The sequence below is a fragment of the Dermochelys coriacea genome, chromosome 6 (assembly GCF_009764565.3).
Source record: "Dermochelys coriacea isolate rDerCor1 chromosome 6, rDerCor1.pri.v4, whole genome shotgun sequence".
Classification (NCBI taxonomy): Eukaryota; Metazoa; Chordata; order Testudines; family Dermochelyidae; genus Dermochelys; species Dermochelys coriacea.
Window position 1 is genome coordinate 101,375,927 of NC_050073.1, and position 144,179 is coordinate 101,520,105.

Genomic DNA, 144,179 nt, shown 5'->3' on the forward strand with positions numbered 1-144,179 from the left:
CATTAGCACAATACTCTCCTTGGAGGTACCCCATACTCTGAATATTTAGAGACAGGCCTGAGCCACAAAATTTGGATCTAGATGCAAATCTGAAATTCAATAGAGTTGAGAGCCATTCAGATCTGGATTTTGGTTTGGTCCCATCTCTATCAGAAATAAAATGTGATATTGAAAATATATAATTAGACCGTAAGAATGGCCGTAGTGGGTCAGACCAGTGGTCCATCTAGCTCAGTATCCTGTCTTCTGACAATGGCCAGTGCCAGATGCTTTAGAGGGAATGAGCAGAACGGGCAATTTCGAGTGATCCATGCCCTGTTGTTCAGTCCCAGCTTCTGGCAGTTGGGAGGTTTAGGGACACTTGGAGTATGAGGCTGCATCCTTGACCATCTTGGCTAATAGCCATGGATGGACCTATTCTCCATGAACTTATCTAATTCTTTTTTGAACCGAGTTATACTTTTGGCCTTCACAACATCCCCTGGCAATGAGTTCCACAGGTTGACTTTGCATTGTGTGAAGAAGCAATTCCTTATGTTTGCTTTAAATCAGCTGCCTATTAATTTCATTAGGTGACCCCTAGTTCTTGTGTTATGTGAAGAGGTAAATATCACTTCCCTATTGACTTTCTCCACACCAGTCATGATTTTATAGACCTCCATCATATTCTCTCTTAGTCATCTCTTTTCTAAGCTGAAGAGTCTCAGTCTTCTTAATCTTTTCTTGCACAGAAGCTGTTCCATACAGCTAATAATTTTCGTTGCCCTTCTCTGCTGTTTTTCCAATTCTAATATAACTCTTTTGAGATGAGGTGACCAGAACTGCATGAGGTATTCAAGATGTGAGCCTACTGTGGATTTATATAGTGGCATTATGATATTTTCTGATCTGTTCCTAGAGCGTAGATGGCAAATGCAATATTCTGGGCAGACAGCCTTTCATCTCTGATTTGACCATTTTAATCCAGCCAAGCAGGGTAGTAACTGAAAATGTTTCATTTCTGAAAGCTATGTGATGGTTGATATATAATCAGTTGGCACCCTTGTTTATCCTCAGAAGACAGGCCAAATACTGAATAGGAACAGAGACTGACCTCTGTCTCAACCCTAGGAGCAGTCGCTAAAGGTGACTTTTATTATTATTTTGCTTTTAAAAAAATGTATGTATCAGTTAGTTATGGCTTTTCTATGGTGCTCATCATTTTAGTAGCTGTGAACCTCACAAACATTAATTAACTTATCTTCACAATACCTCACAGAGATAGGCAAATGTTAATATCCCTGATTTATAGATGGGGATAGAAATTAAGTGACTTGTCCTTGGTCACATAGGAAATGGGTGGGAGAACACAGACTATAACCTATATCTTCTGAGTGCTAGTCTATTGCCTGATCCACAAGACCATCCTTCCTTTAGAATGAGGTATGATGCCAGGGTTGATGTAACATGCATAGCTGATAGCTAGGGGCAAGATTTTAAAATCAATGGGAGTTAGGTTCCTAAATACCTTTAAAAAATCTGAGCTGAGGCATCTATAGACACCTAAATACTTTTAAAAATCTGCCCCTAGATGACTGTGCTGAACCTGTCTATGAATGAAAAAATGGTTAGCTACCTTTTGTAACTGTTGTTCTTCAAGATGTGTTGCTCATGTCCATTCCAATTAGCTTTTTCCCTGAGCAATACCCGTTGGGTCAGCTCAGGTGCCCCCTGGAGTTGCACATCCATGGTGCTGTATGTAGGACCCTGCCGACCTGCCGCCACTTCAGTTCCTTCTTACCACCTGTGACAATTAGTCGGAATGCTCATTCTCTCTTGCTTCGGCAAGCCTTCTCCCTAGTAGTCTTTAGACCGTTTTTTCTGTAGATCAATAGTTAGTAGTTGTAGTTAGTTTAGTCATTATATAGTTAGAATTCTGGTAGGAAATTGTAGTGGGGGTGCTCCCGAAGCATGCCTCGGTCCCTGGGGTTTAAACCCTGCGCAGCTTGTAACAAGCTTATGCCCAGAAGCGTCCCTCACACTTGAAGTGTTTGGGGAAATCATACCAGAAGGACCATTGCAAGATCTGTAGGAGATTCCGTCACAGGTCTTCAACAAACAGTTGAAGATCCTTCTGAGGGAGGCCGCCCTCCATCCCCACTCGGAGCGGGGTTCGGCCAAACCGACGTCTAGCACCTCAGCATCGGTACACAATGCTCCGATGTAAACACAGGAAACTTTGGCGACAAGAAAGGACTCAGATAGAGACACTCAGCACCGCAGAACTCCCTGCACAGAGGCTTCACGCATGGCAGCATGTGGCACCGTTCCCAGTCCTATATACGGCACCATGGAGGCATGACTCCAGTGGGTGCCTGAGCTGACCCGATGGGTACTGCAAGGGGAAAAACCTATTGGCTACTGTGCACACGGCGCATGCACACCTAATTGAAATCATCACGAGCAAGAACTCCAAGAAGAATCAATACTTTGTACTCAGCATGAGAGAAACCTTGGGTTTGCTGAACAACTACCTAATACTACCCTAGATGATGTATTTACCCTACAAGTGTCTTAGAGCTCTCCTACCACAGAAGCAGCTGAATTGGTCCAAAGCTAACTGGTGTCATGTGGACAGAAATTATTTGCCTCCATTTCTGAGCAAAGGCCATACAGATTCATTACGTTGGCCACCGTCTGGAATTACATTCTTTGAGACGTTGCCTTTCTAGACAAGACATTCCAATAGATTTAACATGCCCATTTTGCCAATAATACTAATACTTGACTACAAATAGGGAGAAATGTTTGAATTGATCTACAGCTTAAAAAAAAAGTAAATTAGATCAGGCCTCACCTTCCAGTACCCTAGAGGCAATATTCTGGAGTGCAATATTCTGTCACCTGCAGAGCTGGGCTGGGAGCTGCTGATGTGGAGCCTGCCTGCCTGCCCAACTGGGGCACAGAATGGCAGAGAAGGGGGTTGGTCCCTGGAATGAAGATCCAGAATGGAGGCACAGCAGGATGTGGGGGGGAGGGTCATCCCCAGAGCGAGGGGCTGGGGTGGGAGCACAGTGCGGGAGAGGCAGCACTGGTACCTACTTCTCTGCCAGAGAGGCTGGAACTGGGTCCAGGAGTCAGCCAGTCACTTCTCTACCTCAGCAGCTGAGTGGAGAGCAGCTTCTCCAGGCTCCAGCAGCAGCTGCTGCTCTTCCTGCCCTCTCTGCAGGTAGCCTGATTGCAGTTACTCCGGTGCTGACCGGATGCAGCCAGGTCCCCTTTTCAACCAGACTTTCCAGTTGAAAACGGGACACCTGGCAACTATTAATGAAACACAAGAATACTAAAGCATCTGAAATTATAACAGCCTCACCAAGGCACATTTCAATGAGCTGGGTGCACAGAGCACATCTAGCTGAAGAATGAATGACCCAAGCTGACACTGGAGAGTGACCTGCAAATCTCCCCAGCCAGGGGACTAGGGGCTCAAGAGGGAACATAATGGAAGAGCAGGGACTCAAGAAGAGCTACCATTCCCAAAGCCCCCCAAGCATCTGTCCCCACAGCCTGTCCTCTCATTCTGTCTCCACAGGCTGTTCCACCTCAAGCCTCTACCCCCAGGACTTGTTCCCCCATGAACTCCTGGCCCACAGCCTGTTCCCACAAGCCCCATTCCCCTGAGGTCCTGTACCTCATCCCATTTCATCCCTCTCACCTACTGCCTCCGCTCCTCCCCAGCAGCCAGGGGACTACTGAGAATGGCAAAGAGGAGAAAGTGTCACTTCCCTCGGTGCTGGCCCCACAAGGGCTCCTGGGGCCGGGAAGAGTCACTGCAGTGGTAACTTTGCTCAAGCCTTCTCCACAGTTAATATTACTATTATTTTGAGGGCGAGGGAAGAGATGTAAGTTTCTTTAGGTTAGGATTTACTTTTGTAGTGGGTGTCAATACTAATTTTTTTTTCTGAATGGACTATTGTTAGAAAAGTGCTACACTCTGGATACATTTCATCTAGGAAAAACTGGCAGAGCTCCATTGACATCCATGAGGTTCTGGCATCCATTTTACAATAGGCTATCAACAGAACACTCTACTTTCTTTACATTATTCTCCACTGCGTTCCTTGGATTCAGTTTCATATGAAATGTATGAAATGTACCATCTGTCTCCCTGAAACTCAAGCTACATAATGGGAAAAGGTACGTAGGTTCTGCACATCTCCAAAAGATTTGCCTCTCAACTTGAATATACTCAAGGCTACAGGTGAAAATTACTATGCATCATCACTGAAATAGTCACACCTCAACAGGTACCCAGTGGGACAATGGCTGGTGAGCCATTATCAAATCTCTTCTCAAATATCATTAACTTTATGATGGTTTCCTGTTACATTCAGGGTATGCAGTATGCCTGCCAGTGAAATGCCTTCTGGTAGGCAATATTATGTGTATTTAAGTCCGTGGTTTGTTCCTGGTGCAATGCTTAACATCACTTTATAAACCACGTGTCACTGAGCTTATGAGACATTTGATGTGTTATTTTGCCTAGTTGCTGTGATTTCAATAGAAACTTATTCCTTTATTGTGTGTTGTGTTTTTAGTATTAGACCTAACTATTGGTTCCACTGATCCAGACCTAATAGACAGCCTTCAATGGCTGTATAACTGTCTATTGTGGGATAAATGGTCAGTGTGGGTCTTCTGTTTAATGATCCAACATGGTGCCATGTCTTGGACTATCCGAGTTGACCCTTCTATTTAACAGTACATCTAAGTGTGTCACAGAGTTCAGCTGTGTTGGTAGGATGGTAATCTGCATATATTCAGGTGTCAACGTGGGGAACCAGGGAGTTTATCAACAAGACAAAAATGGGGAACTCATAGATGCACCCCAGATATGGGACCAGTTATGTGTTTAGAACTGCTCAAGTTCACGGAGGGTTGGGACCTCCAAGGCACGATCACAGCTAGAGCTGCAAGACCCTAACTGAAGGGCAGGCAGAGGAGGAAGACTGCAGGTGAGGTCTGTTAGCTGCTGAAAGGTGCCAATGGAAATGAAGAGATTCCTGGACAAAGCTCCCAGAGAGTCTTTTGCCAGAAACAAATTATGCAGACTGTGTTTAAGAGATAAACATGTCTGGATCTGATGGCAGAGTTTTCTCTTTAAGCCATCATTCCAGTGTTGCAGCCATAAATCTGTATCAGGAGTGGCAATAATTCCATAACGATGTAGACAAAGAAAGTCTCCAGACACGTAAAAACACTAAAGAGGTGACATTTTAAATGCGACTAACCCAAAGAGAAGCACCTAAATCCATATTTAGATGTCTCAATGGAGACAATTTATGTGCTTACACCAGATATTTAAGCACCTACAGTAAGTGTCCATTTATCTGAGTGCCTAAATTTCCCTGTATTTGAAAATTGGGCATCAGTACTTCATAAAAAGTTTGTTTAAAAACAAGCCGTCTCAGCATGCTAGAATCATCCCTTATTAGAGAGTTGGGGAGTCTTCATGAGGAGAAAGCAGCATCGCTATACAATTAGTCATGATGATTTTTTTAAAATTTTTTTTGATTTCTTTCAAAGAGTTTTGCAAATCCACTTTGTTGTTTCTCATTCTTCTAGCCCTCTTCCTCAAAGATTGACTCTGGCTTCCTCATCTTTGTTACTGATTTCTTGGACAAAGGGGCTAGATCCTCAGCGAGGGTAAATCAGCATAGCTCCACTGAGGACCCAGAAAGTTTTATTTTGTGTATTGTAGTAAGGGTGTGATCATAGTCCCTCTGAAATCAATAGCAAACCTCCCATTGATTCCACTGGGAGCAGGAGCAGGCCCAAGGCCTCTGACTCTGGAATAGGAACCTAGCTCTAAAAGGAGTTCGGCTTCTGCCTACTAGAGTAGATTTTGCACAAAATACTAAATAAACAGAGTCCCAGGTCTAAATGCATCCAGAAATGTGATAGGAAAAGAAAAAGAGAATCCATTATTGCTCAAAGAGCACATTGGAGCTACACAAGCAGAAAATGTATTGCTTGATAATGGATATCCTTTTGGCAGGAATATCTAGTAAATCTACAAGGTCATCAAAGTTCTGCAATAGTGGTTTTATAATGAAGAAAAAACAGTAACTAGATCCCCACGCTTTGGGAAGGTAACAAATCTCTCCTTGCTTTCAGTTTCCAGATTCATTCCCTTGTGAATCTCTAAATCCTTCACACTTCTTTTATATAGAAATTTCCTTCCTCCCTCCCTCTTCTTCCTCCTCATTTTGGTAATGATAAAATGTGCCTAAAATTGTATGTCTGAGTCGAGCGACTTAATTTCATTTGTGTGGTACCAAGAAAAATGGAAAGATGTCAGATGCTTCAGAGGTGTTCTCACAGTTGCAATTGCTCTTTTATGTCACAGAAAGTGGAAAATGAGAACTCCATCCTACAGATTATTTGCAACATCTTTTATTCTTATAAAGAAAACATTCCAACGATACTATTTTTTCTTTTGTTTTGCTACTTAAAAGAAAAGGAAAAAAATAGTAGCTCTGTCTGGCCATTTGGAATGGAAAGGGATCTGCATGACATGAGGGAGTTTAAATACATGTACGATGTTGGACTTTTAGTGTAGAATAAAAAAGTAAATATAAAGATTGCTCAGGCCCTATAAGGGCCAAATACACATAGTGTGGATGGCTTCCCGCAGTCATAGTACAAATTAAAGGTTTTAACTGAGACTTGACTTCAAACCCAAAGCAAAGATCTAAAATAAGGCTCATATCAGCTATGTCCCAGAAAAGAATTAGCCAATTTCCCTTCCTGTTGGTTCTCTACGCAGCCCAGCCCCTCTGTCTCCTGTAACACCTTCCCCATCAATGTATAGACAATGATTAGGAAATCAGCTGCCTGCTGCAAATGAGGATCAAGTGCAAATCCATCCCTGCTAGCTAATGGAATGCAGGGATGGTTGGCAATCTGGGGCTGTGATGTAATTTATCCCTGCCAGAGCTAATGTGGGGGTCCCCTCATTGCATGACATAGGATCTGGTTGTTTTGAGGAGGTTTTTTAAAAGTTCTTTCTTCTCCTCCTAGGGCAACAGAAAAATGTTACTGCCTCACTAGTTTTTAAAAAGGTCTTCTTTCTGCGTGTATGACTGTCAAAAAAGGGAAAGGCAGTTAAATTCTGAAGTTAATATGCCAAACATGCCTTTGCTACTGTAAGCTTGGAAATGAATCTTTTATTTTTCTGCCATGTGTCTCATGCCCTTGTTTACTGTTGAACTCTTCAGAGAAATTCAAGGTACAGTGGTCAAATACAGAGGCTTCTTCTGGCACCCAGCCCAACAACAATTCATAACATCATCACTGAATAACCAAAGGCTCGGTTGCACAACTCTTCCTCATGTTGGCGAGTACTTAGTGACATGAGCAGTCCCAGTGATGTCAATTTGATTATTAATCTACATAGATGCTCACCAAGGAGAATGAGGTTTGTGCTACCTAGCCCTAAATTAAAAAGGAAAAATAAAAGAAACCAAAGGTAAACATAAAGCTTCTATTTCTCCATAATTGGACTTTGTTAGTTAGAGACAACAATCTCTTCTGTGGTAACGGAAGGGTCCTCTCCTTTAAAAAAAGTGTTATGGGTGGAGCTTTCAATTATTATCTGAGCACTTTCTTCAGATCTGTCCACACAGTGGGTCAGTGTACTCTATGGGGGTGCGATTTCTTAAAGCACACTAATACATTGTGCATTAATTGGTCTCTTAGACTCATAGACTTTAAGGTCAGAAGGGACCATCTTGATCATCTAGCCTGATCTCCTGCACATTGCAGGCCACAGAACTTCATCCACCCATTCCTGTAATAGATCCTAACCTCTGGCTGAGCTACTGAAGTCCTCACATCATGATTTAAAGACTTCAGGTTGCAGAGAATCCACCATTTACACTAGTTTAAACCTGCAAATGACCCATGACATATGTTGCAAAGGAAGGTGAAAAGCTCCCAAGGTCTCTGCCAATCTGATCCAGGGTAGGGTGGGGGGGGGGGAGGAGAATTCCTTTGATGATGAGGGTGATCAGTTTGACCCTGAGCATGTGGGCAAGACCCACCAGCCAGACACCTGGGAAAAAATTCTCTGTAGTAACTCAGAGCCCTCCCCAGCTAGTGTCCCATCACTGGCCATTGGAGATATTTGTTGCTAGCAGTCGTAGATCAGCTACATGCCACTCTAGGCAGTCTCATTATACCATCCCTGCCATAAATTTATCAAGCTCAGTCTTGAAGCCAATTATGTTTTTTCTACCACTAGATCCTGGTCCCTCTAGACGCTGCTGGTGTGCACTAAAGGTTCCTGAGTGCGCTTTAATGCAGTGTTGTTTGAAACAATACTAGTTAAAATTCCTGATTTAAAATCACACTAGGGAAACTTTTGTGTGCACTAGCAGGGTCTACATAGATCAATTAATGCACAACACATTAGTGCACTTTAGAAACCACACCCCTGCAGATCATATTACTTCACCGTGTAAACACATGGCCTTATTCTTCCTCTCGCTTACACAGTACAAATCAGGGGTCACACCACTTAAATCAACAGAATTACACCAGTGTAAATTTGGTGTGAGAGAACAATGACGCCCTATGAACTCTAGCTGTCACAGACATTGCTGGCCTCATACAAAGATGCTGGCTGTAATCAAATATCATGTTGAATGGAGCTGAGATAAAGCTTTTCTCAAAATAGGTTGAAAAGAGACACAATCTGATTGCCCAACAAAAGTTTCCAACTCATGCTGCAAGGGAATAATAAACATGCCACTTTTTTTTACAACAGTACTTAGTGTGTAAATTTAGTGCTTACGGATGGTCCAGATTGACCAGCTGTGGAGACTGAAGCCAATGGTTTGTCCACAGAACAGGTAAAGCGTAGAAGGTGGCCTTGTAGGCTTCCCCTATTGCTCTAACAATGTGCCCCAATGCTTACCTAGAAGGACCAGCTCTTTGAGTTCATTGCCTAGGGCCCATTGAGTCCTTGGCCTCTCCATTAAGCAAAGGTACTTACTGGTGATTTTTGTGGGGTGGCCATTTAATAACCCAAATTCCACTACACTAGACATAAAGAAAGACACATTTTAAAAAAAAAAACAAAAAACATGAGGGAGTCTAGCTCACTAGCGGGTTGGGCAGGGAGATAAAGACTGAGACTTTTATTCCTAAAATCCCACCAAGGATTTTTTTTTGCCATTTTTGTCATGGCAACGTTGAACAGCAAACCTCAGTCCCTTTAGGGCACTGGTTTGCATCTCAATCTCAATGAAAAATGACTTAGCTTGTCATGTTGCTGCTCTGAAGAAATCATCTTACAGGATTCTCACTGCTGGGTCTCAGCCCCTCACTGAAAGACTGGTGAAGCTCCCAAAGTTTTTACAGGTTTCAGAGTAGCAGCCGTGTTAGTCTGTATTCGCAAAAAGAAAAGGAGTACCCGTGGCACCTTAGAGACTAACAAATTTATTAGAGCATAAGCTTTCGTGAGCTGTAGCTCACGAAAGCTTATGCTCTAATAAATTTGTTAGTCTCTAAGGTGCCACGGGTACTCCTTTTCTTTTTGCAAAGTTTTTACAGCTTATGACCATTAAGCATAGTGGTAACAAGGCAGAGTGTGAACCAGGCCCACTACTGATGGTCACAAGCCATTCCCCAAGCATAAATAATGCCTTCCAAATGTTTCAGTCAGTTCTGATTGCCTGGCTGTGTGATCATAAAGCCTCCCAGATTCAGTGAGAGTAGTAACTGATGGCTGCCCAATAAGAAGCAGATTATGCTTGTTATAGGAGCATTCTATAAATGTATAGAGAGATGCTAATTAGAGCTGGCAAAAATTTTCTGACAGAATGCTTGTTCCCTCTGATTCAATGGAACCAAAATGTTCTGCAGGAATGCGTCAATTCTGTCAAAACTTTCAGTGAAAACCAGGAAAGCAAGCAGAATAGCTGGCTGGCCAGCCTCGATGTCTGGATTCCCGCCAGCCAGCAGGCTAGCAGGCAAGTTGTGAGGTTACCTGAGCAGTCCAGTAAGGCAGCTGCCCAGTGAAACAAGAAGCATGGGGCGCAAGCTGGCTGGGAAACCGGGGGAGTTGACTACCTGTGGAGGTGGGCAGCCTGGAGAAGGAGCTGCCCAGGTAGTCAGAAAGCCAGCCGCCCAGGGAGCAAGCTGAAAAACTGCATTTTGGTTCTCCCAGAAAGAAATTTTTCACACTTTTTCCTCCCACAAAAATTTTCACATTTGTGGCCTTTGAGCCTGATTTGAGAGACATTTTTTCACAGGTGGGAAATTCCTCTTTTCAGCCAACTCTAATGTCAATGTGTCTCAAACCAGGCCCTGCAAAAGCAAAGCACCTAAAATGAGTGGATGCTTTGGAAAACCTGAGTTCAAGGGGGGAAATCTTGACCCCAGTGTAGTCAATGGGAGTTTCACCATTGACTTCAGTGGGACCAGGATTGCACCCTAACCGATTTATCCTTGGTCACAGAGGATTTTTTGGCAGAACCAGGAATAGAACCCAGAGCTTCTGACTCCCAATCCACTGCCCCGACAATAAGACCATCATCCCCTTAAACCGTTACCTCTGGGTCACTCTCCCTTTGTGCCAGCACTACACTTTAGATCATTTTTAAAACCTTTCTTTCTGGTTCAACTCCCACCGCTTTGCTGCCGCCCTTGTGCTCCCCCTTTCCCACTGATGCAAGATTTCCATCTGCTGCTGCTCCACATTTCCCTGACTTCTTCTAGAAAGCTGTCACTTCATTTTTCACACACTCTATTTTATTATCCATGTGTAAATGCTATTATTCCCACCCCCAGCTACTTGTCCCTTCCATTTATTTCCGTTCCTCCTTTTCCTGACATGTGCTTCTATGGACCTATGTGTAATTTTTGTTCTCCTTTGCATTTTACTTAAGATATCTGGGGAAAAATTGCTGCCTTTTCACATAGTAAATGGCCTCTCTGAAGTTTCTTAGTGTTGTCTTAGGGTGTTGGTTGTCTCTCTCTCCAAAGACCCAGGGTCACCTTTGCCAGTTTTGTAAAAAAGCAATGTGCAATAATCAGAAATGGGAGAGCTGATCTAAGCAGTTTTTATTTACTCAAGGAAATATTCACTGTGTGACTTTCTGCAGGGATAGGACTGGAACGCAAGTCTGCAAGGTGCATAATGGCCAACACTTCTGCAACACTAACCAGCAGCTCTGGTAGGGCTGGGTGCATTACCATAGACCCTGGGGATAAATTTCACAGGAAAGCCCATCTCAGAAGGTCAGACTGATGGTTCCCTTGTCATCCCCGGTTGGCCCAGGCACCCTATTTAAGTCCAGGATAGGTTCCAGGAAGTGTCTGTGCAACAAGTGGGCTCCTCTGCCAGATAAGTAATGGACCTGCCTCTTGGACTCCTGACCTTGACTCTACCTAACTCCTGGTTCCTGACTCTGGCCGCCGCTGCTCTGACCACTAGGCCAGTGTTTCTCAAACTTGTGTACTGGTGACCCCTTTCACATAGCAAGCCTTTGAGTGCGACCCCCCTTATAATTTAAAAACACTTGTTTATATATTTAATACCATTATAAATGCTGGAGGCAAATTGGAGTTTGGGGTTGATACTGACAGCTCACGACCTCCCATGTAATAACTTCACCACCCCCTGAGGGGTCCCAACCCCCAGTTTGAGAACCCCTGCAATAGGCCTTATTGCCCAAGTCCCAGTTGTGAGATAGCCTCACAAATGATGCCCATGTTCAGTCCAGGTCTACCCTACACACTTTTGCTGACATAGCTATGTCAGTCAGAGGGGTGCTGAGGTGTGATTTGTGACCAACAGAGCTATGCCAGCAAAAGCCCCTAACAGAGACATAATTAAACTGGCAAAACTTTCACTCGCTCAGAGTAGCTGGAATAAGCCATGCCAGCAAAAGCACAGTTTTGCTGGTACAAGCTGTGTCCACACTAGGAGTGCTTTGCTAATATCATATAGCAGTGTGTGTGTGTGTGTGTATACCAACAAAGCCTTCCAAGCATAGTTCAGACTGGAGAGCCATAATAGCCTTCAGCAGTGAGCTGCTGTTTAAAGTAGTTTATTTGGTGTATACAAGGGGTGGCCAAAAAAATTTCAGCCGGCAGCTGCCTCTTCTTTATATGGAGATGTTGTCCATGATAAAAGCAACAGTGTAGTATTATCAGGAAAAATTCTGCCCTCAACTAAACACACTCAGTTCCTATTGAGTGAATTAAGGATTATGAGTCCATATTTGAGGTTAGAATTTGGACCAGCAATACTTAACAGTTCTATCTGAGGTTTTCAAACTACATCACCAGCATAAACAGCTGAAGCCTCATAGCCTGCCAGTGAAATGGGTGTGGTAAGTATTGTTTTTCCCATTTTGCAAACTTGGGTATAGAGAGGGTAAGCAGTTTGGCCAGGATCATGCAGTGAGTTGTTTTGACACTCAGGCTCAGAACACAGAAATTCTGATTCCCATAACCCTGTGCTGATTGCATAACCATGCTGAGATGATGCATAATATCCCATCAGAAAACATGCCAACTTAAGAAGACTGATGGCTCTCCATAATACTGAGACTGATCCTTTCAGTAAGGCCAGATCCAGGGACTCAACGCCAAGCCCAAACAGTGGGCATCTTTGCAAAGATAGGACTGAAAGGGAGAAGAAATTTTCCTTACTCTCCAGTGTGGGTGCAGAGCTGCTCTGTAGAGGTTAGTTCAGCCCACTGCAGGCCCACACGACTCTGCTGCAGGATCCTCTGAATGGCCCCTCCAAAACCAAGACTCCTTCCCTCCTTTGCACAGCAGAAATACACTGACTCTGCTGTCAATAGGTCCTCCACAACCACAGAGTTGGGGGCCTGATTTGCCCCTAAGTGACCTGTACATAAATGAGTTACCGGGACTATTTACTATTTGAAGTCTATGATACTGGATAATTTAATTATAAGATTTAAACAACTGCAATATTGGTTAGTCCAGAATGTTATCTGCTCACTGCATGGGCTAGTGGAGGGGGCACTCTTCTGAAGGAGCACTGGGCTCTGGAATGACCTTATCTCTCATACACCCATGGCATGCCACCATGTGAGACAAGAGAATGTCATGTTAACAATGGGGATGGGGAAAAGGAAGAGATTGGTGCATCTGTCTTGCTTCACTGACTCCTAGCACCAGTGTTACAGAGCATGCCTACATTCACAGAGGCTGAAATGAGCACTTACAATTGCCATGAATTGTGGAGGAGATTTAAAAAAATAAAATTCAAAGAAAGTATAGCGTTGCATAGTGGTTAAAGAACAGGAGATTGGAACAGTCCCTTTAAATGAAGGTTTAGGAGGCACAGCTGGGCAAAATCCTCCTAATCCCCACTTCCTGCTCCCTTTCCTCAGTCAGTGTTTTGGGGTTGAAAGGTCCCCTCTTTGCAGACATGTTGCTGCATAAACCAGTTTTTAGACAATGGCATTTTTTTCCTGTTCTTCTGTGGGACAACTTTATGAAGAAACACTGAGGTCCCTGGTGCTAAGCCCAAAACTCTTCAGTGGGTACCTGAAGTTAAATGTTATGTAAACACCATCCTCATTAGCTAGTGTGGGCTGAATTAATTCCTGCTGTAACTCCATTGACCTCATCGGAATTACACCAGGGGTGAATCTGACACCTATGGCCACACAACTAATTGATTGTTCATGAGAATGAGTTACTAATTACAATTTCCAAAAGCTTAAGTGTTAGGAAAATACTGAGAACATATTATATATTGTAGCTGCTACGGTTATAAATTAACGTGCTCATTTCAATTAAAGGTACAAACCAAGTATCTGTAGAGGCCTTCTTCTGGTCTAGTACAAATCAGCTATGGGCTGCTGGTAGCTGGAATGCAACAGATGAAGAAAAAAGGTAATCATGACCTTTCAGAACTGCTCCATCGTGTCTGAAGACTAACTTCCCCTTACACTTCCACATTATCTGCAACGAAATTTCTTCCAAGCTAAACAATTTCAGAAGACTGATTTCAGGAATGCAGAAATGTCTGCTTAATTTCAACCTCAATAAGCCTGCATTGCAACTCATTCTTAATGTATCAAAGTTAAATGTTTTAAACATTTATCTAGTTGCTATGGCTTTGCCTTGTGCATCAGACACTTTATCCATCAGACATGACAACTGAATAATATTTTTTTATTTTCAGACACAGGTCACAGATTCTTCTCATCATGCTACATTTTCCTCCCTGCCCTTTTGAGCTTACTGGAAAATCTGTTCTGTAATACTATGGGTAAATGAATTACTGTCACAGATGGCCTGTAGAGATTTCATACATGCTGCAGTTCATTTGTCCAGGAATGTAGAAAAACCCTTGTCTTCCGTGGGTATTATCAGTGACAGCAGATCAGACACTATGAGGCTTGCTTGCACTCTGTACTCTATTGATTTCCTAAATTTTTATGACTCATCATTTACCATTCTTGGATTTAAACAAACTAAAAATAGTATGTTCAGTTCCATAGTGCAAAGCATTTACTGCCATGAACTGTAGTAAAGGGTTACAGTCCATTTTTATGTTCCTGTCCTGTACTGTTGTAGTAAGCTGCTAAATAGCTGCTGTGTTCCACTCCAGAAGTGGCTGCATTTCAGTGGTTAATAAAACATCTCATGTCACAAGGGCATGTTGAGACTTAATTTGTTAAAGTTTTCAAAGTGCTTTGAGGTCCTCAGATGTAAGGTGCTATAGAAACTGAAAATATATTTGATATTAGGACAATGGAACGGACTGCTTAGGGAGGTTGTGGAAGCTCCTTCACTGGAGGTTTTCAAAAGGAGGCTGGATAGCCATCTGTCTTGGATGGTTTAGATACAACAAATCCTGCATCTTGGCAGGGGGTTAAACTAGGTGACCCTTGCGGTCCCTTCTAATCCTATGGTTCTATGATGCTATATTAAATTAAATATGTAAGATGCTCTGACTGTGTCCTGATCAGCATAGGCTAGGCTCCTAATGAAAGATTTGCCTATTTACAGCCTATCATCAGGGTTCTCTGTTCTTGTTTAACACCCACCTCTGCTTCTGAATTCAGTCTGATGATAAGCAGTCAGGAACTGTATATCTGATGCATCACATGCTGGAGGGGGGGAAAGTTCTGTGGATTTATCGAATGGGTGAAATTTGACCCAATTTTTATCTATATATATTTATATCCACACCCACACTGTATCTTTCTTGAGGGTAGGCCTTGTGGGATGCTTACTCTAGCTAACTGCTGAGAATAAGACTTGACAACATACTTTACAAAAGTTCAAAGAAAGGGTAGCATGGCATAGTGGTTAAAGAACAGGAGTCAGAGGATTGGATTCTATCCCAGAATCTGCTTTAGACATGAAGCAAACATTGGGCAGATCACTTAGGCCAACTTTTTCAAAATTGGGTGTCTAAGGTTAGGCTCATGCATCCAAACTAAGGCCCTGAGCCTCTGACAAAGTCCATGCAAGTGGACCACTATGCCTCTATGGAGCCCCCTGTGAAATCCAAAGGCACCGGGCAGGGTTCCACCTATGAGGCAATCACTGTAGGATTAAGGTCTTTGGCACTGAAAAAAGTAGCCTGATTTTCAGAGGTACCAAGCACCCACATAGCCAATGAGGACACTTTCATCTAGGTGCCTAATTCTGGATTTAGGTATCCCAGCTTTGAAAATATTGGATTTAAACTTCCCTAACAGTTTCCTGTTCTGTAAAATGGGAATGACAAGACATACTTACTGCACAGGGGAGTTGTGAAGTTTAAAGAATCAATAATGGTAAAGTGCTTTGAGATCCTCTGATGAAAGCAGCTATAAAAGGGCAAAGTGGCAGTAATAGCTATTGAGTTTCCCAGCCATCACAGCAGGAGACAGTCTTGTATATAGCTGACAAGCAGTCACCGTCTGCTCCCTGTCTCTGTTTGCACTTCATCAAGTTATCTTTTTGCAAGCGAAGAAATCCCAGCTGATTAAACAGCACATTCATCATCTGGATTTTTCTAGATCATTTTCTATATCAGTAGTGTAATAAAAATCCCACCTCAAAAGTTCATGGAGATCTGCTCTATCTTCCACTCAAACCCCTAGAGGAGCCACAGCAAGATTGGCAGTTAAAATATACAGTTTATTCATCCACAGTGCCAATCAAGGAACATTAAACAAAAAGATTAGTTCTGCTTTTATTTGTTTGTAACATGAAAAGCATGGAATATTTAACAGCATTGTAATGAATACCAGATGGGAATAATGCTTATTTTAAAGACACTGTTAACCACCTCTCTTCCACACTGCTCAAACAGCCAGGCAAATCAAGCAGCCCATTAGAACAATTTATGAACTTCCGCTAAGGGAGTTCTATCAAGAGGTCCACTGCTAATACAGTGCAACCCTGATAACATCTGTTAGGGTTATTCATTGAAGAGGATTATATTACAATCCTTAGTAATAGCATGAATGCTACAGTAAAACCGGATGAGACTTCAGTTTCATTCGCTCCAGCAATGTATGTTTATCAGAGTGTTCTTCCGCAGTTGGAAGCTGAGGCTGCATTCATGAAATGTTGAAAAATGAAATTCAGAAAGCTTGAAATATTAACTTAGAAAAAAAACCCTCTGTCTTTAATCTCTGCTGGATGTAATACTTGCCTCCTATACATAGCACTGGTATGACTGCAAGGTGATTTCCCGAGTGAATACACCTTAAAAATCACCCCCTCTTAACTCTCCATTGTTGGTGTTTATTTCATTAAATATTTATCATTCTGTAATCTTGCTCCATTTTTTTCTAATTTAATAGGTTTATAATGATGTTTTTTTTTTCCTTTCGTATTACCTAGCCGCATCATGAGTGTTCAGATTCAAAATTACTGGATTATACTGGCATATACTGGCAAGGACTTTTGTACAGTTACAATTTAGTGCTCAGGCATTAGACAAAGAGGAACTACAAAATTATTTTTTTGACCATTCTGTAAGATCCCTATTGACTATGAGCCACATCCTCAGCTGGTATATATCAGCCTAGCTCCATTAACTTTAATGGGGCTATGACCATTTACACCAGTTAAGAATCCGACCCTCTTATTTTTATTTATTGAACTTGCCACCTTTCAGTGTTATGACCTAAACAACAGCCTTTGTCCTCTTGCAGCGGGGTAACAATCTAAAGCAGGTGTTTCTGCAATAATATCCAGCCTATATATTAATAACTGCCCAGGATACTCCAGTGGCCTCTAAAACCATTTACAGTAATTCTCATTGACTGCATCAACTCCCACTGATCAACTGCAGACTCCACTGCAGCCTGAATTTGGTCAGCCCACTACTCACTCACCCATAAAATAGTGTTTTTCCTTTCAAGCCTGTGAAAATCTCATGCACGACTCTCTCCTCCCTTCTAGAAGTAAATTCCCTGCATTAGACATAATATCAGCAACACAGCAGAAGGCTCCCCAGTTTTATTTGGCTCTTTCAGAAAAACTAGCCTAACATAGGCCTATCACCTTGAAAGGTGCTCCTAGGGGCTTGGCCACACAAACCCCGTTGGTGTTCCCCTAAATTAATAACCCACAAGAAGCATTATATTGCAGAGAGAAAAGCTGTTAGTAAGGGTTGCAGCGTCATTTGTGTATTGATTTGAGCAGCCAATAAACCACAGTGATATAATCTATAGGTCACCAGGGTCTGACTTTCCCAAGGTCACAGAGCTGCCTCTATGCTTGCATGGTCTCCCCTCTACTGTTGCTGGCACCCCTTAGAGTAGCAATCACAGTCCTCTGCATGACCATTGCACTACTAAGTTCAGCTGAAGAGTTTAAACTTACACAAGTGCAATCTTATGCCTTCTCCCTAATAACCTTGTGTTCTCCAAAATACATAAGGACCATAAAGGGGTCACAAAGCCCTATGTACAGATTACTGGGAGTTAAGCAGCACCAGGAAAGACAGAGACCATCCCAAAGTTCATCCCAACACATGACTTTTAGGCAAAATATACAGAGGGGCTTTCCCTACCGCCAGAAAATAATTCTTCTTTGGAGTTCTTCAACTTTGATGCTTCTGGCAGACTTGGTCTTGCTAGAATTCAAGAATGAAATTGGCAGTTATTTGGTTACTAATAATATTTCTGGGTCCACACATACCACAATGGTAAGAGAAAGAGGAGTAAAGAATATAGTACATACCTAACTATAGTAATGCTTGCTTACTTACACAGATTAGACTGAAAACTAAACTTTGGGCAGAGAAGGAATTCCCCTATATCCAAATATATTGTGTGTGTGGGTGTGGTTTCCCTCTCCTCTGGAACAATGAGCAAGGATCATCATCTGGGGCCCTTAGAGAAAAGTCCCACAGAGTCCTGTAGAAATTTAACAAGGTTCTATAGATTTTGCTCTTCCTGAAGATCCTGCAGAATTCTGTAGATCCTGCAGAGATATAATTTTCTAGTACAGTACATTTGCTAGGACAGTCTTAAAAAAAAGTTGGTATTTTCTAATAAGGATTATGAGTTTAGGATCAAGTAGCTGTGCTCAGCATAATCATTTATTTGCTTGCAGTGTGTGAAGATAATGGGAAAAGAGGCAGCAAGCACTAGCAGACATTAGTCCTTCCTACCTTGTTCTTCTGTGTTCCTAGGACAGCACAAACATTTGGATGGAAAGAATTAAAGGCAAAGAAAAGAAAACACAGAATCACCCCAGGATAACTGAGATGCCTTTAAAAAGAAAATATATTTATTTACTGCATTACAACTGCAACACACACAATTATTTTCTCCTTTAAAAAAAGACGTGCAGTAAAATATTCCAATTTTACAGTGTAGTTTAACATACAATATAGTATTTCATTGATAACAGTGACAAGCATAAAAAACAAACAAACAGTCATATGGCAAGAGTTGCGAGTGATAAATTTCCAGTCCCTTTATCTTTATTGCAGACAGGAAAACCACCTCATATTTTATTGGTCATCAAATGTTTCAGAATACTGGAGCCTGATCTTGCCAGGTGCTGAGTCCCCAGTGAAGTTCTGCAGAATCAGGCCACACTATGTGGGGAGATGAATGCTTAGTACCAAATTGTGGAAGTATTTTCTAGGTAATAAGCAAAATTCTTCTCTGTACACTACACTGTGAATCATTTACAACCTGAAGCCTCATTTTCAGAGATGCTGAGCACCCAGAGTTCTCACTTAGTTTAATGGGAGCCAGGGTGTTTCAGTGCTTTTGAAAAAGTAGGCCACTTTTGCGTATTCTGAAACATTTTCCTGTAGATTTCTATCGCGTTCATCTGTGCATGGGACTTCAATTGATTTCATCTGGATTTCAGAAACAGAACAAATCCAGACTATACAAGGGAAATCCACAATGGAGAGAAGAACATAAAATTTTGCCCAGAAATGATCAAAACATAACCCACCTCTCTACTTAAAAGGCCAGAGGCATTCATTAAGAAAGGACACATTCTGTGTCTCTTATTCACCTGGAGTGTTACCTTACTCTTAACAGGACCAATGAAATTCATGGGGCTACTTGTGGAGTAACACATTGCAAAGTGCAAATAAGGATCATAGAATTAAGCCCCAAAAGACTATGGTTCCATTATGGAGTCTCCCATAATTTCCAGGGAGGGTTGCTTAAGAAATGTTACTTTACCACAGTCATGGGTTCTGAATGGGCCAAATTCATCTCTCTACCTATGATGGAGTTACACTAGGGATTAATTAAATCAAATAATCTTTTGGGTTTTTTTTTAAACATAAACAAAGCCAGGCTCTTGTTACTGAAATTATAATTTTATACACTGTCATACATAGGCAGCACCGAGAAGCCAACAGCTTCTTTTGATCTGTCTGGAATGTAAGAGGATATTTCTGAAGACAAGAGTTTCAAAACTACATGGAATTCAATAGAATAAATATATATTATTTCCAAACATAAAGCAAGAGGCAGTTTACAAAAATACTATTGTCACAGTCTTTCTGCATCAAATGTGAGTAAGAGTAAAGGATTTGAAAAATTAGCATGACATTTCAAAAGACCACAGTTTTAATAAGAAAATAGACTGGTCCACATTCCATGAATTAAGCCAGAAAGATTAAGAAAAGGTCCAAGACAAGGACAAGTGATAACTTGCACATGTACAGTGACAGCTGTTTGGCTCCAGTATTGTTTACCTTAGTAGAGAGCTTAATTTATCACAAATGTATTTAAAAATCATAAGTTACATGACAAAAGTGGAAACAGTCCCTGCAATCTGAGTACTTGTGTTCACACAACCAAAAAGTGACAGCTATCCAGTTATTTACTTCTCTCTCTCTCTCTCTCTCACGCACTCTATATCCTAAATGTTACACTGAACAGCACATGCATAAACAGTTATTAACATCAACATTAGTATTAGAGATGTTTTAGAGATGTATATGAGAGATGTTCATGCTCTAGTGCCTCTTACACTTGTTTTTCTACTTGAATATTAACATTTACAAGTGGACCTGAACTGCAAAACTGGGACCTGGGTTCCGGTCTGGATTTTAAACACTCCCATATGGTAAGGCATTCAGATCTGGAGTTCTCATCCAGCCTCTTACAGTGATTACGGTCTGGATCTGGACTCAGACTGTGAACTATCCTAAAGTTCAGTTGTGATCAGGATTAGGGATCTTGTCTGGCCTTTTATAAAGTCAGGCCCTAATCATTGAAGTTGGATCCAGATTGAGGTACAGATACCAACAATTACGTCTTCTACAGTTCAAGAATGTTCAGATGTTGGCTTCCAGTTAATCTCTAACAGCAAGTGGAAAATATATCTACATATTTGTAGATCTTTTAATTTAAAAAAAAACCCTCAACATTTAGGGCCTAATTAAAGGAAATTTTAGTAAACCAAGTTGTTCGTATTCAATGTTTTGGGGAAATACATTGAATGCAAGTGTAAATCCCATAGTTGTGCTTTCCTTTTAGTTGTTGTTTTTGGTAACAGTACCTTTTCAATGCATCCTTTCAAGGGCTCTAAGCAAATTACACTTACATTTTCTTCCTACAATTAAACAAAGGTAGCCTCTGTGTGGGGGGAGGGGGGGAGTAAGAGAGATGGAACGGAAGTGAGATGGGATATGTCCACGTACTCCTTATGACCTAACTCTGTGAACTGAATTGGGCCCAACACAGCCAACTGGTTCTAGAAGTGAGGACAGGTCTTCTGCAAAAGTTTTGTGCACTCTGGCAAACAATAATGCATCTTCCATTCTTAGTAGCACTTTTTAATGTCAATGAAATAGTAGGTTTTATGAAAGGTAATATCAGAGAATTTTCACATGCACATTATTGTTCCTGCAAATGTTTCATGTAGGTCCAGTGCACCCAAGTAAACAAATGAGGAGAAAGTAAACTTCTGGAAATATAGCTGTGATGTTTTTCAGAAGGAAACCACTCTCATGGAATTATACAAGAAACTAAGAGAGCACAGGCTAATAGAAGGGCTTCCAGTCAAATATACACACATATGACTTAGAGACACAGAATTAAAACATAAGAAAAAATCATGACACATCCAAATAGCTTCAGAAACACAAAATGCTCAATCCATGACTCTCAGGTAAAACTCTTAGGCTATGTCTACAAGGCAGCCTCCCAGCCTGGGTAGACAGACAAGCACTCGCGGGGCTTGAGCTAGCATGCTAAAAATAGCAGTGCAGACATTGTGGCTCTGGCGGAGAATCATGCCACCCACCTGACCTTAGACCCAGGGAATCAGGGGGGCTTGAGAACTGGAGCTGCCAACTGAGCTGCAATATCCACACTGCTATTTTTAGCATGTAGCAAGCTGAAGCCAGGCTTGCATGAATCTATCTACCCGGCTGGGAGGCTTGTTCCCAGTTGCAATGTAGCCATACCTTTAAAAGGCCTAATCTGGCATGGTGCTGAATGGGAATGTGAAGGCAATAGGATTGCAAGGGGCTCAGCACCTCATGGGATCAGACCTGAACAGAAGAAAATACTGAAAACTTGTTAAAATATATATCTAAACTTTCCTTGCTTCATTTTAAAACAAACACTTTTCTTTTTAAAGCTGCACTTGAAAATTACACTGATGTGGAATGTTGTCTTTCTTCAAGCAGTACAATTATTACACTTCCTCTTATACCCAGATCACAGTAATGGCTAGGCTGTCCTTGCAGAGTACAGGGATATACATATTTGCAACGAAAACCAAGTCTGTGGTGTTTTACTCTTATTGGAACTGACAAAGGAGACATTAAGATTTTGGGGAGCCCTATGTTCTGAAAAATAAACCCTCCAAGCAAGAATTGTAGATAGAGGAAGACATCAGCTCCAGGCCAAAAAAAAAAAGCTAGTAATGGCAGGTAGGGTTGGAACCAGCTTGCATCTTCCTCTGGCAATGTTCCTTCAATATTGTCTCTTATTTTTCAGAAATGGTTTGAGTTCATTTTTCCAATGAACAAAAGGGCCAAAATAAATGGCTTGCTACAGTGGTTGATAAATGGTTTGTTAGATCAGTTTGTCAAAAGTGACTATTTTTCTGTTTGAAAAATACCCCAGCTATTTATGATGTATAATTGTGTCATTTAAATGTCCCAAGGGGCTCAAGGGCATGCAGACCCAGACTGTAGAGCACATGGTAGTGCTTAGACAGTCAGGGACAAGGCTGGGATAACACAGCTGAGTTTGAAATGGTGGCCCTCCCTTTTCTGATTAAATGGCAACTTTCTATAGCTAATAGCTGAATTATCCATGAATGCCTGCTTAAAGGGATCAGAATGAAGGGGCTTGGGCAGGTTATTTGTAATACAAACGGCATGGTGGCTATTATTATTAGTTAAGCGCTGACAAAAACACTCTGATCTGTGTAAGACACAAGTGCTCCAGTGTGAAAGGAAGATTAGAGAGAGGGCAAGATGTACCAGGAGATCCAGAGAAGATCGTTCATTGAAATCAGAATAATTTAAAAATGTATCAGAATAAAATTCTAAACATGGGTGGTGTTTGAGGGGCCATTTGCTCCCTTTAATTTATTTACACAACTGAGTGTGTAAGCCCTATCTCCTCTTGAAGTGCTCTTGTAAATCTCCTTCACACCAATGGGAGTTCCATGCACACACCAAGTACAAAGGATTTAATGTCCTAGACATGATCAAGCTGAGTAAATTCCTGAGATCCCAGAGCACCAGTATATAACAGAGCTGGTAATTATTTTGTCTAAAGAAACACTAAGTAGCTATCTGCAATAGTCACTTTTTGGAGAGACTGGTTCTTTTCTGAGGACATCAATCAACTCCAATGATTAAGGATTAAGTTGAGATGAATAGTGATTCTGAGATCCCTGCAATTTATGCAAAGTGATCACTGTATAATGATTAATTACTAGTTTTATTAATTAGGTTAGTCGCTTTATTTTCAGCCAGAAATGCTTGACTATAGTAAACATAACAGCCAGGCAAATAAGTGATTATCAGATCATGATAGCTCTGCAATCTTGGTGTTATCAGGAGAATATTACTTTTGTGTATGTGTTCTTAGAACATACTTTTTCCTCACAAAGAGCACTGTAGAGAGGCTTATGTAAACAGAATTGAATACAATCTAAATTGCTGGTTGGAATCAGAGAACATTCTATAAATAGGTATGCAGCACAATAGAAATTTTCTACCTCACTGTACTGCGGCCATGGAAAAAATTCTTGAAAGCGTCTGGCTACAGAATCCATTACAATTCGTAAATTAGACTGAGGCTTTTCTCCAAGGGCTGGGGCTGAAGGCTGAACTTGGAGTGCGTGGAGATCCTCCTAACTTCCATGCATGAGTAGCTGAGTGCAGAATTTGGCCCTTTGAGCCATAGTTTCAAAGTGGTATCATCCTGGCCCATCCGATAGTGGATAACATCTTGTATGCTAAAGAACTTTGGTGCATGCAGTTTTGCAAGTACAAAAATGTTTACTTGTCAACACAAAGTGAATTTGGATGCAGCCTGACTAGTCAGGTGCTGGTCTGATTTGCATGTGCAAATAATTCCCAAGCTCAAATGTATTTAATTTAAGGGCTACAGCTTTCCTTGAAGGTACTCTGACTCTGGATTAGCTGTAAACCTATCAGGCAGCATGAGCACTGAGGTTTGGCCTCTATCTATCTATGTTTTTGTTTTTAATAGGCATCAGATTTAATACAAACAAGGGGAAGTACTTTTCCCACACAATGGCAAGTTAAACTATGGAACTCATCGCCATGGGATGTTGATGGCCAAAAGTATAACTGGGTTCAGTGAAGAAAGAGATAAAGGATAGGTCCATCAATGGCTATTATCCAAAATGGTCAGAGATGCAACCCCAAGCCCAAGGCAACCCTAAACTTTGGACTGTCAGGAAGGGAAAATGGGCGGATCACTCCCAACCACCCAGTTCTGTACACTCCCCCTGAAGCTATTGCCAGGGATTTTAAGTATACTGCCAGCACTGATTCCATACTGTGTTCGAATCTGAAGCCCAACTGTGAAGCATCCAGGTGACTGACAGATGTCACCAGATAGAGCTGTGAATAACTGATTTTTCAGGTCAGTGGCCAAATAAAAACAAAAAAAATATTCAGGTTTACCCAAAACACAACTTTTTACTTTTTCGGCAAACCAAACATATTGAAGAAAATATATTCAGGTAACATGAGGTGTTTTTTTTTAAACCTTTCAATATTTTAAAATAAAACTGAAGTAAAAGTAAAAATGAAAAGCTGTTTTGATTCAAAATGGCAAAATGTTTCATTTCAAAATGTCAAAATTAAATATTTTGACTTTTTCAGAATTTTTGTTTGTTATTTTCTACTTAAAAAATTAAGTGAAGCCAACACACATTTATGAAAAAGTATCAGCCAAAAAGTTTTACCCAGCTCTAGTCAGAAATGATCTAAGATTTTATAAAAATTAGGATAAGAAAAATGGTGTGCAAAAATGTAGACAGAAATCTGTACCTAAAGTTTGTGAGACTGCTCTTGAAACTTTGTTCCTTAGGATGCACTTTATAGATATTGGGACCTGTTTCCTTGACACAGGAAACCAACAAAGTCCTCTGAGGGGGAGAATTGAATCCACTTTCCTTTACCATTATTTGAGCTTCACATCGTAATAGCAGTTACGCTCCCAAAAATCAGCAAAGCAAAATCTTCTGAATTAAATTAAGAAATGAGGGAAGGTTGGATTTTTTTCTCCTTGAGCCCCCCCCGCCCCAACCCACTCCCACACCACAAAGGACCTGATTTACATTTTTCTTACACCAATGTAAACTGGGAGTAACTCCACTGAGATCAGTGAAGTTACTCCAGCATAAAACTGGTGTAAGAGAGAAATCTGAGCCTAATGCTTGAGCTGATTTCCATTAAAAACAGAGAAAGATTCACCTCTGCTATGAGATATTTGTATTTCTTAGTTTGTTTACAGAAAAACTCCAAGATCTACAGCAGAGATGTTAAAGAATAAATTCAATGCAAAACCCCAGTGGCAAAAGTGTGGTTCTAATTTAGATTTTTTTTAAACCTGGCCCAACATTGAAACTTTAAGGTGACATGGAAGTTATTTTCGTAAGACCCTCTGCATGGAAATAATTTCTTTAATGTCCCCTATATTTGTATTGCCAACGCTTGTAAGATACACTGCTGAACTCAAAAACAATCCTGACAAGAAAGGCCAGTACCCAGAAACTCTTGAATTTTCATGCAAAAAAACCTGACCGTTTCCTCCTTGATCTTCACCTTAACTAACTTTTCCCACTTGTTATAATTCTTTTTCTCTCCTGTCTTTCATTCTGTTTTATTTAATTTCCTGACCACAACATCCCTCAAAGAAGCAGAAAGGGGCTATGCTACAAACACTGTTATATCTCTATCCTGCCCCATCCCCCTTCTGGTTCTTTGTACACATTGAAATGGTTTGAAACAGAGGTGGGAGATGCACATGGTTCAGAGCTTAGATGATTAAATCCTTGCTGCACAGAGCAGAATTTGCATGGCTCTTGAACCAGCTAACTGTGGGAGAGGAGGATGTCTCTCTCTCTTCTGCTGGAAATAACAGTTGCAAAGAAGGAATTAATTTCCTGCATCACTTGTGAATTATAGTTCCTTTCCACCTGTCTCCTTTGTGAAGGAGGACACAGCTTGATGCCTTCCTTTCCTTCCTGTTTATATTTAAACCCCTTATTTGTCTTTCACAATTTCCTCTTCTTGTCACCTTTCTGCTTTAAGTCACCTGTCTCCTCTCTCTTCTCCTAGCTCTTAACTGCCAGTTTGTAATCAGCATTACTTCAGATCCTCCTCTGCTCTTCCTTCTGCTGCATTTCTCCCCTCTGGCTCTGCCTACTCATGCATTTTTCCTTCTAATTTCCTAGTTGACTGAAAAATGTTCAAAAATAACTGTTTCCTTTTTTTGGGAGCTGATTTTCAAAATTTCAATGACATTTTTCATCAGAATTCCTAAATTTAAAACATTTTGACCAGCTCTAGCAATGATCTAGCTCCAGTGGGCCATGAGCAGCAGATAGCCATTTGACCACCTTGTCCTCTCCACCTGCTCTGAGGGGGTTAGACAACATGTTTGTTAGAACACCAGTATTCTCACTGTATTAGAACTCTCACCCCCTTGCTGATCCTGGTGTCACTGCAACTGCAGGAAGCATGAAGAAAAATGATTGTGTAGACAAGACCTCACTGACAGAGAGAGCTCTCTGCAGGGAAATGGTAGAGGCCCCACCACTTGGACATTTGAAATTAGACTGGACAATGTACAATGGAAAATAATACTGCATAGGCATAAAGATGGACTAGATCAATGATTTTCAACATGTAGTCCGTGGACCGCTGGGGATCCACAGACTATGTCTAAGGGGTCCACGAAAGGTTGTTGTTACCATAGGACATTGGCTTTCAACCTGTGGTCCATGGACTCCTTGGGGTCTACAGACTATGTCTAAGATTTCCAAATGGGTCTGCACGTCCATTCAAAGATGTTTAGGGGTCTGCAAATGAAAAAAGATTGAAGACCACTGGACTAGATGGACTCTAATAGAGATTGTTCTTTACATTCTATATTCTTACTGTTCATGCCTTCCTTTTTCAGACCCTATTCTTTCTTCTCCCACCTCTCTTCTCTATCTGCACCCACCTTCTTACCTCTCTCTCCCCCACTGCTGCCTATTCCCTTCTATTCAGAACTCCTTAATATCTTCTCCCTCCTCTGCTACCCTGTCCTCTCTTTCCTCATTTCCTCTCTTTATCAATTTTTTTTAAAAAAGACTTTGGGGGAATCTCAGATCTAAACTTTGTTCTTTCAGCTCTTCATAATTATTGATATAGTAGGCAGAGGTAGCATACAACACAAAGTCAACCTGTGGAACTCTTTGCCAGAAGATGTTGTGAAGGCCAAGACTATAACAGGGTTCAAAAAAGAACTAGATAAATTCATGGAGGATAGGTCCATTAATAGCTATTAGCCAGGATGGGCGGATGGTATCCCTAGCCTCTGTTTGCCAGAAGCTGGGAATGGGTGACAGGGGATGGATCACTTGATGATTACCTGTTCTGTTCATTCCCTCTGAAGCACCTGGCATTGGCCACTGTCGGAAGACAGGATACTAGGCTAGATGGACCTTTGGTCTTACCCAGTATGGCTGTTCTTATGTTCCAAGTAATCACCATTATACTTAATGGAATTGGGTCTGTAGTTAGTACATAATTTACATCCAATAATATAACATATGTAACTATGGGCCATATTCTACCTTTTATTTTGGCACAGAAGTCCCATGTATTATGATAGGGGATTGGAGTTTTGTATGCAGAGTAGAATATGTCAGGATGTAATTAACCTCCTGTATGTTTTATGGTACAAAAAAAGTCAGTCTCACCTACAAGTATACAATAATGCGTATCCAATATAGAATTGATACTATTTTGGGACTTGTTTGGAGAGAGACAAAAAAGTCAGTTGCCACTACCTAGAATTCAAATTTCATTCAAAGAAATAGCCAGGATAGGGGAAACTAACTAAGATTTTTTGACTGACAGTATGATGACTATGACTCTAGGATAAAATTGAACAGAAAAAAGCTGGTGAATCAAAGAAGTGCCGCAAAGTATTTGAAACAATCCCCTTTCCCACTTTTGGACAAGATGCAGGCTCCAATTAGGTAAAACACCACCATGAAATGGTTGTTTCATCATAATAATGCTGTGAACTGCACTTACATTAAAAAGCATATTGAATGCATACATTTCTGTTAAAAAAGAAGAGCTGATGAAAACAGGCACAAGACTAGGTAAAAGGATGACAATTCTCAGTGTCTCAGACCTCAGACTTTTTAAAAACTTGTAGTACAATTGTGCTTGATGCAATTACACCATGTCACATTTTGTTAGCAAACCACTGACATAACGCCAGCTAGGAAGGAATCATGTTTATTGACTGCATTTGTTAATGTATTTCTGTGCTTTGACCAGTTTGTATGCTGAGGCTGAGACAAGCTACGTCCCATTGTCCAGATCATGTGGTCCATCCCAGAGCAATTTCTGTGCCAAAACCATTCGTGTGGATGATCTTCATAGTTTAAAAGGGGGGACAAGATCATATTTTTCTCTTTTACACAGTTCACTGCTACACAGAGCTTTGTACACTGTAGCTGCACAAAATAAAATAAAAATTATAATTTGGTTTAGAGTGAGGTTTAGAAAAATGCCCCATTATTTTCAACTTTCCTTGCCCGGTTTTACCTCTCTGACTTCAGGAGTGACAGAGGACAAAGCATTAGAAAAAGTTGGTAAACTGTCACAGAGAGCATTTGAATATACTGTGGGCCTGGTCTCACACCCATTTCAATGGGAGTTTTTGCATTGCCATCAGTGGTGACTGGATCAAGCAATAGAAAAACTAGCTACTGATCCCAAATAGAAACTTCCCCTTTTGCTAAAGCCTAATGTTAAACAGCGTATTTAAACATGATTCCGTTGTATCTCACTCTGAGACAATTTTTCCTGATACATGATTCCACAGAACATCCCTTATTTTCTCACACTCACTTTGATTTCAGTTGTAAACACCAAGAACTCAGTTTTTTAAAATATCTGCTATTCGTTGCTAAACAAAGGCAGAAGCAAAAATATTGCAGGATTAGAGCAAAACAGTGGAGTTTAGATTTTTTTCATTATAGTTATATACACACTATATATATATATATACATATACACACTCATAGTATAAATATATTCATATAATATTGTAAAAATATTAATTTAGCTCTAACTGTTAATACCTGATTTATATGGACTAACCTTATACTGCGTTTATTTGATGATGTTTCCAGTTAATCTGGTGGCCATGTTAGAAGCCCTAGATTTAGAGGATTAGCAATAGTCAAGACACCTAGGAAAAAACAGCCTAGATGTCTAAGCCGGTCACTTCTCGCCATGTCCCTGTAGAGGAGTTAAGTTGGAGGAGGGCCTTCATATCTCAGCATCAAGTTGAAGGAGCGGGCAAAGTTGTTGGCAAGCTTGCAGCTGTGGGTCTCCTCCACCAGGGGGAGCAGAAACGCCAGGAGTAGCAAGAACAGCAGGAGTATCTGCAGTGGCAGCGCTGTCCAGCACACGCGGTGCAGGAAAGGACACATCCCCCCTGGACGTCTCTAAAAGACACAAACCAAATGAGGATGATGGATTTATTGAGCATATTAACAAGAAAAATAATGACAATAATTGGGGGAGGCACGAGGGGCAGGGACTGAAGACACCTAAAATATTTCCTAGAATCAGTGATAACGGAGATGGAAAAGACCTTTTAGCCCATCTTTTCCGCTGCAGAACTGATCCCTGTGATATATTCCTGCATGTTCTGTAGTTTGACTGATTCAAGTAATGGCACTTGAATCACTTCTCTTAGGTTATTCCCTGGGCTAATAGACCTCAGTACTAGGAATTATTTTCTTGAGAATTATTGCTTGGTTTCACTGGAGGAAGAAACCAACAATCCTTGGTCAGATTTCTGATTACTAAGCAATTATAACTACACACACACACACACACACACACACACACACACTGCTAGCTGGTCTTCTCCCAAGGAATGTTGAAGAGAAAAAGTCTATTTTAGCAGCTAATACGTCACAGCAAAATGAAAGCTTTGCTTCCTGGGAGAAGCCAAAACAGCCTTAGGCTTTGTCTTAGTAGAGGAGCTTGAGCTTCATACATAGTTTGTATTCATTATGGCCAGATCTCTCAGAGATTTGATTTGGTTTGGTGTCCCAGTGCAGTCTGATCCTTGGGCCCTCTCTGTTTATTGCTGACCTTCTCCATGGGTAGGGAAGGCAGGAGAAGGCTTCCTCATTATTACAGCCAATCCACTGCTTCTCATGCTTTGCCGGACAAATTTTATACTTCACAAGATGCAACAGAATGACAACGAGAAGGGAGAAGCACAACAGATGGTGAAAGCTGGCTTTAACATGAAGTACCCCTTAAACTCAGATTTGATGCTCAGTGATTATTATTATAATAGAGTTCCACGAAAGGAAGAGAAGGGCCAAATTCTGCTCAGTTACACTGGTGTAAATCAAGAATAATTCTATTGACCGCAATAGAATATTGACTGCAATAGAATATTGAATAGAATAGTCAATTCTATTCACTGCAATAGAATATTGTTTTGGATATACACCAATGTTACAAACCAGAATTTGGGCCTGGGACTTCAGGAAATACTCATTAAAGTGGAGGGTTCACAGTGGCAGGATTCCTGGTGATTATTAAAGATCTCTGTCAGAAAAAAATGGTTAAAAAGTAGACAAATACTCGGATGAGGCTGTTTCTTCAGCAGGCATAGATTTACATTGGCAGTATAGTAATAATATTTAGCATCTACCCAATACCAGTCATTTACATGCTTTACAAATCTTAACTAATTAATTCTCATAACACACCTGTGAAGGGTACTATCCTCATTTCACAAATGAGGAAATAGAGAAGTTAAGTGACTTGCTCAAAGCCATAGAGGAAGCCACTGTCAGAGCTGGGATTAGAAATTCAAACTCCTGGCTCCCATTTAACTCAGATTACTAGGCAATACCTTCCTCCCACTGCATTACCAACAGACACTGCCCTTTGAAAACACCAGCAGAGAAGATAATGTCAGTAGACTAGAATATTGTCACAAATTAATGGTCTGTATTAGAAATTGTGGAGATGTTTCTCCGCCTTGTAAGTAAGCTCCTCAACCTGCTGGTGCTATATATATATATATATATAAAGGCTGGGGCATTTATAGAAATTGCCAAGGCACACAACCCAGACACAGTTTCAGAGCGAGATAATGATTCTGTAAAAATATTATTCTGTTACAGCTGGTTTATTTCTGCTGTATCAAATGACTGATGGAGATCTAGTTATTCGATCTGGCGGATGTTGAGGCAATAGAGTGACAGCTGTTTGTTCTACCCTTTCTGACTTGCTGCAATGTGACTAGGTCAAGGCCTGATCCAAATTCCATTGAAGTCAGTGAAAACTCCCGGCCCTTTGAGAATAGGTCAGGTGCTTCAGCTGTTTGTGTTCATCTTTTGCATTCAATGAAGTACTCGAAAAAATTGGGAGTCTAAATTAAGGTGTTCCCTGATGTAACTTCACTGTGCAAAGAGGGCATTTACACAGCAAATCGAAACTTAGTGACCCTGGTAGCATTGCAGGAGCCATTTCTACATATGGATGTACTGCTCTTGACTATTGTGTCGAACGCACTAGACACAACTGGCTGTCCTTATAGGTTTTTCCTTTCTATTAGTCCTACAGGCCAAATCCTGAAGTCCTTAGTATGCTCTTAAATGAGAGTTTTGCCCAAGTAAGGACTGAATAAAAACTGGGCCAGGGGGAGGGAATTCGCACCCTTATGTTGAACAGTCCCACTGATTACAAAGGGGTTAGTCAGAGAGTAAGGTACTAATTACCATGAGTGCAGGTGGCAGCATCAAGTCCTGAGTGAAGTATTCAGGGTTCAGCTCTAGATTCTACAAAACAGGCTTTTCTTCAACATCATCACAGTCTCCTTGGAGCCATGTAAATCAATGGAATTTCACTAGGGATTTCTATTTTCAGTAGTTATTCTCTATTCCTGTTTAATTCTCCATTGCCACCACAATAACCTAGTGCAGCGATGTGGTAGAGAGACTTGTTCTAGATTCCTGTCTTTCAGACTCCAGAGCCATGCAAAACCAGACTATGTTTATTGCTATTTGCCAACAGTGATAGTTTTGTTTGATGGAAGATTTGGGGCAGAATTATCCTTGCCTTGTGAAGATGAAGACTAAATCTTTCTCTCACTGTCAGAAAATGAGCACTTCTACCAGGAACAGGACGTGGAAGTACCATTCTCTCTGGCACAAGAGGGATGGACATTACAGATGAGATTTTCAAAAGCACCTGAGGGAGTTAATTGATTTTCAATATGACTTGTGCTCCTAACTCCCTTTGGTGCTTTTGCAATTCCCATCAGATAACTCTCCAGAATTCACTATTGCCCTAGGGAATCTAAGGAAGTCCTGGATACTCTTAAGCATCTGCTGGATGACCACAGAAGTGGAGCTGAGCCACACATGGAAAAGCCTACTGTCTCTGCACCCCCTCTTCTTATGTTTGGAGCTGTCTAATTGCCAAGCCAGCTGCTCTGCATGTGCCCTCCTAGTTATTTATTCCTGCTCGAGAGGGGGTGCAAAGATGCTAGGCTTTTCCATTTGTGGCTCAGCTTCTATTGTCATCCAGCAGGTGTCTTAAGAGTATCCAGGACTTCCTTAGACTCCCTAGGGCATCCATGTTGCCAGTAAGTATAGTCTCTCTCTTGCCTGTGCCAGCTCTCCTAGGGAGGTATAGAGGGGAGGAGGTTGCTCACTGGGGGCTAAACTCTGCTTGGTGTTCCGCAGGTGCTCAGCAGTGTTGGGAAGCCTTCCCCTCAACTTCCATGGATTGCCTCAATAATCCTGAAGGTGCACAAATGGGGCCAGGAAGGGGGCAGAGTCAGGTCCCTACCCCCCACGCCAGCCTCAGGGATGGAGAGGGGTGTATTATGGGATGCACTCCCCCAGTGCATCCACAAACTCCAGGAGAAATGGCCTCTGAGGCAGGCTCCTCCATGCCCCCTCTGGTGTGGTGTGGCTCCACGCTCTGCTCAAGACAGAGCTATGGCTAATAGGCACGCTCTAGCCCTGACCGTCAGGAAGCCCAGCTGACAGAGCTCCGTACAATGCCTGCCAGCAGGAGTTGTGCCTTAGGGCTACAAGAAACACATGGATTCTACTCCCAAGCCTGGTCATTAATTCAATGCAAGGATAAGACACCATGGCTCTGTTTCCTCCTCTGTAAAACAGAATGGCCTTACCCACAGATGTGTCACAAGGCTTAAATACTGCTTGTCAAGTGTTTCAAGATCCACCACTAAAATCTGCAAAACAATACTGCCTTTCACGGCTCTGTGTATCTTACATATACTATTTTTCTGAGACTGTCTTATTTAAAAGCTAAGACTTTATTTTACTGGGGCTTTTAGTAGAGTAAGATACCACTCAATGATACTAACAGTAGCCAAATCTGGCATTACATGTACTGTGCAAAGAGGGACTTTCACACTCGGGAAAAACTTGAGGCAAGGAAAATGAATTTACTTTGCCTCCAGTTTCTATCCTGTTTCCTTGCTGGGGTTGAAGAATAACTTTTTCCTACACAGCCCAGCTTCTCCATTTTGCCTGATCATATAGCAAGGTCATAATCTTGTATTTCACACACCAGTTTGTTTTTGCTCTTGTAGCTCGAAATCCTGGTCTCTGTCTCTTTCACAGAAATTGGACCAATAAAAGATATTACCTCACCTACCTTGTCTCTCTCATATCCTGGGACCAACATGGCTACAACAACACTGCAAAGAATATTTTACTACAATTATCACTCTCCCTCTGACTTGGTTTTGATCATTATCCAGAATACAGGAGAATGTTTTGTTAATTTGTCCTAGGGAGCTAAGTGATAGTAGCATCGTAAACCACAGCCTGTCCAGCTAATGGTACAGAACTTATCTATGAATTAATGACTTTGCTGCTACCTATATGTGCCAGGCATATCAGACAAAACAAAAGCACCTCCAGCGCTGCTGTACATACCAGAGGTCCCGTGAGGAAAAAAACATGTGATCATATAATTAAAGACTGTATCATAATGCACAGGGGGCTGAACTAAGATTACACAAACCATATTAATTCTGGCATTTCTTACCTGTGGAATACTTGGCTTTGTAACTTTAATGTTCTTTTAAAATAGGTGGGTGAGAGCTGTGCATGCCCACGCAACATCGGTGGGGAATTTTGAAAGCTGCCCAGTTCATAAGTAGACAGGCAAATCCCAGGTTTTTAATTCCTCCGGTGCACTCAGAAGTAAACAAAGTTGACTAGACTATCAGCCAGAGTCTTTGTACAAGGGTCAATTTAAAATCACAGCAAGAAACAAACCAGCAGTTTACACTTTAAGGCCTGGTCTACACTATGAGTTTATGTCGAATTTAGCAGCATTAAATCGAATGAACCCTGCACCTGTCCACACAATGAAGCCAGTTTTTTTGACATAAAGGGCTCTTAAAACCGATTTCTGTACTCCTCCCCGATGAGGGGATTAGCGCTGAAATCGACATTGCTGTTTCGAATAAAGGTTAGTGTGGACGCCATTCGACGGTATTGGCCTTCAGGAGCTATCCTACAGTGCACCATTGTGACCGTTCTGCACAGCACTCTGAACTCGGATGCACTGGCCAGGTGTACAGGAAAAGTCCTGGGAACTTTTGAATCTCATTTTCTGTTTGGCCAGGCGAGCTCATCAGCACAGGTGACCATGCAGTCCCAGAATTGAAAAAGAGCTCCAGCATGGACCGAATGGGAGGTACTGGATCTGATCGCTGTATGGGGAGATGAATCCATGCAATCAGAACTACGTTCCAAAAGACGAAATGCCAAAACATTTCAAAAAATCTCCAAGGCCATGAGGGACAGAGGCTACAGTAGGGATGCAACACAGTCCTGCGTGAAACCCAAGGAGTTCAGACAAGCGTACCAGAAAACCAAAGAATCAAACGGATGCTCCAGGACAGAGCCCCTGACATGCCACTTCTTTGCTGAGCTGCATGCAATTCCAGAGGGGGCCGCCACCACTACCCCACGCCTGTCCGTGGACTTCGATGATGGGGTACTCTCCGCCATGCCTGAGGATTTTGCAGACAGGGAAGATTAGGAGGAGGAGGACGAGTTTGAGGAGAGCACACAGCACACCGTTCTCCCTGACAGCCAGGATCTTTTCATCACCCTGACTGAAATACCCTCCCAATCCAACCAAGTCGGAGAAGGGACCTCTGGTGAGTGTACCTTTTTAAATACATGTTTTAAAAGCAAGCGTTTTTAAATTATTAATTAGCCCTGAGGACTTGGGATGCATTCGTGGCCAGTACAGCTACTGGAAAAGTCTGTTAACGTGTCTGGGGATGGAGCGGAAATCCTCAAGGGACATCTCAATGAAGCTCTCCTGGAGGTACTCTAAAAGCCTTTGCAGAAGATTTCTGGGGAGAGCAGCCTTATTTTGTCCTCCATGGTAGGACACTTTACCACACCATGCTAGTAGCAAGTAATCTGGTATCATTGCATGACAAAGCCTGGCAGCGTATGGTCCCGGGGTTTGCTGGCATTCAAGCAACATCCGTTCCTTATCTCTCTGTGTTATTCTCAGGAGAGTGATATCATTCATGGTAACCTGGTTGAAATACGGGAATTTAAATAAGGGGACATTCAGAGGTGGCCGTTCCTACTGGGCTGTTTGCCTGTGGCTGAAAAGAAATCCTTCCTGCAGTTAGCCATGCGGTGGAGGGGGGTGGGGGGGCATTGGCGCTGAGCTGTTCGCGTTTGGCTACCAGGGATCTTCCCTGATACCAGCCATGCGGTGGGGGGAGGGGTAAAGCGATCATCCCAGAGAATTGGATGGGGGGGCGGGGTTAGTTTGGTTTCTGCTGCTACACGTTAACACGAAAACCGCAGCACTAAATGGCCAACTCAATGGGCTTTGCTTGGTATGGAAAAGGAGGGCACTGCTGTTATGAAGGTTGCAGAAGCCAAAAGACTATAGCTTACCATGGGAATCTGCAAGCCGAATTTGGTTCCCCGGCACTGTGTGTGTGATCTCTAACACCAAAGCCGCAGGCACTCAATATAAGATGCAAAATGAGATCTTGTACCAAAATTACATGTGCTATGTAATGTGAATAGCGTTGTTCACCATGAAAGTGTATAGCCATTGTTCTGTAAAATGTATACTTCACTCCCTTTTTTTCCTCCCGCAGCTGCAAACGTTTCAAGCCTCCCTCCTCCATCCCAAAGGCTATCTCAGATAAGGGGGCGAAAAAAACGCACGCACGACGAAATGTTCTCTGAGCTCATGCAGTTGTCTGGCACTGACAGAGCTCAGCAGAATGTGTGGAGGGACACAGTCGCACAGTACAGGAAATCAGCCCATGAACGTGAGGACAGGAGGGATGATAGAGATGAGACGTGGCGGCAGAAGATCAGAGGAGGCAGGAAGCAACGCTGGGGCTACTGCGGGATCAAACGGACATGCTCCGGCATTTGGTGGAGGTTCAGGAACGGCAGCAGGATCACAGACTGCCGCTGCATTCTGTTTAACTGCCCTCCCTCCTCCCCAAGTTCCATAGCCTCCTCACCCAGACGCCCAAGAATGTGGGGGGCAGGGAGGATCCAGACACCCAACCACTCCACCCCAGTGGACAGCCCAAGCAACAGAAGGCTGTCATTCAACAAGTTTTGAAGTGGCCTTTTCCTTCCCTCCTCCCACACCCCACCCAGGCTACCTTGTGAGTTATCTCCCTATTTTTATAATCAATTCATAAAGAATACATGGTTTTTAAACGATATTGACTTTATTTCCTTTGCAAGCAAGCTGTGATTGAAGGGGGCACGGCGGGTGGCTTACACGGGATTAGAGTCAACCAAGGGGGTGGGTTTTCATCAAGGAGAAACAAACAGAAGTGTCACACCGTAGCCTGGCCAGTCATGAAACTGGTTTTCAAAGCTTCTCTGATTCACAGCGCTTCTTGCTGTGCTCCTCTAACTGCCCTGGTGTCTGGCTGCGCATATTCAGTAGCCAGGCGATTTGCCTCAACCTCCCATCCCACCATAAATGTGTCCCCCTTACTCTCACAGAGATTGTGGAGCACAGAGCAGGCAGCAATAACAATAGGAATATTGGTTTCGCTGAGGTCTGAGCGAGTCAGTAAACTGAGCCAGCGACCCTTTAAATGTCCAAATGCACACTACCACCATTCTGCACTTGCTCAGCCTATAGTTAAACATCTCCTGACTACTGTCCAGGGTGCCTGTGTATGGCATCATGAGCCAGGGCATTAAGGGGTAGGCTGCGTCCCCAAGGATAACTATAGGCATTTCAACATCCACAACAGTTATTTTCTGGTCTGGGAAGTAAATTCCTTCCTGCAGCCATTTAAACAGACCAGAGTTCCTGAAGACCTGAGTGTCGTGAACCTTTCCCGGCCATCCCACATTGATGTTGGTGAAACGTCCTTTGTGATCCACCAGTGCTTGCAGCACCACTGAAAAGTACCCCTTGTGGTTTATGTATTGGCTGCCCTGGTGGTCTGGTCCCAAGATAGGGATATGCGTTCCATCTATAGCCCCACCACAGTTAGGGAATCCCATTGCAGCAAAGCCATCTACTATGACTTGCACATTTCCCAGAGTCACTACCTTTGATAGCAGCAGCTCAATGATTGCATTGGCTACTTGCATCACAGCAACCCCCACAGTAGATTTGCCCACTCCAAATTGATTACCTACTGACCCGGTAGCTGTCTGGCATTGCAAACTTCCACAGGGCTATGCCATTCGCTTCTCAACTGTGAGGGCTGCTCTCATCTTGGTATTCTTGCGCTTCAGGGCAGGGGAAAGCAAGTCACAAAGTTCCGTGAAAGTGCCCTTATGCATGCGAAAGTTTTGGAGCCACTGGAAATCATCCCTAACCTGCAACACTATGCGGTCCCACCAGTCTGTGCTTGTTTCCCGGGCCCAGAATCGGCATTCCACAGCATGAGCCTGCCCCATTAACACCATGATCTCCAAATTGCCAGGGACCATGGTTTTAGAGAAATCTGTGTCCATGTCCTCATCATTCTTGTCACCGCGTTGCTGTTGCCTCCTCGCCTGGTTTTTCAGGTTCTGGGTCTGCATAAACTGCACCGTAATGTGCGGGGTGTTTACAATGGTCATAACTGCTGCGGTGAGCTGAACGGGCTCCTTGCTTGCCATGCTATGGCGTCTGCTCAGGCAATTCAGGGAAAAGGGCGTGAAATGATTGTCTGCCGTTGCTTTCACGGAGGGAGGGTTGACTGATGACATTTACCCATAACCACCCATGACAAATTTTTGGCCCCATCAGGCATTGGGAGCTCAGCCCAGAATTCCAATGGGCAACAGGGACTGCGGGAACTGTGGGATACCTACCCACAGTGCACCACTCGGAATGTCGACTCTTGCCACGGTACTGTGGACGCACACTGCCGAATTAATGTGCTTAGTGTGGACACATGCACTCGACTTTATACAATCTGTTCCCAAAAATCGACTTCTGTAAAATCAGAATAATTTCGTAATGTAGACATACCCTGAGTCTCAGAAGGTACGTGGACGACATTTCAAAGTTTCCACTGCAAAGTCGCTTAAAATTAAGTACGCTGCCAATATGTTACTGTGCCATGGATGCATTTACAACAGCCAGCTCTACTGATAGATATGGCACAACGTGCACTTAGGATAATAATGCCACAGGCAAAGTGGTGGCACTGGCCCTGTTGGAGCAGCATTGCAGATAAGAAAGCATTGCCTTCGACAATTCTTTATACACAAGGACACACAAGTTTCTGGTTTATCCTTGTTCTGCTGAATAATCCCAAGCAGAATTATAGCTAAGGCTTCTAAACAAGTTAATATGCATTTAAACTGGTCCTATTCAAACAGGTGCATTGAGAACCCTACCAGAGTCAAAAGTGGATGGCAGTTCTTATACAAATATAAAAAAAGTGTTTAAAGGTGCCAAAAACTGACTTTATTCTGCCTCTAGCCACCACAACTCCCTCCAGCTTCCTGCATTTACGGGGTGATTACAATATTCCTTCATAAAATAAGGCTATAATTTCCTTTACCAGAACCGTTCATTGGAAGTATCTTTCTTGCAAAGAAAATGAACATCACACCTTCATTCAGAACTAATTGGAACCCTCTTGGCATCCTCAGCAGAAGGATGATACAAGACATCATTTTTGGACTCAATGGACATGGAAACTAAGATACCTTCTTACTCCTAGGGAGGTGTCTCACCTTACAGACCCAGGATGGGGCAGTGTATGCAGCTTGCACTGCTGCTGCTAGTGCTGGTTTGTCATGCGGATAAATAGGAGATTCCACTTTCTGGGCACGTACTGTAACCAGCGCTAGATCTACAAACACTGGGATAGATTCACTCCCCAAAAGATCCCTTAGCAGCAGAATAAGAATGCAGTAGTAAGGCAGTTCAATAGTGGGTGAAGCTGCCTGGCTCAGCCTCCCCCTATGGGAGGAAGCAAAGCCAGGTTGATTCAGCCTTTTTCCTGGAATGTCTGCTGATGGGGCTCCTATAAAGTCTCAGCGAAACTGAACGCTGCCCTCCCCGATGCAGCCCTGGCCTGCACAGTCGGCCCAGAAAGCATGGATACTACCCTTATGTCCTGGAGGGGTGAATCTATGTCACTGTTTTAAATGATAAGAAGTCCATTTTGCTGTAAATCATTCACACTTGGGGCATGTATTGTTGTTTGAGTCCTAAACGTACAGGCTGGCCTGGGTGCACATGAAATGAACAAAAACCACTTAGGCAAATTCTCCTTGGGAAGAAAATATTGATGGTTGGAGCAAAGATGGGCTCCAGCCACAAATCTAAGATCCAGATCTGAACTACTCCAGTGATCTAGTGTATTTGGCCTTGAAATTTTGGTTCAAGGGGAAAGATTTCTCTTACTTAGGAGGAAAGATTTCCTCAGTGTTCATAAAATATGCATTAAACTGGGAAAAATGTGTCACCTTAATGCACTTTTTAAAAAGCATTTTCCTTTTTACCAAGCATGTTATTTTACAGCAGACTTCAAATGACCAAACACCTGCCATGAGTCTGACCACCAAAGACATAAAACCTATGATGCATTTTTAACAGGACACTATATATATGCTGTGTTACTGTAAATGGATTTTGTTTCCTGTATACTTTTCGTCATATCTTAAGTTCAGTCTGTGTTATTACTGTTTTCTCTGAGACAAGGAGTGAGTGCTATAGCTTTGTCCACAGTTTCCTGGATGGCTGCATTAATTTGATTGACTCAAGATCTATGGTGACTTCTAAAGAAGATTAAATTACACACTCCCTCTTGTCCATGTGCTGCTTGAGATTACATCCAGCAATTTCTCAAAGAGAAGCAATTAGGTGACTACAAATGTAATAAACCCTAACTATTTTGTTTGTACAAACAATAAAGCCAAAATTATTTGTGCAGCAAGGAACTGTAATTACTTTGAAAAAAAAACAAACAAATAGTGCTACTTAACCTCAGAAATAACGAGTTTTGGATTTCCTATTTATTTTAAAAATGCTCATGGAATATTTTCAGTTGTCTGGGAGCCAACCTTTGAAGGTAACATTTATCATCATTATTGTTTAGTATTTGCTCTATAATGTCCCAATGTGCTAGGTAAATGACAGACACAAATACATACATGTTACCCCATCACAGGCACCTGCCAAAAACTCACAGCAGCTGATACAATTTCCTGCAAATGTTTTTTGAGGTTTTTTTTGGTTCGTCTATAAGATATCACTCTTAAAGAGATCATTATCCCACAGTGTTCATCCTGGGGGAAGGTCTAGCGAGGGGCATGTCCTCAGTAGACAAGAAGAATGAGAGAGGGAGTGAGTAGAAAGAAGCACATTAATATAAATGGAAGAGGCTCTGACAACATTCAGCCATGCAGCGAGGCAATAGAATGGAGGCAGAATGACATGGAATGAGACTGGCAGCATCTGTGCCCCTCTATCCCCCATCCCAAACTATTAAAACACGGAAGATGAAAGGAGAATCACCAGGAACAATACATCACAGAAGCAAAAGATCAACTCAGCACCTGACATCCTACCCCTGCTGCTGCTTCTATAAGGCTCCACATGAAAGAGGGATGGCACAAATAATTCAAGATGAAATTCACCCCCTGAGCAGAGGATCAGCACCTGGCCTAGGCACCATTCAAGTCCCCCAAACCGGGGTCTGCTCCTACTGCACATATCTGAGGGGAGTGGATTTTACAAGTTATCAGGTGATTCAGCCCTTTCCCATGAGTGGTGCATTATTTCAGGTACAAGTTAATTAACATAGGGCATTATTAGTCATTCACCCAGAGAATTTTCATTTGCTGCAGTTTTGAAGGGATACAACCGACATAAAACGTATATTTAAAAAAATCCTTCACTCAGCTACTAACAACATCATAGATCATTTAACCTGAATTTTAAAAAGCAACTACAAATATTTTAAAACTCTCATTTGCACCTCCCCATTTATACTTTTTGTCCTTCTCCCAGCTCAGATAGCACTGAGACCAGACTGGTCAATGTCACTTTCTAATTCTCATGAGCTAGGCCCCATGCTGTTACGTCAGGGGATGTTTAACTCACAGATGTATTTCTAGTCCTAATGGATGCAATTCTGCTTTCAGTGGCAGCAATATGAATCTGGGATAACTCCATTGAGGTCCATGGACCATCACTGGTGTACACTGGCGGGTGTAAATGACAGCAGCATCTGGATCATTAGCATTTCTAAATCACCTGGCACCTAGAACTGTTTGACAATGTTCTTTTATGTGCAAAGGGAACTATTGTATTCTCGCCCACAATGTGTTCTCGTTCTTTTTCTGAATTTCTTTGTTTCTCCCCCTTTGCACTGAGTAGTGGTTCAGAAGTCAGGGAAGGGCTTCAGTACTCCTTGGCATGGATGATTTGCCTAGTGTGGGCCTAACTGATACTAACCAGCCAATATTTCATGCAGGTATCATCAGAAATGACCAGTGTATCTGAACATCACTCAGGAGGATGAGAGAGACTAAGTATCAGCCAACATTAAGGTGCTGTGCTGAAGTCAAGGATGGAATCTCACTGCTCAATGGAGATACAACAGAGCCACAAACATTTTCCACTACAGGCAACTCTGACCAAGAGAGCCATATTAAAAAAAAAAGTCCTTGATCGGTTCTTTGAATTTTCCCTTTAGGGTCATTATCAGGAAAAAGTAGTTTTACTCAATGTCTGACAGCTTCTACAGCAAGAATTAAGATGCCACATTGTTTTTCTAGTCTGATTAGGAACTTAAGGGAAGATTCTTGCCACTTGAGCTATCCAGTGATCTTGCTATTTGGTTCACTACACCTAATGCCTAGTGCTGAGCTGCAGATGCAATAACGAAAAGGCTTTGGGGGTTACCATGAGGGTTCAAGATTGGCCAGACTTATTCAAGAGAGGTGTGGGTATCACAATGCACATACTAGTACTTCACCAGGATAAGAACTGGGTAGGGCTTTACCGCATCTTTTGTACACCTGGGGAATAGCCTTGCTGCATTGGGAAGCCTTGGCATAGGGAGGACTTAGGGATGACAAGATCGGGTGTGCATAACAAGGGGACTTAATGCCAGGTGTGAGTGTTTAGCATCCCTTAACAGCAGTGAGATGTGGTTCTCAGAGGGAGAGATCAAGAGTTATTTGTGTGGTGATATAATCACAAAACTCATTATCCATCCATTCATTTAACTTTGCATTGTGTAAATAAAGTCTCAATCTATACAATCTAATAACAAGGCAGACGAGATGATGTAAAGTGGGAGCCAACTTTATGAACCAAGCAAATGCTAGTAGAGACAAAGGGCTTGATTCAATCCCATTAAGGGCAATGGAAAGACTCAAGATCAGGCCCCAAAAGAAGAACTGTTCCTGAACTTTAATCAAATGCTGGTGTTTTCTTCTTTTCTTTCAAGCCTATCCCATTTTGTCTTTTCTACTGTCTCTGCTCTTTGTTGTTTCAGCCTTTTATGTGAGTCCCAAGAGAAATTCCTTCACAGAATGCTGCACAGAATCAGAGCTTTGTCTAATAGCATTAGGCATATTACCTTACTTTACCTACAATTCTTCACTTGAAGGAACATGGACTGGATGAGCTAAATTAAAATTTCAAAATGTGAATTAGGAACCTGTGACACACTGTACCCCACAGTAGCACCCAGTAATCCCCATATACATCATTCATATATGGGTACGTTGTTTCATACAAAGCGTGCCATGTAAGATATCTGCTGAGACCTACTGTTCTGTCAAAATATGTATATTGTTAGTGTGTATGAAGTTATGAGATTCTGTTAGATGGTTGTTATTGAAATATGTTGTGAGTTTGGGAGTCACCCACTGATAGTTCTCCAGTAACAACAAAGGAGGTGACCAATACCCAGACCAGCCTTAAACAACCATTAATCAGCATGGGACTTGTAAACAAGGGATTTACAATTCTGTAAGAGGTTGTGCAAGCACCACACAATGTGATTCATTTACACAAAACTACACCAGGGGGATTGCTCAATTCTGGGACTCCTCAAAGCCCACCAGGCTAGTGTTGACTTCCAATGAGATTTAGGCTCCTAAGGGCTAGATCTACAAAGGAGACTTAGGCTCAGCATTGCAATGCATAACATTTAAGCATCCCGCTGCCAATTGGAATCCACAGCACCAAGTTAGGTGCCCAGACTCCCCATATAATGCACAGGGATAGATAGGCACCTAAGAACAGGATTCATAAAAGCCAGCACACCCTGAGTGGAGAGCCACCTAACACAGCCAGTAGAGAATGCTGAGGAGAGGATGTAAGCTCCTAAATTATTATTAATTATTATTAGGCACTTTCAAAAATGTTCACTCTCATCTACAAAGGAGATGGACAGACATCCAGTTCCTATGCTTCTGTGATGGCAGGATAGTCCAAGGGCAATACCCTTAAAAAGGAAATTGCTTCTCCTTTTTAAACTTGGGATATTTCTCAACCTCTTTACCACCGTGGGACGCATATGCAGCTCTCCTCTATGTGTTATGTGGGATGCATCCACACAATATATATATATAACCTGTATGGTGGCCCTGAGGATGTCACGTGAGCCGCAACTACGTGCTAATTGGGCCACAAGCGGCCCACAGGTTAAAAACCACTGGTCTACACTATAGCTTCTACAGCAGCTCAGCTACAGCTGCATCTGTGTCGCTTACAACTGAAGTGTAGCTTATACCAATGGAATGGATTTTTCTGTTGAAGTAGTTAACCCAACTCTGCAGGAATTCTTCCATCAACCTAGCCTCATCTCGATTGGGGGTTAGGACAACCCAGTTACGGTGCTCAGGGTGCAAAAAAAAAAAAAGAAAAAGAAAAATGTTATAACCCTGAATGACGGAGCTAGGTTGATCTAATTTTTAAATGTACACCGGGCCATGTAGAAGAGCAGCTTCCTTATTAAGGTACTTTACATAGACACTTATCCTAATGCATCCAACTCTTTTCAAGAACCTTAAAAAAATCTCATTTAAAAGTAATTACCTGTGAAACTTCTAATCTAACATTTCTGAGTTTAATGATTGGAAAATTTTGTACCTTTCTGAATCCATCAGGTTCTTCCAAAGATCTAGGAGTCTGTTTAAAAAAAAGAAAAAAGAAAAATATAAACACAACACAAAATACCATGAAACCGAGATCCCAGTGGAATCTATAACGGAATATTCATTTCACAGAGGGAACGTTTCTTTCAAATTTCTGGTCATCTGGATAGGCTGAAACAGCAGGTGATTGGTGTTTAATGAGCTTTTTAATGCACGTCAGGAATAAAGCCCAAATGGATTTTGTTTCCTAACAAAGTAAGTTAGATGCAGTGTTACCTAAGAAATAGCTTTGATTTTACTGACACCTATTGACTAAATGTATTCTTACACAAGGTACCTGGGCAAAAAATGTACCACACAATAACTCTGTTTTACAGGTTTCAGAGTAGCAGCCACATTAGTCTGTATTCGCAAAGAGAAAAGGAGTACTTGTGGCACCTTAGAGACTAACAAATTTATTTGAGCATAAGCTTTCATGAGCTACAGCTCACTTCATCGGATGCATCCGATGAAGTGAGCTGTAGCTCACGAAAGCTTATGCTCAAATAAATTTGTTAGTCTCTAAGGTGCCACAAGTACTCCTTTTCTTTTTTCTGATTTTACACTATTTCTGATTAACAGAGACTGCCTTTCACCTCCACTGCAAATCAAAGGATTTGTGTTCTAAATAAATACTTTCAATTTGAAACTTGACAGCTTCTTTGAAGACTAGTGGAGAAGAACAAAAACTACAGATTTTCTCCCACACCTTACAGCCAAGGTTTTCTAAACTATTGAGTCATTTTAGGTGGCTCATTTTTCAGGTGCCCAAGTTACAATACTTTAAAGAGGATTTATTGCCGAAAATGCCAGGTACCCACAATCTAAAAACCAGGCCTCAAAGTCTGGCACCCAGAATCACTAGTCGCTTTGGAAAATCAGGACTTAACTATGCAAATTTATGTTAAACTAACTGCAAATATCTTTATCATTATTTGCAATATTTGTTACTGAATAAACTCCACCTTTTTTACAATGCTTTCATATACAACTCTCCGATATAAAACTTTATGTTTACCCAGACCTATACTTTGGTCTTCACATTAAAATCAATTACAATTGTCTATGACATCAGCTCTTTATACCATTCCAAATGCTAAGCCCATGAAGTGAATGTGGTAAAGAAACTGGCTCCTTTTGTAGCTTCTTTCTGAGACAATCTGTTCTGTTCTTGACTATACTGATCACATTGACTCACAGAGCACCACAGAACAGAAGACAATTACACAAATAGAGTTATGTGGGCATATAACCTTGTTACAGTAATTGTGCAAAAGAACATTCTGTGGGGGAGAGAAGGAGAAGGAGGGGGAAGGGAAGGAAGCCCCTGATTGGGATTTCCTCATTACACGTCTAAGAGAAAGTTATATATTACACACACACTCACCAACTACATGGTATAAGGACCATGGGACTAGAACCCAGGTCTGTAGAATGTAGGGGAGTTGATATTCCCACAGTACCCCTGGGAGGCCATATGGAGGCATTGCCAGGGAGCACTGTGGAGAGTAGGTGCCTCAGGAAATACAACCCCAGAGACCCAGAGTGACAGTACCCTGCAGCCCTCTGTTTGGCGAAGTGCCCCTACTTAACCCCAGTGGTTGCCCCAGGAAGTTGTCTGGGCAACTACATAGATTTCAGTCTGCTGCAGTGCCAGACTTCGCCTCTACTCCTGATATCTGATCTCTGACTCCAGCCTGACTTCAACCCTCAGTTCTAACCTGGTTCTGCCTCTGATCTCCAGTCTCCGACCCTGGTCTGACTCTGACCCTGACACTTGTTTATGAGACCTAGCCCTGCAATTCCTCCAACTCCAGCTCAGTGACTCCTGTCCCTGGTGGGCAGATTCAGCCCAGCTGAGACCACTAGGCAAGACCATCTATGCCCCAGTCCCTTACACAATATCATGTTAGATGATATCACTATTGGGCCAAATCTGAAGTCTTTAGTCAAGGAAAAGTAACAAGCATTGCTTGTGTAGAGACAAATAGGCCACAGGATTTCTAATTGAATACTGAAAGTGCGTGTATATATAAATATATTCAATTGACTTCAGTGGGATTACCTATACGCTTAAAGTTAAGCACATGTTTATGTCCTTACTGGATTGGGACTATAGCTGTCAAAAAGCAGTGGTTACTTAAAAGAATTATGGAAAAGTACTACAGTGTATTTAATACTAACAACTCTGATGCCCGGTCACCTACCAGTGAGCTGCTAGAGTCTTTGAGTTTAGATTTATAGAGCATCCATTGATAACGCAGGTCCTCCACATCTTCAGAGGTCCCGACAACTGTCTGAAGACTACGGAGATCTTCAAAAAGACACTGTCCCTCAGGAACTCGAGACTGTAGCTCCTTCAGGGAAAGACAAGGTCATCAGCAACATGGCATTTAAAGGAATCGCTGCCTTGCCAACACTAGAGATTCAGTCATTTAAAAGGACATTAGCATTGCATCCAGTTGATGGGAACTCTGCATTTATGTTTCTGCATTTATTTCTATTTTGCCATCACATATTCATGTAGGATGGTCTACATCTGCAGGATTTCTCTTAACTGAGGATTTTTATTGTTAGGTTTCCTCTTATAGTTGTCATTGTGGTGGATTTTATTGTATTGCTTATAAGTATTAAAATGCTGAGGATAAAAAATAAAAGACAGATTTTAGCCAGAAATGTTATAATATCTGTGCCAAACAAGGCTGTTTGTGACATGGAAAAATGTCTTACGCAAATGCTGTAGTATGACTCTGCACTTTCCATTGCAGCGTGGGGGCCCTTACAGGTCTCCCCTCTCCCCTTACAGACCCACCTATCCTGTGAGTTTTATAGCAGGGAGATGTGATATGGCCCTGGATGCAGATTTTAGCTTTTAAATAATTTGAAAGGCTCCTGGCCACATTTCAGCTTCTGTACTGTGGAGGAGGATGAACGTCTTGGGAAAGAAGAACATCAAGCTGGAATGGAGGGAAAAGATACCATAGTTGGGATCCTCCTTCCAGATGATATCACGGTATCCTCTTGCACTGACGATACCCCTACAGGTGAGGGAATCCCAGTTATTAGGCACAAACAGATAATAGTAACCAGGGATTCAGCTATTAGAAATATACATAGTTGGTTTGTGATGACCAGGACAGCCACATGGTGAATTGCCTGGAAGGTACAAAGCTTGCGAACCTCTTGAGACATCTAGATAGACATAAGTGCAGTGCTGGGGAGGAGTGGTAGTTGTGGTATATGTGGTGTGTGTATATATATATATGAATGGCATAGGGAAACATAATAGAGAGGTCCTAGAGGCTATACTTATGCTGCTAGGTAAGAAATTAAAGTCCAGGACCTCCATGGTAGCATTCTCTGAAATGCTTCCAGTTCCACAGGCAAAACTGCAGGGTCTCAATGTATGGATGAGATGATGGTGTTGGGAGAAGCAATTTAGGTTTATTAGGAACTAGGGGATCTTTTGTGAAAGGAGGAGCCTATACAGGAAGAATGGGCTCCACCTAAACCATAACAGAACTAGATTGTTGGCATGTAAAATTAAAAAGATCATAGAAGAATTTTTTAAACTAAGAGATGGGGGACAGCTGAGAGCTGTGGAGGAGCACACAGTTCAGACAGAGGACAGGCAATACAATCCTTAGGAGAGGATTGATTAAAGAGCATACCTCTATATCCTAGTAAAGAAGAGAGGATAGAAAGTGATAAAGTAGAGATAGAAACTGAAGAAAAACAGTCAAATGAAAAAGAGTCCCACTCAATTGCATCACATGAAGGCAGACAACTAAATATTGAGAAACTTTATAAGTGTTTGTATACAAATGCTATAAGTCTAAATACTAAAATGGGAGAACTTGGAGTGACTGGCATTAAATGAAGATATTGATATGAAAGACATCACAGAAACTTGGTAGAACAAAGATAATCAATGGGATATGGTAATACCAGAGTACAAAATATATAGGAATGACAGAATAGGTAGTACTGGTAGGAGAGTGACACTATATGTGAAAGAAAGCATAGAGACAAATATAGTACAAATCTTAAATGAATCAAACTGTATCTTAGAATATAGTACCTTAGAAATTCGAAGCTTGAATAACAAGAGTATAGCAGTAGGAATATACTAGTGACTAACGGACCAGGATGGTGGTGACTGTGAAATGCTCAGGGAGATTAGAGAGTCTACAAAAACAGATAGCCCAATAATTATGGGGGATTTCAACTACCCCTATATTGACTGCGTACATGTCACCTCAAGACAGGATTCACAGATAAAATTTCTAGGTACCATTAATAACTGTTTCTTGTAGCAGCTAGTCCTGGAACCCACAAGGGGAGAGGCAATTGTTGAATTAATCCTAAGTGGTGCACAGGATCTGGTTCAAGAGGTGAACATAGCTGAACCACTTAGTAAAATCAACAATAATGTACTTAAACTTAACATCCTTGTAGAGGGCAAAATACCAAAGAAACTACCACAGTAGCATTTAACTTCAAAAAGGGGAACTACACAAAAACGAATATGCTAGTTAAACGGAAATTAAAAGGAACAATCACAAGAGTGAAATGCCTAAAAGCTACATGGAAACTATTTTAAAACACAATAATAGAGGCTCAAACTACATGTAAACCCCACATGAAAAAAAACAGAAAGAGGACCAAACAAATGCCACCATTGCTAAACAGTAGACTAAAAGAGAGGTGAGAGGCAAAAGGGCATCCTTCAAAAATTCGAGGCAAATAGACAGGACAATAAAGAGAATAAGCAAGTCAAGTGTAAAAATATAATTAGGCAAGCCAAAAAAGAATTTGAAGAGCAACCAGCAAAAGACACAGAAACTATCAGCAAAATTTTTAAAGTACATCAGAAGCAGGAAGCATGTCAACGAATAATCGAGGTGCTAAAGGAGCACCAAGAAAGACAAAGTCATCACACAGAAGCTGAATTAATTATTTGAATCGGTAGTCTGAGCCTCTATTATGGCGTAACTAGCTTCCTTGTTTTTGTGCAGTTCTCCTTTTTGAAGTTAAATGTGAGAGAGATTCCCACAGCTGAGCTATTCTGTTTAGGTGACAAGTCTGAGGAACTATCCCAGACTGAAGTGTGAATAGAGAAAGTTTTAGAACTCATAAATTAAACAGTAATATGTCATCAAGACCAGATGGTGTTCACCCAAAAGTTCTGAAGGAACTCAAATATGAAATTGCAGAATTACTATCTGAAATATATAATTTTTTGCTTAAACCAGCCTCTGTATCAGATGACTGGCAGACAGTTATTTTTTAAAAAGACACCAGAGGTGATCCTGGCAATTACAGGTTGCTAAACCCAATTTCAGTACCAGGCAGATTGGCTGAAACTATAGAAAAGAACAGAATGATCAGACACATACATGAACACAGTATGTTAGGGAAGAGTCAACACAGCTTTTGTAAAGGGAATGCCTCACCAATCTATTAGATTTCTTTGAGGAGGTCAAACATGGGGAGAGAGGTGATCCAGTGGATATAGTGTACTTGGACTTTCAGAAAGTCTTTGACAAGGTCTCTCACGAAAGAGTCTTAAGCAAAGTAAGGAGTCATGGGATAAGAGGGAAGGTCCACTCAAGTATCAGTAACTGGTTAAAAGACAGGAAACAAATGGTAAGAATAAATGGTCACTTTTCAAATGGAATGCAGTAAACAGTGAGATCCCTCCAGGATTTGTGCACAGTACAACATATTCATAAATGATCTGTAAACCGGGGTGCTGGAACAATTTTTACAGTGGGGGTTCTGAGAGCCATTGAACCAAACTCTAAACCCTCTATATAATGGAAGCCACTTCAAGTCAGGGCATGCTGCAGCACCTATGTCTGTAAAAGGGTCAGGCAAAATCTGCAGATACTAAATTACTGAAGACAGTTAGGTTCATAGCTGACTGCGAAGAGTTATAAAGGGATCTCACTAAACTGGGAGACTGGGCAACAAAATAGAAAGATGAAATTCAATGCTGACAAGCGCAATGTAATGAACATTGGAAAAGATAATCCCAACTATACATACAAAATAATGGGGTCTAAATTAGCTGTTACCGCTCAAGAAAGAGATCTTGGAGTCACTATGGTTACTTCTCCGAAAACATCAACTCAATGTGCAGTGGTTGTCAAAAAAGCTAACACAATGTTAGGAACCATTAGGAAAGGGATAGATAATAGAAGTCAGAAAATATCATAATGCCAGTGTATAAATTCATGGTACGACCATCCTTTCAATACTGAATGCAGTTCTGGTTGCCCCATCTCACAAAAGATATTAGAATTGGAACAAAATACAGAGAAGGGCAACAAAAGTGATGAGGGGTATGGAACAAATTCCCTATGAGGAGAGATTAAAAAGACTGGGATTGCTCATCTTAGAAAAGAGATGACTGAGGGAGGACATGATAGAGGTCTATAAAATCATGAATGTGTGGTGAAAGTGACTAGGGAAGTGTTATTTACCCCTTCACATAACACAAGAACTAGGGGTCATCCAATGAAATTAACAGGCAGCAAGTTTAAAACAAACATAAGGAAGTACTTCTTCCCACAAAACACAGTCAGCCTGTGGAACTTGCTGCCAGGGGATCTTGTGAAGGCCAAAGGTATAACTAGGTTAAAAAAAGAATTAGATAAGTTCATGGAGGATAGGGCCACTAATGCCCATTAACTAAGATACTCAGGGATGCAACCCCATGCTGCCCGTGTCCCTAAACCTCTGAATGCCAGAAGTTGGGATTAGATGACAGGGGATGGATCTCTTGATAATTGCCCAGTTCTGTTCATTCCCTCTGAAGCATCTGGCACTGGCCACTGTGAGAAGACTGGATACTAGGCTAGATAGACCATTGGTATTACCCAGGATGGCCATTCTTAAGCTCATCTCCCAACATAATTCCCTACACTCAGAAAATTAGTGTTTGAAAACCAACCTTCAGCTTGCTGTGTATTGCTTTAACTTCTTCACAACTGGAGGGTTTCGTGATAAGAATCTTGCTCAGTTTGGCATTTTCTACATGCAACCACTGTTCAAAGTCCTTCATGAGTTTAAGGAGGTGACTGTTCTCTTCCTCTTTGCTCACATTTGCCTGAGTCACAGAACAAAACCCAAAACGGAATTTATAAAAAAGGAAACAGACATTATTATTACTGCCTTCAGTCACCAACAGCCTGATCATGTTCCTGCTGAATTCCCATTGACTCCAGTGGGGCATCACCAGGGTCCACGTCTGGTCTCTCCTGTCTCATCTTAACTGAGGCCAATTCTACAAAAGTGCTGAATTCCTCCTCAGAGGTGCTGTGCACTCTCACCTTCCACTGAAGTCTCAAGTCCCACAGGCTCTCAATATAAGGAAGAACTTTAGATCTGGATTTCCTATGTAGACAAAATCCCCTATGATTTTCATAGGAGTTATGCATGTAGAAGGACAAAATAATTGGAAATGGAGAAGGAGGTACCATTCATCTGTGATTCAAGTTATAATTAACTGGTCACAGGAAGGAGATGTCGGGCCAAGTCCTCAGCTGGTGTAAACCATCTGCACTGGAGCTATGCTGATTTACACCATCTGGGAATCTGGCCCTCGGTTTGTGCTACTAAAATTTGACAGTGGAATGAGGAATTTAGCAAAACACAGAAGGCTCCATGTGTTTTTTTCTAACTCTCTGCCTGGCATAATGGTACTATTTACAAGGGTCTCTACTATAACACATACCATTTTATATCCAAAACAGTACGTGTGAGTTTGGCTGAATGACTTGGACTGATTTGTATGGGAGTCACGAAGCTATGCTCCTACATCAACCTTTCCAAATTGAAGATGTCGGATGTACTTTCTAATGACCCAGTAAGGATCAGAGCCTTGAACCCCACATTTCAGATGTTTGCTGGACTTTGCAAATTGGAGAGTTTTACATACGGTATCAGACAGAGCCCAGGGCAAATGGGCTTTGTAAAGTTATTAAGGAACGCTGATACAGATTGCTTTTCTCACCTGGGAGTGCTTGAGAGTTACCTCTGAAGAGCCGAAGGCAAACCCAGTAGTCAGTGTATTACCCACGATGGTTATACTCTTCCCCATATCAACCACTGTTGTATTTGGCTGCATGCTGCTGAGGAGGCTTGAAAATACAACATCAGAGAAGTCAATGGAGTGATGCACCTGACAACTGATACATCCATGGAATGGGGGGAAGGGGTGGGGAACCAAACCAACATATCTATACTTAAAAATATTATTACAATTATTTCCTTACTATTAATAAAGAACAAGTAACAAATCAGCAGTGTCACAAAGTATTAGTAAAAAGAAAAGGAGTACTTGTGGCACCTTAGAGACTAACAAATTTATCTGAGCATTTATTTGAGCATAAGCTTTCGTGAGCTACAGCTCACTTCATCGGATGCATCCGATGAAGTGAGCTGTAGCTCACGAAAGCTTATGCTCAAATAAATTTGTTAGTCTCTAAGGTGCCACAAGTACTCCTTTTCTTTTTGCAAATACAGACTAATACAGCTGCTACTCTGAAAAGTATTAGTAGTACTCAGTGCTAGCACTGACTTGTAGCTCTTTAAAGAAAGTTATCAGAACAACACTCTTCTCTGCACAAGCAACACCACTGATAGGATCTAATACTTCAGCCTGTCTGTTGATTTCCTTGACATGCTCCCTCCTTGTACCATCTTGATCCCCCTTGTCTCTACAGTGCTTCAAGCACATGAAAATGCATGGGACTCAAACTTGGATGCCCCCCACTGCTGTCCCGTGTAGCAGTTCTGGTGCCTCCTCACTCTATTGGGGTCATGTCTAGCTGATTAGGGTACCAAGAGGCTTTCCTGACAGCAAGGAATCACTGGAGCATCACCAGTAACCCTAATCATATAAATGTAGCTCCACACTGTACAAGTTGGTGCAGGTTATTTTTGCATGAATATGGGCACATGCGCATGCACAGCACTGTGTCAGACGTTCAGCGAGGACCAGCAAATCTGAACAGCAGTAGGTACTATAGTGAACGCTGCTAGAAATACGATTAGTATAAGATACGTAGGAAAGAATATTAGCTCTACTTAGAATGTTGCAAAACATTAAGATCCAGCTCCAGAAGTGGCCCCTTGGAAAAGTACAGTTGATGAGAAGGATGGTCTTGTGGTTAAGGCACAACAGCAGGAGTCAGCTGATCTGGGTTCTATTCCTGTCTGCCACAGACTTTCTGCATGACTATGGGATAGTCCCTGGAAGGGATACTGTCAACTTGAAATCTAGGCTCTTCAAAAAAGGAAAGCTAAAGGTAATTTCGGGTTCTATGCTTGAGCCTGAATTTCCATGCCAGCTTTTGTGGGTTTTACAATCACATTTGCATATTAAAAAATATTTTCTCTCCGTTATTGTAGTGTGGAAATACTACACATGGGAACAAGTGAATTTAACAACACACAAAGTACTGTCAAAATACATTTATTAAACAATATGAGAATCCTTTCCCCTTCTATTGTCTGAGTTACAGTTAATACCTACAATGACTAACAGTACAATATTTTTGGAAAAGAGGGTGATTTTTTTTAAAAGTTGCTGGCAACCCTTTAGCCCTTCCATTCCTCATTTTCCTACCACACAGAGATGGGCCTTAGCTGGATCCAAACTTTCTCCGTTTGGGAGCGCTTGGCTGTTGGGGTTTGGTTCAGGCCCATCTATAATTTTAGACTCTGCCTCTTTAAGTATCCTTTCCTCTAAGGCTCCATATCAGGAGTGTTTCTTGGTGCACAACTACGCTTTGCCAATCTAAAACATTCTAAACAGTTAATATCAAGGTCTCCTGGTATTGCCTATAGATTTAATATAGTGCTGTATTTATGTACATCCAGAAAGCTCACAAAATTAACATGGCTAGAATACATAATCTATGCCCAATGATGTTGTCATTTTATTGTCAAGGTCTCCAGTTAGCAAAGTGCAGATAACGAAATGCCACCGGGGATCAGCGTTTGGCTCCCAAACATATCCCTCATTCCCATGCCTCAAGGACTGCGAGCATGGTGCAGGAAGAGTGCTCTAACTAAGTTGCTTATATGGCTCCCATTAGGGGAATATCTGACTGACTCACAAGCTATGATGTATTTAGCCTCACAGCATCCTTGGGAGGTAGGGATTATTATCCCCATTTTACAGTTGGGGAATGAGGCACAGAGATGCTAAGGCCATGTCTACACTACAGCTGCTACAGCAGCATAGCTATGGCCTTCTCTCTCACAATGCACAGCGAAAGAATTCATGGCATGACCATGGGACGTGTCCTCAGAAGTCTGAGTGCCACACAAGTGAGTGCAGTGCAGACACAGAAACTCAAGTGTTATTTTGCAGTGCAGCTGCTCTCACTTGAGCTTGGTGAACATGAGAGAAATAACTCAAGTGCAGACCACTAGAGCTACCTCTGCAGTGAAGACATACCAATAACAGAACAGCTCATTTTAAAACAAGGGGCGGGGGGGGGAGGGTGAAGCAGCCAACAGAAGATTGGACAAGAGAAGAACATGCAACAGCCTGAAAAATGATGAATGAAAGAAATGCCTCAGAACATCAAGGGTGGGTTGCACTGAGCTCCCGAGTGAGTCAGCAGTAGTTAGAGATTTTAACAAGCCTTACTACGGAGCAGTAGCAGACAGGACTTGAAGATAATTAGTTTATTATTAGAGGCTTCAGAGTAAGCCAAAAGGGTTGTTGTGTCTGGGAAGATCATCAAGCCAATGAGAGAAGAAATGTGCTTTAAAACTGGGGAATACAATGGACCGAGGGATGGGATTGCACTGGAGAAGAGGCATTGCGGATACAGGAAAGCATAGGGGCAGGAAAACTATTCATTATTGGTGTGTTATTTTATTTATTGAGCATCCAGCTGGACAGTGCACTAACTGCACTCAAACAGATAACTACACAGTCCCTGGCCTGAAGGGAGCCCACTCTCGGTGTGGACATAACACAAGTAGTGATGGTCATAAACAAAAATGGAGTAAGGGGAGTGGTAGGGAAAGAATCACAGATACATCTCGGTGGTTTTGCTAAATATGGATTCCTTAATATAATTTTTATTAGCTTAATTCTCAGAGGTGCCACAGCAGAGGTGGGATCTGAATGAAGAAGTGGTGGTAGCCAGGTTAAAGGGTTCTGGAAAGGCACTCTAGGTGAGGAGGAGGGGAGGAAAAGTGTGAAAGAAGGCATGAAGGTAGAAAAAGGAGAAGGAAACAAAGGGGGTGTTAGACAGTACCACTGGCAGAGCCAAGACTGTTTGGGTGGGAGGGAGAGAACATGCAGGGAGACAAGGTCTAGGTCAGGGCTGAATGAAAGCCAGAGGGAGCTTCTGACATTACACCCCATATTCTTTAAGGAAATATGCTTATGACATGGATATGGCATAACTGAGATATATTTTATGCAAAATGGGTCTTGAAAGTTATCATTGGAAAGGTTATGATTTACTGAATGTGATTATCCAATTTGTATGCATGTACCATTTCTGTATCTAAAGTTAGGAATATACACTATGTAACAATTACAACTGTGTGTTTGTATTTGGGAGACACCAACCAGACAACATCAGCCTTGATGGGCCATTAGGAAGAAACAATAAGACTTTGAAGATACTAATCTCTCTCCTTCCTGAGAGGCTTGACACTACTAGGTCAGTTGGTCCTGTCACCTGGTACTAAACACCATCTTGGACTTCTAGTAATCTTCCACTAAAAGGACGGAGAGGTCAAGACTGGGAAACAAAAGATTCCCGCTATATGTAAATTTTATTTAAGGTTGGAGGGGTAAGGCACACAAGACTTTTCCATTGCCTTCCTGCCCAAGAAGAAAGATGACTGAAGGTACCTGAAGAGACAAAGGAACTCTGCAGTAGGAAAGGCAAGGGCTGAGTCCAAACTAAGACAGGAGTCTAGTCTGTAAAGAGAAATAACTGGAACTCTAAGCTACAGAAAGTCTGCCTACCTAAACCAACATTTAGGGTGAGAAATTATTTCTTGAAACCAGTCTCTTTAAGATCTTAAGCTTAGTATGCGTGTTTTGTTTTATTTGCTTAGTAATCTGCATTGTTCTGTTTGCTATCCTTTATAATCACTTAAAATCTGCCTTTTATAGTTAATTAACTTATTTTTGTTTATTATTAAGCCCAGTTCATGCAATTTCTAACTGGGGTGGGGAGGCAAGAAGTTGTGAACATCTTCCTCCACACTGAGGGAGGGGGTGAATTTATGAGCTTACGTTGTACAGATTTCTCTACAGTGCAAGACAAAATTATTTTGGGTAGACTTTCCAGAGGGGAGCTGCACTTGAGTGCTGGGTGATTTCCTAGCTGAGTCTTCTCAGAGAGTGCTGTTTGCGGACTGTGTGTGATTCTACAGCTGATGCGAGCGTGCGTGTTGCCAGAGGCCGGTAAGCCTAATTCAGCAAAACAGGGAGAGGGAGCCAAGACTATTGGAGCAGGCAGGCTCAGTGAAATCCTAGTACATCAGGTGGCATCCCAGAAGAGGGGGTCCAACCCGTCACAGAGCTAAAGTGAGGTTAGGCACAATGTGAAAGATCTTTTTATGCTGAGTGGAAAATAAACCAGAAATTGTCATCAATGGATAGAAGCATTTTTGTCTCATTTGGAGAGAGCCATTTGAGAGAGCTAATGTGTGGTTGGTGGAGGAGGTCAGGACTGCACAGTTTGGAGACACACATCGAACCTCTGAGAAGCCTGATGCTTGTGGGGAAAAAAGGCAGGGGGGCGGGGACCAGTTCTATACAAATTCCAAAATGAAAATAATTGAGAGTGCTCTAAAAACAAAAAAACAAAAAACATCATCAGAAGCAGGTGAGCAACCTGTTATTTCTTTGTGTATTTCTCAACAAAATCCAGGACACCCACAGAAATCACGGGAGCCAGAGAACCCAAGCATGTGGTAATCCAGACAAACCACTTGTAAAAGAACCCAAGAGCTCACACCAGAGATGGAGAAGGAATGTGTGATTCTAATTAAGCAGCATTCCTTGACAGGTAACAGCCAAGGCATCTGGTAATGGTAGGGGTAAGAATATCTTCCAAAGTGATACTTAGCTGCCAGCAAGACCTAATTAGAGAATGAGCTCTGTGTGCGTGTCTGTTTGACTTGGCTTGTTTCTGAATGGCTTTCATTTGAATTGTTTATCCTTGGGAGCCATGCTCTGAAATCTAATGAGGTTTCAACACAAAACTGTGTGAAACTGTCACCCCCATTACAGCTGGTTTGCTGTGGCTGCAAGAGGCACAGCTCAAGAGTCTCATTATCTCCTACTAATGCTTGAAGGATACAAGGGAGGTGGAGACTGTCAGTTTGGGGTGGCTGATCATGATAACTAACCTAGACATGCTATCACCGTACTTGGGTGAGCATTTCAGCTCCCCCTACCTAAATCCTCTTCTCTGCCATCACTAACAATGTCACCCTCCCAGCCCCTCTGGTCTCTAAACCCAGTGGCGCCTCTGACTCTGCTCTCTCCCTAGCCCCACACATGCAGGCAATATCCAAGTCTTGCCTCCCCTTCCTCCTCCATAACCTCTCCAAGATCCAGACTTTTCTCTCTGTTCACATCTGCAACACTCTCATTCAAAGCCTTATCTTCTGACTCAAGTACTGCAAAGCTCCTAATGGCTCAGGCCTAAGGGAGATTTGCCAGGTAGAGTGTCTGTTCACAGACCACAATATCCTGGCTGAAGTCTCAGAGGAGGTATTGTGCAGGTCATAGACACAGTTGGCCTGAGTCTCTACCTTCTTACACCAGCATAAATCAGAAGTAACTCCACTGCAGTCAAAAGAGAATCAAGCACAGCCTCTAACTTTCAATACTCCTTTAGGAGTATTTTCAGGGCTGGTTATAGAGCAGCAGAGAGAATTCCCCTCGAAGGGACAAGGGAAAGACATATATGAACACTTACCTGATTGTCATTTTTTTGAGTGACTTCAATGACTCTATCAGTTGGTTCATTTCAGTATGGACATGTGCTGCCCCCTCTGGGGAAGAACTCTCAATCACCAGCTGGCCATGAGCCTCAACAAGGTGCAACTGGATCTCCTTATCCGGGAATTCAGCTAGCAGCTCCTGAAATTCACAGCACTCACAGTCACTTTCAGGTGTCGCTGCTATTTCTGAAGCTTTACCACAATGCATGATACCTGTGTCAAATGAAGGGCTATGTTCAGCCCAGGATTATGCTCGTTTTTCTTGGCACTACACTAGTTACGGGTCCCCAGCAGCACAATCTGCTAGGGGTTCCTGCAGGAATCCAGGAAAGTTCAAGAAGTGGATAGCATGGGATTAGGGAAGAGGTGTAGCTAGAAAGTCCCTGATGCAGGGTAACACTGTGGGGCTTCTCCGGAGCCCCCAATGGAAATTAAAGCTGCTGCTTCCCGCTCAAGGGCCAATCAGCCCAGGCTGGCACAGGAAGTGTAAGTCACCAGAACGAGTGACTCTGACCCCAAAGTACTTCCATCGAGGAAAAACTGAGCAACCGTGGGAATGGGGACATTTTCCCTTTGGCACAAAAAATGCAACGTAGGATAAACCAATAGAGTAATGCACCATTTAATGCTACACTGCTGTGTGTCTGAAGAAACCATCCTGCCAGGAGGAATTCACTTTCAAGACTGGATTTTCCTTTAATGATGCCCCAGACATTTCTACAGACGCTTGATGCTTCTTTTGCCCCAACCACCCCCAAATCATCATGCACTCATCATAGACCAGTCCAGCTAGGCAGTAGGAATCCTCTGTCCTCCAGTTTACACGGCAAATGCAAATGGATATGGAGCCCAGGGGAACACACCAGTTCCCCTGAACATCTACTTGCTGCATGGATCACAAAAGCAAATGGATGATGACATCATACGCCAAGATGTGGTCCTCACCTCCAAGTCGGCGACTCTGCTCTCTGTGTTCCTTTCCCCCCTGGCATCCTGATAGGATTCCAGCTTCTGTTCAGTCATTGTGATCCACCCCTGAAGGTCTGACAGTTTATTATTGAATGTCCAATGCTCCTGAATGTGCTTCTCAGTCCGTGCCAGGATGATCTAAAAATACCAGGAGTGACAAAAACACAACAGTGATAGAACACAAAGAGACAGCAGGTTTCACTAGAGAGACTATGGCGACGAGTGCTATAGAAACACAAAGAAATGAAATGATAATATGGATGAAAGGCAGAAATGCCTAGCTGTTTAGTACCATGACACGGAATGTACCTCCTAACTGGATATCTACAAGTGCCTGCAGATCTGAGCTTAGCCACATGGTGGGGCATTATGTATTAGAATAGTTTCCCTCTTTACAGATGACTCAAAGTGAAAATCCTGTATTTTAGTATCTGAACTAAGTACTTTGTCCTCCCCTCTTTGCATGCGAAATCACTCTAGATATAATAGAGATCTGCCATATTGTACTTTTACCTGGAAAAATACTATTTCAGTGATATATTTGTTTACTATTTGTGATTAAAAACTAGAATTCCCTAGCATATTAGAGTCAAATTTTATTATGAATAATTTTTTTAGTGACATAGCAAACCAAGAGAATTTTATATGAACTCAGTTTGTTTTGGGAAGGAAGATTTTTACAGCTGTTTTTACAAGCAACAAAATACTTTACGTCAGCAGTTCTCAACTGGGTATCTGCGGCCCGTTGGCAGTCTGTGAGCCCTTTCACGGGGCAGTGGAGCCCTGCAGCTGAAACCCGGTGTCCCGAGTCCCAGTGCTGAAGCTGGGAGTGGCGTGGGACTAAAGCTGGAGCCCCACTCTGCCCCACAGCTGGGAGGGTGCGGGACTGAAGCCGGTGCCCCTTTCTGCCCCTGCCCCCCAGCTAGGAGCAGTGTGGGGCTGAAGCCAGCGCCCCCCTTCCCCTACCCCAGCCAGGAGTGGTGTGGCGCTGAAGCCGGGAGCCCCAGCGCCCACCCCTGAAGCTCGGAGCAGCACTGGGAGCCCCACCACCACCCGTACACACCCCCCAGCTACCTCCTGTCTCCACTCTGAGCTACCCCCTTGCCCGCACACAGACCCTAGCTACCACCTGCCTGTACCCTGAGCTAATCCCCTGCTTGCACACAGTCCCTAGCTACTCTCTGCCTGCACCCTGAGCTACTCCCCTGCCTGCACCCTGAGCTGTTTTCAAACTTTTTGAACTGAGTCCCCACTTTGAGTTATATTTTTTGGTTGCATCCCCCCACAGCCCAGACAGGCTGGGTGGCCTCCTAAATGAGTCAGGGGGTGGAGGTGGCACTCCGTCCCTGGACCATGCTGTGCCGAGCTGGCTCGAGTCCCGCCAGCCCTTGCTTCCCCCACCCCAATAGAAGTAAAACTATGCCTATGCTCAAGGGTCCGTGACCCTCCCCCCCCCGCCCCGGAACCCTGCACTCCCCCCTCCTCCCTTGCCAGGCCCTGGTGTTTTTATAGCATGCTGAGGGGGGGCTGAAAAAGGTTGAGAACCCCTGCTTTAGGTTAAATTAGACCTTGATGTAACTGCAGTGGTTTTGATTCATAAACTTTTAGGTCTTATAAAGCCTTTGTGATGAACCTTCCAGATGACCCAGTACTAAATGCCCAATGCAGCAAATCCCAAGAACATTGCTCAAGCCCAAGCCAAAAAGATCTGGACACTCGGCAATGGATTCAGCCCCATGGGGTGGGGAGCCTCACACTACACAATTGAGACTTTCCAAACCAAACAAGGAGTAGTGTTTATAGACTCTGAAAGGGAGTCTATCCATTCCTCATGACTTGTCTGAACAAAAAGTTGTATTGTTTAATTATATTGGTATAGTTAAAGTCGTACAACCACCACTAGTGTGGACACAATTATATTGGTATAAAGGTGCTTATTCTGGTATAACCTATTCCCATACAGAAAGGGAAACATACTGGTATAAAGGTGCTTTAGAGCAGTATGGTTTAACTGCATCCACTCTAGGGGCTGTACCTTTATAACTATATAGGTAAAAATTTCCCCCTCCCACAACCAAAATATTTACATCTACGTGTAGTCTTAGTTGGTAGGATGGTGGTCACAATGTAGGGGGAGGAAGGTTAAAACAGAGAAAACTGGGGAATGTTTAAAGATTTATCAAAGGCATAAGAACTCAGTCCCTGCTTTCCACTAGCGGAAAATATCAATGGTTGAAAGCAGACATTATGATAACATGAAAGGATAATTTTCACAGCTGCCACTTTAAATTCTTCACTAAATGATGAGTTACCTCCAGAGATCTCTTCAGTGTCTGATAGTCAGATGAAAGCTGGTTCATTTTATGTCTGTGGGTGGGATTAGATTGAACTAGATTCTCCAGCTCTTCCATTTGAACTATAAACTCTGCCAGTTCTTCTTGGATCATCTGTAGAGAAAAGGGAATACTTTACATTGGCTACTTATATACTGAACACAATTTGGCCTACAAGACAGTCAGAACATTGATTCTGCAGTTGGGTCCATTTGACAGCATGAGATGTATTAAAGAAAAATAACTAATTTTAAGCAATTTAGTTTTTGATACCTAGAACTGAAAATTTACAAAAGAAGCAGGCGTTCTGATATATTAGCAGCTGATTACAAAGAAGTCAAGTGATAGCATGCTTACTGATAGTCGGCTACTTAAAGCACCACAATGGTGCAATAGTACCAAAATAGCAGCAATTTAAGGACTTGATTTTGCTGTCACCGAGGCCAGGTCTACACTAAAAAGTTAGGTTGACCCAGCAGTGTTGCTTATTTCTCTTGGCACTACAGGAAAAATCCCAATTCCCAACCCTGATTCTCACCACTGTGAGATCAGAACCAGGCTGTATAAATTTATCATAGAAAAAACATCTTTCTAGAATCAGATAATTACTTGTGTGACAAGTCAAGTAAAGAAGGGCTTCTCCTCGCCCCCCGGTACTTCTGACATAAATAAATTATACATTTTGCCTAGAAGGAAAATAAATCAGTCAGGCCATCTGCTAAGGTGAGCATGATTAACATGCAGGTAGCATAGATAACCATCACTGTAACATACCTGTAGTCTCTGGAGTCGTGTTTCTTTACCTGAATGGTCAGGTTGTGGTTCATTCTCTAGATCTACTTTGGCTCTGATAGCAGATAACTTCTTCTGCAGAGGCACAAAGCCTGCATCAAAGTCTTTATGTTGAGTTATCAAACTCTAGGCAGAAAGAGCAAAAAGAGCACTCGATATAACTACAGTTATATTATTTTGTCAGTGTTCACTTGACACTGTGAGCAAATAAGCAGCTGCCCTGCACAATAATCCACATTTCTATTAATCTACAAAATGCATCAGACACAGTTGGTTAGTATTAGTGAATTTATTTATACAAATCTGGATTAATAAAAGATTGATCACACTTTTGGCATGGATATTAAATAGTAAACATGCCTTGGAATGAACTGAATATTAACTGCTCACCTGCAATCTGCTTTTCCTTTGTAGCAGTCTTTTGTGTAGAATTTCTCTCTCCTTTGCCGTATCGGTTACCTCTGCTAGGAGAGACTTTGCTCTCTCCTCACTAAAGATATTGCTTAGCAAATCCTTCTTCAGCTGTAACATCATCAACTGCTCCTTGAACTGGGAGCTCTCAGCCAGGCATGCCTACAGGAGAACAATTATTCTTATAACACCCAGGGCTACATGAGCGGATCAGGTGGCAAATGCACAGAAAAACAGCAAGGCCATGGCTGTAGGACAACAGTATCTTGAGCATACCTGCTATACTGGAAGGCACCCACAGTGTGCCAAGCTGAGAGCCAAATCAGCAACTTGCCAGAACCCCAAGTGCAGCACTCATTTTTTTAAATAAAGGGAGCCAATTGCAGTCACCTTCATCCCAAATATAGAGACGAGGCCCAACGGCTCAGCATGAAGCCTGGCTGCTCGCATCAAGGTGAAGCATTGCTTGCTGGGATCTGTCGTCTACACTCCTAAAAGGAGGAAGCTGTGGGCAACACTGTAGGGCTCTGTGGGCCTACTCCAGTCCTGGTATAACGGATGACTTAGGCTGTTATACCACAAACTGCATCAGAAAGGCGTAAATTCTGCTCACAATATTTCTTGTATATAAACTGGACTGCTTCGTTTCTCTGGTTCTGCAGCTGCTTTGCTGATCTACATGAAGGAAGCCTACTGAGCTACATGGTGCCTGACATGAAACTGTCTTATCAGAGTTATGGTTCAGTTTGAGCCCTGTTTATAAAAACATTTATTCCAGAGATCCAAGGGGTGAGGGTATCACCATCACTACTCAATTCATGGGTGCATGCAGCAATTATGTATCTTAATATCTAAACTATATTATTACAAAAGTATTAATGGTGTCCTCAGATTTCCTACCCAGATGGATGTGGGGTTACTGCCAAAGGCAATAATAAGGCACTTAGCTCTTATATAACATTCCTTACTCAACTGGCAACTCTAGCTCATTAAATAGAATGCTCAAAATGATGCGACTCTGTTACAATTAGTGAAGATGTGGGCCTGATTTCAGCAGTGTGTTATTTCCTACAGGAACTGGAAAACATTCTCAGTTGTCGCCATCAGACAGCTGCATTCGTGCACGTGTCACTACAGTTTGTGCTGTGCGAACAAGATACTGGCTTCCTAACTTAGCTGCAACTCTCTACCTCAATCTGAAGTAAGAAAGCATGTGTCAGGGAGGGCTCAGCAACATTAGCAGTGGAGTCCAGAAGTCTCTGAGCTGATGGCTTCCACAACTGGAACTCTCGCAGTGGATTTTGAAAACTCTGCCTGAGCTCAGTTTCAGTCCCAGTGCTCATTTTAAATGTCTTTCCCTTGACCCTGCAAGAATAAGCAGACAATGGAGAGAATGATTAAAGTGAAATCTTAAGCTAAATGTGCAATTCACTGAGGGACAAAAATAGCACAATCCTCGTGTGCCTGCTCCACCCAATACAAAGAACCTCAGTTTTCTCCTTCTGTACTCCTGGCTTTGTCCACCCTTTGCTAGGCAGCTGCTTCTGCCTGTCAGATGTCCAACAAACCCTGCTTAAATATGGAGGGACACATTCACCTCTGCTCCAACTCCACTGAAATCAGTGGAGATGTACCAGGGATGAAATCTGACCTGACAGTTTCAATGCCAAACAATCTCATTGTGTTCAATTTGTTATCTTCAGTATTATCCACCAAGTAAGATCAAAGGAACAACGTGGCGGGTGGTTGGGAGAAACAAGTCATGCACGTACATCTAAGAAACCTAGCATTTAGCTACAGCCCCCTTTAGCATTTCCATAAAAAGGTGAAAAAGGAGTTTTGGTCCATTTAAAATTTTTTTTTCATCTTTACACACAAAAAATAAATGTTGATAACCCCAAATTGCCCAGAATAAAGGAGGACAAAAATAAATTTTCCTGGTCTTTCATTCTATATTTTTTAAACTTCTTAGACTCATGTGTGTGTGCCAAGTAAAATCAGTGGATAAATTAAAATAGCTAACACTCGTTGAACTAATATACGGTTTAAATATCCAGGCTGGCAGTATGAAGGCTGATCCTAAATGCTGTGGGGCCATGAGACAAACTTACACAGTTCCCTTCCCAGTAGCAGACCCCCTACAGCTACCTCCTACTTCCCTATGCTTTCCTGACCTTCCATCCTGTTGGATCCTGAAGTCAGGAGCAGCTTGCAGTATAAAGTTTACGCGTAAAAGGAAACATTGTCCTGTTAAGACACAGGAATGGGAATCAAGAGACAAGAGTTCAACTCCTAGTTATGCCACAGACTTCCAAAGCAATCTTGGCTAATTTCACTTCTCAGCATCTGCTTCCCCCTCTGTGAAATCGAGATAATACTAGTTACCTACATGTCACACGGGTGTTGGCAATGAGCTTAGCTTCCTGAGGGCCCTGAAATCCTCAGACGGAAATCTCTGTTATTACTTCCTTTGCCATCCACTCTACAGACTCTGCCAGCAGCAGCCTGTGACTTTGCCACGCCTTGCAAAGAAGCAGGAGTTTTGGGGAAAAGCTGGCAACTTATTGAACAGCCACTGATTTCTGATCAGAGGCAAGTTTAAGTCTCCTATAGTTGTTCTTCATTGGAAAATAAATCCCAGTTTGTTTCATTTTTAAAATTTGAATTGCTTGCTTTTCTGCATCAACTTTATTTCTCCAGTCTTTTTCCATTTGCCAGCACAGTCTGCTCTAGGGATAGGAAAACCAGTTTAGATACAATAAAAATAAACTGACCTTCTTTTCCCCTTCCCAGACTGATCCTTTCTTGAAGTTTGCTAACTGCAGCCTCTGAACTTTCTGATTCCAGACAGCCTGGAAGCGGAAATGCTAAAGCACAGGGAGAGGCTAGATTTGAAATGTTTCCAGCCCGAAAATGGAAGCAGGAAACAGGAGATACATAGTAAGGAGAAGGTGGAATAAGCCCTGCCAGACAACTGGGAGGGGAATGATTCATCAAAACAAACCTCCCAGAAAAAGGCCATGTGCACTCTGCAGTAGTTCAGCCAAGCCATTTACAACAACAGTTCCCAGTCCGATTTTTAGTTGAGCATGAAAAGCAAGCAAAAAATAAACACACTGATTCTACAATGTTAAAACAAGCAGTCAAACTAAATATTTCATCCAGACTATACATAGTACAGCAAGAGAGGGATCCAAGAGCAGGAGATAAGGAATCTGTGTTCCAAACCATTATGGAAGCTGAAAATATACTGTCCAGACAGTCAAATCTTCCCACTACATCAGAGAAACCACAAAGATCAGTTTCCTTTGCTATTTTTAACATGTAAATGCCTGATCTCGCTCCCATTGAGGTAAAACTCCCACTCAGCTCAATGGAACAGGCTTGGGCCCTAAGAAAGAGATTTTCCAGCACTCAGAACTAGGGCCAGATTTATGGAAGTATTCAGCCACCCAGCAGCTCATGTTGCAACACTTCCAGCCGCAATGCCAAAAGAGGCCAACGCCCAATGGGCTAAGCTCTTCTGAAAATCTGGCCATTTATTTTGGTGTCTAAATGAGCTCCTCTGGGACTTCTGTGAGTCAAAGCTTCTCAACAAGGTTCCAGGAACTGATCCCAAGGGAGCAAGGTTAACTGAAATGTGGGATGTGGCTATCATCAGTAAAAAACAAAGCAAAAGAAAAACCCCAAAACCCTTTGTGACTCTGCCACCTAAGGTCAGTCTGTATCTTGCACTTTCTCCACAGGCCCTTGCTGATCCTTGGAGCCATTCAGTCCCCAGTGAAGTTTTATGTCAAACTGCTAGCCCGCCCCACACACATTCCCCATGGATAAATACCTTTGATATTCCCGTATTGCAGCTACAACACTTTCAGAGAGCGGTTGTATATTCTGTGAAAACCGGAATAATTCCTTAAGCTGAGCCTTCAGTCTCTCAGCCTTTGGCTCTTCTGCTGCAAGCGCTGCTCTTGTTCTCTTAATCATAAAAATAATGATCAGTTTGCATTATGAGCACAAAACCTGGAACATGAAATGTATAGACTATGCTGAATCTAGAGATGGTCAAACTATTTGCCACAAGCTATTTGTGTGTCAGATTTGGTCCTTTTTCTGTTCTCAAACTGTCCGTGAAACGATCAGGATTTTCATAAATGTCCAGGTTGTTTGTTATAGTTAGGTGACTAATTTTTAAAAACACCTTTGTGCCTATGGGTGTCTTGTAAACTGTTCACAGCAAGTGCTCTGTGAGTATTTTATATGCAGAATTCACTAATTAAACAGTGTGACTGGTCAACAAAGTCACATGGCCAGGGGTGCTGGAACAATTTATATAGTGGGGGTACTGAGAGCCACTGAAGCAAACTGTATACCCTGTATATGATGGAAATCACTTCAATCCAGGGAGTGCTGCAGCACCCCCCGCACTCTAAATTCCAGCACCTATGCACATGGCTTAATTTCTATTTCCTGATTGGGCGACCTAAGGCGAGCAGCACTTCTGGTACAATTACAATCAAAGCTATCTGTGCTAATAGCAGCTCTTCCACAGTTACAAGAATACAATATGGTTATATGGATGTGCATGGAAAAGGGAACAAAAAGGGGTAGGTATACAGCTGGATTGAAACACAGTTTGGCTTTAGTGAATAATGTTTGCAACTACTTTTGCCCTACTCTTTGCACAGTAGTTGCTGAATATGACATATAACTAGGCATTTTGAATTATAATGAAAGTAATAAAAATGATGACAGATGCATAAATGTTACAGCTGTTAACAGGAAGTTAATGATGTGTGATTTTAAATACTCTGCCTGCAAAAGACCCTCTTCTTATGTCATCTCATGTTTAGAGAAGTTTGATTTTTTTAACGTGGGATTTCTACTACCAGAAACCTGAAATTATAAGTGTGTGTGCACAAACCCACCAGTACGCACTTTATTTTAATGGGACTAATTGCAGAGAAAGACACAACCCCATATAAGCAGGAACAACAAACACTATTCGCTATACCTAAGGAGAAACTGGGAACAGATAGTGTGAGGCAGAGACTAAAATTGTTGGTTCTTTTCTCCCCTTTCACATTTTTCCTTATTTGATTCTACATACATTCTTATACCGTCCTCAGCCCCATAATATCTGAGCACTTTCTATAGTACATTGTCACATGACTAATATCTGCATGATCAAGGGTGGTCATGTACCTTCAATTTTGTCAAATGTGTTTACTACACTTCTCACATCTTGCTTTTAGGCATACAAAATACAACAACTTACGATGTATTTTCTCCACAGAGCTACTAATTCCTCTTCACTCTTCGGGTTCTCCTCTGACTCCAGGTCATTTTCTAGTCTTTGTAGCATCTTTCTGAATTCCTGGACCTCTGCTTCCAACTGTCTGGCTTGGGACTGATAGGCACTTTCTGACTTAAGGATCTTATGTATTCTCTCCTCTTCCTCACCACATATTAGTTTCAACTTCTCCAGGGCTTTCCTCAACTCCTCCAACTCATCCTTCATCTTCCCAGCTCCCAGGGGGGAGGTGTTCTGGATCACCCCTGTGGACTGAACCTCCAGGCATTTCAATTTCTTTTCACCACGCTTAACATCTTTGGCAATGTTCTGAAGAAAGAAGGAAATCAGAAAGGATTAAGTGGAAAGAACAGTGGGGTGGGGTGCAGAGGGTGGGGAAATGACACCTGATAATATTTACTTTTATCTGTGTATTTATTGTCTTCTCCAATTGTTGTTTCAAGGCATGTCACTTATGAAGTGGCCAGCTGCCAGATTTGATATACTTATTTGCAACTTGTAGCCTTATGATTTCGATAATATAACAGCAGGAGCATGGCTTCCCAAGAACTAGAGGAGTCTTTTAAAACTGTTGGGTCTGATTTTCAAAAGTGTTCAGCACTTACAGTGCCAGTGGAAGTCAACAGGAGCCACATGTATTTGGCATCACGGATACTCAGGCCACAGAGGTGTCTAAAGTTTAGTAGCCCAAACTAAGGCACCCAAAACTGGAGACCACTTGTGAAAAATTGTGCCGTTAACAGTGTCACCAACCCCAAGCATTCAAAAATCACGAGTCAGGCCCATCCAAAATCATGAGATTGACTTAAATCATTAGATTTTTAAAAATAATAAAGGTCAGGGTTGTTTTTATTTGTCTTCTGGCCTTTGAGCCTCTGTGCTACATTCAGATCATGTTTTTATGCTTCTCTCTGTAACCAGGAAGGCTAGAAACTTACATTTCTTTTTTTTAATGAAAGCTCAGATTCTCGTGTAATCACATGACTCCAGGAACGGGAGCTTTAAGAAAAATGTCAAATAGCATGAGACTCATGATAAAATTGGGAGAGTTGTCAATGGTGTGTTAATGACCTCACAGAAAGTGGCAGACCTGGACAACTCCTGATTCAGGACCCCTTCTTAAGCCATTACACCAGAATTTGTTGAGAGAGCACCAGAGAACACCTCTCTTTTAAATATCTTTTAAATATCCCCCTTTGATAAAGACAATATGCCTTCCCCCTCTCCAGATTTCTGCCCTGAGCCAAATTTGAACTTGAAGTGCTTGAATTCTAGGCCCATAGCATACTTTCAGAGCCACATGGATCTTGTGAATACACTATTCTGTTAAAAGAAAAGGAGTACTTGTGGCACCTTATTGACTAACAAATTTATTTGAGCATAAGCTTTCGTGAGCTACAGCTCACTTCATCAGATGCATTTGGTGGAAAATACAGAGCGGAGATTTATATACATACACAGAGAACATGAAACAATGGGTTTTATCATACACACTGTAAGGAGAGTGATCACTTAAGATGAGCCATCACCAGCAGCAGTAGGGGGAGGGAGGAAAACCTTTTATGGTGACAAGCAAGGTAGGCCATTTCCAGCAGTTAACAAGAACATCTGAGGAACAGTGGGGGGTGGGGTTGGGGGGAGAAATACCATGGGGAAATAGTTTTACTTTGTGTAATGACTCATCCATTCCCAGTCTCTATTCAAGCCTAAGTTAATTGTATCCAGTTTGCAAATTAATTCCAATTCAGCAGTCTCTCATTCAGCAGTCCCCACACTGTTCCTCAGATGTTCTTGTTAACTGCTAGAAATAGCCTACCTTGCTTGTCACCATGAAAGGTTTTCCTCCTTCCCCCCTCTGCTGCTGGTGATGGCTCATCTTAAGTGATCACTCTCCTTACAGTGTGTATGATAAAACCCATTGTTTCATGTTCTCTGTGTGAGTATATAAATCTCCCCTCTGTATTTTCCACCAAATGCATCGGATGAAGTGAGCTGTAGCTCACGAAAGCTTATGCTCAAATAAATTTGTTAGTCTCTAAGGTGCCACAAGTACTCCTTTTCTTTTTGCGAATACAGACTAACATGGCTGCTACACGGAAAACTATTCTGTTAAATACTTGTATGATTTGGGGAATATACACAAGAAGGGATTCAGATGAGGAGAATGCATTTCTTAGCAGCGCTCTCCCTCCCCCTACTAGAACCGTATCATAAAGAACCTGCAATGTCTTTAGCCCATTTTCTGCTGGCAACGTTGTTGTTTCTCCGATGCAGCAGTTCAATCTTTCAGTCACACCATTCAGCCACGATTGAAATTGGTCGACATTGGTCTTGTATTGCTCATGTTCCTTCGTTATCTTTTCAAGCAATTTCACTCTGCACTGTAACAAGAAATGTCCAAAACGGTGAGGCCAGAGCTTATCTGTCTCTTCATAGGTTGCATTTTTAACTAGGAAAACAGAGTCCATTTCCTTTCACCCCCATGTCACTCAACCTTTTCAGGAATTCACACCTCATCTCCAGGATGAGGACAAAAATATGTAAAGCTTTCTCCCGATCTTGGCTGTGCTGTAGCATCTCAATGTTTATTCAGAGAACAGAAGATGGCACGGTCCTGTGAGGTCAGTGCCTTGCCTCACCTCCCCTTTCCAAAGCTTCATATTTTTCATTTAAAAACGGTATTATTCTTTCCCAACTTTGCTTTGAAACACAGACAATATATGGGGCCAGCCTACAAGCTACGGCGACAGCCTCCATGCTGGCAAAAAGTATAGGATTACTCTGTCTGATCATGCCTGGGGCATGTAAATTATTTCACAGCACTTGCCATTTAAACAAGATGTAAAGAAAAGACTGTATTTGCAGCATTAGAAACTCTGAAATATTTTTAGCATCTATGGTAACCTCCAAAGACTTTGCTTTCATTGGCACAATATATAAGGCCTGGCAGTGTTTGGCTCTGCACAAACTAGTGGCAGGGTGCAAGGAGACATCTCTCTGCACACATCTTATGCCCCTATGTAGGGGCCAGAGACAGGACTGAATTCTGGGATCTGGCTGATCTACACAGAGGCCAGGTCACTGGTCTAGGGGAAAAAGTGACTCAAAGCTCCCATCTGCTCTCCCCTGACCTGGGCTGCTCTGTGCAGACCCCTGCATCAAGCTGGAATAGTCTGAGTGCTCCTCTATCTTGTGTCCTCTGCAAACAGCCCCAGCAGTCTGAAGACACCATGATATAGGAGCATTCTGGCCATGTCACCTTTCCTCCAGCCATGCCAGCAGCGCGGAGGCAGAGAAATGCATGAGCCCATATGTCAGCTGCAGCCACCAGAGGATCACCCTTGTGCTGGGATAATCCTCCAGGGCCAGTCCCCCTTGCTTTAGGGCCAGACTGTGACAGTGGTGCAATGCAAAGCTGCTACACCACACTGGAGAATCTGCCCCACCGTGACAGTCTTTGCAGTCAGAAGGCAAAATTCTGATCTCAGTTACATGGAGTATTGAAAACTCTGTTGAAATGGGAGTCTGTCCTTTAAATTTCAGGGTGCATTTCTGATCCTGCTTGCAGGCTAGGGAGCTGCGTAGGGAAGCGTGTGATCTGGGCCTGGCCTAGCCTAGTGTGAGGGATCATAGACCTTGAATCAAGCCTTGCACACAGTGGGTCAGATCCCTGGCTGGTGTCCATCTGTATAGCTCAATGGACTTTGCTGGGGTTATTCTGATTTGCACTACCTTAGGATTTGGCAGAGAAAGTGAAATGAAGACATAAATACACGAGGGCAGGAAGTGCAAATTGTAAAAACTCCCAAGCGGCAGGATTCAAATCTGATTGATAAACAGAATTATGGTGAAAATGTACTCCAGCATCTTAAGTAAAATTACAAAGGTTGATTAAGGAGGAGATGCACAGCTTAAATTGAGAAGTAGCTTAACCTCTGTCTGGGACAAGCTGTTCAACCAAAATGAAGCAGTCCAAGGCTTGGAAATTACTGCTGAAAATGTTACGATCCATCAGGTCATGTGATAAATGACACACATTTGAACAGACACAACACTGTGCTAAGCTGTCATAAGAAAAGCTAACCAAGGGCAGGCTGAAAACCTGCCAGACTGCTAGACGGGACTACCTCTGAGTGCAACTTTTAATTAAGAGAAAGATGCTGCCATTTGCTCTGTCAGGCAACTCATTATTCTTTTCACTGAGAAGCCACACAAAAGGAGCATTAACTCTTGCCTTCTGCAGAAGCACTGGAATAATCAGAGAACATCTACCAGCCAAGATGTGGCATAGGGAGGAATATCTGTACTGACAAGAAAATAACAGATCCCAAGCAGGCTGCAAGATGAGGAATACTAAGAGATGACATTGTGAAGAATATATGCAGGTTTTTGCTTTCATATTCAGAACATGCTTTTGGTGCACCGTTACCCAAAAGATAAAGCATGAAGCCTTTCTGGCCTCTATGGGTATGTCTACACTGCACACTAAGCCCAGGTCTGTGGGACCCAGGCTTGTAGACGTGGTGTTTCCAAATCAGAGTGCGAGTATTCACACTTCATTGTAAACCTTGCTTTACAATTGCTGGACCCATGCCTCAGAGCTGTGCTAACTCATCCATACAGCACTATTCAGACCTTCTGACTCAGATCTGCAGCCTGACCTGAGTCCGCAATTCAAAGTGACAGGGCTTGGACTTGAACCACAGCAGGAATCAGGCTTTGACCCACTCCCCTAGTGGGACCCTAGGACCTGGGTCTTGAGCATTCGCTGACTCGAGTCAGACTGATGTGCATGTGGACAGAAGTGGGGCTTGGGCTCAAACCTGAGTCAGAGCCCAGGTTTAGTGTGCAGTGTATCTGCCTCTCCAGCAGCAAACAGGGGCTGTAAGTAGCCAGCAAGCAACTGGGGGAGAATGCTCCTGGTCCAGGCACTCTGTTGAGCCTCTGCTGGCTTCCTGCAAGCATTGGTACAGGAGGTGTGTGAGGGCAGCTGTGGGCTGGAGACAGAAGAGAATGTATTGGGACAGAGCTGTACAACATGCCACCATGGCCATTCTGGCTTGCGCTGTAAGCCACAGGGAGCTCTGCAGAGGATGCCATAACTTAGGGCTGCCTAAATTTTGCTAGAGGTTGTTTCAGCTCCTGAAGCAGCCCAGAACTGGGAGGGCGCCAAAAATTATTTGAAGCCACCCTCTGCCACTTTCTCCCGCTAACTCATATGGGATTGTCTGAGAGTAGAATGAAAGACTGAGCCAAGAACCTGTAGGTTTAATTTAAGAGAACCAACATGAATCAAAATGTTTGTGTTTTGCACCAGCATAGATTGAGTATGTGTTGAAACTTCATACATCACTACTGTTTCTGCTAAACAAGGAAGACAGGATGTCTCAGTGGTTATTTATATTTAGACCACATTCTTGGTTAGTAGTAGTAACTTTTTTGGGTGGAGGGGGGGAGAGACATGTGGAGTGGGGGAAGGAATTGGCTGCTGTGTGTAAAAATGTTACAACAACTGTAATTAAAAGAAATTCTGGTGAATATAATTTTCAATTTGGGAGTGTAAGGATACTCAGTGGCAGCAAGAAAATATGTTAACTCACTGGAGAAGCAATATCACAGTTAAACTATTTGAGAAATGGAATCCACTTGCTCAGCCTGTGACAGAAACTGACAACTGCAGGAGATCTAAAAAAGCTTCTTGAGTACTAGTGAAATTTACAAGTACCAGCAAGCTGTCTCCTGTAGCCAGCTTTGGAATTCAGCTGTCATTTGCAATTTACATGAAGCCTGGCCCCCCATCATGAGAGGGGCTGAGACAACTCAGATTACTGGAGCTCTTTCATTCAGTCCTCCCTCCCACTGTGAGAGGTAGCAAAGGTTCCTTCAGCTACCATTATTCACTTCCTGGCAAGACTCCCAAGCTGCCTCTAACCTTGGAATTAGCCAATGAGTCCCCCGTATATTTCAATCACAAAAACTAACGTTTTCCATCACATCTCCACCCGCAGCCTCCAGAGATTTTTCAACTGGATTGTTTCACTTTCTCTTTTGGTGCAAGGTGGCATTTGTAGCTACTTCAACTGCCTTTTCTAGAGCCTCAGTTAGCTGGAGACATCAGCATGTATTTTATCTAAATATAGTGGGCCTGATTCTGATCTCTCAGCAGCAACAATCAGTGTAAGTCTACGCTGGTGTCAAACTAACCTAAGAGATCTGACTTGGGCTCTCTGTATTCAGATAATTTGTTTGAGGGAACTGGCTAGTCCAAATATCAAACTGCACAACACAAATATTAGCTGTTCATGGATCAAGGACAAACCCTTGTTTAGAGGGAAGTCACTAAACATTTAAATTGGGAATCTGGTGAAATTTATAATCCCAAGAGTTGAATTGCCAGGAGCAAAAAAGGGTGTTTTTAATGAATGGATTTACTCTGCAACCTGACTTTGATTAAATGTTTCTTTAGATGTATTTATGGCTAGAAAGTGCGACTGTAGCAGCTGCAGGCACAGAATAGGGGTTTATAATTTTTTAAATATTTTAAATGAAAAAGTAAATCAAGTTCATCCTCATGAAAGATTCTAGCCCTGGAGACTCAAGGCTTCTGTTTCCCATAGAAGCACAAACTTCCCCACATTGCCCCTCCAATAAGAATCCATGATCCCCTTGGATGATGACTTCTTGGGATGAGAGTGTCCACCAATCACCATGACCACCCAATCCTTGGCCTGGGTGGAGAAGTGGGAAAGAAGAGCAGGTGTCATGGTTGTATAGGCAGATGACAGAGCCCAGGTAATGGAGTTCAGTTTTATTAACTCTAGTTGTTTGGATTAGTCAGTTACCAGACTCTGGAATGCCCATTCTTCCCCAAGGCAAATCCAAAGCCACTGATGTACAAAGGCAACTGTACAGGTGGCTGGATATATCCTAGATATGTCCTTGATATACTCTCATTGCTGTAGAATCTTGAGCATCTCTACATGTAAGGCTCTCCTACCCACTAAAGGCATTAAATCCTTGTCCCATAGCCAGATCCTTCCCACCATCTGTGGAAATGAAGGGTATTGTCTCATCTCAAACCTTCATCCAAACCAACTATCAAAGTGAGTCACAGATATGAAAAGTTGAATTATAATGTTGACCACCCTCCTGTCTAATGACCACTGTACCTCTGGGATTGAGGGCAGGTGCAGGCTGGAAAATGAATTAGCATCTCTTGAAAATCTTTTAGCGATTAGCATTGGCTGCCTATTCTTTGTGTCGGAAAAGCATTAATTGCTTGCCAACTCTGCGATTATGGTGTGTGAGTTGATCTGGGGATTTGTGTTATAGCTTCTAATGAGGGTGCAGAGTTGGGATGCTTCCTCATCTCCTTGGATGGATTACTTTGCATCAAGATCACACTGAGATCTTTGATTTACCAAAGGGCAGGGAAGCATTTGCTTTGGGATTGCTTGTATTAATCTTGCCCTGTTAAGAACACTCAAACCTTCTGTGCACTATAGATACATTCTTTTCCCATAAACCATATTGGAAAACTCCTTGCTCTCATATCAGAAACACTAACAGTAAATAATACAGGATAGTAACTGGTGAGCATTCTAAACTCTCCTCTCTTTTATAGTTGCATTTTACCTGAGCTTCTGTCTTTATTTCTTCATATTCCACCTTCATCTTCTCCTGGACATCCTCATCGACACTTGGGTCACCTATCCTGTTAAACAAGGAAGCAGCTTCCTCCAGCAGCCTTTCCAGCAGGACTGACTGATTTAGGACATCATTCAGCAGAACCTGGGAGTGGCTCAGCTGCCATTGCTTCTCCTTTAAACCGAGCTGCAGTTCTATGTCAGGTTCCAATGTAACCTTCATGTTATGAATCCAGACGTAAAACTCATCCTGGGCTTTCAAATATTCACTCCAGTGCAGCCACACCCATTCGATACGGCTGTTGGGGAAAGTGAGAAACAAGATACACGAGGTTCTCCCAGGACCAGTGGAGAGGGTGGGGAGTTCAAGATGCTTTAAAAAATGTTGGTAATAAAGAATCAGATTCTCAGACAGAGTAAATCAGCCTAGCTTCATTGACTTCAGAGTGTCACAATCCACTTCCCAGCTCCCCCGGCTGCAGGAAGAAGTACCCTGTGCTAGCCCTGTGCTTGGCAAAAGATTATTTCTCAGGTCACTGGACTGACATATTGTGGGTAGATGTAGAGCCAAGGTTCCACCTACTCTCTGTTCCTTTCCAACATATGCATGGGACCCCAGTGAAGGCTCCTCTCTCTCCCACACAGTACAGGTAGTTAGAGCAAGGAGTAAGGCGGTCTTGTCTGAGAGAATTAGACAAGCCACAATCTGACCCAATATTTCAAATACAGTCTTTGTGGAAACTGCATGTGTCCTACCTGTGGCAGTGAGTAATGTAGATGGCTGTTTCTTCCCACATGGCTTTAATGTCTTTCAGTTTGGCTAGTATCTCATGCTTTTCCTCCTCGCTGACACAGTGAAGAAGGGCATCTGCTTTTATCAGGACCAAATCCATTTTCAATCGACCTTCTGGCTCCAGCGCACAAATTTTCTATTAGAAAACACAAAACTGAAAACATTAAAAAAAAAAGAGAGCCTGCCAGTGCAGTTATTGAATTAGAACTTTGTTTTCATATGGAAATCATTACATCCTTCCTGGAAAACTCCTACAAAATTTAATAGAAATAAGAACTTTCCTACTGGTTTTTTCAATATTCTTACAGGATTTAATTAATGGAGAAATATATCCCTGTTGTAAAGTAGTTACCACCACCAACAGAAAGTAGATCATTAACTTCTGTAGGTTTTCATGGTAATTTCTACGCAGCCCTGTTGGGTTTGTGCCTATTAAGTGCTATAGGACTTGCCTGTAACAACAGTGTCTCCACTACTGCTACAGATCTATTGTACTGCACAACCACATGACGTCTAATTCACTTTCTTGGAGTAAGTGCAGAGGAAACACTATTCACGGGAAACATTGAGCAAAGCCAGTATTGTAAGTTGCACTAGAACATGCCATGTGAGCTGCACCAAAAAGCAGTTTGTTGCAAATCACAGAAGACATACTTTGAGCCACCCTATAAAAAGAATAGAGAATTATATCTCTGCTATCAAATTCTATTTCTACACAAAAACTCGTTGTGTATCAGTTAAGGCTCCGTCACCTACATGCATACCTAACACAAAACCTACAAGCAAGGAAATGAAAGTTGAGCCACCTAACACTATGTATCTTCTACTCTTCTACCCAGAGACAAACCTAACCCCTCGCACAACCACCCCACCCCACACACCACCTTAATTCTGTCCTAATAGTGTTGTCAACCTTCCAGCATCACCTTCCCACTATCACGCAGACCATTAGACCTCTTTTCCCTGCTGTCCCTCCGCACTGTTCTGGGAAAACACACTTATTCATGGTGGGGGAAAGGGTGCCAAAAGGAAAATGCTGAGACACTCAAAATTTGAGGTCACTTTTGAAGGTGTAGGCCTAAGTGATTTGTCCGGAGTGATTTGCCTATTACCCATAAATACATCATTTGATTATTTACTTGTAAAAAACAAAAACAGAGCACAGGGGAAAATATAAACCACACCCAGAAAACAGTAGAAAGATTCAAAACCAAAACTTAGTCCAGGCTTCAGTCTTGTTCCTGCTTGAAGTGACTTGAAAGCAAATGAGCCCAGGATTGAGAAAGCTGTGGTTGGAGCTGGCATTTTTTTTAACGATTGCTTTCATTGGCTGGCATTTTCATTAGCCAATTAACAGAAAAAAAAATCATAGGGAGGAAGACTGAATAAATGCAAGCCAACTGGAAAAAAGGCACTTGGAACAGATGTTTTTATTTAAAAAAAAAGGCAGGCCAGAAGGATACATCAGCTGGGTGGCAGAGGAGGAAGAGGGGAAAGAAACGCGGAACTAAAAAAGAGCCACTAGCTTTTTGTTTAATAATAATGATGGATTTCCAATATCCGGATTGAAAAAGCTACTATAACAAGGATTTTCTATCCGTTATGACCCTGTTCCAAAGTCCAACAAAGGCATCAGACTTTAGATCAGCCCAGGTAAGATCATCACAAACCACACAATCTTCATTCTTGTGCTCTGTAATGTCAACAGAACCCCTTAATAAACTGTCTCCCACAGCACTGACTTTCCTGAATTCTCTGCATGCATTATGATGTTGTGTGTATCAACATTCCTTATGCAAAAGGTAAGGGCTATGCTCATCCAAAAGCAGAAACAAATCCACAATCCACAATGAAACAGGAACTTCCAGCCTTTGTGACGGCTATGCAAGTCTGCCCATCACCACCAGCTCGCTGATGAGTCTCTATGCTAGGCCTGGTATATGCTCCAATCCCCAATGAACCGCATTTGAGAAAATGGTCCTGAAAATACTGCAATGCCATTATATAAACCACCCCACCAGGACTGCCATTGTCAGTGCTAGTCGTCCCATCTCAAAAACAGAAGGGGTTCAAAGATGGGATGGAGGGAAAACATGACTAGATGCACAGAAAGATGTTCATCTGAAGAGAAAAAGAGAAGGCTGTTTCATTTAGAGAACAGGCCTATCACACAAAATATGAAAGAGGTATAGAAAATAAGTTGTGTGATGCGGTATACAAACCTCACACTGGGGAACACAGGGTTAATGAGCTATTGTGTGCTCAGTTGGCCTGCCTTGCCACACCTGTGAGCGATGTCAGACTTGAAGGGAGGATTTTAAAAAGGTAAAACAAAGCACAGTTTGTGGCAGAGCAGACCTTGTGGGAACTCCTCACATCAGTGTGGCCCAACAGCCACTCCCTAATGAAAGGGACAACCCGATGCTGATCCACTTTTGCTGGGACTGTTCTTCCATGTTAGCCTGTGAGCCTCGTCGGGACCACAGGAGCTTAACAGAAGCCTTCTGAAGAAAGAGCCTTACCACATCTGTGGGACAATCCATTTGTGTTCATTCTTCTTGTGTTTGTTGCAACCCTGAAAGGAGCAGCCTGCCCAGAGGGGTGAGCCTCTTATGACTGGACTGGCACAGTGGAACACTCAGGCATCTCAGAACAGAGGCCCAAGTCAGTGCAAAGGCCCAGCCTAGGTGTGCCCTGGGGAAGGATGCCGTGATACTAGTCTCAACCTACTGCCCCACTATAATAGTGAATGGTATAGCTGGGGTAGATAGGAGCAGACAGTTTTCTCAGTGTTCAAGAACAAGAGACATCGAATGAAACTGAAAGGCAACACAATTAAAATGGATAAAAGGAAACACTATTTTTTAAACACACAAGGCATAATTCATCTGCCACAAAATCTGAGGACAAGAGATTAACAGGATTATACAGAATATTATCTGTCTACATAGATAATGAGCAGATTCACAGTTCCATTAAAAAGATGAGAGCTATAACCCCACTCACTGACAGGATTTAGGAAGAAACTTGCCCTACAGACAGATTATTCCCTAACTGTCCATCCCTGGGATTCCGGTGCCTTTCTTGATAGCATCTGGTGTCACCCAGGGTTTCTCAGAACCCAACGCAGTGGTAACTTAACTGTCTCTCTTCGGGCAGGGTCAGGAATAAATCAATGGGAGGCACAGCTCATCCAGCTGATAAATAATTGATACAAACCAGGAGTGCTTTCATCTAAAATTACTTTTTTTTATTAGATCTCAAGTGTGCGCGTGCATGTGCGCACACACACACACACACACAGTTGCAGTAGGGCTAGAGCAGAGGTTCTCAAACTGTGGTCTCTGGACCACTAGTGGTCCGCAAGCTCCATTCAGGTGGTCCATAGATAGTTTCCTCTAAGGTGTGCGCCTGGGCACACAAGAGAATGAAGGGCCACCCACCTAATTAGTGGAGCCGCACAGGCATGGCTCCACTATTTAGGTGTCTGGACCCTGGAGAAGATGCACATGTAAGGTGAGGTGGTGGCCTTGTGGGGAATAGAGGAAAGGTGGGAGGGGGAAGTGGGATGAGAAGAGGCGGTGGGGGGAATTTGGGAAGTGCAGGGCTGCGGCGGCCAGAGAAAGAGCCAACTTTCCCCAACTCCAGAGCTGCAGCTGCCAGGGAGAGATGGCCCTCCTTCCCAGCCCCCACTCTGTGGCTGCTGTGAGGAGGGAGAGACAGACCTCCTTCCCAATGGTAGCTCTGTGGCTGCTGTGGCGGGGGAGAGAGGGAGAAATGTCCCTCCTTCCCAGCCTCAGCTTTGTGCTGCTGTGGTGTGGGAGACACATCCCCCCCTCCTTCCTCGCCCCAGCTCGGGGGCTGCCACGGCAGGGGAGAGAGGGCACATCCATTGCATTAGAAAGATAAGACTACTGATATTAAAATATGAGTTGTGTGCTTTTATTTGTAGAACAAAAACCATTAATTCTTATTCTTTTTTTTTATATAGCGCTTTTATCCAAAGTGCTTTACAATAGTTGGCTAACGGTACAAACAACATTTGGAAAGATCATTAAGTGGTCAGCAATTTTCGAGTGGTCCGTGAAAAAAAAAAAGTTTGAGAACCACTGGGCTAGAGCATTTCAAAACAAGTATATTTACCTACAGTTAAGAAATGGTTTTGAGGAATCAGTTGCCCACCTCCCAGCTAGCTGCTGGGGAACTTGGCTGTTAGCTCCTTGCCCAAAGAAAGCTTCCTCAGAATGCTCCAAAGCATATTCTTTCACCTAATCTTTTATAGCTAAACTTCAAACAAAGCACACAACCTATAGTGACTCAAAACTACTCATCTCTTATCATCAAAACATTTCTAGTCATAACAATGTGTCTGGGGCACTTAAAACCTAGATCACTATTCACTCACTCTCTTTCATACTTGTTAACTTTCTGCCCCATCCTCCCATTCTGATTAAAAAACTGCAAGTATGCAGCTGTCTGACCTGCCCTCATAAAGGCCCAAGATTTTCCTAGCTATGTGATGTTTGGTTTTCAGCTGGCAGTGGCTGAACATACAAAATTGCTGACTGCGGCATTATCAAATTCTGGGGTAACAATGGTATCGTCCCCCGTCAGAGACAGGACGTGGGATGAAATGGGCTATTGGTCTCATCTGGTAGCATCGTTTTATGCACTGCATTGGGTGGCTGCAAACCTCAGTCTTGTGACTGCGAGAAGCAACTAAACCTCCATTTTAGCATGCACAAATGAATGAGTGCTGGGTGCAGCAGCTGATATCTCAGTCTAGTAAATCAGGATTGCTACTAGTCTTCCAAATACACATGAAAAGTCTGGAAGCATCTAATCTAACAACAGGATGCAACCCCCACCCCCACCCCCTCACACATTCTATTCCCTTTTCTTATGGCAGCGGTAAGTGGCTTGCAAAAGAAGAAGCTGGAGAGAATGCTGAAGAGATCCTGCCCAAATGGGACAAACCTTACAGCTCGTGAGACTATTTTCATGCCCTATCCCACCTTGATCATCTCCTAATGGCAGCCTCTCCATGACTCCTGGCAGCCCCTGCAGTGCCAATGCCACTTGTGAATATGTCTCTCAAAAAGCAATATCAGTCTTCCCCTACCTCAGTCTCTCTTAGCCTGGCTTCCAGGGCAGACCGAGGTCCCTTGGTGTTATCATTGATCTGCAGTCTCTCCTGGATAGCTTTCATCCAGGCTTCTGCATTCTCCACACTCGTGTCAAATTCATCCTGGGGCTGCTGAGTCATTGCATTAGAGGAAACTAAAAGGATAAAGAAATGAGGAATTAGAAACAAACAAACAATTCTCTTCTCAGGAAAGTCCCTCACAGTCTTAAGGAGCAGGGAAAAAAGGAAAATAACTTTACTGATCTCTTTTTAATTAATGGCATCAAAATTCACAACCCTCAGTAGTCCTACATTTCTATGTGAGACTCAACAGAAGTGAATATGGAGTAAAAGCTCAAACTCAGAGCTTCTAAAATGAAAGTATATATGGGAACAAGATGAAGTTGGGGCACTCCTTTAAGCTCTGTGATAAGGGCTGACATTCAAAGGAATAAGAGTCACTGCATTTATTTGAAAACCAAATTAGGCTAATTTGGTGCTTGTGAAACGTACCAGACTGGACACTAATGTCCTTTGTATTTTCACAGAACATGCACAGTACAGGCAGCGGGAATATAAATACATCCATCAACATGAATCTCTCTAAGCCCATTTAGGGCTCAGCCCTGCAATGTACTGAGCACTTGGCCCTGACCTAGCCAAGCATTAAGTGTGTGCTTAAACTTTAAACAGAACTGTCTCAGTGAAGTTGGCCAGATCAAGCCAAAATACTCAGCACTTTGCAGTTAATCCACTCTGCTGAAACTTCTAAGGAGGCAGACAATCAGAACAAGTTGTGGTGACGGTTTTGTGATACGGACTCTATTTCTGCAGGAACTGGGCTGAGACAGCTAACACAGATCACTAGTCAGTCATCAGATGGGAACATCTTTCAGTGCCTATGCACTTTGGGTGGATTTGAACTGGAGACTTATAGATAAAAGGCTCCGTGGACTAGATCCAAAGTCAATATAAAGAGGCTCCTGGAGTTCAATGGGTTTTGGATCAAGTCCTACACCCACTGCCAATGCCTGTCAGCCAGTTTGTCCTTAATGAAAATGTCACGCCTATTTGTTATCCACAATTGAATGCCTTTCTCTTAAAGGTCTAGAGATAATTACTGAGGCTCCATTTTTGCCACTGTTACTCTGACCAAGTAGTACTTTATTTGTTCCCACTGATTTCCCTGGGACTGCTCCCACACAGTCCAGTACTGCGCAATGTGAGCAAGGGAAAGCAGAGATGGCCCTTGGTGAATCCAGCCCAGGATTTCTGGTAACATCTTGAAATTGGAAGACACCCTGATCATAACCGCTGAGGGGGGGAGAGTGACCTGTTTATATCCCCATCCTCCACTTCCACTATACACCTCCACTCCTAGCTTTTCACTAGCCTGCTGCTGTTCCTCTCAGTGTGGTGGCAGGGCATGCGCATTCTCACATGCTTGTCACAGCTGCAGCATCACCTTGAATCAGGAGCCAAATGTGCACCCCTCCGTGCTCCTGGGCGTAGCTGTGCTAGAGATGGGATTCACCCTAGGCAAGGGAACAATACTGCTACTACCCTCCACTGCGGGATCTCCTGGTGGAGGGCACTGGCCAGGGATTCGTAAGAGCCCACAAAGGCAAAGGCTGCCCAGGGGAGACACTGGCTCGCTCCATTTCCCAGCCAGCCTGACCAGTGTATACCCTTGGTAGTTGTGGCAGCTGGGTCCAAGCCCCACAATAAAGGAGGGGATGTGGGTGGGTTGGGCTGCTACGCTCTCACTTCTACTGGGCCCAGTTTGACAAGCTGACCTACCTAGCAGACCAGGTTCACATAAGGACTGGGTGTGCTGGTGCTCAGCGGGGGTGACGGAAGGATTGTGCGTGGGAAGGATTTGGCCTGCATAGGAAGCCTCTAGGAAAGGAAATGGGTAGTCCTAGGTTGCACAAACCCTCCTGTGACAGAACCAGGAGTGAACTCATTCTCAAGGCGCAGGCCAACTGAGAAACCTGTCTTGGAAAATCAAACCTAGTTCTCGTAGAAATGGTTTAAGAAATATCTGTCAGCAGGGCTGGACAACAAATGGTCCTATCTTATACACGTTTTATGAGTTGTCCAAACCATCTGGACACATGTAAGGAGGACTTGTGGGCTTCAGTGAGGACTGAGGCACTGCTCATGCTACTCTGTGTAGTTTAGTTTGAGGGATGAGCCAGAGGCACAGTCCTACAGACACTTGGGTCTGGTGTGGCTGGAACAGCCTCCCTTCTGAGATCTATAGAAGTGACTCTTGGAACAATTTTTATATACATTTATGTATTCTAATTTATGTATGTATTAATTTATAAAGCGCATTGATAATGGAGAAATCTGTGACAGCATATGTGAGTAATAATTAATCATAAGAAATCAAAGTGCAAATAACAAAGCACTGAACAAAGCAGTCACCCCCTGTGGGACAGTAAAGGCAAAAGAAAGGAGAATATTCCAAGATACTGAGAGAGAGGTAGTCTATCTGGCTAATGCAGGCCAGCTCCTCATATCCAGGGGTTATAAAAAGTATTTGAGGGCTGAGTCTGAGTAATTTGGTAAGTGGAAAATATTAGAGATGGGCCAAAACTGGACCCACTTAGCTGATCCACTTTTCCCATTCCTACCTTGCCCCTCCCCACAGCACTGACCTCATCTCTTCCCCCCCAGAAAAAACAAACCTTGGACATTTAAATAAATAGGGATCACGTCAGAAACAACCCTGATTTTACCAATAAAATACTGAGCCAGATACCGAGCTGTGGCTAAGCTCTGCTCAGCACAGCTCAGGAGAAAGGATGCAAAGGTAGCTTAATCACACATGTGCACCCGCAAGGCCATGGACCTACCGGGTTGTCAGTCTAGTCCCTTGTATAAATTAGAGCAGCCAGAGGCACCATTCTGGCTGCAGGGGATCATTGGGGCATAGGGATGCCTGGCTGTGCTCTTATTTCCCTGGCCATACCTCTGCACAACCGCTGGAATGGTGCTGGTGTAAAAGCTGATCTACATCACCTGAATAATCCCTTGTCTCAAGGATTCAGTGGCAGGCTTAACTGGGTTTAGAGTCAGAGCAGCACAAGCATCTGCCAAGATTGGTGTAGGCATACCTGGTTCTGTCTCAGAACAGGGGGGTGGACTAGATGACCTCTCAAGGCCCCTTCCAGCCCTACATTTCTATGAAACCAGCTTTCATTATCAGAGGATCTGGCCCTCTATCTGCATCATGTTCTCTGAATTTCCTAAAGTACTTTTTTTTTCTTTTAATTTATGCATCTAGTTTAACTCTCTTTCAAACAGGTTTAACAGCCCTCATTGTGAGGTTTAATTAGTTAGTGTTTGTAAAGCACTATTGAGATCCTTCAAAGTCACTCTTTAAGTGCAATGTATTTTTGGCAATATTATAATTATTTTTTCCCAAGTTTCCCAATACACTTTTTTTCTCCCTGCAAAGCCATTCTGCTTTTGCTAACTTAACACATTTTTCATAATTGATCCCTTTCTTAAACATACTTTTAAACCAAACATTTATAGTGCACTGGTTTTTAAATGGTTTCAGTATGTCTTGAATTCCTGTGCTCATGTACTACTTGACTCACTTCCAGAACCAAGCTCTCTGACAAATAAAAAGAGAGGGAAAGAAAAACACTCCAAGAAAGTTAAATCACTCGCCATTAGGGACAGTATTTTCCAATTATTGAAATACTTCAAGCTTTTCATAACTCTTTCCATTTGGAAGAGATCAGGGTTCTGGGTTTGCACATGAGAAGTGTTTTTAAAACACTGCAGTCTGTCAAATTTTATAGAAATGCACAAATGTGGAAGCTATTGTGGTTCTGGGAATTGTTTGGTACTGGGGTAATTTAATAACTGCTCAGCTGTCCTGGATATTGTAAGGAGAGTTCTGAGAGAGAGAGAGAGAGAGAGAGAGACAGTTGTATAGGAGCATAAGTCTTTCGAAGTGGAGATGGAATTAGCATATACTACTATAGAAGCGACACATCAATCTCCACGATTCCAAAGCTGAGAGTTCTTGGCATACTAAGGGTTGTCTACATTACTGCACAGGATCGATCTAAGATACGCAACTTCAGCTACATGCACAGTGTAGCTGAAGTTGATGTGCTTAGATCTACTTACTGCGGTGTCCTCACTGTGGTAAGTCGACAGCTGACACTCTCCCGTTGACTCCGCTTGCACTTCTCATTCTGGTGGAGTACTGGAGTCGACAGAAGAGTGCTCAGCAGTCGATAAATCAACCCGCACTGGATTGATCGCTGCCCGCCGATCTGGCGGATAGTGTAGACAAGCCCTAATAAATCTACCGCTGTCAATCATGCTATTAGCACGTACATCCCTATATAAAGGACTAGATTACTTCAATTGGAATGGTACTCACAGCAGAGCTAAATTTGGTCCAGTTTGAGTAAGTGGAGAAACTCTTGAGATTCTAGTAAGCATTAGCTGTACCCCAGCAATCTGTAGCTTAACCATTTTTGGGGGTTCAGGACATTAACCCTAGAACCTTGAACATCTTCCAAGGCAGTTTTTTCCTGTACTATTTGTGGTGAATGTTTATGACCATCAGGAACTGTTTGTCCAAATTTATGTACTGAAGCAAAAACACATGCTGGGTGTTCTTGGAACAATCACGTCCATTTCCTGCTTAAAGTTTATGGCTATAGCCAAGTGGTTGTCACACGGGTGGCAGAGTGCAGAGCATTTACTTGCAGCACTGCCATTTCCTTTCCTCTCCAAACAATATCCACTCTCCAGGGAAACCCATAACTACTTGACAAACCCAACTGCCACCACGTGATCACAACAGCTATTTTTCAGCTTAACTGACACCTACCATGAGTCACTGAACATCAGAACGATAACACAGTTTGTTGGATCTGTTCACCAATTCATAGTAAAGATAATTCTTTCCAACATACAGATCTGCTTTAGGCTTGGTCTACACTACAAAATAAGGTCAGTTTAACTACATCAGCCAAGGGTGTGAAAAAGCCATACCCTTGAGCAGCATAGAGAAGCTGACCAAAGTCACTGTGTAGACAGTACTAGGTCAAAATGGAAGAATTCTTCCATCAATCTAGCTACTGCATCTCAGGAAGGTGGATTATCTAACTGAATCCCTCTCGTTGTCACAGGTAGCGGCTACACTCAAGTGTTGCAGCTGTGCCGCTGTTGTACACCTTTTAAGTGTAGACAAGCCCTTAAACTCCAGTGGGAATAAAATATAAATGTAATTAATAAGACTGGGACTTTTCAGCCTGGAAAAGAGACGACTAAGGTGGGATATGATAAAGATCTGTAAAATCATGACTAGAGTGGAGAAAGTAGATAAGGAAGTGTTATTTACTCCTTCTCATAACGTAAGAACTAGGGGTGACCAAATGAAATTAATAGGCAGCAGGTTTAAAACAAACAAAAGGAAGTATTTCTTCACACAACGCACAGTCAATCTGTGGAACTCTTTGCCAGAGGATGTTGTGAAGGCCAAGACAGTAACAGGGTTCAAAAAAGAACTAGATAAATTCATGGAGGATAGGCCTATCAATGGCTATTAGCCAGGATGGGCAGGGATGGTATTCCTAGCCTCGGTTTTGCCAGAAGCTGGAAATGAGCGACAGGGGATGGATCACTTGATGATTACCTGTTCTGTTCACTCCCCTCTGGGGCACCTGGCATTGGCCACTGTTGGAAGGCAGGATACTGGGTTAGGTGGACCTTTGCTCTGACCCAGTATGGCCATTCTTATATAATATCCCCTCACATTATAAAATTGCTTTTACACTTCCATAATTTTCAATTCTAAGAAGCCATTTGCAGAAGTATGGACCAATAATTCTCCTCTAAAAGGAAGCTGGACTTGTAAATAAAATCAAAGCTAAGATCTAGGGTTACTCCCTTTTTCACTTCAGGGGTGGCAGCTAGCAGAATTTTGACATTTTAAATCTTCAAAATTTCAAAGTTTTAATTTTGAAGGGGAAAAAGCAGATGCTTTTCCTTTTAATTGCAAAATCTCCCACTCCCCTTTATTCTGCCATCTCGCTCAAGTAGACATTATCCTGCTGTAATTCGGCCAGATTAGTAAAATGCAGGAGTAAATAAGGGTACTTCTAATTTCTTTTTAGGATCAGTGAAACATTGTACAATATCTATCTTAGGTATTTATATGGTCCCCATCGTCACAGGATCCGAGTCCCTCACAATCTTTAACGTAGGTGTCCTCACAACATTCCTGTGAGGTAAGGCAGTGCTATTGTCTCCATTCAGCAGATGGGGAACTTGTTATAAACTTGTCACATCTGATGAAGTGAGCTGTAGCTCACGAAAGCTTATGCTCAAATAAATTTGTTAGTCTCTAAGGTGCCACAAGTACTCCTTTTCTTTTTGCGAATACAGACTAACAGGGCTGCCTCTCTGAAACTTGTTATAATATGTATAACAAACAGCCACTAGGGGGAGCAGGCAGATAGATAACAAAACGTGTGGCTGTTCCAGGTTGTGGTGGGTGCTTTGTTGGAACTTGCTGGAAGTGTGGCGCTATTGCAAAGTTATATACTTGTTGCCTGAATAAACAGACAGTCAATACTCAAAGAAGCTGGAGTGCATATGGCTTACAACACAACAGAACTGAGGCACAGAAAGGCTAGGTGACTTGCCCAAATCACACAGGAAGTGTGTAGCAGAGCAGGGAGTTGAACCTAGGTCTCCCAAGTCCTGGACTACTGCTCTCATCCCTGGACCATCATTCCTCTAATATGCTAATAGGGAATCCTCAGAACTAAGCGTATCTTCTCCTTCTGCAATTGCCAGGAAAAGATAACTAGTAGCCTACCTGCAACCTTCAGATTATGAATTTGGAACCCCTTCTGGTGAAACTATCCAGACTAGATTTCCAATTTCTGCTCAGCTCCCTAAAATAAGAGTTACACTATCAGTCAGCCAAGGGAAAAGCATTGCAAGCCAAGCACATTAGAGTCATAGCCCCTGGGGCTGGGGTTTATGTAATTAATTAAATCCCACCTGCCTGCTAAAAATTGCACATCCCCACAGTTCACAGCTGCGTGCCATGCAAGGGTACTGATAATATTGACCAATAATGTTCTACTGTGTCTGGGTCTTGGCTGGGACTGAAACTGCAGCTGTGTGAACAATTTTTAGTGAATAACGTATCTGATAAATTTCACCCCTTTTGGTGGTCACACCTTGCAAGTGAACAATCTATGATTTTCTCACATATGGGTGCTATTCAAAATTATTTTGCCAAATAAATTCTGCAAATTATTTTTGCTCGGGAGATTGTTCTAACACCCAATTCTAATTCTAATTGGATCACCCAATATTCCAGCTGTGCTGATAGTTTTAATTAGACCCAAGGGTCATATGGTAATCATGGTTACTGTCCTCTGACTGGATGAGAGTAACTCTTATTATTAATGTATTAGTATTTATTATTTGTACTGCAGTAACGCCTAGTATCCCAGGCCCCCATTGTGCTAGACACTGTACAAAGAGAATAACTCACACAGCACCCTACAATGAGCCTGGATGCTTTACGGAACAAATAAGATAAATCCCCTGCCCTGAGGAGCTTATAGTCTAAACACCAGACCAGATGAACAAGTGAAAGCAGAAAAATAAAGTGCCTCTAAGTATGGGGATAAGAAATGATGGACAAGGGGCAACAAGGCTTACATGGACACACATATTGGTGTGAACATGCCCTGACAACTCTAATATACATCTCACAACTCATCTTCCTCATTTGGAGCCAGAACCACTCATCCATAGGAGGGGCTAGACATTTCAGAATCTAGAAATATGCCTGAAGCCACCAAGTTCAGATCTTTATCAGATCCAAATGTTCTCAATGTTTGAGTGTTTGGAATTGGGACTCTTTGCTTCAGACCGATCTTTTTAAAAGAACTGACTTTGAACGTAATATGCTAACTGCCTATCTCTGACTGGTGATGGGGAGCACTCAGCACACAACTCTGAAATCAATGGCCTTTGTAGGTAACCTTCAAGTATATATTAGAAACATGAACATTTACAACTACTAAACAAGTGTTCAGAACTTATACGTCAGACCTGATCCTTAATAGGATATCAATGCCTTTTCCCTCTTTAAAAAACAAAAACTTGAAAAAAATATTTAAGTCCTAATTTTTGGAAATCTTATAAAAACCTTCATCTTCATGGAAATGAAACTGGCAAAGTTTGCCATTGTTAGGTTTTTAATTATTTTTAAGTTAAAATTAAAATGTAGGTCTGTGGGAATGACTGTCTTATGGAAGAGGGAGTTTGCAAACAAAGCCGTATTCTAAACACTGCATTCAAAGCTTAAAATAATTATGTGATCTCTAGGGGACCAAAGCTCATGATCATAAATACATGAACATGCTTTTATTTACACTACCCAGTGACAGTTTTTTAAGAATCGCATATAACTGCTCCAGGGCCTAAAACATTGGAACCCTCTCAAGAGCACATACTGCAGGGTAAGTAAAGTTGCATCTAGATAATTCAATAATTCAGATGTTATTCATAACAATATCTGTGTTGAGCTGATGCCAGGACTTTCTGTTGCAAAAATGACATCGCTTTGTGTTCAAACAAACCCAGACTCTAGAGCAGAGGTGGGCAAATTACGGCCTGTGGGCTACATCTGGCCCATGGGACCATCCTGTCCGGCCCCTGAGCTCCCCACTGAGGAGGCTTGCCCCTGGCCCCTCCCCCGCTGTGTTCACCCCACCCCGCAGCCACGCCACTGAGCCGGCAGCACTTTGGGTGGCAGGGCTGCGCGCTCATGCAGGGCAGCACGGCAGCATGTCTGGCTCTGGCCAGGCAGCGCAATGGCGAGACATGCTGCTCTAAGCGGCCTGGTAAGGGGGCCAGGAGCAGGGGGTGGTTGGATGGGGTGGAGATTCGGGGTGGGGAGCAGTCAGGACAGGGAACAGGGGGCGGTTGGATATGGCAGAGGTTCTCGTGGGGGGGTTTCAGAGGAGGTTAGATAGGGGGTGGGGGTCCCAGGATGGGGTGGTCAGGGGACAAGGAGCAGGGGCAGTTGGCTAGGTCGAGGGTTCTGAGAGGGGCAGTCAGGGGGTGGGAAGTGGGAAGGGGTGGGGAGGGGATGGGGGCCAGGCTGTTTGGAGAGGCACAACCTTCCCTACCCGGCCCTCCATACAGTTTTGCACCCCCATGTGGCCTTCGGGCCAAAAAGTTTGCCCACTCCTGCTCTAAAGTAAGCTAAGGTTTGCCTACATCCCAGGTGCAGTAAATTACTGAAGCTGACAGCAACCTTATCCCCAAGCTCTTTCTTCAGAAACTGAATAGTCCACTGCAAACCGTAAATAGCATCTAAATTAATTTTGAACGGTTGAGAACATTTCTGGAATTGAGTAAAATAGGCTGCCTTCCTGTGACTCATTTTTGCCTGAACTCTAGCAGTTTCCATAACTTAGTCACCCTCCTACCATGCCTATATGCCAGGCACTGTGGGTCAGTAACAGAGCAAGCATATGCTTTCAATCCCAAAGACGATTCCTATTAGCCACTGGAGTTTGCTGTTATGTTCAGTTCCACCAAGAGACTGTAACCCCAACATAAAGTTCTGTTACGGTGTAATCTGATACTTTTACAATCAGGGAAGCCATTCTATATGAGAAGCAGCACTATCTTTTTCTGTAGAGCATTAACTAGGGTTGTAAACCTAACAAAGGATCCAATCCTGAGCCCACTGAAGTCACTGTTGGTTTGCCATTGATTTCAGTGGCGGCAGGATTGAGTTTAAAGTTTTGTGTCAGCGTTCCCTTTCCAGTGAAAATGTTCTTGGAGCTATTTTAAACTGGAGCTGTGATCCCAGATAACTGCTGCTGCTGAGCAATGAAAGTAAAGCAAACATTTAACACTTCCTACTCCAGTGGAATTCAACTTTGCTAACCTTTTGGAAATGTAATAACTTATATGTTAATAACTACGGGCATGGCTACATTTGCAGATGTAGAGCACTTTGAGTTAAACCCGCCTTCGTAGAGCGCGGTAGAGAAAGCACTGCAATCTGTCCACACTGACAGCTACAAGCGCACTGGCGTGGCCACATTAGCAGCTCTTGCAATGGTCACAGAGAGCAGCGCATTGTGGTAGCTATCCCAGCATACAAGTGGCTGCAACGTGCTTTTCAAATGGGGTGGGGGTGCTGGTGGAGTGTGACAGGGAGTGTGTTGTGTGTATGTGGGGGGAGAGAGAGTGGGTTTTGGGGGGGGCTGAGAGCATGTCAGCATGCTGTCTTGTAAGTTTAGACAGCAGCAGACCCTCCCTCCCCCCGCCTCCCTCTCTCACACACAGCATTGCACAGTAATGGTTGCTTTGTCTTGGAGCAGATAAGCAGCCGGCTGTCAGAAACACAGCTTTCAAAGGGCACATCTGCATTCCTGCCGTGAGTTCAAAACAATGACAAGAGTGGCCACTTGATTTAAGGGGATTACGGGATGTTTCCGGAGGCTGATCAGAGGGCAGTAATGCAACACCTCGTCCACACTGGTCCTGCGGCACCCCATCGGGGGCGCAGCAAATGTTATTCCATTCATTGAGGTGGAGTACCAGCAGCACTGTAGCCGCGGAGTCAGAGCGCTCTACGTGCCTTGCCAGTGTGGACGGGTAATGAGCTAGTGCGCCTGGGGCTCCTTTATTGCGCTGTAACTCGCAAGTGTAGCCAAGCCCTGAATCTGGGATTTTCAGTGATGGCTCCTAAAGGAGTTAGACACTCAAATCCCATTGAATTTCAATGAGTATTAGGGCCCAGACCCTCACATTTAGGTGCCCTAACTCCCATTGAAATCAAAGCTGAAATCAATGGGAATTGGAGTCTAAATACCTTTGAGGATCTGGGCCTTCGTGCCTAATTTCCTTAGACTCCTTTGAAAATCCCGTGCTAAATATTATGGGGCAGATCCTCAGCAGTTAATTATCAGGCCCATTGAAGTCAATGAAGCTATAACAATTTACACCAGCTGAGGATCCATCTATATAAAGATATATCTAGATATACACGCACATTTGTAAATTCAAAAAACAATTAGAGTTGCTGAGTGATGATTAAGTCACATCATTCACAAATCTCAAGCACTTAAAATAAGGACATGGATAGATAAGAATATTATAGATCTTATATATCCCACCTAAATAATGTTTTCTTTATTTAGTAATGTATATTCTACCACAACAGGACAATCTGAACTCTGACCCAAAAGAAGTAATAGTCTTTTACCAGTAATCTCAAAGCACAAACACTGTGTGTCATTAATGTGAACATAGGTAACTTGTTTTTTTTCAAAAGGGTTGTGTGTTGTATCAACTATTCCCCACTCCACCCATGCCAACCCACAGAGTGTGACCCAGTAGTTGTGCCCTGACAACCCATCTAAGATATGCACACCACAAACTGAGAAACACCGACCTAGACAATGGCTAAGAAGGAAAATCTGAATATCGTGTCTGTGGGGCTGTACTGCTGTTAAACTGAAGTGGAACAGAGCCTCTGACAGACACTTCCTGCACAGGACTCACTAAATGCAAATGGTGAAGCTATAGTCAAATTATGTTGTATATTTGTAAGTGTAATTAAGTTTCCTTAATCCTTTAACTTGCTCTATATACACAGGGCCATATCTTGCACAGTGGTCTGATAATACTGAAGTAGTAGCACTATCCATAGGAGGTGTGGTGTATTGTGTGTTATATTGGAAAAAGCTAGTGAGTTACACTATTTCATTGACATTTTCCTTGTGAAATACACTAACAACGTTCCAGGAAATCAATCTAGAAAGAAATTGTAAGGTTTGCCTGCATATCACTTGCATGAAGGTCAGTAGAAGAGGTGTGTCAAAGCCAGAACTATTTATACATCTTTAGGAGAGCTCAGATCAAACGGGTCCTGGATCTGAACTTCTGGTTTTCATTTTGCAGAAACAAACCCATCCCTTAGTTCTGTCCATCTGGAATTAAAAGATCTTGTGACTTTAAGGTCAGACTGCATAGCAAACCTAAGAAAAATTATCCACAGCTTCCAGGAGCCCTGATTTGGCCAGGATTGTCCTAGATTCTAAAACTCAATCCCCAGTAATTTCAGTCCCAGCTACTGTTCTAGGTCTGTGATGTTGCTATGTCATGTCTTCCTGAATCACAGCCTCTCCTGGCTGTTCAGCAGCACAGCCTATTGATTCCTGCTGGCTGCTTCTTATCTGTAACTCTCAGCCCTGCTACTGGAGGCTGGCACCAACTCTTTAATATTTTTAATGACTCTCTTTGTGTCTTATGTTAGTATCAAGTGGTAAATGTAGAAGGATCATGTGGATAACAAAAACATCCTACAAAAATTTCTGACTGAATCCTAGAGATTCTGGGAAAATTTCAGACAAAATTCTGTTCTGATTTCACCATCGTTCCGCACTGGTTTCCAGTGCCCTAATCACAAACCAGGCTAAGGACTTTCTTTGTTAGGAGTTGTGACATCAGTGCAGCATGGTGAAATAAATTAGGACACCTGAGTAAGAAGAAAAAGAGATGGGTTCCTTTTTAGTCATGATAATGAGAGAACAGGATTTCCCTTTACTAAATGGGCATGGATGGGAGACAAGAAGCCAAACTAGAGATCAATCTGACCAAAGAAAGAACAGCATGCAGCATGATGCCACTGTTTAAAAGGTGAATAAGACTTAAATAGAGATAATCCCCAAGAAACTCTCTAGAGTTCAGGTCACCAACTAACTAGCTGGTTAACTCCTGTAGGGATTAATGTTTGAAATTATTATATCTGACAGATGTTTGTAGAACAGGAATTACCATATAATACCCTGTACTAAAAACAGTAAGAAACAAAAGTGCAGCATGGGTACAAATTAGAGCTGAGATTTCAGAAATCATTGATATAATCTTGGATTAAGACGTAACTTTTGTTTGCCCGTCTTAAGTATTTTTCTGTTTCTTCTGCACTTTCCTGGCAGTCGATTTTTCTTCCCTGTACTGCTGAGAAGAATCTGATTGACATATTAGCCGACTATGCCTCGGTTACAGCTCTACAATCTCAGGAACAGAGGGCAGAATTTAGCCAACTTCTTCAGTCAACACCAGCGCTATTGCTGTTGAGCCAGGGATTTCCCAAACGGGACTTGTGTTTCATGCATCTCACTTTTCTGATGCTCAAGCTCATTAGGCATTGTCTGTCTCCTGACTTCCTGGAACTTTTGGAAAATAAAATGCAATGTTTTCCCAACTCAGATCTGATGTCTTGAGCCACTGTTACTGTTAGGCTTGCTAGCAAGTCAAACCTGCAGGATGGCGCCATTGCTACACTGGTTGTGGTTTACACTTCCACCATCAGAGCATGCTGAATCCAGTTTATCTGCTCCAAGGCACACCCAGATTGCACTCTCCCTCACACCAGTGTAAATGCAGAGTAACTCCACTGAAGTCAACGGAATCTTTGTGGATTTGGACTAGTGTAAATGAAAGCAGACCCTGACCCATGTCATCTTAATTTGCACCTTACTAGACATGATTTCTAGGATTAAGATGAATGTGAAGACGAAATAATGACTGGAAAGGTAGAGCAAACATGGGGATCGAAAAGAGGAAACGGTCAGGTCTGATTCTCCTCTCACATAAGTGTTACACCCATGTATGTCCATTGACTAAGGGAAGATACTCCCGGCTCACATCCATTCAAGTGAGTGGAGCGTTAGGTCCAGGAAATGTAAAAGCAAAGCAGGGAGAAAAGAAGAACACTGTAAAGACTCAAAATCCGAACAGAAGAAGTCAGCTGGAAGAGAAACTGTGTACTAACTTAGCCCCCAGAAGACCCCCTGTGATAGAGTGCTGGGCAAGAACTGCTGACTTAGCCCTCTGTCACATCAGCTCCCATTAAGGGAAGTAAATTGGAGCTGGCTAGAGAAAACCTGTGCCTAATTGTGGCACCTTAGAGACTAACAAATTTATTTGAGCTTAAGCTTTTGTGAAAGCTTACGCTCAAATAAATTTGTTAGTCTCTAAGGTGCCACAAGTCCTCCTTTTCTTTTTGCGGATACAGACTAACATGGCTGCTACTCTGAAACCTGTGCCTAATTGGTGAATGGGAGACAGCTGCCAGCGCAATTAACCTGGGTTTACATAAAAGGCTGGGAGGAAGGAAGCTATAGCTTTTCCTCAGCCCTCCAGGGTACAGACACTAGCACCCAAACTGTGTATGGTGAAAAGGTGATGGGAGCACAACCCATAAATAAACGGCACCAGTGGTTACTGAACTCCAGGTTTTCTGAGTGACTTTGTCAGCACAGCAGGGGCAGGAGCCAAGAGGGCCCTGCAGAGCCCTGCTATACCCCCTCAGAGACTGTTAGCTAAAGAAACAGATAAAGAGCTAGGCTAGAAGCTAAGGACCAAAATTCTCCTTTCAGCTACAACTGTGCAACCCCAGTGTAGGCAACTGAGAGTATAGCTTGGGGCAGAATTTGGCCACAGCTTGAAAAAGCAAACTAAAGACAGGAAGGTGTGAACATCAAAGAGAAGCATCTTAGGAGTTTACTGCTTCTATGTTCCAAAAAATAAAATGATCTATCTGGTATTCTGAAAGTGAATTAAGATCCCTCTTACTATCAAGATGATGATTACACAGTCCCTACCATGACAGAAGCTCTCTTAGCACAGGGCTCTGTGCAGATAGAAATGAATGAAACTTTCTTGCTGTGCTGAGGAGCAAGCCCATCTATCCAAAAATAAACCAGCTTCATACCTTGGGACTAGCAAGGGGCAGAGGTTAGAATGTTCATAGGTGAGCCTCCTCACTGTCCCGTCCGCTCTCCCTTGCTGGGAGTAAATCCACAGTGGCTGTGGGATTTACTACAGCCCTATAGCATCTGGGCTAAGAATGTACTCCCTAGGAAGGAAGCAACCTGGGGCAGCCATGTAAGGCTGAAATACACATTTACTTAGATCATAAGTGCTTTGGGCATGGACTGTCTTCGTGGTGTTTGCACAGCACCTAGTACAATGTCTACGGCTAGGGCAATGAAGCACTATGGTGATAAAAATAAACAACAGTAACATTGTGCAGCTGGTTCTACAGGGGAGATACTCCCTTACAATAAGAAGCAGCCTCTGTTGATGACTATCCTAGTCTCATGGAGCTCAGCAGCCACTAAGGCAATTTAGGATGGACAGAGCCCATCACTGATAAATTACCATTTATGAGCACAATTCCTCTCAGTCCCAAAGCTGATCGTAAACTGATATTGAGATTTCATAATAATGCTTCACTTTCTGCACGTGCCCCCAAGGCCTGACTTCTCAGTTAATAAAGTCCCCATCCCTTTAGTTTGAAGGAAGCTGTTTTCAGGCTTAGGTTAAATGAAGGTTTCAGCAGGATTTTTTTTTTCTTTGCTGGCACTTTCAAACCCATCAATGTTGCAGCTGGGTGAAAAGCAGCAGTGTAAATGGTAACTTTTGAATCTAGACAGTTCTGTGTTCAAACATGAATTCAAGTATTCCTATAAATAAAACTGGTTAGATGTTTTCAAATAAGCCCAAAGTCCACATGCTGCAAAGGAAACACAGGTCATTAAACATTGAAGCCAATGGAGTTACTTAAAGGATTATTTTGGCTCACTGTTTAATCTACCATACTTAAATGATGCTCTGGGCAGACTGGCTTAGTTGCAAAGTAATAATCTGCAACTCTGAACTGCTGCATGGGTTTGATTCCCAGTCTATGGGCTACCGGGGAGACAAGAGATCTCCTGTTGCTTGACCTCCAGTAATTAGGGGACAAGGTTGATGTGTTCCTAAAACAGTTTAGTCTAATTCTCCTGGGCCACAAAGTGGCTGTGACACATCAGGGCCACAAGAATTGTAGGGTACAAAGCAGGATAAAATTTCTTCAGAGCTCTGTCAAAGAACTAGAAACCCCCGCTGGGGAAAGAATACTTTTGACTCTGTAGAAATGGTTGTTTCGCAGGACAAAAATGTGGCTTAAGTGATCATTCAGCAATATCTAAAGGTGTAGGGCCACTAGACACCACAGTGATGAGTATGGTGTAAATGCTGATCAACGGATTGATGTCAAAGGAATTTCTTCTAAAGTGCTGAAGGAATCCACTATCAGTATTCCTGGGTGGGGGAAAGGCATCACTCAAGCACTGACAAGCGACAAGTCAGCTACCCAACAACAGTAGCCAGCTTTAAAGTCAACCCATCCCTGTTTAAAACAGTGGGATCTGCTGATATTTAGTAATTTACATATTTATATTTAATCATTCAGCTATTAATTACTACTACTACTACTGCAGTAAGGTTCCCAGTTAGGCATCAGGGCGCCATTATACCAAGCTCTGTACAGAAAAAGAACACAGATACAGTCCCTGGCCCAGAGAGCTCACAAAATCTAGGATTCTCACAGTACACAGCTGGTGAATAAATAGACAATTGGGGTAGGAAGACCAGGCAACACTAAAGGGAAGGGTGTTTGTGTCTTTTAGTGACCGTGACATCTCATTTGTTGCAAGTGGCCACCAACATAACCAACGCCTGATGGAAAGGAAAATTTTAAGGGGGGATTTCAAAGAGATGATGGTGGCTTTGCAAATTGGGATGAGAAGTATCTTCCATAAACATAAGGGGTGGTATGGGAGAAAGTGCCAAGGTACTCCTCGGAAAAGCAGACAAGGGGGCTGCCGGGCATAAGTAACTTCAGAGCTCTGCCTTGAGCAAATAATTAACCTTTGTTAACAGGTGCTCTTATTACCACTACCCTCATTCTCTTTTCCCTCATGTGTTTCATCTCACTAACCATGAACTTGTTGATTCTAGTCTTAAATAAGATGATATGCTTCCCATGGCAGGGACCACATCCTTGTATGCTTTGCACATTGCCTATCATCACAATGGGGCTCCAACCCTGCCTGACTAGAATCTTTTGACACTAGCATAACAAATAATAATTTTCAAGTAACAGACTGATCTTGGGCACTTTGCCTTCAATCTACAAGGATTTTAGAGAAGCAAGTTTCCCATGTTTTGCTAGCCAGATTCACAAGCCCGTTTGGCAACCTGGAAAGATGGGAAAAGGAGTTAATTCTGCACTGAAAGTGTCTTTAAAAAATGTCTCTCTAGCGGACAAAGTGGGTGTTCTAAAGCAGAATGGGATTTAAAGCTTTGATGCTAAATCCACATCTATTTCTTTCATTCTCGAGCATGTAAGGCTGAGGATCCTCTCTACACAACAGCGCCCTACATCACCTGTATGTGAAGCACTTTTTATGCCCTCAGCACAAAAATTAATAGAGCTCTCTTGACCTCTACTCTGAAATTATGGGGTGAAATCCTGGTGCCACTGAAAACAACAGGAGTTTGGCCACTGACTTCCATAGGGCCAGGATATCACCCATGATTTCTCCAGGCTTACACGTCAACAATTACAGTTCTCCTTGGGTTCTTTCCTTCTGAGCAGGAGATTGAAACTAAGAATGAAGCCTCTGATACATTTACTGAGCCAACCTGATGTGCTACATATTTTACCTACAAACCAAATGCCAAACCCCTTGTATTTACTACCTGAACTATAGAAGATTCTTGCTGATTTACATAAGAAACATCATCTACATTTGTCAAGCATTGCTGTCTACCAGAAATATAGCCACTACCACAGAGACTGAAATGCAGCCATGCAATGAGAATGGTTGCATTAAGGAAAGTCAGTCACTACAATTACAGAAAGAAAAGGAGGACTTGTGGCACCTTAGAGACTAACAAATTTATTTGAGCATAAGCTTTCGTGAGCTACAGCTCACTTCATCGGATGCATTCAGTGGAAAATACACTGTATTTTCAATGCATCCGATGAAGTGAGCTGTAGCTCATGAAAGCTTATGCTCAAATAAATTTGTTAGTCTCTAAGGTGCCACAAATCCTCCTTTTCTTTTTGCGGATACAGACTATCACGGCTGCTACTCTGAAACCTACAATTACAGAGAATTTATTGCCCAGGGAAGACACTGATGTGACAGCTCCAGAGGTTGGTTTCTTCTGTTCATCCACAGAATATGTATGGCATGGGCAAATTTCCTCACACTGCCCTGCCATTAAATTGTCTTGAAAGGACAACAGGATAAGTCACTCTCCAAACATATTCTGCCCTTTGCCTCTCTGCTGAGACTGTCAATAGGATTTTGGTTACAGTGTATATAGGAGTCCATTGGGAACTGGACTGAGACCAACTCATTTCACATAAGTCCCCACACAGTCATCAGATGGTAACAGCTTTCAGTCACTGCTGACCCAGTCTGGATTCAAGCCAATCACCCAGAGGTGAAAGGCTCTATACCTCATTATTAGCAATCTGCCAAGCCATCCAGTCCCCAGTGGCTGCCTAATATAGATATCTTAGCTGCAGACATCCAAAGGTTCAGTGCATGTGTTGGCATTATAAAATGCTGGTTAGTTCTGTAAAATTGTTTTTTAGTCTAAAACACAATACCCTCTTTTCTCCTACAATTGCTTCATTATTATAACAGTAAAAAAACCTGGTGTCTGATTCCTTAAATCAGACACCACTGATCCACATAACAAACAGAGGCTACATTACAATTTAAAAATTACCCTAGCTCTTTAGTCACAATTTAATTTTCTTCTTGCTGTTGTTATTCCAGCCCATGTGCTAGCTTATTTACTTTCTTACAGGCTTCTCTACAGTGCTCATCATCATCATATTATCTCAGTGCCCCACATTCACAAATGGATCTTGCCTTACAACACCCTTGTCCGTTAGGAAAGGATGAGCGCCTTCATTTTAGACGGGGGCACAAAGGAAATTCAGGCCACGGTTTCCAATAGTGACCTGTGATTTAGGGTGCCAAACTTGAAACACATCAGGTATTAGTCTGTGGCAGAACTTGAAATATGAATCCAGCTCTCCCGGATCCCAGTCCAGTGCCTTAACCACATCACGATCCTTTCTCCCTTAACAATCGCCCACCTATAAATTGTTTCAAGGTTGCTTCACTTCACAATAGAAGTTGACAATATACTCCTTAGAAACAAGTGAGTATATTGGGTGAGGATATTGGACCAATAAAAGATATCACACCCCCCACCTTGTCTCTCTCATATCCTTGGACCAACACAGCTACAACACTGCAAACAATATACTGCTTGCTCAGGCAAAACTCCCAAAACTTCAATGGGAATTTTACTTAAATAAACAAGTGTAGAATCAGGTCAATATTTATTAGATAAATAAAAGGATTTTCAAGAAGGCTCTTGTTCTCTCAGAGTTAGTGTTGTCCTGAGTCTTCTGCTATTTAGAACCATGAAGCATGACATTCAAGGAAACCACAAGACACCCGTTGCACCAAAGTAATAAATGGGAGGGAATGTGTTTAGTGGCAGGACACAGGACTGGGAGCTTGGACTCTGGACCAGCAGTTCTATTCCTGACTCTGTCACTCAATCACTGTGGCACTTAGGTAAGTCACTTGGTCCCCATGTGCCTTTGTTTCCTCAACTGTAATAGAGATATTAATTATATTTACCTACCTCCCAAGGATGTTTGAAACATTCATGGGTCTGATTTTTCTCCCATAAAATCTTGTTTACCGTCTCCCTTCTTTTCCACTTTTCCCAGTACGTTATCTGTGCAATTTGGATGAGGCCTAGGATTAGGGCCTGACACCTGATCCAAAGCCCAGTGAAGTCAAAAGAAAGAGTCCTGTGGAGTTCAATGCATTTTGTATCAAGCCCCTGGTCTCCTATTGGCTGTAAAGTAGGATGGACAGCAATGGTGATATATAAATAAAACATCAAAACCACAAGGAATTAAGTAGTCTAATAACAAACAGCCTAAAGAGCACCAGGTGGGGCTGTGCCTTCTTGAGAAATCATGGCCTTTTTTTCTTGCAGTGCAATTAAGATGTATGCCCAAATTTATTTCAACACAGAAAGCACAGGCCATCAAAGATTGTTTATTAACTGAAGGCACGCACACACACATGCACAGCATGGCATCACCCTCCCTTACAACCAGTCCCAGCTTCTATGTTTACATTATGCAGACTGGGCTGGATAAGAGGCTCCTGTCATTAAGTGAGGCAGGGCTCCTTAATTCAGCAGAAGTTAAAAGTTCTGCAGCTGACATTGCAATGAATCATTTCATTGTAATAAGGCTGTTATCTGGGAGTAACTTGATTTAATCCGTCGTTGTGACAAGAGTCTTGGTTGTCACTGAATAGTGCAGGCACGAAACATAAAAAGCAATGGCTCTCGCCCCACCTTACTAAATCCATAAGTCAACCACAGCCAAGCACAATGATTAACAAATCTGGTGTATTTACTGTTTGCACTGGCTTTGTACAGCTGAAAGCTATCATCTTGCAGTGTTCTGAACTCATTTGTTGCTCTATTTAAAACCCCAGCTCCTGTGGATGAGTGATTATGTGAGAATCTTCTCTTTCATTTTAAAAGAAAAAGTACATTTCTAACCCACTTGGTTACAGAGAAGAGCTTGTACCCCAAAGGGAAACCCCTGAAAGAATAAATAGATTAAATAAAAAGAACTTTTTTTTTTAAATATTACGGCTTTTAAGCCAATTTCATTATTGGCTTTTGAACATCTGGGGTTAATAATGCTACATCTTGTTAGACCGTATCTAGAATCTCTACTCTCCAGATGAAACATGTCAATATCAGACATGGGCCTGAGCCACAAAATTTAGCTGCAGACCCAAGCTTTCCCAAAGTTCAGGGGTGTCTGGTTCTTGGATTTGGGCCTATTGTTAGTCAATATTGGGCTGAGTCTTAAAGGGGCCCCAACCAAGCCCCCATTTTGCTTCACCTATTTTATGTCTTTTATTGGACCAACTTCTGTTGATGAGAGAGGGCATATCTACACTACAAAATTAAGTTGACTGAACTTACGTTGGCATACAGTAGCTGCAGTAATTATATTGCTTGTGTATGTCTACACTTTGTTCCTTGTGTCGGCAGCGTGCATCCTCATCAGAAGCACTTGTGCCAATTTACTGTCAGTGTGAGGCATTGTGGCATGGCTTCTGAAAGACAGTAACAGTCGATGTAAACAACACAGTGTCTACACTGATACTGTGTTGACCTAACTACATTGATATTGATTCTATGTCTCTCGTGGAGATGGCGTTATTAAGTCTGTGTAGCAGGGCAGTTACATCGGTGAGAGCAAAATTTTAGTGTAGACACTTACATCATTGGGTCATTGACCTAACTCTGTAGTGTAGACCAGGCCTGAGACAAACTTTCGAGCTTACATAGATCTCTTCTCCAGGTCTGGGAAACTTAATGAGAATGTCACAGCTAAATGTAACAGATTGTTCAGCATAAGTAGTTCAAGGGACCAGAAGTTGGTCCAGTGAAAGATCTTACCTTACCCATGCTGTCTCTCTAATATCTTGGGACCAACATGCCTACAATAACACTATGTACAACTATTTTATACAGACAATTTAATGGAATCCACAATTAATTGAGGGCAGAAACTATTTAGATGTTACTGGAGCTGATCTGTATTCACAAAAGGAAGCTGGTCATGAACATCAACTTGATATTAAGTCAAATAGAAACACAACTATATCAGGCTTGAGAAAGCTGAGATGTAACTGGACCTTAGGAAGATTTATTTTAGCGTTAATGTCCTCCTTACCAAGTATTCCATCATAATAAGGTAAGGCCTGGTCTACGTTTAAAATTTTGCAGGCATAGCTATGTCAGTTAGAAGTATGAAACAAAACAAACCCCAATCACATCCCAACTGGCCTAGGTTATACCAGCAAAAGCCCGAGTGTAGACACAGTTATACCAGAAAAAAAGTCCAAAAAAATTATTTTATTTGAAGAACCAATATAAGCTGCATCTCCACGAGAAAGGTTTGCCAGTATAGCTATACTGGCAAACCTTTTTAGTGTACCCAAGGTCTAAGAATTAAAAAGCCAATGGTTTGTCACTACTAATGCTGATCCAGTACTGGATCTGCCAACCAACCATTTCAAGATGCTTTTGAGCACTTTCATTCAGAGCCTACAGTCTGAATGCACAGACCCAATTTTTACCACAGAGATATCCAACATCTAGTGAGTATTCGCTGTGGAAATGTTTCTCTTCGTTTACCCACCTGCAATATGAACAAGACTTTCGGGCTCACTCAAATGCTGGAAAATGCAGAAATATCTGTTGCTCAGAATGTCTATCCCCCTTTCATAAAATATAGTTTTATTTTTAAATCTCCTGGCTCTGATTTCGGGCTACACTTGGCACAGGACCAAAGGCTGGTGGAGGGAAAAGGAGAAGCACTGCATGCCACCTTCGCACCCTGGCTGCCTAGGGCCTGCTTGGCCTTGGCATACATTACAGTCAATTACTCTGTAATCATCTGTGGCCCTGGTGCATTCCAATGGACTCCAATTACCGCCTCTGCACAGACCACCACCATATGTGGCTTTTAAGGAATTAGTTGCAAACATGTAGCACTGCCCTTTTCCTGTATGTTTCTGCATGCACACTTTGCTGTGCACACTGAGATAATTGAGGTCATAATTATATAGTGAATTCAGTGCTTATGAAAGTGCTGGACTGGAAAGTCTTGGAAAATGGAGTCTTCCAGGTACAGTATGGGCACTACCCAAGCAAGCTACTCCCCAAAAGTGTCTGAATGCTGGAGGAACTACTTCTAGATATAAGAGGGTAACTCAATATCTGTGGCCAATTAAATTTTTGGTCTCTATGCCTGGGCTGCCAATGCAGATGCCAATAAGGACAGTGATTTTTGTAATCTGTCTAATGGGAACTGAATGAGACCATGATATTTCTTTCACATAAACCACCAACCAGCCATCATATGGTAACAGCTTTTGAATACCATTACTATTTCCAGCCTGCTGCTGGTCTGCATCACAACAATAACTGTTCTAAATATTTCTGCAACAAACCACAGTTTGCTCCTTCTCCCAGTTAAAGGGAACATTGTCAAAACTGACAGCCCCATATTTTTTTTATTACTAATTTTTGTACTACTTATTTGATTAATTTTTTAAAACATATTTACAGGCATCTATCCAGTGCTCCCCTCCCATAAATTAAAATTTACAACATACACATAAACAAAGAACTGCCCATAAATATATCGAACACAACAGCCTTACCAAAGAGAAAAACTGTCTCACTAAAGACCCCAACAGAGCTCAGGGCCCCATTGTGCTGTACAATCAAGCACTTGACAGGACACAGAAAACAAGAAGAGTCTTGCCCTGAGGAGCTAACACTGTAAAAGACCTATGTGATGCACCAGGCAATGCTTTGGACGTAAGGGTCAAAGATGTTGTCAGTGAGATCAGGTCTCAAAGGTCATGCAAAGGAAGGCTGTTCAAAAGGAGTAGCCTTTCAGGAAGGATCTAAAGGAGAGGGAGAGAACTCAGCATGTGGGTTGTGGGAGACTGCTTCAAGAGGAGAGCAGCAGGAGCACAGGGTCTGACCCTGTGAGGTGCCAAATGCTGACTAACAGGAGCTGAGAGCACTCAGTACTTCTCAGGATTGGGTCCATGAAGAACGTGGGAGCACAGGATTAGAGGAGAGCAATGATCTAAAGAGGAGAGTATCGTTACGTATTTTCACAGAAGGACTATCAGCTTTCACAGAGTTCGCTTCATTGTAACTCGTTCGTAAGCAATAATGTTCATGTGACTCACTCAGAGTTAGGCTTTCTGTAGAGATCAAGTTGCTTGGGGTAAGTGGTTACAATTTCCCTCAAGAGCCAGTTGGCTCACATCCTTGGCAACAAGAGACTCTGCATTTGTGCACGGCCACTACCCACAGTTTTGAGACCCTTTCAAAAAACACTGAAAAACAACTGATGCCTTTTATTATTTCTTTTTTACATTCCTTAACCAACAAGGAATCACTATGTACAAAGATTTTCGAACAGCTTGCAACAGACAAGGAGCTAGAAGTAATGTCCCAAGAAGTAACAGCAAATGGATCTAACTGGAAAGTGGTACTATTTGTATTATTTTTTCATTATTTATTTAGCACCATATGGGGGACATGATGATTTACAGGCATATGAGAAGACAGCCCCGCCATAAGGAAAATCCTGCAACCCTTACTCATTTGAGTAACCCTTACATATGTGAATAATTTCAACAGACTTCAGTGGAATTACTCATGTGACTAAGGGCTACTTGCATGAGTAAAATTTTGCTAAAAGAAGACCTAATGCAGACAGAAATCATAAACAGAAAACAGGCATTTGGGAACAGGGGAGTCAACAGAAAACAAGGGGATAGGGGAAAATGATGCAATGCTGCAGCTTTGTGTTTTTCCCCTTTACAGCATGGATGTGTAGAGTCTTGGAAGTGAGAGCACGGACTCTCAACTGAATGCTGGAGAAAACAGAGAGCTAGGGAAGAATCTTAAGGAAGACGTGGGGGGAGATATGCTCAGAGCTGCAGAAGCAGAAGACAGGTTTTGACAGGGTTCTCTTTTATCACACTTTTATCTGTGCCAAGCAAAGTATTGTGTAAGATCATAGTCCACCATATATCAAAGGCAGTTGATAGCGTTCTCAAAAAAGAGCAAGCTGGTTTTCGGAAAGAGTGTGGATGTACAAACCAGATCTTCACTCTACGAAACAGAACAGAACAGTGCTTAGAATGGCAACGGCAACTTTACATAAATTTCATAGACTTTGAGAAGGCATTTGATAGCATTCACAGGACCAGCCTATGGCGCATTCTGCAGGCATATGGAATTCCTTTCCGTATAATCAATGTCATCAAATGCTTCTATTTCAACTTTACACAAAATGTTGATCACAATGAGCTCAGTTTTGAAGTAAAAACAGGAGTACGTCAGGGATGTGTCATGTCTCCAATCCTCTTCAACATTGCCATCGACTGGGTAATGTAGCGTACAACAGAAGACATGCCAAGAGGCATTAAATGGACACTCTTCTCATCCCTTGAAGACTGGGAATTTGCAGATGATGTCGCTCTCCTATCACATACCCAACACCATATACAAGAAAAAAACAATTCTACTCAACGCATTCAGACAGCAAATTGGACTGAAAATCAATCGCAATAAGACAGATATCATGACCTTTAATATTGCCTCACCATCACCAGTACAGATAGAGGATTATGTTCTCACCAATGTAGAAATATTCACATACTTGGGCAGCACCATCAGCCAGGATGGTGGAACAAGCTAGGATATCTGGAACAAAATCAATAAGACCAGAAACACCTTCAGGAGCTTAAATACAGTCTGGAAATCATCAAAATACAACACCAAAACTAAACTCAAGATTTATCACTGCTGCGTACTTTCAACACTACTTTATAGTGCAGAATGCTGGGGAATGAGAAAGTATGACATGTCCAAGCTATCTTCATTCCATACAACTTGCCTCAGAAAAATCCTCCATATTCTTTGGCCCAGAACAATTGCAAACCAAGATCTATTGACACAGTGGAGGATCTGAGCACCATCATTGCCAGGAGGTGCTGGAAATGGATGGGTCATGTGCTTCGGATGGAAACTGATTCCATCCCCAGAGTAGCAATACGATGGACACCTGAAGGCAAGTGAAAAGAAGGTCGCCCGAGAACAACATGGCGAAGAGCTGTGGAAGCTGAGCTGAACAGCCTGGGGCACAGCTGGGGAACCATTGAAAGACTTGCCAGAAACAGACAGGAGTGGAGGAGCTTCGTCACTGCCCTAAATGCTGTGAACCTGCGCCACAAGGTGGATAGTGCAGTTGCCAAATGGGACAGAGATAAGAGGGGGAGGAACAGGAGGGAGTACAGCAAGAAAGATGAGAGGTTCCATTTCTGACACATTGATTTTGTGGACTGTTGTTCCATAGCTTAGTACAAGTACAACCCCCAAAAACAATGTCTGTTGTTGGAGTACAACAGATAGCAAAGGAGAGCATGGTGATATAGGGTGAGCCTTATGGAGCTGACGCCAAACAACAGGGAATAAATTGTCTCTGTGGTTCCTTTGCCCCAGTCACTCAACCAACAATTTCAAATGAGTTTCCCTTCCCTGCCCCTTTGGTGGAAGCAACTCCCCTTCTGGAATAATGATTATTTATTCTTCATTTTTACTGGCCCCCACAACTGTCAGTCAAACAGCGTGGGCAGGATTCCCTGAACAGAGTATGCCAGCAACACATCTACAACACTGGAGTACTGTGTGCCAAGTTGTAATTACACAGCTTTGCTATGTGGCCTTGGATGAGCCATGATGGCCAAGTAATTACACACAGGGAAATGTGCCTTTTACATTAACCCTTGAGGGCTACGAGTCAAGGCTTGTTCACAATGTAATCGGCTAATAAAGAGCAAATTACACATTGATGTCAGAGATTTATACTCTTGATTCCAAGTTGTTAAGGACCAAACTGCAGATGTCTGCCTTCCCCTCTTCCCCCAGCCACTGGCCACATCTTTCATTTTAAATGAGATTTCATTCTATCAGAGCACAAAATGGGACACTATCATTAAACTGTACCAAAGTTTCCAGGGCAAACTCCCATTTTCATTCCATTGTTACTTTACATTTATTTACACAGTGTCCTTAATATAAAAGCAATAGCAAAACGTGATAGCTGATTTTAAGTGCTTAAAGAGTTCTCCCAGGATTATAACTTTAATACAACTTGGAGGCAGGGGGCAGTTTGCCCAGGCACCTACAAAAGTGCCACGGAGTCCTTGATGTCTATGTAGTTATTTATATTGTACTCACCATCATGACTGTCTGAACACTGAGTAATAATACCTACCTCCTACGTAGCACTCTTCATTGGTAGTTCTCACAGTGCTTTACAAAGGTCACAATCATTAGCCCCATTTTACAGATAAGGCACAGAGACATGAGGTGACTTGCCCAAGGTCTCCAAGCAAACCAGTGACAAAGCTGAGACTAGAACCTAGGTCTCCCAGCTCTATCCACTAGGCCATACCGCCTCCCATAGTGTTAACATCCACAATGTCTACCAGACAGGACTTCGTTTTTACATTTTCATCCAACAGAGCCAGACATGGAAAACTGCCTAGTGAAGAAGAATTAAGGGTGATAGAATCTGGACTTGCAGTTCTAGGTATCACGGACACAGAGCCAGATCCTGCAAAGAGAGCCACGCAAACCCTTCCCATGGTGCAGAATACTCAGTGCTCCACTTCAAGGACACCATTTGCTATGGGGTGAGAAAGCAGCCCCACCACTTCGTTTTCCACTCCCTCCACATTTTTCATAGGTCTGTATTAGTGGAGGGCAACCTGTGGCGCACAAGTGGCCCGTCAGGATTTACACGACTGTCAGCAGGCCCGGCTGCCAGTAGGTCCCTTTGGCCATGAACGGTGACCCTCGCCCACTGGGAGCTCCAGGCACCCATGCCTGCAGATGGTTAATGTAAACACTGTCTCGCAGCCCGCCAGTGGATTATCTTGATGGGCTGCAGGTTGCCCATCACTGGTCTAATATGCACCACTTCTTCTCCCCCCACCCCAATCTTTGCAGGCTAGATAATCAGATATAAGGTTCTATATGCTGATACAACTTTGACCCCCCACAGAATTTTTCTGAAATGACATTGCTGCTCTACTTGGTCACAAGGGGCCTGTACACGTGAAACTGTTTACAGGATCGGGCCCCTGACCAGCTTCAGCTCTTTGTAGTTTATGCAATACCAATTAAAGATGTTTTCATTTTGTGCTCATGTTGCAACTCCAAACAGATTGGAATTTTTAAAGGGAACTCCCAGCTAGCCTAGTATAGTTCTCAGTTTCACTATACTGATCCTACCACATGTTTGGGGAGGAGGGGGGAGCAGATGTTAAAATGAGTATTACCACTAAGGACTGTACCACAGTAGCTCTCACACCACCCACAGGACTGCTTGGGTTAACTGTAAATACATTATATTACACTATGTCTATGTCCAATACCAGAATGCCATTGCACTACTCCTCTCCCTCCTCCCTTCCTGCCGACTGACAGGGACCTGCTGAATGCAACAGAGTGCAGGTGCGGGATAAAACACTGAATGGAGCTTCAGGAATAATATTAGCACCCCAGGATTCAAGCGCAGGGCAAATCCCACCAGTTAAGTGGTTCTCAACCTTTCCAGATAACTGTACCCCTTTCAGGAGTCTGATTTGTGTTGCGTCCCCCCAAGTTGCAACCCACTTAAAAACTACTTGCTTACGAAATCAGACATAAAATTACAAAAAGCGTCACAGTGCTCTGAAAATTTGCCTACCGTCTTCTTTTTACCCATGTAATTATAAAATAATTCAGTTGGAATAAAAATGCTGAGCTCACACTGCAGCGTAAAGTGCACAGAGCAGTATAAACAAGTTACCGTCTGTATGAAATTTTAGTTTGTAGTGACTTCGCTAGTGCTTTTTATGTAGCCCGTTGTAAAGCTAGGCAAATCGCTAGCCGAGTTGACGCTCCCCCCGGAAGACCTCTGAGCACCCCTGGTTGAGAACCACGGCCCCAGCTGGTTCCAGGGCACCGCCAGGGGCAGGAAAGAGTTAAGCTCTGCGGCCACCCAACTTGGTGGCTTCTCCTCTCACGTTGAGCGCGACTCACTCATTTCCCCAAGCCCTGCAGTGGCGCTGGAACAATTTGTATTGGGGGGAGGCGGGGGCGGAAGGCGGAAACCATGTATTTGGGTTGTTGTTCTTACTTCAAGCCAGGGGGTGCAGCACCCCCCCACCCCCCCCCCCCCCCCTTCCCAGCACTCATAAAGCGCGGCTCCCTACGCTGCCCAGAAAAAGTTTCTCCAGCAGAAGGGGGGACGCAACGTGCCAATCTCTCCTCTCCACTTGTCAACACGCCGATCCTGCCCGCCACGGCCTTGCCACGGGGCTGGGACCTGGAGGGCTAGCGGCCCCAAGGCGTTCAGCAGCCGTGAATGTGAAAGCGACATGCAGAAGAGCAGAGCTCTGCCCAACTGCAGGGTACCCCGCCGTGCTCGCGTTCCCCCTTCCCCAGAGCCCGAAAGGGGCCACTTACCCAGCAGGGGCATGGGTGGCGGGGGGCTGCTTGGGACGAGCCTCTGCAGGAGGAATCCGGGAGCAGCCAGCTGCGGCAGTGGCGCCTGCAGGGTTTGAAGGGCGTTTGCTGAGGCCCCTCCTTCACGGGCTCCCTCCCCTCCTCCGTCCTGTCCCCGATCGGCCTGACATTGCCCGTCCCCGCCCCATGCAAGCCAGGGAGGCGAGAGCAATGGCGAGCGGTGCCCTGCCCAGCAGCGCCGATGCCCCCGGCTGGGTGGCTGCAAGTCCGCAGGCTGCGGCTCTGGATCGTCTCCAGTTCCGGCCCGCGTGTCCCCCGCCCGCGGGCTGCAGCTCAGCCCACCCGTAAGTACCCCCTCCCCGTGCCATGCTGGTAACCCGGGGGGGGGGGGCACGGAGCCCCGCAGACAGCGGCAGCCCGTTATGTAACCTCATCAGGGGGCTTATGCAATGGGACAAGCTCTGGGCGGTGCCCTGGCGTTCAGCGCTAGCCTCCGCAGGGGCTGGCACAGAGCGAGGGGGCAGCTTTCAGCTGTGTCACACTCACATCAGAAAGCCAGCTCCCGCTTTCTGCATTGCCTTGGCACTTTCGGGTGACGAACAGCACAATCCGCTTGTCTGCTAAGCATGGCCTCTCTGCCTCGTCCCTGCCCATCTCCTCAATCCCGCAGCGTGTGTGCGATCACCCCCCGGCTCCTTTCCAACGCAACAGATTGCTATGTCATACACACGCAGGATTAGGACTTCATCCTGGGAAGAAGCAGAAGGAGAAGCTGAGTTAAGAGGGAGAAAGATTTTATTCCAGCCAGAGTCTCCTCTGCAATGGGCATGGCATTACAGGGAGAAGTAAAGGAGGTTTGTGGTAACCTACTTCCAAACATCATAAGGCCCTACACACAGCAGGTAGGTTGTCTGACTCTGAAGGGTCTTGCCTTTCAAACTCAGTTATTTTAATCCAGTGTTGTGCACATCCAAGAGCTGTGTATTACTTTCAAAGCAGCATAAGAACCATGCATTTAACAGAGCAGGCTGCTTTCTCTTTATATCTTTTTCATACACCCCTTTTGAGAAATAAATGGTGACCTTACAAAGCAATTACAGATGCATCGAGGACTACACACACTACTGTCACAAGGATAATCAATTCCATCAAAAAAATTTGAACAGCACCTTCTATTTTAATATCCATGATTATTGTTTATGTTACAGTAGCATCTCCTTGCTCAAACCAAGAATTGGACTTGATTGTGCTAGGTGCTGTACAAACACAGTAGCAGATGGTCCCTGCCCCACAGAGTTTATAATCTAAATAGACAAGACAGTCAAAAGGAGATAACTCTGCCTCAATTTCCCATTTGCATAATGAAGATGCTAAATCTTCAGTCTTACAAAGAGTTATATGCTAAATTTAACCAGTATGGTCAACCTCAAAAATTCAAAAAGCATTACTCTTGTCTCCATAAAGTCACAAGTCTGGCTTAATAAATGTTTTAATTCCCTTCTGATTTTTTAACCTTGAGGCTCTGCATTTTTGTGTTTTTCTCTGCAACCATGACAGCTAGAAACTTACTTTATAAAAAGGCAAGAGTCTCACGTAATCACATGACTTCAGGAACAGGGGCTTTATGAAAGTCCCCAAATATTATGAGACTCGTGATAAAAGTTGGCAATGCTGCTTTATACTTGGGATAGCCCCATTGAGACTACACAAGCAATCTGCAGCAGACCTGGAAATTGGACTCAGGCTCTCAGTCCCAGACCAGTTCCTTAACCACAAGGCTATCTTTCCTCTTGACTTACTGCCCATAAATCAGGCTAATAGTTTCACACTTAGTCATATAAACCAATAGGAAAAACAATTCCAATTTGTCACGAAAACATATATCAATAAAACAATTTACTTTAAAACATTTATAAAACAACCAAAGCTCATTCAAAGTAAGAACTAAGAAACTGAAAAACACAGACTTTTGATTGAGAATGGAAGTGAACATCACGTTACCGTATGCATTTGATCAAGATAAATTATTTACCCTGCAAACAAATATATTATGCTTCTGCCCATATTATATATACATTTATATAAAAACAGAAAGACCAAAGTGTTTTGATTTTCCAGCAGTATGGTAGTCTTTGTTTACATAACCAAATAAAGGAGCCCAGGCAGCAACAAACATCCTACAGTTTGACCTGTAGCATCAGAGCATTTAGCTATAATCATTAAAAACCACATTGTATCAAGCAATTCCCTGGGTAATGCTTTTCTGTATCCTCATAACATAATTGAAACAAAAATCAAATAAATACATAGAACTTTGCATTACAATTATTCATAAGGTTTAAGTGAGGGTGCATTCCTAAAAGAAACATCGGGGAAAATCTAAACAGATGAGGGTTTTGGTTATTTTGGTTTAATGTTAGATCTAAACTTTCCATTGCTGGGACACATCCACTACAACATTTCTTCAATCCATTAAAAAAGTATAGCCAAAGTGACTGCATTGATCCCTGAACTTGCTTTTAGATGTGTTGGATTTAATAAAAAAATATATATTGCATGTAGCTTATACACTATTATCTACATCTATAACTAAGTAAAACATACTGGCTAGCAAGGATGTGCATCACTGGTTGCTGCTACACAGAATCAGAACTGCTCAACTTCACATCACAATCCCTGAAAGGTATTTAGACAACTAATCCTCATGGATTTCAATGGGAATTAGGCACCTAAATACCTCTGAGATTCTGGGCCCACAAACCCCTGGACTGGTACACTGGCCCTTGGCAGTAAAGTTCACCTAGGAGTGACAGGGTGAACTTACTAGCTAGTGTGTCAAGGGGCTCAAAGGAATATGGCAGCATAGAGAGTGGCCAGGCTTCCCAGGCCATCTTCTACAAAATAGTAGAGGCCAAAGTCCACATAGCACTTACAGAGGAGCTTCCATAAGCCTGGGTGAAGGGGGTACAATGGTGCAGACGTGACAGTGCCTGTTCCATATCCATGGATCCATCTGATTTTCTTATCTTTAGCTTGTGGAAATGGATATAACCCTGAAGCATTATGGGCTCCATCTGTGTATCAAGATAGATTAATCATATTTTATTCTGTATCTACATCTACATTAGAAACGTTGATTCAGTCACTATTATGAGCAAAGGGGCCACCCTAATGGAGGCACTGACTCATTTGCTAAAAGTCCTGCAAATAAGAAATGAAGTTAGACTCTCTGATCTGGTTTCAGAGTAGCAGCCGTGTTAGTCTGTATTCGCAAAAAGAAAAGGAGTACTTGTGGCACCTTAGCGATTAACAAATTTATTAGAGCATAAGCTTTCGTGAGCTACAGCTCACTTCATCGGATGCATTAACTCTCTGATCTGTTAAGACAGAAAAAGATGGTCTAATGCATTCAGAAAGATTTCCCTTGCCATTTGAACCGCCCCAAATGGTCAGTGTTCAGAGATACACTTTGAAGGTTGTGTTGTCTTTACCATTAAATCAAAATGTTGATTGCATTGATCTTCTTTTCTAATATTTTCCATGTTGATACCAGATTTTGTATTTTTAGCTGTTACACATCTGATTAGCTCTTGCCATTGACGACAGTTTGTGATATGCTTAAGTATAAAAGTCATTATCATTGTACAGACAACCAACATGATTAAACAAATCCTCATGCTTATAAAATCAGTCTGCTATGCAAACAATGGAAGGCTGACCTCAGCAGGCTATCACTTCGCACCTAAAAAAGTAAGGAGGGATTAAATGATTAAGGATGAACTACAGGGATGGAGAGCCTGTCAAAAAAACTGAACAGCAGCTCTCTTTCTAAATATACATTTTTTCTCTCCCAAAAATAAAAGTCTTCTCTCGCTGACAGACATTTGTGGTTGGTTTAATGTGCAGCAGTTTCACACATTTCCTGTAACAGGCAGAATGCCTAAGAGACTGGGTGGAAAGCAACAAACAGTTGTGGGCAAGCAACAGTAACATTTACATTGGCACGATTTGATCTTTATGCGGAACCTGTGCAGCATCTTTACAACAATGCGGAGGCATTTGTACCACAAGGTAACTTGGCTCTTCTCTTTTTAGTGCAATACACCCATTTGCACATTCTTGTGGTTGATGACAAGCAGACATTATAGAGAATCTATGAAATTCTGATGTTTCCCTTTTATGTTGTTTGTGGACAGGCATGTACCCAAACCAGAGAGAACTGCAATCCTTACATTCCTGAAAAATATTATTCAAATGTTAATGAGTCACTTGGCAGACCTGAAAAAGTGATGTAAGAAGCAGGCCATTTGTGTGATGTACCAATGATACATGTCTTTGGAATGATAAAAACCGTAACATCAGGGCTTCTCCTGTCATAGTGTAGATTTTAAAGAATGTTAATATTAAATCAGTCTGTTCTTTGATGCCGCACATGGCTGTACAGTGGACATTCAGAGGATGTCACTAGACGAGGTTATAGAAAACTTTTTTCCCTATTGGGAAGGAAACAAAAAGCATTCTAAAATCCAAAGACAATGGGTCAAATCCTCTGAGGCACTGCTCATATATCTTGCGCACTCAAATATTACACTCACTAAAACAGGAGTTTTGTTGCTGCAAGGAATATAAGTAAGTTTGGACCTTTTGTCTGAGCAATCTTGGTAGTGCCACTTAACAGATGATACCCAAATCAGGTACAAAGGATATCTGTTAAATGCTTTTCTCCTGGCTGTCATATATGTCCAAAGAAGTAGCAAGTCCCTGTAGCATCCTTACATTTGAAGAAAGTTTAGCACATACCAGAAGAGAACACAGTGGACAAGATCCTCAGCTGATGTAAATCAATGCAATTCTATTGAAGTCAATAGAGCTATGCCAATTGACACCAGCCGCGGATCTAACTCAATTACACTTACACAGTTATGGGCAAAACAGTTTTATTACAACATATGGTCTGCACGCTAAGATTCTTCCCATGAATATAACATTTGCTTCAGTATGGCAGTATTTCTGAGTGTACACACTGTGTAGCAACAATCTTTATCCATATTTTGGAGACATTTGAATCTTTCAGGACATTGAAAATATTCATAAAAATACAGTTGTCACACCCTTGATCAAGTTCCCCCTGCTGGACACTCACCATTGTTGTGTTTTGATCCACACTGCTCATGCATGTGCTTTTATGCTCCCCATTATCTGGGCAAGCTTTAGTCAAGATCTCTGGGTTCAGCCCCTCTGAGACACTTCATGGGCACAGAATCTGTCTGATATCCCTCTTCTGGAAGGCACAGGAATGCTGAGTCCCTAAGACACCACGATAGCTGAAGCACCCTCTTATGGCACTCTGGTTTATAATTTACCTGATAGTTGTAGCAAATAGACACAGATTTTGCAGGAGGATACCTAAAACAATCACACTTTACTTTAGGCAGCACAATATATATATAAATTCATAGAAAATAAGTACACAGTTCCTTGCCTCTTTTTCCTCACCACTCTTGAGAGTTCTTTGGGATTTGATCACAGTCCTCAGGGGGGTGTAGAATTCTTCCTCTCCCCCGAGGTGGGGGTTGTTCCCTAAGTTTTACTATTTGTTACTACCATAAGTTCAATGCAAAATATGATTATGCACATACACGCAGTCCCTTAAAGTGCTTCTCTGGGAAGATTTATCCTTCTCAGTCTCTGTGGAATAGTACCCAGCCTTTATGTAGCACATGCCAGCTACTTAAAGTTGAAAAACAAGGGATAGTCCCACAGTATCCTTCAAATTCCCCTTGAGTTTTTGCAACAACAGTCTGTAATTTGCACAGCCTGCAGCAGTTCTAGTCGTCTTCTCCAGTAGGGCGAGGAGCCACCAATCTAATCCAACAAAACTAGCAAAATCCCTGAAACACAGTCCTTACAGCAGGTTTCAGAGTAGCAGCCATGTTAGTCTGTATTCGCAAAAAGAAAAGGAATACTTGTGGCACCTTAGAGACTAACAAATTTATTTGAGCATAAGCTTTCATGAGCTACAGCTCACTTCATCAGATGCACCTTATAGCAGACGCTTGTAGTCTTCATGTTGCTTCAGCCCAAGTGTGGCTCCTACTCCTCCTATTTATAAACTTCTCTCCCTTCCCTTGAATTCCCATTGGTTGCTCTTTTAGAGTGACTGTGCATGTGACTTGCCAGGTTGCTTGCCCCCAGTGGAAATTACCCAAATAGCTTCAAACAACTAATGAGCACATCTAATAACTGCCATATCCAATTCCTGGATGGTCTGGCCCTCCAGCAGAGTTACCCTATCTAGCTCCAGCAAGTCTTCAGGCACACAAGTGAGATTAAGCAGCTCATTTAAACTTCATTTTGATTAACTTCTGATATTGAAGTAACAAGCTGAAGTGGCTTGAGTGGCATCTAGAACCCATCAATGGAATTATTTCTCTTTATCTGTTTTCCATTGTGTTCCCTGAAATGTAAATAAGAATGACATTAGTGGCTTTTATGGGAAACATTTGGTTTACTATTCATGAAATTGTACTGTGTAGGTTCTCTCCTTAAAGATATGGAAGGAACTCGGGCCTGAAATGTAGCTTGAGAATACATAAAAAGGGCAGACAGGTCACTGTAATTGTTTTTAGAAGTATAGATACATAGATTAAAGTTGGTTGTGAGCTGTTTCATCTTTGGTAAGAGGTAAAGGGCTTAAGGCATGAAACTACTTTTGAATGTTAACCTAGTAACAAGGAGTAAGTGGTGAGTCTTGTCTTCCAGACCACTAACTCTTGGAGCAGCAATTGTCCTTTATGGTTACATAGTGACTAGCACAATAGCATTATGACCTGGATAAAGCTACTAGGTGCTGCTACAGTATAAATGATAACTCTAAACTAGATGCTAATAAAAACAATATGAAAAATGTGCTGCATCACAACTCTTAACGTATAGGCACCTAGAAAAAAAATCACAGAAACAACACTGCAATTCCCAAAGCCAAGTTAGTTGCCAAGGCTCCCTAAACAATGAATAGGGAGACAGAAGCCAGCACACTAGGCTGGAAGCTGCCTAAGCTACCCAAAGGGAGATGCTGACAACGGGCCTGTGCTAAGCCTTGCCCCTCTCAGAACTAGGTGCTTGAGTCTGGCCTGCAGGGAGGCATCTATCTGTTAGTGATCCACAAAGAGGAATTCCTCTCCTGGAGTCAGGCAGCTTGGGCACCTGAAGGATTTCTTGTGGGACTCTCCACTTGCCTTGTTCCACACAAACCGGCTGGAGGCAGAGATAGTGTCACCCACTTTATGACTTTTAGCCCAGAAGTCAGCGCACTTGCCTGGGATGTGAAAGATGCAGGTTCAATTCCCTGCTTCTTCCAGCATGGGAGAAAGGATGTAAACAAAGGATCCTACCTCTCAAGTAAGTGTTCTAGCTACTGGACTACGGAGTCATTCTCACACTCTCTCTCATTGGCCCAATGACAATTTAAGTCTTTATTCGCAGTGGAACACATGAACAAACAACTGTGTTCCTCTGGGTTGTGACTTGCTCTGTGGTTTAGGCAGGAGACAGGCATTCAGACATGTAGAGGGAGGCAGCAGTGCAAATACTCAGAGGCAGAAACATAGGCACTTAAGGAACTTTACTCTGAAAAATTTAGGCACCAAGTAAGGTTAGCTATGTACCAGGAGATTTAGCAGGAGTTTTGTGAATTGCAGTGGAGCCAAAACTGGGACTTAGCTGCCTAAGTACTTTGTGGCTCTGAGCCAGTCCCTCAAAACAAAACTGAGAACTGTGTATCCTCCCCCCTCTTTCCTCCCTTATTTATACCAATAAATGCTGCAGTGGAAGCATGTGGCTTACAGCTGCAAACTGAACAGAAACAATGCCACTGAGAAAAGTTTCAGAGTAGCAGCCGTGTTAGTCTGTATTCGCAAAAAGAAAAGGAGTACTTGTGGCACCTTAGAGACTAACAAATTTATTAGAGCATAAGCTTTCGTGAGCTACAGCTCACTTCATCGGATGCATTTGGTGGTTTTTTCCACCAAATGCATCCGATGAAGTGAGCTGTAGCTCACGAAAGCTTATGCTCTAATAAATTTGTTAGTCTCTAAGGTGCCACAAGTACTCCTTTTCTTTCTACTGAGAAAAGTTGTTCTCTTTACCTCACAGTCTGCAAATTAAAATGACACCCTATCTGCAGTATTTGGGGAAAACGCATAAAAAGTATAAGCAACCGTAAGTAATAAGGAGCAAGAAAACTTGAACTCTCTTGTCACCACAGAAAAGTTAAAAATTTGGTACAATAGAGATGACATCAAAGTAAAAAAAATAACAAGTTCCCCTACAATGAAGTTTGTGGGGGGAAAGGAAAAAACTCCATCTTGGTCAAACCTAATCAACTAAAGTGTAGTTTGTTTGTATGCAAATAAAGAAATCTCAGTGATGAGTCTGGAGTTGAACTGATTGCTTGGATTTCAGAGAACTGGATAAAGCATTCTTCCAGAACTGGATGAGGTGTGTTGTGGATAAACCAAGTTGGAGGGAACCCTAACCCCTAGAAGTCATTTATATTCAGTTCTGAGCATAAACAACATATAGGAAAGTTTATTTTACTGAAATAAAAGAAAATAATCCTGGCATTTGCTCTTAAGTTCAATGGCAACCAACATCACTCCCCTTTTCAATTTATTCACTCACAATGCACAGTGATAAATGAAATGTTGCTATCTTAGTCTTCCTGACACGCAACTCCCGAGAATCCTCCCTCCACCTATGCTACTCGCTCAGCTGTCAAGCATTCAGACTTTAGATAGTACAGTTTATTGTTATTTGTATGCAGTCTTTCAACTAGAGGGAAACAGGTGCAAGGCCAAAGGGCTCTTGCCGGCTCATGTTTAAATGTTGCAGTTCCTGAAACAAACCTTTATTTCCACTTTCCCTCTTTGGCATATGTGCCTTAACCCTTCCGCTGCTGCAGCAGCTCTAAGCTAGAATGGAATGTGGTAATGTTTGCTTGGCTCATCAATGCCTCCATGTGAAGAGCCTGATATACCTGGCAGCTGCACAGAACATGCACTTTTCTCCACCTGCCTACCATGTCTGGCAACAATCAAAAGCTAAAACTAAAGCAAGTATGTGTTGAGGCTGAGACAGCTAATGGTTTAGAAAGGAATCCTGGCAAATAAATACCAAAGGTCATTTGCTTTACTGTACTTATAAAGAACAAGTCCATTGTCAAGGGGAAAGGGATAGTTATTTCATAATCCAAAGCCATTTCCAGGACTTTGTATACGGAATGAAATTAGCATTTGGTTAGGAGGTTAAACAGATGCCCCAATCACTCACAGGCACCAAAGAGACATTTGTAAACACCAAGCTGATGATGCAATTGAGTGGAGTTTACCTTCTTGATTCAGGTACTCAATCCTGCAAAGTGCCAAGTACTTTCAGGGAGGTGTTCAGCATCTTCAACGCCCATTGACTTCAATAAGAGTAGGTGGTGTTCAGCACCTTGCAAGAAGTGCTCAGTATCATGCAGCATGAAGCCCTAACTCCATTATGATTAAACTACTTAAGTGCTTACTGTTTTGCTTGTATCTGAGCTCATCACTGAACCACCAAATATTTGTACATGGATGTATAGCAGGTTCATACCTCATTTGTTTGCAGAAGGAGTTTATTACTCTAAAGGAATATTGTCAGCATAAAACCATACATTTCACTGTGAAAACTCAACTTGCAGCACTATCCCTGAGTAAACACCTGAGATCAATGTAAATGAAAGATTGGAGAGAAAAAATATTTCTCATTCCCCCCCCAGTTTACGTTGTGCATTTGACAGCACTTTATAAAGAGTCCATTTTAATGAGTCCTCAGTACACTCGCTTAAATCAGATTCCCAGTTTTTATGGATTTTTCACACTGCAAAAGGGGAAAGACATTTTAAAATATAAGAAAATAATTGTAAAGCCATAAAATCCAGCAGAGAGCTCTTAACTCATTTTTTTTAAAACTAACTTAAATTTATGGTGTCCCTTTAGGATAACTAATTTATAGTCCTCACCCCAGAGCCTCTCCACCCCCAAAGGATACCTAAAAGAAGCTGGAACAAAGGACAGTATCCATGGGAGTGTGAGTGATTTCTGGACTCAGACTAAAAGGAGGCTAGTCTGTAAAAGAGGCTTATTGGAACATCTCTGAGGTTTCGGGGTTTTTTATTTTCCTGCCTTCTCTGTCAATTACAAACGTTAAACAATCCTGTCAAAATGAGCGTCCTGCTCAGAAGATGTTGCTAATCAAGTCTGTATTTTCCACCGAATGCATCCGATGAAATAAGCTATAGCTCACGAAAGCTTATGCTGAAATAAATTTGTTAGTCTCTAGGGTGCCACAAGTACTCCTTTTCTTTTTTGCGAATACAGACTAATACGACTGCTACTCTGAAATCTGACTATTCTTTGAGTCCTTATCACTTGTGTTGCAAATGTCAGGATGGTAACCATAACCTCCAGGACATAATTACAAACGGTGACCCATATGGGGATTAGAACTGCCGACAACCTTTGAAGATCAGGGTAAGTTGCACTGGTTAGTGCATTACCCTCTCTAATTGTGTGGCTCTTTATTCCCCTCTAGTGGCTAGACCACGCACACTGGTTTGAGTCTGCTACTACCTTTGAGCTAATGCAGCTTGTCTTTTATCTCAAGCAGTATTTTGTTTAATTTCTAAAAATTATAGTAAAACAGCACCCAGCCACTATTCTAGGTTACCTTGACAATCTTTCTAAAATTTCACCAAACAGATCAATCTCTCTAGATTGAATAAAACAAACAGCAGCAAGCTGAATAGATATTAATGTACCCCCATGCAATTCCTAGTCCCAAGTCCCCTTGCACAGCCAGTCTCAGTTCTCCCTTTCCCAGTTCATCCAATTTGTCTCCTCCCTATGCTCTCCAGTCCCACTGGTTCCCAGTCTCCATTCCTGAACTATTCATCCACTCAGTGCCTCCCTCCTATCCCAAGTTCATTATCCCAATCTGTTTGCTCAGCCAGGAACAGTTCTCACCGCACACTAGTTCCTCATCCAATGTCAATACTCCCCGCTGGTTCCCAGCCCATCCTGTTTCTCTTCCTGGCTCCCAGTCACAGTCTCCTTGCTCAGCCAGTACCAGTATCCTTCTTTCCCCCTCACTAGCCTCCAGTGCCAGTCTCTTCCCCACAACAGCCTCCAAACATGTCCTAATCTGCTCCCCCGTCCTTGCAGGACCAACTCATTCCCCCCACTGCATTTGAATCAGACAGCTTCTTCCTCCATGTTGCGGGAATCCACACTGGGAGGTACTGAGAGCACAAGACAGACAGGCTCCTTGCTCTCAGTTCTGGTTCCTGGCTTTGAGCCCAGCACAGAAATTTCAGGGAAAGTCTTCCTCAGCCTGTGGCTGGGAGTGTGCCCAGGGTAGAAAGACTCAGATTTTTAGCTGTTAAACTCCAAGAAGTCTGTATTAAGCACGTACAAACTGCAATTTTTCAAAGGCTCAAACCTTGGCCAAATCCGAGTGAATTTTCAGAGAGAGACAATAAAAAGCACTTCCCTTGCCAAATTTCAAGTCCATATTCCAAGGCACAGGGGTATTACAGCATTTCAAAGAAAAGGTCATCAGAATTTTAAACATGAGCAAAACAACATATTTGTCCCTAACCTCATTCTTGAAAATCCTTGTGATGTTTTGGCTGAAACTGTCCAAAACAATTCAGCTTGAGGCAGATTGCTGGCATGGAAAATTTCATTCCAACTGGTTTAAAAGTTTGGTAAACAGAAAACAGGATTTTATAATGGAAAGTGTTGGGCAACCTTAATAGGCAGCACTACCCACCCCACTTCTAACATCAATATCATTTTGACAAATTCTAATTTGAGGCTCAGTTGAAAAACTATTCTCTAGTTTCCTGGTTCAGTGTCTGACCTTAACACCACAATAAATATATTACATACGTGGTGAAGAGGTTGCAAGTTTATATTTTTACAGAAAGAACAGACACCCGACACGTAACAAGTCTTTTTACAGCAGCATCACCAACAATATTATTGCTAGACTATCAATAGATAGCATATACTTTCACAGCTGAACTCTTTTAGCAGTGCCCAGATTTAGTATGAACTACAGATTTGTAGGCAAAAGCAAGTGATGCAGATTGGATAAGTTTAAGGTTTAACAAGGCATCCTCCTTCTTGCCACCATATAACCCCCCCCCCCAAAAAACAAAAAAACCTCCCACCACTTTAGTACAAAGTGGCTCTGGTGACCTGTATGAAGAACTTGAGCAGTTCATGCAGTCAATGGATAGGTTTATACTACCAGACAAAAACCTAAAGACATACTAAAAATGACTTGATTGAAAAATATTGCAATAGTAAAAGATGTTTGAAAGCCTAAAAATGTTTAAATTAGGGTAAAAATATATACCCAAAATTGAAGTCAGGAAATTCAAAGAAAGGGCTCAAGAAATATCCCTAACTCCATCACCCCTTCATACCCTGCCATGGCATGTGTCACTCACATGACAGCTTCACATCTATGCTAAGAATTATAAATAAATAGGAATTAAATAAAAATGAAAATACATCACTCTATGCATATTTATACCTCTCTGGGCAGTAGGTAAGAATCTTTGAAATAGGCAAGGTCACATGGCCCTCTTTGTTCAATAAAAAGCTGGCCTGTGGCAAGTTTTTGTAAGGCAGATACATATTTTATGTGTATAGGAAGTCTGAAATCATACCAGGGGTGGGAGAGAAGATCTCTACTTTCTTACTCTTCACACAGAAAGGAATGTAGGGTAATTAAAATTTGTAGTTCAGCTGTCTTGATGTTGTGGCTCACAGTAGATGAAGTACATAGCAGATATTTGAGCGTAGGCGGAGCTGTGAAAATATGGTCTCCTGACTAGAGTGAAAAATGGGATAAGAAAGTGCTAAGTCATTGGTCTTGGTAAGAGACAAGATGTTGGTGCAACCGGCTCACAACGGAAAGATTAATCAAGAAGAGCATGTAATGGAATAGGTAGCTCTTACACTAGTATGGATTGCTACCAAAGGACTGGGGTGGAAAGTGACTCAAGCTAGAAGCACAGAAAGAGGTATAGGGCATCTGTCTTAAGGAGAAATAGCTTGATTAGTTATCTCTTGGTGGTATCCACTACCTTTCTCTTGCTTTTCTGGCTTCCCTTCTTCTTTGGGGGAGTTAAGAGTTCAAGGAAGGAGATTAGGATCCGGAGAGCTTTAGGCTAGGTGGGTGGGATGGTGGTGAGACTGCAGCTTTGGCCCTTATCACCCAACATATAACCGGGGAAGTGTAAGGAAACATCACTATGAAAGCACAGATCTTCTACTTGGGAAGGAGTAAGAAAGGAAGCCACATTGCTCACCGAGTGACTCAATTATCCACCAAAGAGCATAGGATGCAACACTGGAGCGTTTACCTCTTTAGAAGCAGCTTGGTCCAATGGGATTTTTGGCCATACACCTTATAGAATAATTGATGGGCAAGTACATCCTGGTTTGCTAAAGTCACAAGAGCTGAATGGGCTGACTGGTCTTATCAGACGTCTCCAGAGGAGATTAAGCTTATGTGTGGGGAAGCAGAGCTTCCATTTTATAGTAGAAGCTAATCAACATCTTGATTACAGAGAGACAGTAGCTCTCTAGATTTATACCATGTAGGTAGACAGAGTTAACACCAATTGGTCTCATAACAGTCAGAGTTGGAGATTTTTCTATTTAGCATGGAGCACGGACGCCAATTTGGCCCTAGATAGATTTGCTTCTGCTAATAACCAGACTCAAAAATTCCATCCAACTTCTACAGAGACCACACAAGCACTCAATTTCCTTGTCATTATTTACACAGCTTTAGTAGGGCTCTCTGCTTTACAAAGCAAAAAGTTACTGATGTGCAGCATATTATACCTTGACACCATTTAGAGTCAGACAATCTATGGGTGGTCTAGTTACTTAGAAGCGTCTTGTTCTTCAAAACCTAACATTCAGAAGCCACATAACCATACCTTGTTTGCTGGTTTTGGAACTCACTCAGTTTTCTTTGGTAACTAGCATGCTGCAATTCTTCTGTCTGCCTCTACTGAACTCCTCCCCAAAAGAAGACCCTCCACTGTAATTAATTTTATTAGGCCAGGTGCAGAAAGACATCTTGTTAAGAATGAATGCAAAAAAAAGGGGGGGCCTATAAAAGCCATTTTAGTGCACAGGAGCATCTAAAAACAGGACTAGACAAAGAATTATTAGAATTGCATGAAACATTTAATAATTAGATAATTTTTCCTATTGTTTTTATTAGCATCTAGTTTAGAGTTATCATTTATATTGTAACAGCACCTAGCAGCTTTAGCCAGGTCATAATGCTATTGTGCTAGGCGCTATGTAACCACCATAAAGGACAACTGCTGCCCTCAAGAAAGGGGTGGGCAAACTACAGCTCAGGGGCTGCATCCACCTCTTGAGCTCCCACCAAGGAGTGGCTCCCAGAAGCAGTGGCATGTCCCCCCTCCGGCTCCTAAACTTGGGGCAACAGACACTGCTCCCGCAGCTCCCATTGGCCAGGAACTGTGGCCAATGGGAGCTGCAGGAGCAGCACCTGTGGACAGGCAGTGTGCAGACCTACCTGGACGTGCCTCCACATAGGAGCTGGAACAGGGACATGCCGCTGCTTCTGGGAGCTGTTTGATGTAAGCGCCACCTGAAGCCTGCACCCCGACCCCCTCCCGTTTCCCCAACCTCCTGCCCCAGCCCCCTCCTGCACCCTGAGCTTCTCATTTCTGGCCCCATCCCAGAGCCCGCACTCAAGCCACTTCAACTTGTTACTCCAATAGGAGAAGTAAATGAAAATGAAGTGTAAATGAGCTTCCTAATCTCACTTGTGTTCTGGAATACTTGAATTGATGCTAGTCTAACTACTAGTGACAGTTGTGTGATGAGTTGTAGAAAGCATTTGTATTCTTTCAATTAAAAAAAGGAAACAGGCAAGTCAGTGATTACACGTAGTCTTAGCATATTTCACACGTGTTTACTAATAGTTTTAATTATCCAGAAATTGTGTATAGCTAGTTTTGTACCTAATGAAGCCAACATGAGTTACATAAGGGTCAACTGCGTGGTATTGAATAATGTTGTATTATGTAACATGAGTAATATCTACAGTGCAAGAACTATAGAGCTTAAGTATTTCACTGGAAGTGTGTTACAAATCAATTTAGAAACTAGGTACCCATTATAATAGACAATCCAATTCAGATTACAAGAAGAAATTTGATGGACTTGTAAAAGCACTGCAACTTCATTTAAATATTACTGATTTTTATCATATATTACAGGTCTTCAGCATGGTATGAGATTGGCTTCCGCAGCAGGAACATCTGCAACATTAGGGGTGCATTAGATTTCCTTAAAATTCTCACTGAAGCCACATTCAGATTTCTTCAGAGTAGGTGATTTGAATCACTAACCTTGAAAATAAACAGAAAGGTTTATTCACGAGTTTGAATTTTAGGAAGATTACAGTTGAATAAAAAGACAATTTCACCAAAACAGTCATGACTGTTCAACAGACATAAAAGCAAGGATCCCTTTTGCCATTAATTGATACCTATTTTATGGTATGGACGAGTGTATAGGATAATACAGTTTACGCTACACAGCCAAAGGATCTTGTTCTGTTTCAAGTTTATTCAGTGGGTTTTTTTTTTTTTAAAAAAGCATTATATAAAGCTAAGTATTATTCCAAAAGATTCTTGTTATGCAAGACCACCATTAACTATCACTAGCCAAGTTCCTGCACACAAGTCCAAATATACATTGGTAAGAACAGGTTTGAAGGAACCCACTGAAAGTTTATAGCAGTTTTTAGTGTTCAGCAAAAATCAGTATTTGCTGAACAATATCAGACTGCAAAGTTACTCTTACTGTTGGTAGATGGATAATGACATGGAATAAGTCATTATCTCCGTGGCAACAGAATTAGGCATGTGAGAGGAATATTGCACATGGTTCTGCTATTACTCTTACAGGCACGCCTCGGCTTCCTCAGACAGATGCTCTCTCTGCAAGCCTGGTAAGCCCTGAGTACCAACAACCAAGGGCAGCTCCAAGACCACAGACATGTCATTGGAATCTCAGGAAATCGTGGGCAAAGTTTTCAAAAGCGACAAACACCGTGGAGCCAACGGTCAATAGGAATCTAGGCATCTAAGTGCCCACATCATTTGTGAAAGCAGGGACTTGAGTGACTTTAAAGTTTTACCCTAAGACTCAGCTTTTAACTGCTACTAGAGAAAGAGGCACCTTGTGTCCCTTCACCAGGTTCTCACCCCTTCCCGCACCCAGCCTTGAATGACACCCTCTACTGCAGAAGCCCGGCTCACAGCGAATAGCTAGATCTTGACAGCGACCAGCGGGGGCTGGTTAAAAGCTCTTCCCACCCCGCTTTGCTCCTTCACGCACCACAGCGGCGGACGGAGCCTTGTCTCAGCGAGGCCGGCCCCGCTGATTCTGCCGGTGGGTCTCCAGGGCGCTCGGGGAGACGCGGTGCTCCCGAGCCAGCTGGGACAGAGCCACCCGGCCCTCGTGGCAGCCAGACAGGCCGGGGGACAGCGACCAACCCGCTTCCCCCCGAGGGCTCGGCCGTCACGCGCGGCGCGGCGCGGCCCGCCCGGACCTGCTCGCTAGAGCCCCAGGCACCCGAGCCCCCCCCGCGGGGCGAACCGACCCCCGACCCGGGCAGGGCGCGGCACCAGCCAGCGAGGCCCGTTGTGCTCCGGCACCGCTCGAGGCCGAGAGAAGCGGCTCGGGGATCGCAGTCCCGCGCTAGGAGCCGGGAGACCCCAGGGACGCCGAGCCCCAGATACCTCAACGGTCTCCACCGCGCCTAAAAATCCCCGCCGGCCGAGGGCTCCTCAGCGCCGGCGGCCCGCACCCGGGTCCCCCCCGCCGCTGCCACCGCGAGCCCCGCACCACGCTGTAGCTCCGCGATGCCCCCACAACGCCGCGCCGGAAGCGGAAGCAGCCAAAAGCTACCCCCCTCTCTCCCCACCCCCTTTCTGCAGCGGGACCCTGACTAGCCTCGCCCTACGCGACTAGCACAGCCAATAGCAACGCAGAAGGGGCCGGATTCATAAGTCAGTGGGCGGGTCCATCCGGATGTGCGGCGCATTATTGGTGGTTTGGGTCGATTGACAAATGTTTTTATCCACTCAAGGCCCGCCGTATGATCCCAGGCTCTGCCAATAGGGAGGAAGCGCCGTGATCAGGCGGATAGGCTAGAAAAAGTCTCGCCTGCATTCTATTAGCAACGGATGTGGATTGACAGGTATTTCTGCCCATCTTTGGCTAAGGCTATCCGTGACGTTTTGCCGCCTCTACCAATGGGGAGGAGGAACGGACTGGAGGTGGATCCGGTGCCTGTGTCTCTCAGGGTGGGACACTGCCGCTAGGGAAGGCCGCGATGAGCGGTTCTTTGTGCTGGCTGCGCGCGGCCTCGCTGCTGCGCGGCGCCCCGCTGCGATGGGGCGCGCGGCCCCTCAGCCAGGCCGCGGCCGGGGACGGCGGCCGAGGGTCGCGGGAGTCGGTGGAGCGGCTGGTGCGGGCGCACCCCGTGGTCGTGTTCATGAAGGGCAACCCGGCCCAGCCCCTGTGCGGCTTCAGCAACGCCGTGGTGCAGATCCTGCGCCTGCACGGGGTGCAGGACTTCCAGGCCTACGACGTGCTGCAGGACCCCGACCTCCGGCAAGGTGAGCGCCCGGTTGGCCCCAGGGGGCTGTGGGTAGGCCGATCCCCTCCCCCCCGACACACGCTGGAGGGGACCCTGTTGGGGGGCGGTGGAGGGAAGGCAGAAGCCTTCCACGTACACCTCCAAAAGGGGACCCGGTAGGGGTTTGCTTTTCTCCATGGGCGCTGAGCACCAGCGGCTCTCCCTGACTTTACTGGAGCTCTAGGTGCTCAGCAGCTCTGAAAAACCAGGCCCGAAGTGCCTGCGATGAGCGAGAAAGTCGCAAGGGGATGGTATCGTGTCTGAGCTGGTGTCCCGCCCCAGTGGCCCGCCTTGTAGCCCCTCTGGGGAGTAGCTCAAATGGTCAGTTGTAGAGGAAGGGTGATCTTGGGACTGGGAGTACAGAGACCTGGGTTTTGTTCATGACTGCTATAGACGTGTGGTTTTGTGCTGTGATTATCAAAAGGGCCTAAGGAAGTTAAGTAGCCAGATCCTATGAAAATCTATCTCTGTGGCACATCTGTAAAACAAATGAAATGTGTGAGCGTACTTCACTTGGGCGATGTAACCTTAATGTTTCTAAAACACTTTAACCTCTTCACTTAGAATGTGCACAAAGCCATATGGGTATCAGCTCAGCTGTACATCGTATTGCCTGAAAACATTGTCCTGGCATAACTTCATTGTGCGATTTTGTAGACTCTGAAAGTAATCTCAGAACCCATTAACACCCCCCCCCCCCTCACCTCCCCTTAGTTCACCATCTTTCAAATTGGGATGATACCTGGGAGTCACAATTGTGTTCATGGGTTAAAAGGTGAGGCCCACAGGGATGACAAGCTGTGGCATGATTCTTTATCTTGGTCTGATCAGCCAACCCCTGTGGCTTGTTTTCTTTGCTGATTGCATCTTTTTTCTTTTTTGAAAGAAAGATTTTCAAATCACCTAGACCTGTGCTCACTGTTACAGATAATGGTGCTAGTACCATACATTAAGGAAAAATGGAGGCTATAAACAAATAGTGTATGCTAGTAGCAATGGAATAGAAGAATATTTTGTCCATTGACTCAAAGCTATAACATTCCTGAATAAGCTTCAGTAGGAAAATAATTTGTCAAAAGCATCACTATCAGCTTACTAGAACACTGCTTATTATGTGCTTGAGTGGAGCAACAGAAAGCTGTGAAGGAATATGTTGGCTCATACAAGATAGGCAAGGCTCATTATCTTCATCCTACTGAACTCAAATCTTAATCTGAGTTGCATTACATTATGTGCTCTATTCTGTTTATGCAAATTATTTGCGGTCCTCCAAGCTCTTACTAACTTCCAGTGTGGCCTCTAGGTTTGGTGAAATTTGGGTCAAAGGTGGCACCGTTCAGAAGTTATGACTGAATGACCTCTCCTGTTTGTTCTAAACTCTTTACAGCTTGACAGTTGCTTTGCAGCTCTCCTGATTTTAAACAGCCATTGACGCGTCATCACAATAGTTTTGGAAAATATTTTGTTTAGAGACAATTCTATTTTGGCTTGTATTTTCCTCCCCACCATTTCTGTATTAGTAAGGAATAAGCATTTATATGGATAGCAAAGATGGATGATAATACTTAGTCCTGCTTTGAGTGCAGGGGACTGGACTAAAGTCCTCTCAAGGTCCCTTCCAGTCCTACAATTCTATGATACAGTAGTAAAGCTGGAAAAAAAAAATTCAGCCTAAATTATCATGCTTCAGGACCCACTAACTGACAGAAATTTCCCTTGAGGCTAGGTTATTCTATAAGTATATTTTATTGGGATTCTTGTACCATCTACTAGAGCATTTGGTAGTGGCTGTTCTCAGAGAGAGAGAATACCAAAACTGAAGACTTTTAGAACCACTGTCTGATCCCTTATGTGGCAGCTCCTTTCCTCTTTTGCCCCTAGAATTTTATCCGCTCCTAAAACTTCTCATTTGAAAATCTTGTTTTCTGTTTTACAGCAGTTTGATATCTCAGAGAATTGGGATTTCAATTGTTGGATGTGAAGCAGAAGGCAGAGATTAACTATGAAAATTGGGGAGGGGGAGTACATAAGAAATAATCCTTCCCGTACTTTAATTTTTGTGATATTTTCTGTGACTACTAGTGTGACGGGTTGGGTCACAGAAACCCCCTTGAGACTGCCACCTGATGTCCTGGGACTACCTCTGAGCCCGTTTTCCGTGGTAGCTTGGGACTTCAGTACCTTACCTTGTTGAGCCAGACACATTAGCCTGCTACAAACACAGGCTCGGTCTAAACCACATCGCCCAAAAGCTGCAGACTTAATTGAAAACGGCTTAAGAAGTGCTCCTGTCTCCAACACCCAGTTCCCAATGGGATCCAAACCCCAAATAAATCCGTTTTACTCTGTATAAAGCTTATACCGAGTAAACTCATAAATTGTTTGCCCTCTATAACACTGATAGAGATGCACAGCTGTTTGTTCCCCCAGGAATTAATTACTTGCTCTGGGTTAATAAGTAAAAAGTGATTTTATTAAATATAAAAAGTAGGATTTAAGTGGTTCCAAGTAATAACAGACAGAACAAAGTAAGTTACCAAGCAAAATAAAATAAAACACACAAGCCTAACCCTCATTCAGTAAGAAATTAAATGCAGGTAAATCTCTCCCTCAGATTTTACAATAAGCTTCTTTTACAGACTAGACTTCCTCCTAGTCTGGGTCCAGCAATCACTCACACCCCTGTAGTTACTGTCCTTTTTTCCCAGTTTCTTTCAGGCATCGCTTTCGGGTGGAGAGGCTTATCTTTTGAGCCAGCTGAAGACAAAATGGAGGGGCTTTCAGGGTCTTTTATATCCTCTCTTGTGCAACATCACAACCACAAGATGGGGTCTCTAGCCACCTGGGCAAGTGACATGTCTATGAATGATTCAGCTTTTTGCAGGTTGACACCATTGTTTACATGTTAGTTTGAATGTTCCCAGGAAAGCTCAGATATGGATTGGTGTCTTCCAAAATCCATTGTCAGTTAAGTGTTTCTTGATTGGGGCATTTACTGAGAATAGTCCTTTCTCAAGAAGCTGACCAAATGCTTCACTGAGGCTACTTAGAATCAAACAAATACATAGCCAATATTCATAACTTCAAATACAAAAATGATACATGCATAAAAATAGGATGAAGATATTCAGTTGATCATAACCTTTGCAGAGAGATGTTACATAGCATATCTTGCATAAAGCATATTCCAGTTATGTCATATTCACTCATAAGCCACAGCTCACTTCATCGGAAGCTTAAGCTCTAATAAATTTGTTAGTCTCTAAGGTGCCACGGGTACTTCTTTTCTTTTCACTCATAAGCGTATTTCTATAAAGCATTATGGGGTGCAATGTCACAACCAGATTTCTAGCCACCCCCAGAATACAGTAGTTCTTGGACTGTCGTCCTTGGAGATCTGGCTGTTCACATACTGCTTCTTGACCTTGTTGAGATGCTAAATTGCATTGAGGCACCTAAAATATGTTATAACAATACTTTTTCTTATTGTAGTTGCCTCAGGAATGTTGAGGTTATCAGGGAAATTATGAATGGATTATGAAATGGCCCACAATACGATCTCTGTCTTGAGGTGTGGTGGACACTGAAAAAGTTTGAGAACTCCTACCACAGTACATCAGTTCAGTGTATCAGCACTGACTGCTCAGGACTTTTCCTTCTTTTGGTAAAGTATGAAATATGCCTTCTCAGGCCCCAATATCATGCACAAGAAGTATTCAGGGAACACTCTGCCATCCTGAGCAACCTAGAAACTAGCTTATGTGAAAGTATTTGTGCCTGTTTTCCTGGATCTCCGTTTCTAGAAGGTTGCTAGTCTGATCACATGAAATTCTTTCTGCTTGCTTCCCTTTTGGACATGCCTAGCTTAGTGCTAAGGTTTTATGGGGTTACTTGAGTATAATAATTGTGAAGTGGGATATTTTTGCCTTGAAAGCAGACATGCAGGTGTAGGGCACTAGCAAAGCTTACTATAAACACTTTACAGCAAGTTTGTTTGTTTGTTTTTGGTAGGATAGGAATTTAATATTTAGATTTATCAGGTGGATGATTTCTCTCTGCTCCCCCATTTTCCCCCTTTACTTCTTGCATTTGGGCCTCTGCTTTCTTCTTTTCTTTTAGCTTTTAGTTGAAAGGTTTATATCTGGTCTTTATTTATTTTATTTTATTTTCAAATTGCTTTTCAGTGTCATGATTTAACTGTAGTGAGATCTCATGGTAAAGTAAAATATTAATACCAAACGGTCTTTTACATTATATTCAAACTATCTTATTTTAGTTATTGGTAAACTTGAGATTTTGGGATCGTGCTTTCTGGAAGTCTTTATTAAACTTCAAAATATAAAAATGTTGTAGCTCTTTCTATTTCTAAAGTAAAATGATTTGTTAAACTTATGATTTAATAGAATGATTTGATAAGTAAAAAATAGCATGCAGCTGGGTTTCTTTCATGAACCTTGAACAAGTCAGTAGTTCATTGCGTAATGATCCATGGCATTTATTTAAGCTCTGGGATTGAACAGTAGGTATGCAGCATTGAAAACAATATTATGAAATTTTACTGGGTTTTCCCCTTTTTGTAATTGGAGAAGTTGGTGCACTGTACACTTAGAGAAGAATGTTGATATGTTCTTAACATTGCACTTAAGGTCATGTTCATTCATTTCTCAGGTAGTGGTCTCATTGTTTTCTGTGGGAGTTTTGCCCAGGGACGGGAATAAATAGGGAATTCAACTAACAGTAGGGGGTAAGGAGGGACACCAGACTTCAGGGGATGGAACTGCAGATATATATATATATGAGAGAGAGAGAATTATTATTTTGTTAGACACTTTCATCTGTAGTGAAAATAAAACATGTCCTAGGTAAAGGGGCTATTTATAGTTTAAATGGTACTTTAAAATGCTTTGCTGTGACTGTTTAAAATGTAAGCATATTAAAATGTTAGCCATAACAAATCCCAAGATGCATTTTCTAAAGAATTAGTGTTGGTGGGATTAGCTTTCTGTATTGACTGTGCAAACCATAATCTCACATGATTAGAACTCAAACACTTCCTTATCAATATATATTTAAGTATGGAAGTGAGTAAGCAGAATTGGTTAATCTGGTTGGAAATCAGAAAACAAAGCACTTATTGAGGTAGAGATTAGTTTATTATAGTAGCTAAATGAGTAAATCGTTTGGATAGGTCATGTTCTTTCAAGTGGAGAAAACAGTCTAAGATTGTTTAGCTTGATACGTTATTATCTGGGAGGCACCTTTAACAGCCATTAGGAATTTTCCCTAATGTACACTTTAGATAGCACTGTTCTGTTGTCAAAGTCAAATCTGTAGTAATTATGAAACACAAAAGAACTTTTAAGGCACAGATAAATCATAGAAATTAGGTGGAAAAGACTTAATTTGACTCCATTGTTTGACTGCAATTTGGAGAACATAGTCTCTGAATAAGGATATATCTGCTATTAAGTTGGTACCTTGGTTTATTGTTGCCGTTAAAGAACTGTTTTTTAGAAAATAAATTTTTATCCTCTGTAAGATGGGAAAACTTAATCTCTCCATGTTATGTACTATTTGGTCTTAATATTTTTCAGTCAATATTTTGTTACTCCGCACTGCAGGGGACGTCTGCTTAGAGCAGTGGTTTTCAAACTGGGGTACATGAGCTCTTGTCGGGGTATTCAAGGAAAATCCTGTAATGGCAGACAACACATTTTATTTAGTAACACTTGGCAATCTAATCATTGGTATATTATGAGATGATAAACTACATTATTTGGAAAAGGGTACACGGCCTGCAAAGTTTGAAAACCACAGACTTAGAGCATTGTCTGGGATCCTAGTTAATGACTAGTTTCAGAGTAGCAGCCGTGTTAGTCTGTATTCACAAAAAGAAAAGGAGTACTTGTGGCACCTTAGAGACTAACAAATTTATTTGAGCAAAAGCTTTCGTGAGCTATAGCTCACTTCATTAGATGCATTCAGTGGAAAATATAGTGACTAGGGATGAGCATACAGTGATCTGGTTCTTTGCACTTTAAAGTTAAGAAAGTGAACTGTTAGGTTTGCAGCGTTTGGTATGATATTAAAGTTACAAACTGTATGTATTTTTCAACATCTGTAATAATTCTTCCTCATCTTCCTGAGATTCTTCAACTATAACTAGCATCAACAAGTAGTAATGCTTGGCATAAGGGTATTCCGTTGTGAAAATTTTTGACTGGTCTTATTTAATCTTTTATGTATATAATTTTAAATATTGTTTAGTCTACATGGCTTTTCGTAAGGGTTAATTGTAGCAGACTACATATTTATTTCATAACTTGTGATGCCAGGCACATTTTCATAGTGCGCCTTAGGTTCATGTTGCATCTGGTGCCCCTCCCATGAATTTCAGTGTCTGCCGGTAAAAGATAAAGCACTAGAAATTCAAGGACTGTTAGAGGACAAGTTGTCTAGTAAATGAATTTGCAGTAGCAAATAGCTCTGTATAAAGGCAGTAAGAATGTATTCCTTATAAGGAGTTTTAATAATCCCACAGAGGATACTGTAATTAAATTCCCCATACAAACAGTACTGGACACTGATTTTAAAGGGCTCCTGTTTCTTTAGTTGGCCAAATAAGTCACTTTAGTACAGGGGTTCATTTTATGGTAAAAATGAGAAAATAAGCAATTTTTCAGTAATAGTGGGCTGTGACACTTTTTTTATGTTTGTCTGATTTTGTAAGCAAGTAATTTTTAAGTGAAGTGAAACTTGGGGGTACTCAAGACAAATCAGATTCCTGAAAGGGGTACAGTCATCTGGAAAGCTTGAGAGCCCCTGCTTTAATAATCTTCTCTCATCCCCAGGAAGCAAGCATGATACTTGCACAGCTCCTGTTTAAGAGTCACAGTTGGAATTGAACTCAGGTCTCAAATTTCTAGCTTTAGGTGGGAGCCAAAACAAAAAAAAAAAAAAAAAGTTTAATGGAATGTGGTTAATTCTGACGGCTCTTCTGCAGTACACAGGACCCACAGCCTCAAAGAGAAGGAACTGAAGTGTTAAAATCTGCATGCTGCTAAAGCAATGCTTCTTACTTTTCATGAATTCCAGTGTATTTGAAAACAATAGATTTAACCTTTTTTTAAATTTTATTTTCTGGTACAGGAATTAAAAACTACTCCAACTGGCCTACCATCCCTCAAGTATATCTTAATGGTGAATTTGTTGGTGGCTGTGACATACTCCTCCAGATGCATCAGAATGGAGACCTAGTGGAAGAGCTTAAGAAGTTAGGAATCCGCTCTGCACTTTTGGATGCAGAAAAAGACCAAGACAAAAAATAAAAAAAGCAAGCTATTTCATTTAAAAAGATGGGACTATAATAAACAAACAAAATCTTTGACAATACCTTATTACCAGAAAAGCCTTATGTATTATCTCAAAGGAGGCATCTTTTTGAACTGACACTAATGTTTGTCTATTAGTAAACAAATGGTAGCTCATAGTACAGGTTATCTGGTATTTTGGTTTAAGGATATTCTGTTGTGAAAATTTGATTATAACCATTGCACTATAATTCAAATGACTGTGGAACTGAAATAAACAAGCAGCCTACTTCTACTTGTGTTAATTCTTCTTGCCTGAGGCAGGAGTAAATGAAAGATTGTACAATATTTTTTTTGTGGTCTTCTGTGTATATCACTTGGCTAATGCTTTGATATATAAACCTATGTAGATAGTGTTTGTAGCTTTTTTTGCTTCTCTTGAAAACACTATCAAATAGCCACTGTCATTCTTTATGAACACTTGAAGATAGGACTTCTTGGCAACCTGTAAAATTGTTTGTTACCTGCGAATCTGTTTAACAAACTGGAGGAAAACAGTCAGATAAGTGAACTATGAAATACACCTTTATTCCTACAGCTATAAATAAATACATTAGTAAAAACAAACGATACGTTGGTCATTTATTGCTTTGTTTCCCAAACTGTGGGTTGTAACTACTGATGGCTTTTGGGAGACTACTGGGAGTTGTGACTAAAAGGTTTTAAAGTAATTTTCTGTTGTACATCTGCCAAAAATTACCTCTGTTTTTACACTTTGTGAAATTCAAGTCTCTTTTATCCGTGCTCATATGTGGAAATTCTATAATTCTTCCTTATGGAGAGCAGAATAACTTGAAAACCATAAATAAATCTTATACTACTTGTCAGCAGCTACACTCTTTAGCTTTACGCTGACAAATATTAATTCCTACTTGACTGCTGTGCCACAAAGAGTGTTGTCTTCAAATATGAAATAAACAAATGAACTGTTCTTCTAGGTACCAGTACAGAAGAGCAAGGGAGGAGATCTTCTGGGCAGATGGCAGAAATGTTTGCTAGATTGTCTGTCTGTTTTCTGTGAAGTGTCAAACTCTGGTCTTTCTACAAATAAAAGTCATACAGTATATCTGAAAAAAATAGTAAATTAAAGTTAGTAGTCTCTCAAGAACTACTGCTATTTGGTTTTTATGAATAAAATAATGTATGCCCATGGATTGAGCAAATGATCTGAAAAATAATTATCCGGTGATCTTATGATTGTCTACGTTATTTTGATTTATCAATAAGTTTCTAATGAACTTGATGGCTTTTGTTTTGAATATTATTAATTATTATTATTGATCATTCTTTCACTGTGTGATTGACAGAAAATGTGCTTTTTTTGAATTAAGAAAATTCTGAAGGGTGGGGGGAATCCAGGGCTATAATTTTTGCAAATTAAGAATGAACAAAATGAGAAGTCTGGAGTATAGGAGTCCATTTCAAATCTCTTCTGTCTAGGTGCTTCTTTGAGAGGTAGTTCAAGTGCAGAAATCACAAATTAGCGAATTCTTCAGTGAATACTATTATATTTTACTGTAAGTATGTCCAATTCCATTAGGGAAATAGTGAGGAAAGTATCAACATGATGTAAGCAAAAAGAAAAGGAGTACTTGAGGCACCTTAGTCAACAAATTTATTTGTTAGTCTTTAAGGTGCCACAAGTACTCCTTTTCTTTTTGCGAATTCAGACTAACACGGCTGTTACTCTGAAACCTGTCATGATGTAAGCATGTAATATAAATATTTATATTTCAGTATAGTGTGTTGTGTTGTGAATTTTTAAATTTTACTTTGGGTTAGGTACCTGTGGTGGCTTCTCTTACTAAGTAAACAAGTGATTATGATGATAAATGTTCATAGTGGATATTTGAATCTCTTTTATGAGTACACTAAAGCATGCCTATTTTCAGATGCTCTTTCAGATCCTCAGTTCTGTTTTTAATACCCTAAGGGTGTAAAACTGTAACGCTTCTTGGTCAATATCTCTAAGTGGGTATGGAACCAAAAGTGAAATATTTAAGATAGAGCAAGGTAAATGTAGCAATGAGTATGTACAGTGTATAAACACCCTTAGTTTTGTCTCCATACCATCCCCTTTGGTTATTATATTACAGTACAAAATAACGAGACTTAAGAGCAGCTATCAGTCATGTGTAGTTACAGGTGGGGGAAATCTCAGTTTGTGTACCACATTGTATTTATGGAGTGCACCCTATTAATTGTAAATGCTTGAACGTCAGTTCTGTGCACTTCAGTCTTAACTTCCTTACTCTACTATTATACATCCAAAAATAGCTTTGTGTACATAAAGTCTCTACAAACTGTCTTGTTTTCAAAATGAAATACTCTTAAATGCTGTTTTAATTTCCTCCTTTTTTTTCCTCTGGGACATGTAAGTAGTTTTCACCATCACATGCTACCATCTAACACCCAAGCTAGAGATACTATTTTTCATTCTTCCTCACTTTGCTCCTCAACTGTTGCCCAACCTAATCGTTTGTTTGAAAAATATTCTGTTACCTAACCTGCTGAGGAACATATTCAGTCATGGTAGGTTTTCAAATGTTTGTTCAGACAAATAAACCTCAGAGCAGCCCTCTAACTGAAGTATATACTACCTCTCTCTGATTACCAGTATTTCTCTTCTCATGTTGATTAGAAGTGTTGGTCTTACTGCTTGCATAGTACATGAGTATACTGGGGGAAGCCAAACTTACTGATTGTCCGAGCCGCATACAATATTCTTCAGAAGTTTGAGAGGCAGGGTGCACCTGCAGTGCTTCAGCCCCGTGGGCGGCCCCTGATGGGGCTTGGGGCTTCAGCCCTGCTCCTGCTGAAGCACTGAGCCCCAGCAGGTGTTCCCTGTGAGGCTGAAAACCTGAAGTCCCCCCCTGGAGAGAAGCCCCTACTCCTCCACCCCACTGCAACGGAGAGGTCCCAAGCTCTCTGCCCTCTCTCTCTTCTCTTTTTCCCCCCCCCGGTCTGGTAGGTGGAGAATGGAAAGGGATGGGTGAGGGGCCAGCAAACCATACTTTAACTGTAAAAGAGCCACATATGGCTCACAATCCACAGTTTGGCTAGCACTGGAGTATACTTTTGCTGACAAACTTCAGCTGCACACTGGTTTTCTCTGACTCTTCCTTCTTCCGTTCCATAGAATTTTAGCTTTTATTATTGAATGGCAACTTTCTATAGCATGTGATTGATAGTTTTAAAGCAGGATCAATCAGCTACCTGGTTTGATCAAGTTAGAGAATGAGTAAGAAGGCAGCTGAATAAAACGAACAGGGTCAAGGTCTGCAGTATATCTTACTGCCAAATGTGGAAATATAAATTGGGAGTTTTAGAGCGGTCTCATATCCTCACCCACTTACAGCACTGTTCCTTTTTACTCCACAGGTGTCTACGGGGTAAGACTGCAACATACTACTACTATAGAGCTAATGCAAGTATAGGAATGAGAGAATCTATTCACAGCATTGTAGGGCACCTGACTTCAGCTATACATGTATGTTGACTAGCACTGGTCCCAGTACAGAACCACAGGGACCCCACCATTTACTGCTCTCCAGTGTGAAAGATGACCATTTATGTCTCCCTTAGCTCCACCGGTTCAGCAACTCCGGACTCCAGAGCTCATACTCTGTCTCTGAGGGCCATGAGGTGCTTGCACTGCATGCCCTCATAGTCCACCTGCCCATAAGGCAGGTAATCATACATGCTGTTGTCAGTGCAATAAAATGCATAGCCCCCACTCTGCTAGTGGACAGCCTGCATTGTTTTTTGGGTGGGTGGGTTGTGTTTGTTTCTTTGTGGAGGGGTGGCTGTTTATTGGCCTAACTTTAGATCTTGGGCTGATCAATGCCCTCCCTTCAGCATGTTTATTATGAAGAGCAAACACTCTGACTCAGGTTCAAATTAACTTAATAGATGTAGTAGGAGTAGCCTCAGGCCAAGGCTTCTGAGATAGAGGCTTATGTCTTTGTCCTGGACAGTGACACCAGTGAGGAGATTCTCATCAAAGGAGGACCTGGCAACTTTGGAGGTAAATTTTTTTCCAGGAGGAAAATCTGGCAACCTTAGTAAAATAGGTAGCAAAGGTTTAAGCCTAGGAATATTAAACACAGGAATCCTGCAAGGATAGCTAGCATGAAGAAGCCAGTCAAGGTGTTTTCAGTGCATAAATCCAAGCAAGGGAATATTAAGCTGTGGAGTGAGATGTCCTGACCAGAAATCCTCTTGTCTAACGCAGAGACCCTACCCCATTCTTAAAAACAAACTCTTACCCTCCATATAACAAGGGTATTCAGGAAAAGACTACACATGGTTAACATATACATTCTCCTTAAAGGACTCTGCATATGAAGATGGAGAGGATATTAAGGAAGGCCTATGAGTACCCCAAGTGTTCATACTGCCTTTTTTGCTGCATGCTCAGCTGCAGCCCGCTTTAGAAGGCTGCAAGCAAACAGGTTGCCTTGCAAGATGGCTTAAAGGAACTCTAGTCCCTGGGAGCCTAGTGTTCAATTTTTATGTATGTCACTTAATTTATATGATCATCTAGCACTGCCATCTCTTAGATGGTCTTCCTATTAGGGCACTAGTTAACTGATTTAACTTCTAAGGCATCCCTCCTTGGCATATCTGTTAGGGAAAACTCGACTTTTTCTACACGTTAAATGGGGCATAACTAAATTGAGTTTAATTCACCCCTTTCAGCTGTTCTGGGGCAAGTGTATGTGGAAACTCTTCTTTCATCTTGCATTTTTAAAGTGACATGTTAAGTTGAAATAAATAAGAATGTCCACAGAGAGACTTGCACCAAAATAAATATTTGAATTAAAAGATACTGTGGTCCTAGTTTGTATGTTTGTAGGTCCTAGTTTGAATGTAGACATGCCCTTCTAGGACACATTCTGGAGAAGCTGATGAAAACCCTAGCAAAGACCCACTTCTCCAGTCTCTCATACTAAAGAAATCCAAAGCAAAATTATTCCCCCCGCCCCCTCCTGATTTGTTCCCTTACTTTATCTTTCAGCTTCTCAAAATAAATCCTGTCTCGTTCCATTGGAGCTAAGCATATGCAGGCTAGAATGTAATTCCAGCAAATGTCAATACCTTGGTAACGAGGTTGGGGAGAAGAAGAAAGCTACAATATTTTGCGTGACTGTGGGCTTAATTTATGGACTGGTGACCCATAGGTACACCTAACAATAAACTATTCATTTGTGAGATCACTTCTTGATCATCAGAAATAAGAGGTGGTTGCAGAGATTCTGAATCCATGAAGGCAAAATTAAGCCCATCATTCCTGTACTAATCTCTCAAGAAGGGATAGTACATAATTTGATATGTTTTTAGTCTCAAAAGTGACCTAAATGTTTCAGCACCTCCTGGTCTGAAAGAAGTAAGTAAATTCCTCAGCCTGCCTTCCTTGCAAATTGAGATATGAAAATCTCCACTAGGTAAGTTGATACTTTTCACATGTTACATAAACCCTTTCTTCAAAGATTAAAGGATTTTTACCAAATAATTAAACTTCACCAAATCTGTGAAGTGTGTGAAGTAGGTCAGTATAATATTCACTGTGTGGAAGAACAAGCTGAGGTACAGAGAAGTGATTTGCCAGTCATCACATACTGAGTTATCAGCAGAGCTGGGAACAGAATCTAGGCGTCTATTCTCCGTTGTCTGTTCTAATCACTAGACAACACTTGCTTTTATCCAGTAGAAAAGTTTCACAATAAGTTGAAATACTTTTATTTTAAAATTTTATCACATGAAAAAAATACAGATTTTAGACATTACATATCAACCAAAGACTACAAGCAGAATGACATTCTGAATCCAAACATTTCTGTTCTCACCCATCAACCACCATTTTATCTGTTCAAAGCTAAGGACTTTTCTCAAAATAGATTTATACTTTTTTAATAAAAAAGGGCAAGGTAGGTATTCTCTTTTGTTTTTTATAGTTCAAGGGTCACCTGAGCTGCAAAGTTTGGATGCAGATTTGATTATCCTCCATTTGAGGTGATTGGTTCAGGCTTGTCTTGTATTATAATATTCAGCACCACTACTTAGGATTTAGATAGTACTTTTCTTCTTCAAGGAGCTTTACACATATTAATCAATTAATACTCCTGATGCTTCCTGAGAGCTAAGTAAGGTATTAACCTTGTTTCACATATGGGGAAACTGAGGCAGATAGTTTAGGACTGCCAAAAAAGCCCCACTATTGTATTAGAGCAGAGATTAGAACTCAAGAATACCTGATTCCTAGAAACAAGCTTTGGATACTTTACAGAAATGCTGTCATTACAAACCAAAGCTAATCAGAAACGTACTGCTAGTGCTCTCATTGAGGCATGCATTGAATAATGATTGACATGAACCAGCAGATGGTGCTGTTTAACTGAAAAATAATAACTGATCTAATTGGCATGAACAAACAGAAGCATCTTTTTAGTGCATCCTCTTTCTTATAGAATAGCATTCTTCAGGGTTCTTAGTTTTTTAAAATATGTCAATGCTAACCATTAATAATATCCTAGAATGATATTAATTCAAAGGATTCTGGATGCTCAATGAAAGCAACACTGGAAAGTGAAGGAGGAGAATAGCTTTCTTTGGGCTATGTGGAAAAAAAAAATCTGGGATTAGGGAAATCTTCAAAGCTAATTGTCCTCCAGAACAACTGGATGAGAAATGCTGTATAAGAGCCATGTATTTTTCTTATAGTGGCCTAATTCATCTCAGTGAGTTCAACAAACTAAGGAGATGGGACTGCCTGTGTTTGCTCTACAGAAGTTCTGTGACTCATTGTCTTCGCTTTACTATCAGATGATGCACCCAACCCCAAATTAAAGTTTCTCTGTAAGGTAAGCGTAACAGTTACACTCTGAGGCTTGCTTTCTAAATGTGACAAGGACAGGAGTGTTACATAGCACAGTGAGACATTAAACAGTCTCATACGCAGGCCTCTATCATTTGAACTAAATTGGAGAGCTCACTCAGCTGGTAGCAGGACTTGGTTCTTTTATTTTATTTTATTTTATTTTATTTTATTTTATCACTCTCCTTACAGTGTGTATGATAAAACCCATTGTTTCATGTTCTCTCTGTGTGTGTATATAAATCTCCCCACTGTATTTTCCACTGAATGCATCCGATGAAGTGAACTGTAGCTCACAAAAGCTTATGCTCAAATAAATTTGTTAGTCTCTAAGGTGCCAAAAGTACTCCTTTTCTTTTTGGTTCTTTATTGTATTTGTAAGCAGCAGTCACTAGAGGGCAACATTATTTTCTCTCTCTCTCTCTCTCAAATCCATCTAGCCCCTTGGAGGAAAGCGCACCTGAACCAGGCCCCATCATCCTATCCTGAAAGTCAGGATGTGGTGAATTTATTTCCTGAAATCTGTGCTGTTTGCCAGTGTTGGTGGTGGATGTTCAGTAGGAGTTCCATCTCATCCCCAAAGTTCCTTGATGCTGTCATTGCGTACCATTACTGTATCTTCTCCTTTTATCCACTCATACATTGCATTGGTGCCCTCAGGAAATCTCCTTCCAAAGGAGCAGTGCAGGGT

At 42.4% G+C, this 144,179-nt stretch overlaps 2 protein-coding genes, 2 long non-coding RNA genes and 1 other non-coding gene across 13 annotated transcripts in view; 1 reads left to right on the forward strand and 4 right to left on the reverse strand.

Annotated features, from left to right (window-relative positions):
• Positions 1-24,249: 24,249 nt before the first annotated feature.
• On the reverse strand, positions 24,250-116,887 carry SYNE3 (spectrin repeat containing nuclear envelope family member 3). Of its 8 annotated transcripts, none has more exons than XM_043517459.1 (20): positions 116,580-116,887; positions 111,983-112,185; positions 89,178-89,256; positions 82,310-82,467; positions 77,151-77,323; positions 76,384-76,693; positions 70,968-71,129; positions 68,713-69,057; positions 67,276-67,412; positions 64,628-64,802; positions 63,417-63,599; positions 63,009-63,152; positions 62,214-62,348; positions 59,878-60,039; positions 58,908-59,071; positions 52,946-53,072; positions 51,884-52,039; positions 47,133-47,282; positions 44,882-44,920; positions 24,250-29,715 (listed from the first exon to the last, which is right to left on the reverse strand). In XM_043517459.1, the coding sequence occupies exons 4-20, from the start codon at positions 82,451-82,453 to the stop codon at positions 29,518-29,520; spliced, it is 2,904 nt and encodes a 967-aa protein (XP_043373394.1). In that variant the 5' UTR covers positions 82,454-82,467; positions 89,178-89,256; positions 111,983-112,185; positions 116,580-116,887; the 3' UTR covers positions 24,250-29,517. The 8 variants fall into 8 exon arrangements, with proteins under 8 accessions (XP_043373394.1, XP_043373393.1, XP_038260830.1 ...); XM_043517458.1 differs by having other exon boundaries at positions 111,437-112,185; XM_038404902.2 differs by lacking the exon at positions 89,178-89,256.
• An 8,879-nt stretch (positions 116,888-125,766) lies between these two features.
• The window catches only part of LOC122460810, a 22,108-nt gene continuing 3,695 nt past the window's right edge, over positions 125,767-144,179 (reverse strand). Inside the window, exon 2 of the long non-coding RNA XR_006282325.1 lies at positions 125,767-125,934. This is a non-coding gene — a long non-coding RNA (uncharacterized LOC122460810). The remainder of the gene's footprint in view (positions 125,935-144,179) is intronic.
• Positions 126,483-128,481, reverse strand: LOC119856862. Of its 2 annotated transcripts, none has more exons than XR_005293441.1 (2): positions 128,340-128,481; positions 126,483-126,941 (listed from the first exon to the last, which is right to left on the reverse strand). It is a non-coding gene; the product is annotated as an uncharacterized LOC119856862 (long non-coding RNA). The 2 variants fall into 2 exon arrangements; XR_006282324.1 differs by lacking the exon at positions 128,340-128,481 and adding an exon at positions 127,501-127,850.
• LOC119858132 lies at positions 127,325-127,594 on the reverse strand. The gene has a single exon (XR_005293791.1).
• On the forward strand, positions 127,935-137,178 carry GLRX5 (glutaredoxin 5). The gene is made up of 2 exons (XM_038404907.2): positions 127,935-129,221; positions 136,391-137,178. The coding sequence occupies exons 1-2, from the start codon at positions 128,936-128,938 to the stop codon at positions 136,567-136,569; spliced, it is 465 nt and encodes a 154-aa protein (XP_038260835.1). The 5' UTR covers positions 127,935-128,935; the 3' UTR covers positions 136,570-137,178.

Bases quoted from the DNA above. Each gene is read 5' to 3' on its own strand.
- SYNE3 (XM_038404904.2), bottom strand. The intron at 69,058-70,967 runs GTTCTTTATGAT...TTCTTTCTTCAG, and splicing joins ATGGGCTAAAGACATTGCAG to AACATTGCCAAAGATGTTAA. The intron at 47,283-51,883 runs GTTGGTTTTCAA...CTTTCCCTGAAG, and splicing joins CAATACACAGCAAGCTGAAG to GAGCTACAGTCTCGAGTTCC.
- GLRX5 (XM_038404907.2), top strand. From the start codon at position 128,936: ATGAGCGGTTCTTTGTGCTGGCTGCGCGCGGCCTCGCTGCTGCGCGGC. The intron at 129,222-136,390 runs GTGAGCGCCCGG...TTTCTGGTACAG, and splicing joins GGACCCCGACCTCCGGCAAG to GAATTAAAAACTACTCCAAC.